This window comes from Mytilus edulis, chromosome 14 (genome assembly GCF_963676685.1).
Source record: "Mytilus edulis chromosome 14, xbMytEdul2.2, whole genome shotgun sequence".
NCBI classification, from domain to species: domain Eukaryota; kingdom Metazoa; phylum Mollusca; class Bivalvia; order Mytilida; family Mytilidae; genus Mytilus; species Mytilus edulis.
This window is the reverse complement of record NC_092357.1, coordinates 13,621,059-13,765,237: the sequence shown is the minus strand read 5'-3', so window position 1 is coordinate 13,765,237 and position 144,179 is coordinate 13,621,059. Positions and strand designations below refer to the sequence as shown.

At 32.4% G+C, this 144,179-nt stretch overlaps 2 protein-coding genes and 2 long non-coding RNA genes across 4 annotated transcripts; 1 reads left to right on the top strand and 3 right to left on the bottom strand.

Moving 5' to 3' along the window:
- Positions 1-14,288: 14,288 nt before the first annotated feature.
- On the bottom strand, positions 14,289-20,422 carry LOC139503303 (uncharacterized). Its single transcript, XR_011659076.1, has 3 exons — positions 19,846-20,422; positions 19,505-19,575; positions 14,289-14,433 (listed from the first exon to the last, which is right to left on the bottom strand). It is a non-coding gene; the product is annotated as an uncharacterized lncRNA (long non-coding RNA).
- LOC139503302 (uncharacterized) lies at positions 14,900-19,155 on the bottom strand. Its single transcript, XM_071293064.1, has one exon. The coding sequence runs from the start codon at positions 17,420-17,422 to the stop codon at positions 14,924-14,926; it is 2,499 nt and encodes an 832-aa protein (XP_071149165.1). The 5' UTR covers positions 17,423-19,155; the 3' UTR covers positions 14,900-14,923.
- A 36,380-nt stretch (positions 20,423-56,802) lies between the features above and the next one.
- LOC139503815 (uncharacterized) lies at positions 56,803-62,397 on the bottom strand. Its single transcript, XR_011659197.1, has 4 exons — positions 62,315-62,397; positions 59,284-59,351; positions 58,658-58,783; positions 56,803-56,935 (listed from the first exon to the last, which is right to left on the bottom strand). It is a non-coding gene; the product is annotated as an uncharacterized lncRNA (long non-coding RNA).
- Positions 62,398-83,876: 21,479 nt separating this feature from the next.
- Positions 83,877-137,863, top strand: LOC139503989 (brevican core protein-like). The gene is made up of 8 exons (XM_071294037.1): positions 83,877-83,996; positions 96,206-96,273; positions 96,690-96,818; positions 98,745-98,918; positions 100,042-100,130; positions 101,029-101,137; positions 103,264-103,501; positions 137,743-137,863. Exons 2-8 carry the CDS (start codon positions 96,210-96,212, stop codon positions 137,861-137,863), a joined length of 924 nt encoding a protein of 307 aa, XP_071150138.1. The 5' UTR covers positions 83,877-83,996; positions 96,206-96,209.
- Positions 137,864-144,179: the final 6,316 nt, after the last annotated feature.

Here is a 144,179-nt window from a genome sequence, read left to right as displayed (position 1 = left end):
ATGCATAGAAAAAATACTAATGATTAATGGTTGCTGGAGGGTCTTTAACAACAAAAGAATCATTAATACCGTAAAACAGGATCAAGATGGTCCCTAGTGTCAACTTAAGCAGTACTAGTACTTAAAGTATAATTTGTACTGCACTGTGACTAAATCTAGTCATAAAAAAATCACCAAAGTCTAAGCATAACACAAGAAAAGAACAGACAGACAGACAAGACAGATCCGGTATTAATGATTATGAGAATTACAACTTTTGCTTTATCCTACACATCGGTCTTTTAATTTTGTCCATAAAACCTAAAAGTCTTGAATTACAATGAATCTATGTTTTTGCTTTGAGACTAGAATATTGTCGAAAAAATAGCTAAAAATTAATTGCGTTTCTATGTGAGAAAGAGTCCGGGAAACGCTCAGAATGCACGATTTTGCGTTATTTTTCTCAGAACTTCTGGGGGCCTTTAGCGGCCCCCAGACCCCTCGCCAAAATTTTTTCGACTCGCTCCGCTCGGCAAATATACTTTGCCTCACTATTAGAAGTGGCTAGTTACGGCCCTGCCGAGGATTCTGTACATTGCATTTCATCTTTGATAAGTTTTAAAAAATACGAGAGCAGGGTAAATATGTGTTGTTCGATACAACATGTATTATAAAAGTTTATGCATGTAAGCTACTTGAATGTATATATTTTATAGGATAACGATGGAAATAACTTTAAAATAAACTGTACATTTGTGCGCATGTGTCAAACATATTTTGTGCTCATTAGAACACGGCTTTGTTTACAAAGCGTAGTAAGGACGTCATATTAGAATATTCGTTTAGTAAACTCGAAACTCACTTGTCCTCAATAGATACTTCTGAAACTCGGCAAAATAGAAATCCTCCGGACAAAGAGAGGGGGAAGAAACAAAAGGTTAACTTAGACTCAAAAGTCGTTAACAAAAACATCCCTTTTTATATGTTAAATGTTACAAGCGACTTATTAAAACAATTGTTTATCGTTTTGATAAAACAGTTGTCACCATAATTATTTTCTGATCTTACAATTAAAAAATGGGTCATACACAACAAGCTTGGAGAGAACTGTGCTAAAAGAAATCAAAACAAACAAATGAAAGAACGAATAAATGATTGAAATCACAGAAGAGATAATATTGGGCCCTAAAAAAGCAATGATTACAGATAAACGGTCTATATTGTTATGGAATGAGAACATTAACCCCCTTTCCCAACTTTCTATTATCAAAACAAACTCTCGCTAAAATGAATATTTGACAATTATATCGGTAATTTGATTGAAAGGAGAAATTCTCATTTCCTATATCTTAAAGTTCTTTTGTGACTGAAGTTAATTACAGACGTTTAGAATACAAATTAATCATATGACTGTGTCATGTAAAGTCACGTTCCAAAATCCGACACAAGCAACAATTTTTATCGAAACTCTTGTATTAAATGTCCTTTATTTGTCCACGATATTGAATATTCAAGTATAATTCTAGCTTTATTGTAATAGACAAACCCTTCCTTTTATGTTTTAATGTTTTATTTAACAAATTTACCAATTTACTAGTGCTCTAACTATTTTATCGGCGCTGGAACATCTATATACACCTAAAGAACAGGAAATTATCAGTAGTAATGCACTTGTCCCATGTCAGGAGCCTCTGGACTTTGTGAGTCTTGTATGGTTTTCAATTTTAGTTTCTTGTGTATAATTCGGAGTTAAGTATGGCGTCCATTATCACTGTACTAGTATAGATATTTGTTTGGGGCCAGCCGAAAAACACGTCCGAGTGCGGGAGTTTCTCGCTGCATTGAAGACCTATTGGTGACCTTCTGTTGTTGTCTGTTCTATGGTCAGGTTGTTGTCTCTTTGACACATTTCCCGTTTCGATTCTCAATTTTATCATTTTTTTTAATGAATAAGCCAGAGGACTAACTAGCGTACTGTAAATATATACCATCTATTCTAAAAATAGATTGTGTTATAATGACTTGGATCTGACAGGAGAGGCGAAAAATACCATAACGATATTCAAACCCACAAAGTCGAAAATAAACTAACTACAACATGGCTTAAAAGAAATGGTCAAACAAATAACAATTCACAAAACACGACATAGAAAAATTAAAGACCGAGTAACGACAACCCCACCGAAAACTAGGGATGCTCTCATGTGATCCGGAAGAGTATGTAGATCCTGCTCCTATACCACATTTGTGGCACTCATAATGGGGCTCAAACCTACTTTCTGTATCTAATGATAATTTCTTTATTTATGTTTGAAAGGATTCATAAATATGACAATTCTTACGATAAGCTACCAATACTATTATTTCAGGCATTTGTTATAAATTAGAAACGTGTATGAAGTAAGATTTTATTTCAAAATTTACATAGGGACATTACATTTTTATCCAAAATGAATTGAATGTATACAAAAAAGTCAAATGAATACACTATTATATTTCTACAATTAGTACATGTATTTTGGTTTTGTTTACGGAGTTTTATCTCACACGTTTTGGGATTTACAAAATCTATCAAAAGCTGCATTATAATTTGATTATATCATATTAAGCAAGTCGAAATATTGTAAAAAATCAAAGCACAAGAATGTATCTATATACCTGTGAATTTTGGTAAATAGTGAAAAACTAATTGAAATGTTCATTAAGTTAAAGATTTATGTATTCATTTTCCCTTACTCTGTTTTTTGTGTGTATGTTAAAAGATGTTTTCAAATTCAAAAGTTTTATTTCTGTTTGTTTTGTTCACATAATTTTGTTAATTTAATGAAATGTGTATGCGACTGTCATACAAGAGAGAGGTTAAGCTAGTTATAAAACCATGTTTAATTCATTTTCTACATATAAAATGCCTGTACCAAGTCAGGAAAATAACAGATGTTATCATATACTTAGACAAAATATCATATGATTTTTACCGTATGACATGTATGATAATATCATTAAATTTACTTAAATTCCATATTTTTCGAATAAGTGCTTAGCGGGCTGATATGAAAAATTTATCACATACTTCGATTATTATCACAGGCCTTTCCGTAACGTTATCACATGGCATTCTGGTAATACCCGGCAAATTCCGGAAAATACACATCAATGGTACGTTTTCAGTGGAAAACATTACAAGGTAGGATACAAAACAATTATTTGGAAACTGGAAAGTATATTTTGTAAAATAAAAAAAAAAAAAAAAAAAAAAAAATGAAAAAATAAATGCATTTTTAAAAGTTAACACATGGCAAGAGTAAATTCTCTTTGTTCTTACTGTGCTATAATCTAGATAATGCACAGCAAAGGTGTGCATTAACTACCTCAGAAATACCGCACAGTTCAAATCTATTTTTGCCTTTAGGGGTGATTCCCGGATTTTAAAAAAGGGGCGTTATTCTATCAAATTAAAAAAAAACAAGAATGTGTCTATAGTACACGAATGCCCCACTCGCACTATCATTTTGTATGTTCAGTGGACCGTGCAATTGGGGTCAAAACTTTAATTTGGAATTAAAATTAGAAAGATCATATCATAGGGAACATGTGTACTAAGTTTCAAGTTGATGTAACTTTAACTTCATCAAAAACTACCTTGACCAAAAACTTTAACCTGAACTTCGCACTATCATTTTCTATATTCAGTGGACCATGAAATTGGGGTCAAAACTATAATTTGGCAGTAAAATTAGAAAGATAATATCATGGGGAACATGTGTACTAAGTTTCAAGTTGATTGGACTTCAACTTCTTCAAAAACTACCGTGACCAAAAACTTTAACCTGAAGCGGACGGACGAACGGACGCACAGACGGACGGACGAACGGACGGACGGAAGAACGGAGGCACAGACCAAAAAACATAATGCCCCTCTATTATTGTAGGTGGGGCATACATATCACCGAGTGTAGCGAGACTAAAGACAATATTGACGATTTTAAGCTAAAACACCGTACTTTGTCCAATCCAAGGGTAAACGACCCGTTCGCCCCCACCCCCGAATCCGCCATCTGAACGACTTTTTGAATAATTATACATATAAAGAGACAATATTTGGATCGGATTTAATGAGGACAATATGAAAGTTTATTTTAAAACTGGGTGATTATCAATCAGACTTCATTTAGATGGACGTGTCTTAAAAAGTCATACAGCAGATTAAAAGAAATGGGGAGTGGGGGAGATGGGAGATTGCGGGGAGTAAAGGTTTTGAAAGAGAAACATATTTTCTGTTTATTTAACCTTTTAAATTTAGGTATTACAACATCAAAAAACATTCAAAAGCAATTAATCTTATTTAAACTCAACAACCCTTGCAGTTATGTTTTTTTTCATACACCGATTTGAAAGTACACAATTTATCAAAGTCTTAATCGTCACCAATTAAATAAAAATTGGGAATAACTTAACGGAAACGATTTAAAAACATATACCATTAAATCGCTATTTTAGAATTAGTCTAAATATAAAAAAAAGAAAGATTAATTTAAAACTTACCAAAGTCGTATTTCCCCCTTTCTTTACCCTACAAGAAACTTTCCTAGGACCAGTGGATTGGAGAATAACGTCCACATTTCTAAAACGTTCACGTAAATTGATTGCGTCATGTGTTAAAACAGTTATTGGCCAATCAAATCGGTATATGTAATTTAATCTGCACAGCACGAGATGACCCAATAACCCGAACTCCTACGTCGTTCGGGTTATTGGGTCATCTCGTGCTGTGCAGATTCAATGACATATACCGACTTGCTTGGTCAATAACTATAACTTTAAAAAAAAACATGATATAGAAAGTTACTTTAAAAATGTTGACTTTTCCAACCAGTGTTCATAATGTACATTGTATATTGTTAAATTATTATTTTATCGTCCAGATTAAAATATATCATACTGCTTTTTGTCTTCTCTGTGGAGACATATGATAGACATTTCATATCGAATGTACCATGCGGCTCTTGGGCTGATATTGAACCTAGGGCTGGTTATATATGCGATATGAAAAATGCCATGTGATAATCTGATATTATTAGTTCGTTTGACGTGTTTGAGCTTTTGATTTTGCCATTTGTCAAAGAATTTTCCACGGAGTTCTGTATTTTTGGTATCTAACTTTTTTGGACAATGTTATTTGATTAGGTCTTGTTTTTATTTGAGGCTCTTACTTGAATTGTGTATATGGCTTCTCAAAGCGTACCTGATCAATATGAGCGAACCTGATGAAGATACAAGTGTACGTTTTTATTATAGAAACCTTATGTGTGCTTTCTAAAAGATGTTTCTATAACATAACACCTACATTGTATATCATCCATCTCATGTACAGATTATGAATCAGTTTATAAATTAAATCATTTCTATTTAACATAACGCTTAAATGTAGTTGAAAGCAACAACATCATATACTATAGAAGAGTAAGTAACGGAATTTAAATATAAACATAATTGACAATAATGAACAAATGTTAAAATAAGCCATCGTTTTAAAACAGAAGGAAACCATAGATTAAAAACAAATTTATGTATCATATTCATCCAATAACAAAACGTTTGTAATTGCCGAATAATTTTTGTAAATTTGATGTCAATATATTTTTAATTGCAGCATATATCAAGTTCGTAACAGGTAATCTATAACAATCTTGTTGCAAAAAAGTGGTCCGATGGTCGCTTCGCAAAAGTGAATCACAACGAGTTCAGTGTAAGCCTCGGTCACACCTTAACGGATAGCTCGAACAGATGCCGAACGGATAACTTTTTTTTCAATCCGTTCATGTCCGTTAGCCGTCCATCAATATCCGTTTCATGTCCGTTTAACGTACGTTTTATTCGTCGAAGTCCGTTCTGTCCGTTGGAAAATTTTGAGCATGTTCAAAACATTGAACGGACGTCCAACGGATGAAATGTCCGTTGAATGTCTGGTAGGTGTCCGTTTTGTACGGTACTCGTCCATTTCGTTTCCGTTTTATATCCGTTACCCATCCGTTATACGTCCGTTGGAGGTCTGGTTGACAAATTAACCAGCAGACTTCTACAGGACGTTTAACGGATAAAACGGATGTTGAACGAATGTGAAACGGACTTCTATCGGACGTATTACGGATAAAATAAACGATGAACGGATCTGAAACGGATAAAATAAACGATGAACGGATCTGAAACGGATAAATGCCAATTGAAAATTTTGTGTCAGGAATGCCAATTATTGGTATTAGTCAGATTTTTTGAGTGTCGTGAATTCTTATTATTTATAATCGATCTTAGAAGAGTAAGGACACGTCTTCGCTATCAAGCAGCTCTTATTCAGGCCAGACACTACACTTGGTCGGCATTTTGAAGAACAAACCAAAACCAGTTACACAGAAACGTTTTATATTTTTATGCAATTTACATGTATTATTATTGTCGCCTTTAATTTTTCCGTATATCTTGTTTATCCGTTTTATCCGGTACGCTTCCGTTAGGTGTCCATTTTATGCGGTACTCGTCCGTTGGATGTACGTTCGACATCCGTTCTGTCCGGTTCGTTTCCGTTTCTTGTACGTTGCATATCCAGTGTGTGTACGTTATGCATTCGTTACGCGTCCGTTTTAGTTGGTCAGTACATCAACGGATTCCCAACGGATAACAATTTTGTCAACGGACAACTTTTATTTGCGTCCGTTGGTGCTATCTTGTAAGGTGTGACCACAGCTTAATTATAAATAACCATTCGCACATTTCAATGTACCTTTTCGGAATTATAATTGTTCTTCTGAGTTTAATTCTTACATAATCGATGCATAGGAGATAATCCCACCTCCTATCTCTAAAAGTTACATATATATAGCGAGTCTTCTTCCATAGTTAGTCACATGAATGTTTTAATGTATTACTAGAAATTGTTTAAGAGAAGCCGACACGTTTTATTTTTTTTTACTGAATTTCTAATTTAAAATTTTGATAACACGTTAACTGCTATCTATAAAGTTATTTCTGGGAATTATTAATATCCTAAGACTGAACAAAACCATTTAAACTGTATTGTTTTGATTTTGATATGTTATCAATGATGTGTTCAACCTACCCAAGGGAGATAAGTCTTTATTTCAATGACTCTTCAGTTAGATTTGATATAAAGTATACAAAACTAGAATTTATAACTTAGTCTACAATATTTCTTAATTGACTAATTCGACATTCACATGGGTGGACCCTTAATATTTTGTAAAGCGGGAAAGATTTCATATAATTTAACAAATACCTTGTGTATTGCCAAAAGGAGAGAGGCAAAAAAAATACAATTACGATTTTATAGAGATTTTTTTTTATTAAAACGAGGGGGTAAAGGGCATGCACTTGAATCATCCACTGAATCTGATTTATGAAAAAGAGAGAATGATACATGGTAAAATCCGTATCACATGATGTATCAATCCAAGTAACCAATATCAGTCGATGGTCTGAAGGCAGATTATTCTACATATCCGACGGTTAAATGGTTTTTGAATTCAGTGGTTTTATGCATAGGCCCTGTAATTCAATGGTTGTTGTTTGTTCTGTTTGTCTTATCCGTCTTATGTGCTAAGCATAAACTGTTTTGTCCGAAAAACTGATTTATTGATTTTTTTATACAGGAGATTATCTATTCTCCTTATTCCAAAAATGTCTTTGAAAAATAGTCGTCACACGTTTTAATAATTGAGTTAAAAATTAATAATTTTCTTTTTAGATTTCAAAAATAAGGTTAAAGAAAGTGTAATATTTCAAATTTCTAAATTTTACCATTTCATATAAATTCTGTTTATAATTATGTACAAATATTGTTTCGTTGATTCAACATTGGTTTCATCTATCATCAATGCTATTGTTAAATTTGTATATGATTTTTGACAAATTACGAAAGTCATTATTTCACAAGTTCGTTGTGCACGAATATTTCATTTTCCGAAATTAAAGTTTGCCTAATCTGTTTCATTCAAGAATAATAATGCACAAGCTGTTTACAGATTTCTATTATCTATTTAAGTCAACGGGCTGCCCAGCTCAGCACACTGACTCTGCATGTAAGCAGCCGTTGTGGAGTCCATACTGCAAAGGAAACACCAAAATAATAAAAACAACCAAGATGACCGCCTCTCAAAATGGCCCGTTCCATCTGTTTCTGTCTAACTGCCAAAAAATGCGAGGATTGTATAGCAAGTCAAGGTCGTTAAAAACACCCACCATGATGTGTCAGAGGTAGTTCAGCATATGGCAAAATTTGGGGTACTTTGCTAATTTGCATAGCGGCCATTTTGCCTTATCATGATGGCAGCCATTACAATAGGATAATATAAGCCCTTTTAATAAAAATGCCAATATACAAATACCTATGTCGAGTGAACAATTTGTTCGCATAGAGGTGAATTGTACATGTTTTTAGGCTTCTGTCCGTGTACACATTGACATTGTCTACTCTGAAATCTTTCGGTCTTTTAAGTTTAAAGATCGGAAGCGTAACCATTGTGTAATTGATATACAAGATCAAATAAAATGACGGAAAATCGTAAAATAGCAAGATTCAAAACACAAATGCATATGCAAAAAGATAGTGTTCATGATTTGTTCGCATATATAAAGAAACACCTTGTAGGTTGAATTTTAAAGTTAAATAACTTTTAATTTACCTGCTTTCTTAAGTTTTTGGCCAAATTCGTTTAAAAACATGATGATTTCAACCTTCCCATTTCGTAAAATGTCAAACTTTAAGCATTTTCCCTTAGAATTACACAGCATTTTTCAACTTCCAAGCAAGGACCGAAGCTCATAAACTCGGCAATCAATTAAACGCAGGACTTCGGGAATGTCCGGAGAGCCGACAACCTTGCTTCGGAAGTTGAGCATTTTTGTATTTATCCGCGAAAGGAAATTTTTAAAGATACATTAGTTTTAGATACATGACGGAAAAGGACTGGACTACCCGCAAATCTAAAATAGATTATATGTTCAATCTTAAGCTAAGGGAAGTTATTTGATCAAAAGGGACAAAGTCACGTGGTGCAAATCATTTGAATAAAGTACCAATGATATTGCCATATGTTTTACAGTTTTAAAGATGTGAATTAGCATACATTTTTATCTATTCAATCCAGACTCATGTTGTCCTTTAAAATGTCATATTTAATTAGGAGTCTCGCTTGGAAATATGTGTTAATTTGCTTAATGTTTTGGAAAAATATAACATGAAAATGAACACTTTATCAAATTTGGATCATGGCAAGTAAATATTTATTTGGATCCTGTCCGTATGTGCCATCCCTGCTCATGTTATAATTGTGCAAAGATATAAGAAGATGTGGAATAAGTGCCAATGCGACAACTCTCCATCCAAGTCACAATTTGTAATAGTAAACCATTAGAGGTAAAAGTACGAGTTTGAAGACGGATGTGTGGCTCACCACGAACAGCAAGCTTTAAAGGGCCACAATGAATAGCTGTAAAACACGGTAGCATGCCATATTTATGAAAAGGAAACGGGATTGTAGTTACGACATTAGGATTATTTCCGCTATCATGTGTGTAACGGACATTCTATAACGGACAACCAACTCATGATGGTGTCCTTAAAGTTTACGAAAGATTCCTTCACCGTTTGGAACTCTTGGTTTAATAACTTCCTATTTATTGATGGGAGATGATTTAAAGGGTCGTAGAAAAAATATTTCTAAAACAAAACACAATTGTATCATGTGCTGTTATACTGTCTATTTTTCAAATAAAACGTCGTTGGCTATCGTTAAATGAACCAAGGATTTGTCTTACTATACAAATCCTTGAATGAACGTATATATATACTAAGTACTTATACTCGTGTGCTAGGATTTTTTTTTTACTAATAACTAAAACTGCTAACGGTCCCCACGGTTGAGTTTCAAATTCACACTTGAAGTGGAATTTTTGAAAATTTGTTTTATCTGTGGTTTTATTGTCACACACAAGCATATCATAAAAAGGACTTTTATTTGTTTGTGAGAGAATTGGTCGACTTTATACACCAATGAAATCCTTTACAATGGCGTTTAATCCTTTAATATTCGATACTACTTGTACTTTACGATTTTCTAGAAACTCTGGAAACGAGTTTTTCTTTTAAAAAAATCCTGGTTTTGCCTATTGTAGAAACCTTTGTTTGAATACTTCCCAGTACCAAAAAAAATTAAAAACCGTTTCATGTGGTATGGTAGAAATAAAAGTATAACTTTCGCGATATCTGTGTCTTTGGTACAGGAGTTCTACAATAGATATTATTAATAAAGAATCTCAACTCACTTTAGCATTTGTTGTAAATGTCATCAATACCTAAACCAAAAAAAATCAGGAACAAATCATGGTAACAATTAAATGATAAACAAATCGTATGATTTCTTTGTGATTTGAAAGTGATAAAATTTCACATGCAAATGAGCTAACAAATCACAATAACAAATCACGAACAAATTGTTTACAAATCATAAGCAAATCAGGGTAACAAATGATAAACAAATCGTATGATTTCTTTGTGATTTGAAAGTGATAAAATTTCACATGCAAATGAGCTAACAAATCACAATAACAAATCACGAACAAAGTAAATCATATTCCTACCTCAAGCAAATCACAAGCAAATCGTAAATAAATTGTCATCAATCATCAATTTACAGATTATATCATTAACATCCAGATCAAAAATAAGTTCTGCCTCTGAAACCCAAAAACTTTGAAGCGCAAGTGTCTTCATTTTACCTTTAATAGCTACTCCACTAATTGTAAAAAGAAGTACTATCTTTGGTTGCGATGAGGGACAAATTGCTCTTTGTGAAGTTTCTCTTACTTTTTACCCGAAATTTGAAAAAAAACCATAGGCAACCACGTGTACTTAGTAGAATAATGTCGAATAGGTGATGGGTCTTAGTCTTGGTCCAAATCTGCTACATTGTAATATATATATATCTTTGTCCATTTTGCCCTGGACCTGGTCAGTAAACAACAATTAAAACATTAAACTTGCCAGTGAATTTTATCTGCTGTCGCGGGAAGCTAGTCTTGAAATGTTTTGATCTGTTTACACATCTTTTACACATTTTTATTTTTTAAATTAAAATAAATCCTAACATCACTAAACTATCATGATTATAACGAGATACTGAAATGCACAGTTTCTGAATTTTAAAGGTTAACATTTGAAGAGTATTAGTTAAATATGTAAAATTATAAATATAAAGATTTTTTACCACCGTCATCTAAATTCATAGACTGAATAAAACTCCCCATCTTGCAACCTTCTTTGTTCAGTTAATATAGAACAGTATTTGAAATTTGAATTTGACCTCAACCGGAAGTCAGAGAGATAGATAAACAAAGAAACCTGGAATGCATTAACATTTTATTCATTGTAGCAAATCATCAATGAATCACACCAAGATAGCTAAGAAAGTTAACAAATCATTTTCAAATCATTTCATATGATATTCAAAGTTAACAAATCATAACGAAATCACACCGTTCTAGCTAACAAAGTTAACAAATCTCTTTCAAATCATTTCATACGATATTCTAAGTAAACAAATCATAAAGAAATCACACAAAAACAGAAACAAATGGCTTACAAATCATACCAAAGAAAGAAATCACATAGAAATCAGATTTAGGGAATTTATTCTCATTTGTCTATGATTTGTTTAATGAATCGCAAGCAAATGGTACTAACAAATCGCAGAACCACGATTTGAAAGAGATTTGAATACGATTTGAAAGCAATTTGTTCATTTATTTTTCTGTTTGGGTAGCCTCCCTTACAAGTATGACAAAAGTCATTCTTTTAAATGATTGCAATAAAGACAACACTAGAAGTAACATTCAAAAACTAATATATAAAGAAAACACAACTGATTTAACGATAAAAAATTATTATAGAAATCAAGTATGATCATTACAGTTTTCTGGATTCTTTTTGTTAAAAATGCAGTCACTATATGAACTTGGTATACTAAGAATTTTTAATCGGAAAATCAATACATACATCTTCAATACATTTACCACAGAATCACGGTTCTCGTGTAAACTTTTCATGACCGGAGATCAGATAATCTCCATACACAAACCAATTAAATTTGAAGGTGAAAAATTATTCGCTGGTTTGGTTCCTATACGCTGCAACACCAATTTGCTTTCGTAGGAACCCAAAAGGAGATTTACTGAATTGTTATGCTAAACACCAATATTAAAGGTTTTTTAATGATGATAACGTTCCATCGGTTGACAAGTTATCAATCGGTGTAATATCAAATAGTGGTATAATAAAGGTGGTACGGTAATATTTCCTGGCCGATAAGAGATATTGATAGTCTTTCGGGGATTTTCACCACTGTCTAACTCTACCAAAAAATCTGCATACACAGTTAACTGAAGTACAAATAATATGGATCCCCGGACGACCTTCAACAATGAACAAAATCAGCTATAAAAGGTTCCGCAAATAACAATGTAAAACAATTCAAACGACAAAACGAACGGCCTTATCTATGTACACATAATGAACGAAAAACAAATATGTAACACATCAACAAACGACAACCACTGAATTACATGCTCCTGACTTAGGACAGGCACATACATACAGAATGTTCCGTGGTTAAACATGTTAGCGGTATTCCAACTCTCCCCTAACTTGGGACAGTGGTGTAACATTACAGCATACGAACGAACTATATAAATCAGTTGAAAAAGGCTTAACTCAGCAGATGGATAAAACCACAAATACTACACATACAAATGAACGTGGCCAGATACTTATACATCCCAACAACAAAAAGACACTAAGTACAAAGCTAAGAGTGCTTGCAGTTACTGACAGGTAGTTCAAAGCCACTAACAACTAATAAAAAAAATCATGCATCTAAGACGAAGTTTGTTCAAAAGAAAACAGATCTGCATGTGATGTTTAGAAAAGGGTTATACTACAGAATGCTTATAATACAGGTGTCATCGTTATCAGTACACATACTGACCTTTCAATTTCACAAGAAAAAAAGTTACGAGAGTGTATACGTAGTTACAGGACTAATTGTTGCGTAATGTTCTAAGTGCAGAAACTCAATATCGATATTTTGGACACAAATGAAATATCTAACCTTAAATTCACAGGCAAGATGAGTTAATAAAAAACATTTTAAGTTTCAAAACATATCTATCACTTTTCGTTTCCTGGGATAAACACCACATAGATTATTGTTTATGAATATATGTAAATCTTTTGTTTGAATTCTTGCTGTCATACTGTTAGCCATGACAGGGGTTTTTCCCTTTATGACTGGAATCCTAGCAAGTTGATTATTTTTGGAAAGCATCAATAGAAGTCATTTGGTACCAAATTTTTTTATTTAGACCAAAAAATAAAAAAGTTATGGACATTTGAAGCTATCACTTTTGGAAAATCTGTCTGCCGATTTTAGGTTTTTTTACATATAGGCTTGGAAGAATCAAAATTTTTTGTCATGCTGCACTTAAAACTCAATCTAATTGTATACCTATTGTACCAGACACTTGTAGAAATAAAAAGGAACCAAGTGTTTTAACTGTGAACTTAAAATAAGAAAGATATTGTGCTTTAAGGGGAGATAATTTATTAAAAAAATGCCCCAAAAAACTAGAACTGTGATCCCGATAACTTAAGATACCACCAGCTGCCCATTTATTCTCATATTTCAATCATCTGGAGTTAAAGTTGTCAGAATAAATAATTAATATATCTTCATGCACATCTATACATAGTATACTACCTTAAGGAAAAGTTTCATTGAAATCCATTAAATGATTTAGGAGTTGCGCTTAAGTGACTATTGCCATACACTGCATTCGTTTTTTCCCTTCCCAAATTTAGGACCTGGTTTATCTTCCTTCAAGCACATCATCAGAAAGTGTTTGTGTTTTTCAGTGTGTAAAGTTTCATCAATATATGTCTTACTGTTTAGGAGATGTGATTACAAGATACATGGACAGACTGACGGACGGACAGGATGATTCCAATACCCCCTTCCCAATTGCTTGCTGGAGGCTAAAAATTATTTACTTCAATTTTACTTTTAAGTGAAACAATGCACCAACAGCCATATTACCTTTGTTTCAATATGACCAATTAGCAAAAGACAATATCAGCATACAATTCACTAATTTATTCAAGTGTCTCATAAGTCTTTTAAGGCTGGGTATTGATTCTCTTTTATGACAATGTTTTGTAAATTTATGATTAATCAATATGTTGTTCATTATTATATGCTATTATGATCCACAATTCAACATTCAAACAATAATTCTTAAATCCCCCTTTTTGTAGTCCTCTAAGAGTTTGTAGGTGTAGATTGCAAGATCACCCGCATATTTGATGTTATACCAACTCGGAAATCCTAGAACCTGCAAAAGAAATGTGCAATATATAATAAACATGTTAAAGTTTTGATTAAATAGCCTTTAAAAAATATCTGTGTTTTCGCTAAACAGACTGATCCTAATTTTTGGGGCCATTATAATATATATCACCCCTTTTTAAACAAGCACTATTAAATTCAGAATTTGATCTCAGTTTAACCTAGGCAAAATATATTAAAAATCAAATTTATATACTTACTTTAATACCTGACCTAATTTTTTTTTAGGTGGGGGGAAGATTGCAGAAACACAGGTATTTTTTATTAGGCCTTTTATTCATTAAATTAACTTTTGTATTGAATGAGTATTCAATATTTTAGAAATTATGCACTTAATTTTATTCATATGTAATATATATATATAAGTCACTTATTGAAAATGAAGAAAAAAATGTAATATGCAGAATATTATGTTAGTGTTGTTTGACTATATTTGTTGTCATATATTAAGCAGCTAATATGCAGAAGTTGTTTTTCTACCAGCCTATATTATATATATACTTTATGTTGGGTTTTTTCTTGACATAATATGTAAGCAGGGATATGTGTCTACAAGACCTTACAGACGGACTGACAGCTACAATTACAATGTCCATTGACACTTCAAGACGAGGTACAAAAATGCACATAGCCAATAATGAAGTGATTTTAATATTGCTGTTCTTCATCTTTAAATTTGAAGAAACACCTTCAACACGGACTTCCACCATTCTTATTTTAATTACGGTTACCTGTGAAATGACTTGCCCAAAATACCACTTGGTTTCTGCTGATTCTTCAAATCCATGTTTTACCTTTTTACCAACTATAATAGTGTCATTGTCATTTTCATTGATTTGAATTGTATATGCACGTCTTACTAGTTTCTTTATATTTGAAGTGAATTTATCAATAGTAAACTTTTGACGTTTTCCATTTACAATACTTGACTGATTATAGACATCAGACTGATCATCAACAGTTTGTTTTAATACATGTTTTCTGAAGTTTAACTGTGCTGTGATTGCTTCTATTTTGTCTTTTTTGGTTTTTAGTCCTAACAAAGCTTGGTCAACTTCTTCTTCACTCTGCCATAAACCCCAAATTAACACTTGATTTGTATAATGTTCTACTTTTTTCAGTCTTGCTTCCTTCTTTCTCTCTGTTTCCTGTATTTTTTCTTGAAGAATCTGTTGTCGCTCTAGTTCTATGACTTTTTTCCTTGCTTTAAATTTCTCTCTCATTTTTTTCTCATCCTTTCTAGCCATTTCCAATAAACTGTGTCTCTCTCCAGCTGGTTTATTTGACAACCATTCTAGTGTTTTGTTGTGACAAAATAACACATATGATTCCATTGCTAATACTGTAGAATTTGGTTTCTCTCTGATAAACCTGTCTAAATATCCGAAAACGGACTCACAAAATTTGTTGTGTTTTGGGGTTGCCAATGTTTTATATTTCTGATCTTCGGTGGGATTGTTCCATTTCCCGCCAACAAGATGATCTGCAAGTAGACGTTTAACGACTCCAGTTAATGCTGGAATTATCATCTGAAGTATGACATGAACCTTGTCATCATGCTCCCAAGGCTTTACTAAAGACAAAACTATTCTAGAATTCAAAACTTTTTGTCTATCAACACGGGTCATTAAGTATTTTCCTTCAACAAATTTTTGGTAATCCATTTCTTCAAGGTAAGCAACCAGTTCTTTAAAATGTACCCCTATATCCATTATGCTGATGTTGGAATCTTCTAAACAGCACCAAAGAGGTATTGTTATAAATTCTGATATTAATCCAAGAGCCTTACAACCAGCTACATACTCAGGAATTTGCAAGTCAAACTGAAGAGCCAGCAGGAGTCTGTTGGAAGCCCCGGCCTCTAAATATGCAGACATTTTATCTGCTAAGAAAAAAACATTACTAGCTGCTGAAAATATTATGTTAAATCTGTTGCCTCTGTATCTTTCAAGAGGAATGCTTCTAAGTTTATGAGTGGCTAGAAAATTGTCTATGTATGTTTCAAAATGAAGGTGTGCACCGTTTTTCTCGTCTCCTCCACGAGCAAATGCCTTGCTAGCTATCCGTATCAGTCTTACAGCCCCAGGTTCAGTGGCTTTTAAAAAACTTTTATCTAAGATTGGGTGTTCGGTACCAAAGAAACCCTTATCACTTTCTTTCAATGTTGAAGCAGCAGCTTCAGCCATATGTACCAATAAGTGTAAACTACAAAAGAAATTACTGAGTTTTGAAATTGTCTCTTGTTCATTTAATGAAAGTGTTTCCCATGTATCTACCATTTTTTCTTTTAAGACGCTTGTTCGAAATTCTTCCAAGAGTTCATTAAACTTTAACTGGGTTGCTGCTCTATCTGACATAGTGGATGATATATTTAGTAATATTTCTTTTGATACTTCATTGTCACTTCTTTCTGATGCATCATCAATATCGGATAAAATGTCTTTTAAGACATTTAGTACACTTTGTCCAGCCTTTGTTGTCATTTCACGAACACCCAGAGCCCAAATTCGACCATCAGCATCTGAAGAATGGATGCCTTGATATTTATGTCCATATTTTGAAGTCTCATCTCCAAGAAGACATGTGTTCTGTTTTTCCTTAAATTCCTCACTTAATTGTCTATGACTGAGAACAAGCCGTTGAACATTCATATTGTTAACTGTACTTCTTGAAGGTAATTTATTTGCTTGTCTGTTTGATAGTTGTAAGGCATGTTGTATAACCGGGGTAATTTGGCTACAGGATACATTGCAATTCAACAAACCATAAACACATTGCTGGAGGTCTGGTGTAAAACATTTTCTGTCCTCATTATATGTTACTATGTTAATATCAACAAGTTCACTTAACCAATCTCTTTCCGCTATCAAGTCTTTAACTTCAGTTTCTTTAAATGCTAATTCAGCTTCTAAAGTGGCCTTTTGTTCCTTTATATTAGTCAAATTTTCCTGTAATAATAGTATTTTTTCTTGCATTTTATTGTTTTGTGTTTCACGGTACTTTAGTTTTAATTTAAGTTTCTTAATTTCTTTATTTTTTTTCTCAACATTTACATCACTGCTTTAGATGATTTCTGTTCTCTCAAAAGAGATCTTTCAGCTGTTATTGCCCTTCTTTTCCATTTATTCAATCGTGTATGTTTTACTACTTTAGGAATATTTTTCAACAGTGTATTTTCTTCTCTTAGCAGGTTTGCTTCTTTTACACAGTCAACTGCTGTGTTTATATAGCCTTGCAATACATCCCGGAATTTTGCTTTTGGTGCTAAGTCAACTGCCTCCGTATCGGCATCTACTGGAGATTTACGTTTCGAGCCGAAAAATTTGGGGAAAGCAAATTCTGCATTTTCAAAGACCTCTAATTTTTCCTGTCCATTTTTTTTTTATTTGTTTTTGTGATGTTTTTGGTTTTCTTTGATGACACGTTTTAAGGCACTCCTTATTGAACTACTTTCACAGCTTAAACTAGAATTCTCAGAATTTTTAATTTGAATATATTCTATTGTCTTTTTCTCTCCATTCAACTTCATAAAATTCAAAATTTCTAAATTGCTTCTACCGGTACATGTTGTGGCCATTTTTATTTTAAATCACCAGTGACTAATGTTTGACAAAATTGATTTGAACCTTCATTTTGATTTTCAAAATTATCTGGAAAAATTGTTGTAAAGAAAATTTGTTGATCTAATGTAATATCAGTCTGGGTTTCTTTATCCTCGAGGAAATTTCCTGTTTGGATTGTCTGAACCTCACTATCGACTATAACCGGGGTGTCGTCAACGCACAGAGTGTTTTCAGTAATAAATGAATCACATATATATAGAGTATCAGTTACATGTGCAAAGTTCTTTTCAGTGTTAGTTTGGGGAATATGTATGTCAGTTTGAGTGCTGCTGGATTTATCAAACTGAAATACAGAAATTGTGCTAGCTAGTGCAAGTGAATAAAAGGGACGACCATTGTATTTTGAGTGGGCTGTAAGCAGATTTTGCATATAAATATACTGCCCTCAACCTTCTTTGAAATAAGACAATTAGCTTGGCCTCTAAATTCTAAAGAACGACAGTGAAATAAAGATAAATATTCTTTCTCTTTAGCAATTAAAAATTAACTTTTTGACTTGAAATTTTGTATAATAAATATTTTGACCAGATCAAAAGAACCAGCCCGTAGAAACAAATGGTCTTCCCCTAAAGCATCTACTGTGAAGCAGTCACACGCTACAGTCAGCAGGTATTTGGCCACCGTGGAAATGAACACAAATGGGCAGAGACATTAAATTTCATAAAAATATAAATGAAGTAAAAGATTAAAATAATTGTTTTAGAAGGATAATACTGTAAAAATAAAAGAAACTAAATATTTTAACTCTCAGAAAATAACGGGTTTGTTGTATTTAAGAAAAGTTAAAGTGGACAAGAAAGGACCAGCAGGTAAAGCAAAATTCTTGATGACTGTAGTGTAGTTAGTTATATTACATGTAGTATTAGTATATATTATGGTTGTCCATTTACCAATTAAGCTACACATGCAACACAATACAGTGAAACCTGAATAAACCGAACCCTGAATAAACCGGAAACCTGTTTAAACCAAACTTGTTCTGAAGACCAATCATATCACATTTTATGCATTGTGAACCTGTTTAAACCGAATACCTACAAAACCGAACATTATCTCAAGTCCCGAAGAGGTTTGGTTTAGTCAGGTTTTACTGTACTTGTTTTGCTATAATAATATACAGTTAATATGCGATGTTATTCAATTATTGATGCTCATTCATGCAAAGTGTAGGTTTTTTATAATGAAGTAGAAAAGATATGGTGAACATGGCCCTGACAGAAAATCAAAACATACACATAACCAAAGTTGCAGCACAGGAACAGCGCTTTTATTATTTTTTTTTATCTTAAAAATTGCAGAGCTCTCAACACAGTTTATGAGGAAGTGTCTGTTTGCCTCTTAGTTAGTTTTGTTAATTGAAAATAAGATTAAGTGCAGAATATACAGGCCTTAATCAAACTTCTAAATTACAATATAAATCTACATCTAACATACCTTGAGTCGTCTTCTCTTACCAAAAACTTGGGAGAGGACAAATGGAAATGGTGAACTGGAAACCTTCTGTGCTGTAATTAAATAAATATACATGGGTCTTTTAAGGTTTTTACACATCCCCCCTCCCCCCCCCCCCCAATTTTTATATGAATTTATATATAATGGAAACTAATAATTTGCTAAGACTAGTTTGTTTTTGAATTCAAAATAAGGGTATGAACAACAAAATTATGTGAGATCTCATGTTAAAGCAAATGCACCTTTATTATCCTCAGGACTGTATCTACATGCTCTGAGCAAGTATTTTTTTTCAGCTTGTGGAAAAATTAATATTCTTTTACCTGGTGATGGGCCTATAATGTCTGAGTCACTTTCGTCCCAAACTGTAATATCACTATCAGTGTCTGAGTTAGCTATCTGTAAAGAAAATTGCCAATACTGTCACAAAATTATGAATTTTCATACAAGGTCCCTCAAACATTGAGTGTCAAAAGCCAAGGTTGCAAATTAAACAGTCAAACAGGAAGTTGATGTTGATTTAGTACAAAAAGGTATCCCACAATAAAGCATACATATATGAGGCTTGTAACAAATATCAAGCACCTGTGATGAAAAGTTGCAAAAAAAAATATGACTAAACATGTTCATGATGTTGTTTAAATGGACAGACAGAGATAAGAACGGATAGAGAGACAAACACAGTGACACATACAGCAAGGGTAGAACTGTATACCCCTCCCCTTTAAAACAGAAGTATAATAACATGTCAGAACAGAAATTATTAATTGAATTTATATTGCTTATACAGACTTCAGCTGGGTACTTGATCTCTGCTTTTTACTATGACAGCCTAAGTCTGGGGGAAACATCAATGTAAAGATAAATTCTGACAGCTATGAATTATTTATTAAATGTATTATCATACTATTGTGTTGTTCTTCATATCAAATAATAACACAAACTGTAAATCATGTAAATGTAATAAGCTAAGTTACATGTGCTTGAAGTGATATACTGGTATCGATCGAAAATGCAGATTCTTCAAAGTAAGAGTTGACTGTTGTGTTTGGCGACATACCATTTAGCCAGCTTCAAAGTTCAAAAGTTTTATTTAAAGACGTAATTCTACACAAAACAACCCCAAACATGTTGTATTATATCCCTTTAAACCTTTTAATTACCTATTTCTCTTAAAATATGATATTTAAACAAGAAACCGGAAATATGTAATGGGCGATAACTCGAGCAAAAAAACTCCGAAAAAAGGGTCTCCAATTTTGTATGGCTCAGCGCAAAAAAGCGCATAGTCACAAGTGGCCAAACGTAAATTTATTCAATTCGTCATTAATTTAAGATTTCAATGATGTCTTCATTGTATTTCGTTATTCACATATATGTAAGAAACGATTTCACTAAGTATCGTAACACTTGAAGCATAATTTTAGTGTTTAACTTACCTTTTTCCCCAAAAAAATCGTCTGCTCATCCTCCATTTTCAATTTTCCATCGGAAACCAATGTCTTTTGTAACACGCAATCTGATTGGTTGATATTTTTAAAGATCTTTTTGATCATATGATTCCAGTCTAGTACAAAATGGTGGACGCGTTGACAGGATATAGCTTGACACCATCCAAACGATTGCGATTTTCGACATTTTGTAGGCTCTTTCGGTCGTTTTTATATTAAAAATCCTCCAAATTTTAATCATAGATAATATCGGAAGTACGGAAACCGTTGCAATACTAATAAAAATAAAGAATATTGAGGCCGAAGTGGGTGATTTTACCATTGTGGCAGATACGAATTTTCAAAATGGCGGACCTCTGTTAATGTCTATGTCATTTTGGTCCCTTGTGGAAAGTTGTCTCATTGGCAATCATACCTCATCTTCTTTTTACATTACATACAGTGAATGCATGATTGCAGGTTGAGTGAAATTTGTAATGCACCACGGGCTTTGACTCAAAACTCAAATTAAAATATAAAGGTCTAGATGGAGGTTATTCGTTTTTGTATATTTTTAAAATTTGTAGGGTCTTTTTTTCTCATTCTGTTACTGTGAAATCATTTATTTTCGCGGGTATCAATTTCGTGGATATGGATAACCTGCATTTTCAGGGATATTTTTTTCGTAGTTTTGCTGAATTCTGTGTTCAAATCCCAATTTCAAATTTGTAATTCGTTGTACATTTGAATTCGTGGTTAACTTGTACATTGTACTCACGAAACCCACGAAAATTGGCATCCAACGAATGATACTAATTTCACAGTATTCTTTTTTTTATATGATTCTCATTCTTTATGTGTTTGCTTATTATTAGATCTTTCCACTTTTCTTTGGAAAGACCGATTGTATTTGTTCTGATTATTAAGCATTTCCACTTTTCTATGGAAGCCTTAAATATTGTATTTGTTCTGATTATTAGGTCTTTCCACTCTTCTGTGGAAAGACCTATTGTATTTCATCTGATTACAATTAGGTCTTTCCACTTTTCTTGGGAAAGACCTATTGTATTTCTTTTGATTATTATTAGGTCTTTCGACTTTTCTGTTGCTAAGATATTTATCATATTGTATCGTATAGTTCATGCGCTTTTAAATTTCACCCTGTCAAGATGAAAAATTTTCTTTGTAAGAGTTATCTCCCCAAACTCTGTTTTCCTTCTGACTACATCTCCTCCGTACCGTTAAGGAAAGCGACAAATTTATTTTACAAAATTGCTTGTTATATCTTTCGAATGATTTGTCCTATTTTGACCGAAGCGATATGAACTCTCCATATCAGAGTTATTTCCCCTTTATGCTTGTGATATAAGTGATATGCATTTTTATCTTGTAAACCATAAGTGAAAAAGACCTAGGACCTTTTGATTTGAGGTTCTTGATCCAACAAAAAGAAAATAAGGTCAAGGTCAGAGGTCAAGGTCATATTTTAAATTTGATTTTGGCTTATTTTCAATTTTTTTCAAAAACCGTATTAGATATTGACAACATATTTTTACTAAATTGTAATTTGCGACATGTCGTAACACGTGAATTTTTGTTGAAAGGGTACGTTAACATTAAATTGGACTTTCTCCCCTCTTATATTCAAAAATTAGGCATATAGTGATATAACTCATTAACCATATAAAATTAAGATGTATGGGCTTTTGATTTGAAGCCCTTGGTTTATGACCTTGAAATTTAACTCAAGGTCATATGTTTAATTGACGTTCTTGATTTTGACCTTTGCTTTTACCTCTTATGTATACCTGATAAAGCCATGGGACTTTATGCATTACATTGCTAGACACTTGACCATGGAAAATCCAACCGGTAATGACCTTGCGTAAACCGGAAGTAGCTATAATTGTTATTATTTCATGTAAATTAAAAGTACATAGGACAATATATTTTTGAAATCAATATCAAGTACACTATCAAATAAAACCGGGAAGTAACATATTTCAAACCGGATGTAATAACTTATCTCCCTTATTTAGATTTTTTTTTTATAGAAACCATATATTTTGGGAATCAGTGTACAATGAGCTATCATTTGACGCTGGGTATGACATTTCATACAGAATTTATAGTTCTATATCAAAATTTATCTTAATTGATGGATAGACCTTCAATTGTTCTCCGAATAATTGGTTTTTAATTATTTATTTTTTTTAGATCTTTCCACTTTTCTGTCGTAAGACCTATTAAATTTGTTTTGATTATTCTTATTTTTTTCTTCTTCCGCTTAATTTTGTTCCTGCGATAACTTTTTTGTTTCGCAATATGTCGCTTAGATATTTCTTATATAGTATCATACAGTTTATAGCTTAAACATTATTTTTTAATGAAAAATTACAACAAGAAAGTATTACAATACTAGTATCTCAATTGAAAGGTCTCTCCTGTAAAAGTGATGTTTTCGTAATGTACTTTGTACGACCTTTTGTTTGATATATATACATGTACAACAAGCATAAATTCTGAAACATTTCGCTTTTTACACTTAATGACCTCATCCGCCTAAATTTTTGAGATCAAAAGTATGACAACGCCATGTTCTAGACAGTCTGATTTTTGCACTTTATAACCCCATCCAACTCATTTTTCGAGGTCATTAATATGATATTTCAAATGTTCACATCATGACCTTTCATTTGATAAACAACAACCTTATCTTAAAAGAAAATTAATTTTTTTGCACTCAATGACCCCACCCAACCTATTTTGGGGGGAACGTTGAAATTTGAAATGTACGCTTTATGTTCTTTCATTTGATATGCGACAACCTTACTTTCTGAGAAATTTGAATTTTTGCATTAAATGACCCCACACTTTCCCCTGGGATGATAAAGGGGTTTAAAATGTTAATTTTTAAGCAGAGTTTATTAAGACCTTCAATTTGATACACGTATATCAGATGACCCCAATCGGCAAAGTGCCAAAATGGATGCAATATCAATTTTACAAATAGAACTTACAAAGTCAATGCAAAACATGAACATTTCAAATTCGTTTTCTGGGTATTTTTTCATTGAATGTTTTTAGTATTTGCTCAAACATATAACTCTTTAATTTCTGAAAATTGCAGGTGGTAAGATGTTGTTGATTCAGAAATACAAGCCTCAACTCGCCAAGTTTCAAATTGCATCTATAATATTAAACGAGAAGACCTCATTTTGTGTGTCGCTTCTCCTCCTGCCACAATAAATTAATCATCATGCCTCTGTGTCCTATAGATAACATGTATAGTCGCATTTGTCATCCATTCTTATGATCATTCAGTTTGGGTTATTTTGGGATGAAAACGAAAAAGAATGCGTCCGGATATTTTCCCGTCATTGGACAAAACTTTAAGTCAGATTAGACTTCCGGTTTGTGTTTTTCTGTACTTTGAACATACAAAGACTATGAATAAAGTATATAAATTTGTTTTCTGCTATCATTTTGAGTTCTAGCATGTATCATCATTGCTTAACGTGTTTCAGTTTGGGTTATTGAGGGAGGAAAACGAAAATGAATAATATTTGCTAATTTACTAATATGAGGAAGGCGCTACCTTTAATGCCAGCTTTATACTAAGACTATACTATATCCTATATATTGATTGGTTGTTGGTTGTTTAACGTCCAGTGGCAAATATTTCATGCATGTTCAGGACGAATGTCCTAGGCTACATAAACATATAGTTTTTGTCTAAAATAAAATTATAAGTTCAGATCACAGGCACTTGTTTCTGTCAATGTGGGGTTTACTATCCATACCAGTACAAAAAAAACACAAGGTAGCTAACGGAAATTTTCAATGTGTTCGCTTCAACCAATATTTTTTTAATTTCCCTTGATTTTTTCACAAATAAAAGTACACCAGTCTGTCGGTAATTGATTTATCTTTACAATGAAACAACTTTCACGTACCTTGAGAATACCCCTCAAACAGATTAAACACACTTCAGATGAGAATTATTGACCTTTTTCCAGACCATTGAATTTGTAAGGACTTATCTTCCGGTAATCTTAGGAAGTTAATATAACTATGTAATCCCATTAGTCACATTTTTCTGGTTACTGGTAACTAGTATAAATAAACAGGTAACCAGATGAATTACCTTGTTCGAAATATTTGAAGAAATAAAACAAAACATCTGTTTATATTCCAGTTTTAAGGATTTGAAATAAAATGTTATGATGTATGGAATTTGGGTACTGACCTCATTACAGAATCATGGATTTGGTAAGTATATTCACAAATGACATGCACCGGCAGTGCGAGGCAAAAGGATCTTCTTTCCCTTTAATTCCTAAAATTGCACATGATTTTTTTTCTCACAGAAACACATGAGTTATTTGGTAAATAAAACACTTGTCATTGTTTAAAACTTTCATTAATAAAAATTAAGTTTAGCCTTTTTGAATGTTTCACTGATTGTGAGAAAATTTTAACAGAAAATGTACAAAACACTTGATGAAATTGCAGCAGCATTATCTGCAGAATTATTGATAACTTTCCTCACTATATATTCACAATCGTATAACTAACATATTGTCCATGCTATTCTGATCTGAGTTTTTATTCATACATATACTGGCATGGCTGGTGCTGTTCCAAGTTGTCTTCTTTTTCTGTTTCTTTTAAAGTATTTGTTTAACCTGTTCAGTCACTATAAAGTGTTACAATTCTTATTTAGACGCAACACATAAATAGTGACCAAAAAGGTACTGCTTTCACATGAGAGGAGCTAGGAAAAAAATTAATGTACACATTTTCAATATTTTTGTAGTTATTGTATAGTTATAGTATATTGTCAGTTTTTTTCACCAACTTTTTTTTATGAACCAGACAAAAGTTTATTCTGTGCTTATTTTTTTAGACTATCCTTGTTTACAATATAGTTACACCAATTTAATTTTGAGTCCATGCAGAGTCATAGAAAAATGGGTTTCAACTGACCTCCAAACAATCCATGATTCTGTAATGAGGTCAGTACCCAAATTCCATACATCATAACATTTTATTTCAAATCCTTAAAACTGGAATATAAACAGATGTTTTGTTTTATATCTTCAAATATTTCGAACAATTTGACATTATTCCATGCTTCAACTTTGGTTTTTTGAAGAAAAGGATGCTGGTAACAAATTTAATTTGCTCATTTTAAAAAGATGATAATTAGATAACTTCACATGATGAAAGAAAACTTGTAAGATTTCCACAGCTTTTTTTGTTGAATAGATGCAATTTTGGTTACTGAGTGCAGTTTTGGTACTGTGATGTTATATAACCATAAGTGTGTATTGCTAAATAGATTGAAATGTGAACCTGATATAGTGATAAAGTACTCTGTAGGTGAAAATGTTTTTTGATCAGGTTTAAACTGATGCATAAAATATACAGGTGACTGTTGAAGCTTGAATTTTTAAGGATGTAGCCCACATACATGACATACTCCCAAGTAACATGTTCTGTACATGTATATACCTATCAAAGTCATGGTATTATCATGGGTTATTATATTAACTCCATCTTCCCATAAAATCCAATTTTGGACAATATGGGAGCATACAATATATACAGTTTGTACTTAAATGTACTAGCCAGACTCCAGTCTCCAAGTCTCCTTTTAAGATTAAACTTAGAGAGAGAAAACAAAACAGTTTCCATCTCCTGGGACTGTATCTGATATAAAAGTGATCTATGTGACATAATCAGTGAAAAGATTTGTTGAGAGTTTGCCAAAGGAAGTCATGAAAATAAATGTGTAGCTGTGAAGTTGCTAACATGATAGTACCCATATTGTCTACCAACTTTTTTTAAGAACTAGACAGATTGTGAATTATTGTGGGGGGGGGGGGGGTCATTAAAATTTTGAATTAGTGGGCTACATGACTTACCGTGATCACATTCAACAGTATAACCAACGTCATTATCACTGTTCTTTGATATGGGGAATTATTTGGCAGGTGAACCTTTTAAAGTAGTCATGGTCGACCAGTGCACCGGAGTTTACCCCACATGCCGCATGGCCATTATAACAAAATCCCGAAATGTATTGCTTGCAGAGGTTTTTTCTGTGTTCCCATGGCTGGATGGAACTTTTACGCTAAATATGTTATCTATAACTATGATTTTGTGACTTTTAAATGAAGTACCTGTGGTTATTAAGGAACTTTGTTTTGACCTCACTGATAATGGAAAATGAAGCAGATGAAACATGGCGTCAGATGTTGTTGTCCAAACTTCGGCAATTTCCGTGGTACGATAAAATTTAAATTAACTTCACAAGTTACCAAAATTTCTGAATTCTTGTTTTTATAAACAAATAAAAATTTATGTCGTATTTCACATCGAAATTATTCCTATCTGCCCCGTTTTTTCAAGTTCGCGTTGAAACGTTAAATTCGGCAGCCATTAAAAAAAAATAATCGTACGAGATTTAACGAGAGTGACGAAACTTTTCAGATGGGTCGTGTAGAGAGAAATATCGTTCTTTATTCCAAAACGATGCTTCTACCATAAGTGCCAGCTAAAGCTGGCATATCAATTAGTTTACAGTGGCGGATCCAGAACTTTTCATAAGGGAGGGGGCCCTGACTGACCTAGAAGGGGGGGGGGGGGGGGCGTTCCTCTCATGCTTCAGTGATTCCCCATAAAATCAACAATTTTTTTCTCAACGAAATGGGGGGGCAGGGCTCCCAGCCCCCCCCCCCCTTTTGGGATCCGCCTATGGCTTACTATCAACGGCGGTCACTGCGGATATATTTATGTATACTTACATGCATTTACTATGAATAACTGTATTTGTTATAATTTACTATAATTCCAATGGTTGTCTTTGGGGGGGGGGGGGGGGCTCTTTACTATTCATGGCGTTCACTGTTGTATATATATATATATATATATGTAAGTACCTTTGACTTTTGAAACCTCTCCTGAAATTCTCTGTATAGTAATTAAAGTATATATGCATGTTCATAGAGTACAGAAAAACAGAAGGTATAAAAATCGGTATTTGGAAAATAGGGGGAGGGCAAAAATATGTGCCCAGTCCCTAAGTACCTTTGACTTTTGAAACCTCTCCTGAAATTCTCTGTATAGTAATTAAAGTATATATGCATGTTCATAGAGTACAGAAAAACAGAAGGTATAATAATCGGTATTTGGAAAATAGGGGGAGGGCAAAAATATGTGCCCAGTCCCTATGTATCTTTGACTTTTGATACCTCTCCTGAAATTCTCTGTATTGTAATTAAAGTATATATGCATGTTCATAGAGTACAGAAAAACCGAAGGTATAAAAATCGGTATTTGGAAAATAGGGGGAGGGCAAAAAAAATGTGCCCAGTCCTTAATTACCTTTGACTTTGATACCTCTCCTGAAATTCTCCAGTCAGTATATATTTTTTTTACAGTTTACATACGCTCTATTTCCCCGCGATTTCGCGGGTGTGTTCTAGTTATCTTTTAAATGTATTTCAAATCTGTTAAATGATAAATGAGATGCAGTTGAAGGACAGCATTGTAGAAAACAATTCGGGACAATTCCGTTATTAATCTAGGTCACAATGAATCATCACATATATGATGCACTACAAAACTTGTGACCCGGAAGTCGAAGAGAGATGGGACTGCCACCATTCAACTCAGCACCGCTAGACCTTTCAAATATTCTAAGGTCAAGGCCATAGTTCACTTTAAAGGTAAAGGTCAAATTTCATCATGACCTGACATTGACCTCAAATTGAAGGTCTTAAACTACTGATCCTTTTTACAGTTAACTGTAGGTTGATATCTGTTACTATTGGAAAGATATACACACATTTCTATACTTTTAAGAATCATCTCGTCGTAACTTTTGAACAGACAGTCAGACATATTTGAGCTTAATGTTTAAAATGTAGAGCTTGTCGAAAGGATCATTTTATATACAGTATGTATGCAACAAACTCTTATCGATTTCTTAATATTCAAGCTTAAAATTGCAGCGTAATTTTTTTTGCACTCGGTGACCTTTGATCTTGGGTGCAAATTGAAGGTTATTGTGAACTTAAGATTACTGGTGAAGGTACTAAGTGTCTACGACTTCCGGTTATCGAAATATAATTATTCCAAAATTGTGTATATATTTTCAAAGGAGTATAACTTCTTATAAGGGTTAACAAAAAAATGTGGTTTTGTACATGCTGCCGTTTTCAAATCGATTCTATCTGTAATACTTTTTGAGAAAAATACAAAGGAAAGAAATTGCTTCAAGGGGATATAACTCTCACAGGGAATGATGAAATCCTATGCAGCCTCATATGGTAAAACATCAGGATGACATCTACCTATTATCCAAATAAAGTCATGGTATTTTAAAAGAACAAGGAGGGAGGGGGCATGCTGAGATTAATCAATAATAGTAAGATAACTTCTAAAGGGGATGATGAAATGCTACACAGCCTCATCTAGGAATACCTCATGATGTAGTCTATCGATGGTCCATATTTGGTCTTTATGACATCAATAGAAACGGGGGGAGGGGATTTAGAAAAAATGTTGGAAAAAAAACATTAGAAAAACAGTAAGGTTTTCCCCACGTGGGAGAAAGACCTAAATTACATTTTTTTGTGTACATAAAATCAAACAATAACCAATCACATACAACTCAACTGAGACCGCTCAAATTGCAAGAAAGAGTGTATAACAACTGAACAAAATATGATAAAACAAGAAAATTGACGACGCTTTTATTAGTTGACTTAATAAACGTTCTTACAGTCTATAAAACAACCAAAAGTCCACATTAAGCAAACACACCCTAATATAAATAAGTCGTCCGTGAGATAAGCAATTTCATAGGAAAGTCTCCTTTATCAAAATGGTTATTAGAAATGCTTGTGTATCTGTTACAGTAAATAAAGGTTTAGGATGTTAAGTGGAAAATATCAATTAAAGGGAGACAAAAAAGCAAAATAATAATTAAACCTGTTTTTTTTTAGAGTGAGAAAGCCAATCTAAAATAAATGCATTTCTTTTTTAAGGTAACTCATCGTTATTCAGCAGCTAATTATTCCTCGATGGTGTGTTCTGACCTTATTAGTAACGACCCAACAAGGAGTAATTGGTGTTTGTCATCGTCTACTGATGATAGAACCCCGTGTGGCGATAAAAAGGTTAGTGAGATCCGATTGAATGCTGAATGATTCCTTTTTATTCAAAAGCAAACCGTCATTGCAAACAAAATGTTTTAATTAACCAAAAATAAAGTACTAATTGATTTATTATTGTTTTAATTAACCAAAAATAAAGTAATTGGTTGTTTAAAGTTTTAATCAAATTAACCAAAAGTTAAGTAATTGCTTAATATTTGAATTGTTCTATATCGGAGTAACGAGATCAATTAACATTTTTCTATCTTGGATGATGTAGATGGTTAACAGAATAGATAACAATGGGCAAAGATAAAAGAACAGAGAAAAATAGACCAAAGAAATAATACAAGACTAAATGACCCCCATTCCGACCCTAAACTATAAAGATTCAAATTAGTCTTTTAAACTCATTTTGTGTAGGCTTTTAAACGTATAATCTAGATGCAAATGTATGGACAACTGCTTCAAAGTAGAGTATATAAATAGAAAACTGTGCTATGCTTTACATACCAAAAAAATAAGCTTTTGAAAGCTCTGCCGTCAAACAAACGGAAGAGCCACTGAATGTAGCCAACATTCACCCTAGGAGCGTAGATTTTTGCATTTTTGTATATCGAAGACCCATGTAAATATAGTCTTGTAAATATATATTGTGAACTTTTAAACCGATTCTAAAAAGAAGTGCTGCTTTGAAGGAGGGAATTTCTTATACAGATACAGAAACAGATACAGATTGCACTCCAAGCAATATGAATGCATAGCGCTTTTTTTCTACTAATTTGTGATTTTTGTTGTATTATTGGTGGACCAGGGTTATAATGGAAGGAGACTAATAAAATTGAGAATGGAAATGGGGAATGATATTATAATAAAATGCATACTGTGTCTATAATCAACTTGATAAAAAGAGCATATAACCTACATGTACTTTTGAGAATTACTACTTGACAAAATGGACTACTACATAAGGCCTTTCAAATTTTAGAATGTTACATCTTATACATACATGTACATGTATAGAAGTGATTGATATCTTATCTGACTTTTGTCTTAGAAGATGCAACTGCTTTTGATGGTACAAGTTAAGTGTTGTTATTACTAATGGCCAGATGTAGTAAATACTTGAAAAGATGGTTTTATGGTGATGGGATTTGGAATGAAATATTAATTGCAAATAATTTTCTTCAACATGTTGTCACCTGTCTTCTTATATTTTTTTTTAATATATCACGTTTTGGTTTGTAATCTTGACAATTTTTTTTTGAAGTTCCAGTGGTAGATTCAGGGGGGGGGGGGGGGGTCCAAGGTTGGAACCCCCACTTTTTTGGCCGATCAATGCATTTGAATGGGGACATATAGTTGGAACCTCCCCTTTTATAAATGGCTGGATCCTCCCCTGAGTTCTGTAGATGAGAGCTTCATATTAGTATTAGCCTTTTATAGTGCTTTACATAATGTATATTTGGTTGCACGTGTATTAATCAAGCTTTTGTACTTTGAATATTGATATTTTCATATCTGATGGCAACCATTTCATGTAATACATGAGGGGCGGATCCAGCCATTTAAAAAAAAGGGGGGGTCCCAACCCAGGACAAAGGGGGGGGGGGTTCCAACTATATGTCCCCATTCAAATGCATTGATCGTCCAAAAAATGGGGGGGGGGATTCCAACCTCCGAACCCTCCCCCTGGATCCGCCACTGTACATATAGTCAGGATTATTAGTTAGTTTTACTTGTTAATGTTTATTGTCATGATCAGTGGCGGATCCAGAAATTTTCATAAGTGGTGTCCGGCTGACTGCCTAAGAGGGGCCCGCTACCATCACGCTTTAGTGATTCCCTATATAACCAACCCAGGCCCCCTGCGCTCTTCTAAATCTGCCTCTGGTGATTGAAATGTACTATATAGAATTGCTGTTTGGTGTGAACCAGTCTTTGTGTTGAAGAACATACTATAGTATACAACCTATAATGGTTTACTTTTATAAATTGTGACTTGGATAGACAGTTGTCTTTTGGTACTTTTATGAGATCCAGTTATATCTATCTACAAGATTGAGAACATTTTAAAACATATTTAATTCTGTAATACCTGATAATATTTATCAGTTATTTGTGGTTTTTTTTCATTTGATGTGTACTCTCTGATAATGTCAGTATACGTTGATTGGTTGTGATTAAAAAAAAAATTGGGTCAGTTTGCAACTGTCATGTGCGGGTACAATACGTTTGGATCTTCTTTCCCCTTTCATTCATAAAATTGCACATGATATTTATCACAAAAACGTTCCAGTATTTTGATGAATGAAACACTTGTCATATTGTTTTAAAGTCAGAGGCTGAGTTAGAGTTTTTTTCAGGGGGCCTGTAAGAAAAATTTGGTTTTTTATATAGGGAATCACTGGAGCATGTCTGGAGCGGGTCCCTTCTTAGGCAGTCAGTGGGCCCCTGCTTATGAAAATTTCTGGATCCACCACTGTAAGTTTCAGTAAAAATAGAATAGCATTTTTGACAAATGACTATGTTGAAGTTTGAACAGAAAATGAATGAAAAACCTAATAAATTAAAAAAAATACACTATTATTAAAAGCTTTCCTTGCTTATTCACCAGGATGTAACATACCTCCATGCTATTCAAATCTGAGTTTTAATTCATACATAGTCTGGTGCTGTTCCAAGTAGTCTTCTTTTTTCTGTTTCTTGAGAAGTATTTGTTTTACCTGTTCAGTCACTATAAAGTGTTACAATTCATATTTAAACGCAACACATAAATAGTGACCAAAAAGGTACCGCTATCACATGAGAGAAGCTAGGAAAAAGTAAAATGTATACATTTTAAATCTTTTTGTGGGACCTTGAAATGTGGTATATTGATAGATATTCATAGACCCTAGAACAAATAAGCAAACAAATTCAAAGGAGATGTATATGACGTAAGATGAATAATGAAAAAAGAAGAGCCATGGCCAGGTGCCCCAAACTTGACAGCATTTGGTGTTGAACAGGTATAATGTCTGCCTTGACAATAAATGTAGCCTTTGTTAGAGGTGAGCCAGGTCGCCTTTGCCTAAATCAGCCATATTAAAGGTAACCGCATATTTCTGGGATGGGTTGAAAAATAAATGAACATATGACTTTGAAAAAAGCTAAAATTTTAAGCTAAAAGAAATACACCAAATCGGGGAAGTTGAGAAGAACTGAACTTTTCAGATAATATAAAGACTTTTACAGTCAGCCTAAAGACTCGTTGCCTCCTGAAATGTTTGCTTACACAGTGCTTTCCTACAATATTTTAAAATCAGTGTGATAGTTTTCATGAAGAATGCTGAGCGTACAGATATAATGACAAAATAAATGTTATGTTACAGTACATGTATCTATCCAAATAAGTAAAATATAAAATTTCTTGACTTCTAAAACAATGATTAATCTCCTGATTTATATCTTATCACTCTATGCCGATGCTGTGTGAAAAAATAAAGAAATTTGACTTATCAGTATGCTTCCATCCCCTGATGAAAATTTCATCTGAGTTGATTTATTATTAATTATTGTGCTTTGAATTCACCTTATTGCTACAATATGTATATGTCCGCCATTACTAACTGAACATCACAAATGTTCCTAGTCCATATTATTAAGACGTCTGGCAAGGCTATTTTATTATTTTTCTGGGACGCATTCCTAGGACTAACGTCAGTCAAGGCTATTTTTTTTCTGGTACACCTTCCTATGACGTCATAACACTGAAGCCATTTTTTACATCTGGACTTTGAGAGCAAATTTTGAGGGGAACTTTGCTACCTAAGTTATCGTAGGACAACGTAGGAAGGCGTCCCAGAAAACAATTAACGAATAGTCTTGCCAGCCGTCATAATTATTTGGACTAAATGTTCCATGTAAAATTTTGATATTATAATAATAGATATCTGATGCCACAATGGAAAAGTAATTGTTGTATGACGTCAACGGTTGAAGAGTGACAGATTTTCAGGTCAGCTGGGACAATTAAGGGGGGAGATTTCTCCAGTCATGCTTCAGTGATTCCCTAAATAATTAACCAAATAGTAATTATATCATCACGAAAAAATGTACTAATTGCAAGACCTGATGATGTGAATAAAATGAAATCAGACATATCAAATGCAGTTCTCAGTGCTGTTGATATATCAATGTACAATGACTGCTTATACTATAATAGTCCCAGGTCCAACAACCAGTGGCCAAATTTTCTGTGTTGCAAGTATTTTGTGTTTGAAGGAAATAAGATGCGATCGTATAAACTGCTGCCTTCAATAATAATATCAGCTATAGTCGAGGACGTCCAGCTATAGAGGGACTAGATATATACAACTGTATTCAGCTACAGATGGGTGCAGTCATAATCTTGACAAAAGTTAACTTAGAGTTAACTTGTTGACTGCTTTTTAAGTTAACTTGAGAATTTTTAAGCAGACCAGTAAGTTAACTTCGTCTACGGTGGACCAGACCTACGGTCCGCTTTTTTATGACTGTTGCAGACCTATCGACGCGTCTGCTCCAGACCAGACCTGTGGATAAGTCTGCTTTTGACCAGTCCTCAGGACAGGTCTGCCCCAGACCAGACCTGTGGACAGGTCTGCTCCCATGACCAGACCTGTGGACAGGTCTGCTTCTGACCAGACCTGTGGACAAGTCTGCTATTGACCAGACCTGGGGACATGTCTGCTTATGAAATGTTATCGTTTTTGCCACTTTTTATATCAGACTTGAGCTTTATTAAAATATGTATAAACAACATTCGCATTGTTCTTCCCCAGAACTTGGCAAATTTCTTTACTCGCTATCTCATGCTCGCTATACTCACTACTCTACTAGACATAACAACACAATTCTTTCTTTTTTTATTTTATATATTCTTATATACATTAGTCAATTACATAGATCTATCATATTTTTTAATTAGAAGGCGGTTATCAAACGCATCGGAACAACATTCTTATATCATGCGATATAAAGCATCTTTGTCGACGTTACTTCGTTCCCCGTTTTTTACCTGTCTCTTCCTAATTTTTACTTTATGCATTTATACATGCATGGATATTTCATTGTTATTCTACTTGTTTTAATTTGATTTACTATTCTTTTTCCGCAGAATATTTTAACGAAAATTGTACAGTTGTACAGTGTCCGGATATGTACGATGTGGTAAAACTACCAACCATCTCGTCATTATGAAACACCTAGAGAAACACACCATACTAACAGACGCACAGCATGGCTTCCGTAAACACAGATCCTGTGAATCTCAACTCATAATCACTATCCAGGATCTAGCCAAAACAGTCGACAACACCGGACAAACAGATGTCATCCTCCTGGACTTCTCCAAGGCTTTCGACAAGGTTTCACATAAGCGACTTGTGCATAAATTTCATCACTACGGAATACGGGGCAGTCTCCATAGCTGGATTAAAGACTTTCTAAACGAAAGAACACAACATGTCGTTCTCGAAAACGGTAATTCCAATACTGCACCGGTCCAATCAGGAGTTCCTCAGGGCAGTGTCGGGCCCATCCTTTTTCTACCTTATATTAACGACCTTCCAGATTGCACAGTGAACAAATCATCAGTCAGACTTTTTGCCGATGACTGCGTCTTGTACAGGAATATGAAAAACACCAAAGATGCAGAACTACTACAAGAAGATCTGGAAACCCTACAAGAATGGGAAAATGATTGGCTCATGAAATTTCATCCCAAAAAGTGCCAAGTCATCCACATTACCAACAAGAGGAAACCAATTAGACAGCCATATATCATCCATGGTCATGTCTTAGAGGAAGTAGAATGTGCAAAATATCTGGGGGCCAACATCCACCACAAACTAAACTGGACTACTAACATAGACCAAGTAGTAAGAAAAGCCAACAACACCAGGGCTTTTCTACAGAGAAATATATCCCAATGCCCACGAAAGACCAAGGAACTCTGCTACAAGACCCTTGTGAGACCTCAGATGGAGTATGCAAGCATCATTTGGGATCCACACACAGCAAACAATATCCACAACCTGGAAATGGTACAACGTAGGGCAGCAAGATTTGTTACTGGTGACTACCACCGAATCACTAGTGTAACAAACCTATTACACCAGCTGCAATGGCCAACCCTACAAGAGCGTAGAGCTACGAACAAAGTCATAATGATTTACCGCATAGTTAACCACCTGGTTGCTATACCAACATCTTGCTTAATCCCGACAGCAGCAACATTAAGAGGACACAACCAACGATTCCTTGTTCAATTCGCAAGAACGCAGCTATACCAGTACTCGTTCTTCCCAGACGCCATCAGATTATGGAACAGTCTGCCACCAACTACTGTAGCCTGCAACTCAATTGACACATTCAAGTGTGAGTTGTAGAAGACCAGATGTATTAAGGACTGTGCGAAATTTTTAAATGTACATACTATTTTTTAACTGCACTGTAAATATTGGTTTGTCTGCACCACGCATCAGTTCGATAATACACCAGATGGTGGTATGAACTGTATATTGAAGAAGAAGAAGAAGAAGAAGAAGAAGAAGAAGAAGAAGAAGAAGAAGAAGAAGAAGAAGAAGAAGAAGAAGAAGAAGAAGAAGAAGAAGAAGAAGAAGAAAAAGAAGAAGAAGAAGAAGAAGAAGAAGAAGAAGAAGAAGAAGAAGAAGAAGAAGAAGAAGAAATTCGTCAGATTTGTCGAGAGATGTGTGCACTTGAATGAAATAGTTGTCACTTGACGTTTAACTACAAACAAAATCAATCAACCGACATATTAGATTAACAGTATACTATTCCCAGAAGAGAACCTCATATACATTTTTTTAATTAAAAAGCACAAATGAATTCAGACATGTCAGTGTTGGTACATGTACTTGGATGATGCGGCCTAATAGTTTTGTTTTACACACCCTACTGACTGTTCAATATTATGAATACAGAGATGAAACACTGACATTCTCAATTTGATGCGGAAAAAAACATTGCATTACTTGTTTTCCTTATTGCTTACATTTGCCGTCCTACTAACATCTTCACAGGAGTGCAAGGAGAAGACATAAAGGCGCCATCCAAACAGCGGTCATTTATTTTATACATTGAATCCAGAAATCAAAAATATGGCTGTTTTACTATGCGGATATATAAAGATTTTTAAATTAAAATGCACATATGCAGGTCAGTTTTTGGTCGATGCGGTCAAATAATTTTGTTGTATAAGTCAACGTGAGGTATCAAAACTAATGAAATTTTGTTACGTATCATATTTTGAATAAAAGGAGGACATGCTGGCATCCAAAATTAATGTGAACAAACATTTGTTGTAATTATACAATGTATTGCAATATTACTGTCCATTGTATTATACATTGCATTCTGACATAAAAAATATGGCTTATTTACTATGCGGGTATATAGATTTACAAATTAAAGTGCTCATATGGTCCGTTTTGGTCAATGCGGTCAAATCATTTTGTTGTATAAGTCAGCATGAGGTATCAAAACTAATGAAATTTTGAGGACATGCTGGCACCCTAAATTAATAAGAACAAAAATTTGTTGTAATTGTATTGCAATATTGCTGTCCATTGTATTGTGCATTGAATCCTAACACAAAAATATAGCTGATTTACTATGCCGGTATACATGGAATATAGATTAACAAATTAAAGTGCACATATGGTCAGTTTTGGTCAATGCGGTTAAATCATTTTGTTGAACAAGTCAACATGAGGTATCAAAACTACTGAAATTTTGTTACGTATCAATATTTTGAATAAAAGGAGGACATGCTGGCACCCTAAATTTATGCGAACAAAAATTTGTTGTTATTGTATTGCAATATTGCTGTCCATTGTACATGTGGTATTGTACATTGAATCCTAACACAAAAATATGGCTGATTTACTATGCGGGTATACATGGCTTGCATGGTATAAACATTGACAAATTAAAGTGCACATATGGTCAGTTTTGGTCAATGCGGTCAAATAATTTTGTTGTACAAGTCAGCATGAGGTATCAAAACTACTGAAATTTTGTTATGTAACAATATTTTGAATAAAAGGACATGCTGGCAACCTAAATTTATGCAAACTAAAATTTGTTTTAATTGTATTGCAATATTGCTGTCCATTGTATTGTACATTGAATCTTAACACAAAAATATTGCTGATTTACTATGCGGGTATACATCGTATATAGATAAACAAATTAAAGTGCACATATGGTCAGTTTTGATCAATGCAGTCAAATCATTTTGTTGTACAAGTCAACATGAGGTATCAAAACTACTGAAATTTTGTTACCTATCAATATTTTGAATAAAAGGAGGACATGCTGGCACCCTAAATTTATGCGAACTAAAATTTGTTGTTATTGTATTGCAATATTGCTGTCCATTGTATTGTACATTGAATCCTTACACAAAAATATTGCTGATTTACTATGTGGGTATACATGGCATGCATGGTATATAGATTAACGAATTAAAGTACACATATGGTCAAATCATGTTGTTGTACAAGTCAACATGAGGTATAAAAACCACTGAAATTTTTGTACGTATCAATATTTTGAATAAAAGGAGGACATGCTGGCACCCTAAATTTATGCGAACAAAAATTTGTTGTTCATGTTGTTATTGTACAGTTGAAATGCAATATAGCTGTCCATTGTATTATACATTGAATCCTGGCATAAAAATATGGCTGATTTACTATGCGGGTATACATGGTATAAAGTTTTACATATTAAAGTGCACATATGGCCAGTTTTTATCAATGCGGTCAAATCACTTTGTTGTAAAGTCAGAATGAGGTATCAAAACTACTGAAATTTTATTACATATAACAATATTTTGAATAAATTAAAAGGAGGACATGCTGGCACCCTAAATCTATGCGAAAAACAAAAATTTGTTGTTCATGTTGTTATTGTATTGCAATATAGCTGTCCATTGTATTATACATTGAATCCTGATATAAAAAATATGGCTGATTTACTATGCGAACAAAAATTTGTTGTCAGAGTAGTACATGTATTCCAATATTGCTGTCCATTGTATTATACATTGAATCCTGACATAAAAAATATGGCTGATTTACTATTGGGGTATACATGGTATATAGATTTACAAATTAAAGTGCACATATGTTCAGTTTTGGTGGAAGGGGTCAAATGATTTTGTTGTACAAGTCAGCATGAGGTATCAAAACTACTGAAATTTTGTTACGTATCATATTTTGAATAAAAGGAGGACATGCTGGCACCCTAAATTTATGCGAAAAAAAGTTTGTTGGTAATTTATTGCAATTTTGCTGTCCATTATATTTTACATTGAATCCTGACATAAAAAATGTGGCTGATTTACTATGCGGGTATACATGGTATATATATTTACAAATTGAAGTGCACATATGGTCAGTTTTGATGGAAGGGGTCAAATCATTTTGTTGTACAAACCAGCATGAGGTATGAAAAATACTGAAATTTTGTTACGTATCAATATTTTGAATAAAAGGAGGACATGCTGGCACCCTAAATTTATGCGAAAAAAAATTGTTGTTAATGTATTGCAATTTTGCTGTCCATTGTATTTTACATTGAATCCTGACATAAAAAATATGGCTGATTTACTTTACGGGTATACATGGTATATAGATTTACAAATTTAAGTGCACATATGGTCAGTTTTGGTGGAAGGGGTCAAATCATTTTGTTGTACAACTCAGCTTGAGGTATCAAAACTACTGAAATTTTGTTACGTATCAATATTTTGTATAAAAGGAGGACATGCTGGCACCCTAAATTTATGCGAAAAAAAAAATTTGTTGTTATTGTATTTCAATTTTGCTGTCCATTGTATTTGACATTGAATCCTGACATTAAAAATATGGCTGATTTACTATGCGGGTAAACATCAGAACATGGTATATAGATTTACAAATTTAAATGCATATATGGTCAGTTTTGGTGGAAGCGGTCAAATACTTTTGTTGTACAAGTCAGCATGAGGTATCAAAACTACTGAAATTTTGTTACGTATTAATATTTTGAATAAAAGGAGGACATGCGGGTGGCACCCTAAATATATGCGAACAAAAATTTGTTGTTCATGTTGTTATTGTACAGTTGTATTGCAATATAGCTGTCCATTGTATCTTACATTGAAACCTGACATCAAAAATATTGCTGATTTACTAACTGGGTATATAGATTTACAAATAAAAGTGCACATATGGTCAGTTTTTGGTCAATGCGGTCAAATCATTTTGTTGTACAAGTCAGCATGAGGTATCAAAACTACTTAAATTTTGTTACGTATCAATATTTTGACACGCTGGCACTCTAAATTTATGCGAACAAAAATTTGTTGTTAGTGTATTGCAATATTGCTGTCCATTGTATTATACATTGAATCCTGACATAAAAAATATGGCTGATTTACTATGAGGTATACATGGTATATAGATTTACAAATTTAAGTGCACATATGGTCAGTTTTTGGTGGAAGCGGTCAAATAATTTTGTTTTACAAGTCAGCATGAGGTATCAAAACTACTGAAATTTTGTTACATATCATTATATATTGTACAAAAGGAGGACACGCTGAGACTCTTAATTTGTGCAGACAGAGTTTTGTAGTCCTGTGTTTTAATAATGCTTTCATTTTGTATATTAAATTCTCTCCTGAAATTAAAATATTGCTGATTGTGGCTACATAGACGAAGGACGTATCACAAACATCTTATATACGTGACGTCCTTGCATAGATATACATAATAAAGTGCAAATATGGTTGAATATAATAGGTATTGGAATATATATTCAGTGCCCGTTATAATTGTAACCATGCAAGATCGTTTTTTTTTTTATTTATAGATTGGCAGATCACAGATAAATTTGTGTAACAAGCAACGTTTTATGCGTACTTTATTTTTAAATATTTAATCCTGTTTATATAACGGAAGTATTAATTTTACTTTATTTTCGATATTTTTACTACAAAACAAAGATATTATAAAAATATTTTTAAAAAATCGATGTAGAGCGGTCCTGATTACAAGTTAACTTAGTGTTGAGCAGACCAGTCAAAAGTTAACTTGGGAACAGGTCTGGTTTTGATCGGATTTGTCAAAGCAAAAGTTAACTTTGTGGCAGGACTGGTTTCGAAGTTAACTTATGTTAACTTTACGGCAGGACTGGTTTCGAAGTTAACTTATGTTAACTTATGACAGGACTGGTTCGAAGTTAACTTATATCAATAGCGGACCTGTTTCGAAGTTAACTTTTTGGCAGACATAAAAACATTCCTAGGACCAAGTCCGCTTTTCAAGTTAACTAGATTTTGGTCCAAGGACTGGCCAGATCAGTCCTAAATCCGGTCACAGGTTAACTTTGACCAGTCCAAATGACTGGTTATCAAGTTAACTTGCTATACAGGTTAGGACTGCACCCATCGGTATGTTGATATAAAGTCGTTCACCTAAGGACATTTTTTTCTTATTTTTTCTGTAGACTTAGCTTTGATTTTTTATTACCATGCATTGTCAAGCTTGGTAACTCATAATTGTTTCTCAGTGACAATAATGCACAATACAAAGTATAGATGTCAACAGTAAATTGCAACAGCTGACACTTTAGTGCACTGTAACCCTTGTCGATAACTATACCGTGATGCTTGGTGTAGGCTTCTTTCCACACCTTTAAGTTTTGTATTCTACTAATCAGCCAGCTGTTTTTTCTGGATTTGTTTATTTACACCAGAAATCAATGAAGCGATGAAAGCGCGGGAAACGAAATGACATCTTTGGTAAATTCCGTGATTTTAATATTTTCTAATCAACATGTCCAAGGAATAAAAAATAAATGTTTATTTTTTCTATACATAGAGCATACGTTTTTTGTATTCACTATTTAAAATATATGCTTACGAAGAAATCTAACACTAACATATCTCAATCATTCAACCGTTTTAATACACAGTCTAAAGTGTAGATTGTGTGTACATGTATTACTGTTCTATTTTTAAAGAATATCAATGATACATAAATATACAGCCTCGTACCATATTGCAACATAATTTCAAGATAACAGAATTATATTGATTTAATAAATTGCACTAAATTGACAGTGCTTCGTTAATAAACATTATAGCTCTTTATGATAGCAAATGAACACTTCATTATAATTTATACCGATGACCTACTATCATGATTTTTATCCGACCGCACATACGGATGCGTTGACACATAATGCATACCACTCAATAATAGCCAATCAGACGTTAATATGGCCTTCATTTCCCCCAGAATCATTCCGGAAGCAACCACGAAGCAGCCATTAAATAGTATTTATAACTAATGAAATACCGTTAACAGATTTACCCGATCTTGACGTCCAGCCTCTGACTAATCAGACTGTATCACCATGGTGATACGGTAATAATTATGATGTAATTACAGAATTTCTTCACTCTCAACGTAGAACTTCATGGATGTTGTACTGATTATGTTAATACATGTATGTATGTGTTCCGGTGAACTGAGTTCATTGGAGATGAATTGGTTGTATTTTGTGTGTTGTTTTTTTTTTGGCGACCTCAGGTACCCCCCATGATAAAAGATATATAAATACAATGTTAGAGTATATAATAATGCTGTAATATCTTACAACATATAACATAAGGGTTTTATCAAACCAGTTTTTATATACTACAGATTACCTAATTTCACCTTCATTCAACCAGTCTTTATACACTACAGTGTATATGTTTTATAAAGATGTCAACAAGTAATCTGTCCATGCAGACTCGTTTATTAAAGGTGACCTCAGGTAATCTGTGTATGAAGACAGATTAAATAAAGGTGACCTCAGGTAAACTGTTGTGTTTGAAGACTTGCTTAATAAAACTGACATCAGGCAATCTGAAGTGTAAAGAAATTTGTTTAATAAAGGTGACCTCAGGTAATCTGTTGTGTATGAAGACTGGTTTAATTAGGTGGACCTCAGGTAATCTTTAGTATATGAATACTGGTTGAAAGAAGGTGAAATCAGATAATCTGAAGTATATGAAGACTGGTTTGATAAACCCCTGATGTTATCTCTTTTGAATGAAACCTGGTTACTCAAAGTCCTCAGGTAATCTGTATAGGCAGATTGAATAAATACAAGTGCCCTCAGGTAACTTGTGTGTGAAGACTGGCTGTATTAACGGGACCTCAGGTAATCTGTAGTGTATGAAATATAGGTGACCTCATGTAATCTGTTTATAAAGACTGGATTATGTGATTATCAACTTTCCGAATTGATTTTCCACTAAGTTCAGTATTTTTGTGATTTTACTTTTTGTTTCATTAAAAAGTAGAATCACAAAAATATTGAACTCCGAAAAAAATTCAAAACGCAAAGTTCCTAATCAAATGTCAAAATCAAAAACCCAAACTCATCAAACGGATGGATAACAATTATGGTACAGGCATTTTCTGATGTAGAAAAGGGTGGATTGAATGGACCTGGTTTTATGGCTAGCTTAACCTCTATCTTATATGACAGTCGCTTCAAATTCTTTTTTTTATTGAGTACATAATGTAAATTTGATATTCCCTAGTCATGCATTGTATCAAACGTTGCTATATATAATTGTAAAAGACATGCATAATTTCCTTTGTTTACATATATATCGATTGATTAAAACGAATTATACTAGAGAGTTATTTTTTTGTTGTTTCTATATAGTAATTTTGTAAAACTTAAGTATCCAATACAATACAAGGTAGTCCTCCGTTTCACTGTTCAATGGAATGTTCATTACAGCCATAAAGGACAAAATGTCATGCTTGTCAAACGATATATGTTTTGCAGTTGGGAGTTCCTGAGTGCTTATTTGTTTCTATTTCTTTTAGACTATCGTAGTATTTACACTCTTTAAAGCTCTATCCACAGGAACATCACCATTTATTTCGTTCACAGTTGATACACATTTCACAGCATCTTTATCTCTGTTTACGGATTTGGGTCTATCACAGTTTTTCAGTTCACCAAACTTTAGCCATCTTACATAGATTGGATCTGAGTTTTTTTATTAACGTAATAAAAGAAGATGTGACATGAGACAACTATCCATTCAAGTCACACTTCTTAAGAGTAAACCATTTAAGGTCAGAGTTTGGTCTTTCGAGCAGTGCATTAAACCAAACATGAAGCTATAACAATGTATAAAGGGTCCGAAAAATGACAGAATTAATGTTAAAACTATATAAACGGGAAATCCAACGGTTTAATTCATATAAAGAATGGAACGAGAAACATTTATAAACCACATCAACAAACGACAACCCCTGAACATCAGATTCTTGACTTAGGACAGGTGCAAACAGATGTGCAGTGGGTCTAAATGTTTTGATAGGTATCGACATTCACCCTTTTCTTCAACAATAGTGTTACATCACAACATAGAAAGACACACTAAAAAATATCAACTGTAAAGGCCTTACTCAATCAAAATACATATTAACAGATGTGAACATAAACTAATCGAATAAATTTGATATATGGCACAATGTAAATACCTATTTGAAAAAATATACAAGTCTAGCTGTTTGAATTATCTTTTATGTGTACAAATATTCTAGCAGCTCTCAGGTATTGACTATTTGTCTTTTAATTTCCAAAGTTTCTATTTTCATTTTCCTTTAGTGTGTTACCTATAAACGAGCTTTATAAACCAAGGGTTTCGTTTTAGTTTACGTTTAATGATCGCAATTGACATGATTGACGCATTGTAATTGCAATCATGGCTTAACTTCTCCTTTTCGAATATTAGTGTCAACATAGACTACGAATATATGCTATCGTCGTTGCCACAATTCTTTGATTTTTAATTACGTTCTATAATGAAACATTTAGCTTCTCAAATTATATCAAAATTAGTGTTTGTCAAATTTCAATGAAATTTTCCTAGAAAGTGTGTGGTTCGCTGGTTGACGTGTGGTCACCGAGGGTATCATTCTTCTGTGTTGACATGAATATCAATTATAAGGTCATTTTTATAAATGTCCTGTTAACAAAACTATGAACTTTTCGAACTACTAAGGAATTTTTTTCCAAGCCATAGATTACAGACGGGTGCAGTCCTAACCTGTACAGCAAGTTAACTTGATAATCAGTCATTTGGACTAGTCAAAGTTAACCTGTGACCGGATTTAGGACTGCTTTGACTAGTCCTAGGACCAAAATCTAGTTAACTTGAAAAGCGGACTTGGTCCTAGGACTGTTTTTATGTCTGCCAAAAAGTTAACTTCGATACAGGTCCGCTATTGATATAAGTTAACTTTGAACCAGTCATATCTTAAAGTTAACATAAGTTAACTTCGAAACCAGGCCTGTCGTAAAGTTAACATAAGTTAACTTCGAAACCAGTCCGGCCACAAAGTTAACATAAGTTAACTTTTGCTTTGACAAATCCAATCAAAACCAGACCTGTTCCCAGGTTAACTTTTGACTGGTCTGCTTAACACTAAGTTAACTTGTAACCAGGACCGCTCTACATCGATTTTTTTTTAAATATTTGTTTCGTAGTATAAACATCGAAAATAAAGTAAAATTAATACTTCCGTTATATAAACAGGATTTAATACAAATATTTGAAAATAAAGTACGCATAAAACGTTGCTTGAAACACAAATTTCTCTGTGATTTGCCAATCTTTAAATTAAAATACGATCTTTGGTTATAATAATAACGGGCACTGAATATATATTCCAATACCTATCAAATTCAACCATATTTGCACTTTATTTATATATATATATATCTTAAAAAAGGACGTATTTTATATGTTAGTTATATACGTCCTTAATCTATGTAGCCACAATCAGCAATATTTTAATTTCAGGATAGAATTTACTATACAAAATGAAAGCATCATTTTAACACATGACTACAAATTTTTGTTCACATAAATTTAGGGTGCCAGCATGTCCTCCTTTTATTCAAAATAATGATACGTAACAAAATTTCAGTAGTTTTGATACTTCATGTTAACTTGTACAACAAAATTATTTTACCGCATTGACCAAAACTGACCATATGTGCACTTAAATTTGTAAATCTATATACCATATATACCACCTGCATAGTAATTCAACCATATTTTTTATGTCAGGATTCAATGTATAATACAATGGACAGCAATATTGCAATAAACTAACAACAAATTTTTGTTCGTATTAATTTAGGGTGCCATCATGTCCTCCTTTTATTCAAAATATTGATACGTAACAAAATTTCAGTAGTTTTCAAACCTCATGTTAACTTGTACAACAAAATGATTTGACCCCACGGGCCATTGACCAAAACTGACCAAATGTGCACTTTAATTTGTAAATCTATATACCATGTATACCCGCATAGTAAATCAGCCATATTTTTTTTGTGTTAGGATTCAATGTACCATACAATGGACAGAAATTTTGCAATACAATAACAACAAATTTTTGTTTGCATATATTTAGGGTGCTCGAATGTCCTCCTTTTATGCAAAATATTGATACGTAACAAAATTTCAGTCGTTTTGATACCTCATGGTGACTTGTACAACAGAATGATTTGACCGCTTCCACCAAAACTGACCACATGTGCACTTAAATTTGTAAATCTATATACCGTATATACCCGCATAGTAATTTAGCCATATTTTTATGTCAGGATTTAATGTATAATACAATGGACAGCAATATTACAATACAATAACAACAATTTTTTGTTCGCATAAATTTAGGGTGCCAGCATGTCCTCCTTTTATTCAAAATATTGATACGTAACAAAATTTCAGTAGTTTTGATACCTCATGTTGACTGGTACAACAAAATGATTTGACCACATTGACCAAAACTGACCATTTGTGCACTTTAATTTCTTAATCTATATACCATGTATTCCCGCATAGTAAATCAGCCATATTTTTTATGTCAGGATTCAATGTATTATACAATGGACAGCAATATTGCAATACAATAACAACAATTTTTTGTTCGCATAAATTTAGGGTGCGATCATGCCCTCTAATTTAAAATTTTGATGCATAACAAAATTTCAGTAGTTTTGATACCTCTTGCTGACTTATGCAACAAAATTATTTGACCGCATTGACCAAAACTGACCATATGTGCACTTTCAATTGTAAATCTATATACCTCATAGTAAATCAGCCATATTTTTTATGTCAGGATTCAATGTATAATACAATGCACAGCAATATTGCAATAAAATAACAACAAATTTTTGTTCGCATAAATTTAGGGTGCCAGCATGTCCTCCTTTTATTCAAAACATTGATACGCAACAAAATGTCAGTAACTTTAATACCTCATGTTAACTTGTACAACAAAATTATTTGACCGCATTGACCAAAACTGACCATATGTGCACTTAAATTTGTAAATCTATATACCATATATACAACCTGCATAGTAATTCAGCCATATTTTTTTATGTCAGGATTCAATGTACAATACAATGGACAGCAATTTTGCAATACAATAACAACAAATTTTTGTTCGCATATATTTAGGGTGCTCGAATGTCCTCCTTTTATTCAAAATATTGATACGTAACAAAATTTTAGTCGTTTTGATACCTCATGGTGACTTGTACAACAAAATTATTTGACCGCTTCCACCAAAACTTACCACATGTGCACTTAAATTTGTAAATCTATATACCATATATACCTGCATAGTAATTTAGCCATATTTTTTATGTCAGGATTCAATGTATAATACAATGGACAGCAATATTACAATACAAAAACAACAATTTTTTGTTCGCATAAATTTAGGGTGCCAGCATGTCCTCCTTTTATTCAAAATATTGATACGTAACAAAATTTCAGTAGTTTTGATGCCTCATGTTGACTGGTACAACAAAATTATTTGACCGCATTGACCAAAACTGACCATTTGCGCACTTTAATTTCTTAATCTATATACCATGTATTCCCGCATAGTAAATCAGCCATATTTTTTATGTCAGGATTCAATGTATATTACAATGGACAGCAATATTGCAATACAATAACAATAAATTTTTGTTCACCTAAATTAAGGGTGCCAGCAAGTTCTCCTTTTATTCAAAATATTAATACGTAACTAAATTTCAGAAGTTTTGATACCTCATGCTGACTTGTACAACAAAATAATTTGACTGTGTCCACCAAAACTGACCATATATGCACTTTAATTTGTAAATCTATATACCCGTATAGCAAATCAGCCATATTTTTTATGTCAGGATTCAATGTATAATACAATGGACAGCTATATTGCAATACAATTACAACATGAACAACAAATGTTTGTTCGCATAAATTTAGCGTGCCAGCATGTCCTCCTTTTATTCAAAATATTGATACGTAACAAAATTTCAGTAGTTTTGATACCTCATGTTGACTGGTACAACAAAATTATTTGACCGCATTGACCAAAACTGACCATTTGTGCACTTTAATTTCTTAATCTATATACCATGTATTCCTGCATAGTAAATCAGCCATATTTTTTATGCCACGATTCAATGTATAATACAATGGACAGCTATATTGAAATACAATAACAACATGAACAACCAATCTTTGTTTGCATACATTTGGGTGCCAGCATGTCCTCCTTTTATCAAAATATTGATACGTAACACAATTTCAGTAATTTTGATACCTCATGTTGACTTGTACAACAAAATGATTTGACCGCATTGATCAAAACTGACCATATGTGCACTTTAATTTGTTAATTTATATACCATGTATACCCGCATAGTAAATCAGCCATATTTTTTATGTCAGGATTCAATGTATAATACAATGGACAGTAATATTGCAATATGATTATGATTTGTTCGCATAAATTTAGGGTGCCAGCATGTCCTCCTTTTATTCAAAATATTGATACGTAACAAAATTTTAGTTGTTTTGATACCTCATGTTGACTAGTACAACAAAATTATTTGACCGCATTGACCAAAGAGGGACGAAAGATACCAAAGGGACAGTCAAAACTGACCATATGTGCACTTTAATTTGTAAATCTATATATATACCATATATACCGGCATAGTAATTCAGCCATATGTTTTTTATGTCAGGATTCAATGTATAATACAATGGACAGCAATATTGCAATAAACTAACAACAAATTTTTGTTCAAATAAATTTAGGGTGCCAGCATGTCCTTCTTTTATCAAAATATTGACACGTAACAAAATTTCAGTAGTTTTGATACCTCATGTTGACTTGTACAACAAAATTATTTGAATGCATTGACCAAAACTGACCATAAGTGCACTTTAATTTGTAAATCTATATACCGGCATTGTAAATAAGCCATATTTGTTATGTCAGGATTCAATGTATAATACAATAAATAAATTTGGTGTTTTTACTGTCTTCTGATTGGTTAAAATTATTAGTTTTATTTTCAATGTTGTCAATTTTGATGACGACACGCCCACTCTGACGTTGTGTATTCATACGCCAACATGTGTGTACGTTGTTATTGTTAATATAAAAAGTTCTTTGAGCCTTATTTTTGATAGAAATTTCTTTATAATGAATGACAATAATTTATTTTGATTTTATTGAACCATAAAACTAATTTTTGACTCTTCACATTTAACATAATCCGCTTCGCGGATTATTCAATGTGAAGAGTCAAAAATTAGTTTTATGTTTCAATAAATTCAAAATAGATAATAGCCATTCATTAAATGGACAGTAATATTGCAATATAATAACAAAAAAAAAAATTGTACGCATTAATTGGATGCCAGCATGTCCTCCTTTTATTCAAGTTAGCAGTATTTGGCATAACGCTTTTGAATTCTGGGTCCTCAATGCTACTCAACTTTGTACTTGTTTGGCGTTTTATCTATTTTGATCTGAACGGCACTATTGAGTCTTATGTAGACGAAACGCACGTCTAGCGAATTGAATTATAAGTCTTATAACTATCAAGCTTTTTGATTTTTTTCCTTATTTTTGACAAAGTGTCAGAGTAAATGTTTTGTCAAAGTATTACGAAAATTAAACGAAACACATTAATTTAAGTCATGGTGTTTTGTATCAAGCCGAATTCGACGTACTATTTTTATAAACACTCATATCTGCAAGCATGGCATGACCATACCAACCAAATGTCATAGAAACTGATTACATTCATAATTGATTATTTTTGTTTTGTTTCTTTTGCATTATTCATGTTAATATATCCTTTCTAAATTTAATTTCAAAGAAAAGAACAATCTGCTTGAACAGTTACATCAAGTACTGCAATGGCATACATCCTCTCTACTGACAAGGTCTCTGAAAAACACAAAACTATAAATCAACACACACATAAAAATAACTACTATCTAATTGTAAAATGAAGATAACATGATATGTATTTGTATAGGTTGAAAAATATTTGTCAACAAGTGATTCTGTGCGCTATTGCTCACTGTTGATACCTCCGCCTGTCAATCAATAAAATTAATGCTATTTTTTATCAATGTTTTGAAAGTAATCGATTCCCTAACGCCAAGACCAAACAAGATAGCTATTTTCGAAATTGGTGCGTAATCCACGTTTATTGACCTCGTTGGGCAAAGAGGACATTTTCGTTCACATGTGTTAATAATGAATAACACAAAGGAGGTAAAGCAATTTTTCAAATTTTAAAAACTGCGTCTTTATTGGCAAACAGTTACATCTTAGCTAATTATGCTAGATTTTGATTGAATGAGAGATATAGTATTGTTCACTAATTTTCTATATATTGAGACAAGTTTTTCTTCGTTGGTAAATGTTATCCCGGAACTTCCATGTGCCGGAGTAATGGCTAGCAAATACCATGGTAGATGGAAAGTACTAAGTCTTAAAATAACGCTACTTCCAGAGCCCTCAGCTAGACTTTTCATAGGACATGTAGAATCCCTGATTACAATAATAAAATTAAAAAGGAAATGGGGAATGTGTCAAAGAGACAACATCCCGACAAAAGAGCAGACAAAAGCCGAAGTCCACCAATTGGTCCTTTGTTAGAATTGAAATAACTATATCATGCTTACAAGTGGCATCTGCCAAAAATCACCGGTATCGAGGTAAATCACTTTTTTCGTGCCGAAATTTGCTCTTAACCAGGGTATTGTAGCAAATACCTCTGACACAAATACGACTACTAATATTTTATTTCTAAATAAAACATAATACATTGGTATCAAATGCCAGACGATTGTAGCCTGTCTGTGGATAGTTTTGAAGTTTTCATGATAAATGATAATGTTGTAGTTATATATTAATATTTTGAAGGAAAAATAATATTTCCAATCAAAGGCTAAACAGAGGAGTATACCTACTTGATACTCGCATACGTAGTTATGCTCATTATCGATAACCGTATTCTTCCATTCCCAAATGTTTCCTGTGGTTATACCTTCGATAGGTTCGAGGAACCGTATCTTTACAAAGACTGATTCAAGACGAGGACTGAATGTTTCTGAAATAATTAAAAACACGCAAAAATGACAATTCCAATTAAGAAGACAATTTTGCTCAATACTCTTACCAAATTAAAATACCAGCTTCAATGGATACTCTGTCTCGACTTATGGAAGATTTATTTACTGTTGTAACTAAATTGTTCCGAACTGTTAATTTAGAGGCACTGTTATGTTATGGTATTTTTCCACAATGGATGGAAGAATATATCTGTCCAAAATAGACATCGATATCTTTTCAAGTGTCATTAAACTCGATGATTTCTCCGATAACTATTCCTATGTCATTAAATCCGATGATTTCTCCGATAACTATTCATATGTCATTAAATCCGATGATTTCTCCGATAACTGTTCATATGTCATTAAACTCGATGCTTTCTCCGATAACTATTCATATGTCATTAAAAACCGTGCTTTCTCCGATAACTATTCATATGTCATTAAACTCGATGCTTTCTCCGATAACTATTCATATGTCATTAAATCCGATGCTTTCTCCGATAACTATTCAAGGGTCATTAAACCCGATGCTTTCTCTGATTACTATTCATATGTCATTAAACCCGATGTTTTCTCGGATAACTATCTTCTGAATTTTGAAAAAAAATTATTGCATTCATTGTTTACATGGAAATAACGTCAAGTCATTGATTGAATTTCGAATGTTTATGACGTGTTTAACCAATTTAGACGTTTATGTGTACTTTTTTGAAAATATTACCAAGAATGTATAAGAATCTGAAACGGCAAGTAATAAATGGTTTGCGATGTTTCATCTCGAATTTTTTTTAATTTGAAAACATATTCTGAAATATAATGTCATTGAAAAGTTCCCTTCTAATCTCAAATAGTAACCATTTGTCTTTGTTGTATGTTTTTCCTTCTATTTAAGTGAGCTCACGGTTATATAACGAGAGGATGTATTTGTAAGCAAACCATCGATAGATTGACCTATATGGACATCAGCGTAAACTCTGCAGTTGTTTTCACCTATCCTAAGTCAGAAATCTGCTGTTCAGTAGTCGTCGTTTGTTGATGTCGTTAATGTTTCTCGTTTCTTGTCTTATATATTAGATGGAGAGTCATCTCAAAGTCACTCATACCACATCTCCTTATATAAATACATGATATATTTTTAAAAAGAATGTGGATTAAAAAATATTTATATTCAGAACAAAGCACAAATGCAAGTACAAAATTGAATTGTACTATTTTAAATTAAAATTAGTATCGTAGATTAGTTATTGCAAAATCTTAGTCAATAGCAATGTCGGGTTGAAATTTCATCGCTCACATTTACGTCATTTAAGTAGACATGTGTACTGTTGTGATGTGATGAAGCATCGTTGATATTTTCAGTTTCCCTAGTTTTAATAGTACTGGAAATTAGATGAGCAATTATTCAAACACTAACGAAAGGTATTTAAACTCATAGCATAGCTAGCTCAATTATTTCTGATGACGGCTTAGGGTCACTTTGGGATTTCAAAGTTCCTTAACTTAAAGTAGTATGTGACATTGCTCTATAACAATTTTAGGAGAAATATTTATGAATATGTAAGTAATTCAACATCGTTACTAGTATCGTAAATGAGTTATTACTTGTACTTTAACTCGATTTCCAAAACTGACAGCAATATTGGTATAAATAATTAATAAAAGGTATTTTATACGTCCATCTGCTTTTCTTCTTCGAAACCATTTTTAGATTTAAATCATACTTAGATTGTCTCTTAAAAAACAGACCAAAAACCTAAAGCGTTCGAATTTTAAACCCATTTAACGAAAGAAGATTATATTAGTGCTTGCTGTTCGGTCTGAGAAATGGCTCCGTGTTGAAACCGTACTTTGACCTATAATAGTTTACTTTTACAAATGTTGGCTTGAATTGGCCCTCATACCACATCTTCTTATATCTATTGACAATACCATTGGAAAAACGGAATTTAACTTAAAGATCACATCATTTAAAAACAAGCGGTGAAATAAGGTGATCTTGAAGTGTGAGAAAATTCTGCTCAACTATTGGCACTCGTTGGGTTATAAATGTAGGGACAAACCAGTTTTGTTTTTGTCCAATTCGGTAGGTCACATTTGTTTTTATTCTTTTATCTTGTTATATACCGAATGTAAAGTTGCTGATCCTTATGAGACTTTTATTTGTTTTCTATCTTTTTTATTCACATCTATTGTTAGTCCAACAAGTATACTGTCCTATTGATGACGCTTTTTGTTTGTGTTGTTTGTTAACGGTCTCATCTCATGCTTACTTATCATAAAAAAGTCAAACATACTTAATCCAAATGGGAGAGAATTAAATGAAAATGGACCATTATCTCCGTCAAATGTATAGTTCCCATCCCCGTCTTTATCATTTGCACCAGTCCACATTTCTCTAAAATTGGCTGAAAGAAGTGTTACATATATATAAACTCATCATAGATACCAAGATTCACATTTTATATATACGCCAGACGCGCGTTTCGTCTACAAAAGACTCATCAGTGACGCTCATATAAAAAATGTTAAAAAGGCCAAATAAAGTACGAACTTGAAGAGCATTGAGGACCGACAATTCCTTAAAGTTTTGACAAATACAAATAAGGTAATCTATTCCGGAGGTAGAAAAGTCTTAATAATTCAAAAATTAAAAGTTTTGTTAACAGTTAAGAAATGAGCTTTATCGAAAACCAGTAGATTAAGAACAAAATAAAAAGGCATGAACACAAATACCGACAATGATAAAAAATTTAATAAATTCCGATACTCTGTTTCATAATATCAAGCTTTTTAAAAGATTGTTATAAATTGCTAGAATATGATTAAAGAAACTGAAAAAGGAAGGGTCCGTGTGCTTGATTTCGAGATATAAGCCATACAAAATTAGCAGGAGTTGAATCTCTTTGGCTTTTATGTGAGTTTGACTATCTGTTCATGACAACAACCGTAGTTTACATGATTTCCAAAACACCATTAAATACAGACTAACGACACAGGCTCTTTACAGCCTCTAGCAGCTAAAATAAACCTGTGAAAAGTAAACACACAAAAAAAAAATGAGCTCAGATGAAAATTTATAACGGAACGTTCCTTATCAAATGTCAAAATCAAAAGCTCAAACATATCAAACGAATGGATAACAACTATCATATTCCTAACTGGGTACAGGCATTTTCTAATAGAGAAAACTGTGGGTAAATAGCTAGCTCAACGTTTCACTGGTATGCCAGTCGCATCAAATTTCATCATATTGACAACGTTGTGTGAAAAAAACCATACAGCCATAATAGGTACAAGAAGGTTAAAATCATAATTGATAGTATCATATACCCTAATAATAATTGAGGCAAAGTTTGGTGTAATTTGGCTGGGTAGTTAAATTAAAAAGCAGGTCATACCATTGCAGTCTTACAATAGTAACCGAAGCCCTCTTGTCTTTACTGTTTGCAAAAGTATGAATTATTATAAATAATAAGAATGTTATGTCCCAGGCGGATTACCCCGACCATATTGGTCACAACTTTTTGGAACTTTTGGTCCTCGGTGGTCTTCACCTTTGTATTTGTTTTGGCTTTCAACTTTTCATTTGGGAGTCGCTATTTAATAATACGTGGACGTGGCGCGCGTCTGGCATATTAGTCTTTAAACTGGTTTTTTTTCTGTCCTATGTTTGCTCCCGTTTATTCGTATTGCTGTCCTATCATGTAATGTTATCATTTTAATGTTATATTTTACATTGTCACTAAAGCGGACGGTGTGGCATACCAGAAACCAGGTTCAACCCACTATTTTGTTTTTAAATTCCCTGTACCAAGTCAGAAAAATGACCACTGTTAATTATAGTTCGTTTCTCTGTGTTTTTTATTTTGATGTTGTGTTTCTGTTGTGTCGTACTTCTCTTATATTTGATACGTTTCCCTCGGTTTTTATTTGTAGCCGGGTTGTGTTTTTTTCTCTTTCGATTTATGAATTTCGAACAGTGGTATACTACTGTTGCCTTTATTTGTCATTATTAAAAAAAGTTTTCCAGTTGTGACCATTTTAAACTAGTTTTAAAAGTTTGTTTTAGCCTTCTTTAGTTTTCAAGTTGTGACCAGTATTTTTAATCTTCGTAAGTTTTTAAGTTCTGACCATTTGAAACTAGACATAACTGTTTTTTTTTATCAACTTCTTTACTTTTTAAGTAACGATTAGTTTTTAACCTTCTTTAATTTTCAAATTGTGACCTTTTTAAAAAAGTTCCAACAGTTTTTTTTAACCATCTTTAGTTTTTAAGTTGTGACCGTTTGAAAATAGTTAAATTATATTTTTTATCCTTCTTTCGAACGTCTTTTGGAAAAAAATATTGTATCTTTTTATAAATCTTAAAAACTGATTATATTCCTTGACACATATTTTTGTAAAACGGTATAACGGATTACATTGGTGCACATGTAAAATTTGTTATTACTGAATAACTTCATGTAAAAAGAATTGCTTAACTTACGAATATTAAATTCTTTTTGAACAGCATTTGCTTCTTGCTCAGTGTTCGGTCTCCACAGGTAGCCATGGCCAGTAGGTGGATGGTTACACATACCCTGAAATTAAGTAAGATTACATTATTTTTTTTTATATTTCGTTCATTTTTATGGATTTCGTGGGTTCAGGTGACCCACGAAATTAAATCTTCAACGAATGACAATTTTTCAATAGGCTAATATGTTGACTCCAGCATCCACGCCAAAGACCATCCAGTTATTTTATTGTACTACTACTAGTAGTATTTTTTGTCAAAATATCATTGTTGATTCAGATAAAATTTCAGCTTCGTATAACATCACGATAAGCGTCACATGGTTTTAAATATAACAAAAAAAAAAGTTATTACCAAAAATTACCCAGATTTATAAATCAAATAAAAAGCCAATGACATAATTATAAACACTGTAGAAAAACTTATACCATTGGGTTTGAAAGTCGTCTCTCTTTGTATACAAAATACGGAAGTTTATTGTTATCTTTTATTAATACTTTAATTTGCTTACAGATTAAAATATGTATTTTATACGGTTTGTTATTCTTATTTGTTGTCAAAGTAACAAGCACATTCTTGCAAATAGTGATTAATTAATATACTCACTTTAGCTTCCAGCCAACCTGTTTTATGTGTATCTTCAAAAAAAAACTCTATAACAATGATCATTACCGGTTTGGTTTGGTAACAGCCTGTAACCAACTGGGCAAGCCGCTGGAATACATGGCGGTTTTAAAACTAAAAAACATATGGGTTAAATTTAATCTACAGTCGCAATTAAAACACAAACAGAAAACACGATGGCATAATAAAAATAGCGTATTGAATGAATCATCACCGTGATGAAATACAGAACGTCATCAAGAACGAAAACGGTCATTTAAGAAATAAACGGTACCAATCATCGCATCAGATGCGCATTTCGATAATCAATGTCTTGTCAGTGATGCTCGAGGCGAAATAAAGTCACAGTAGTATAACGCTATAAATGAAAATCCAAAGCTTTTTTTTAACATTGAAGAGCTATGAACCAAAAAGAACACTACAAAGTTGGACAAAGAATCAAAGCTTTGTATTCAGAAAATATATTCCTGCAATATGAATAAAACAAACATGATATAGGGATATAGAAATACAGAAAATACACGTACTTAAGAAGATTTGGAATGATTGCCAATGAAACAACTCTCCACCACAGACAAATTTGGTGTGCATGTAATGCATAGACATTTTTAATTTTACACATCTGTTTATTTGTAAAGGAACAGAATACCGTCATTTTAATGTTTTGTTTAATTTCTCATATTGCAATCGGAGCAAATAGCGAAATCCAGTTGTTTCCATTTGACCTTTATGCTGATTAAGCGATGAAAGGTAACGATATGTTTTAACTTGATTTATACAAAAGAATAGAATTTATTATTTTGTATTTGAACGGGTTATTTCTTCTTGTATTTGGACAAAATAAAAAAATAAAACAAATAATTAAATCCGTCCTTAATGCTGGTGTATAAATAAATCCTTCAATCGCAATATTAGAAACAATATTTTATGGGTTTTTTTCTATAAAGTTCTTAAATATAAAAATTAAAGTTAAACCCTCATAGCATTGAGGGTATAAATTCAAATTCATTTGATGCGATTTAAACAATGAATAAGGCCAATATATTTTAAGATCTAAAACTGTATAATGACATTGAAGAGTATTTAAGTATGATAAATTATATGAGTAAAAACAAAAATTGTACAGCAAAATGATCTTTGTATAATAAAAAAAAAAAACGGTTTAAGGAAATTTGTCTTGTAATCAAAACAAAATCACAAAAATACTGAACTCCGAGGAAAATTCTACAAAGATAGTCAAATGTCTGAATAAACAGCCCAAACACATCAAACGAAATGATTACAACTGTCGTACACGTGACTTTGTATAGGCAATGACGTTTATACATGTGCTCTTTACACAATACATTCCAATATTTTTTTTTGATATTTTACTGTAAAAAAATTCCCCATCCATTCCCACCTATCAGAAAGTAACTGGAATGACCCAATACTGGTGGAGTGAGTGTCCACTTTCAATGTGTTTATTCAAGCAGTGAGCAGATGAGACAACCAGAATCAAAATCTGAAAATTGTAACATAAAGAAATTTTCAAGGACAAGATGGCAGTAATCAACTTTTAATAATTGCTTTGTTTTCCACTGGGAAATTGCAAATGTGGTATTTTAATTACAGACTGTCATACGTAGATGTTTTGTCTTTGTTGGTTGTACACAAGGCCATCATCGTTGATGTTGAGCACAAAATATTTCATAAAAGGGAATGAAAAACTGTTCCATGTCCCCCCCCCCCCCCAAAAAAAAAAAAAAATAGCTATGATGTCTATTAAATTTCTTTGCATGTCATCCGATTTGATCAGCAGTGACAAACTATTGCCTGTTTTATGTGTACACTTACATTTGCAACAAGGTCTGTTATTGCAGCATTTGCCATTATACGTCCAATCAGACCCGAATGTAACATTACATGGAACCCCTTTTGTTCCACAGGTACCATTGGAGGCCAGGCATTTTCCAGATAGAACTGAATAGTACAGTACTCCGATACAATATAACATGATTTACTTTGACATATACGTTAACATTACACAATAGGAATAAAAATGTAAAGTCATTGTTTATTTCTCAAATTGATGTGCTTAACCATGTTGAATATAGGACGCAAAGAAGAAGTTTGTTAATTTGAAGTAACATTTATATATTGTTCATGTTGTTGGTGCGGTATGATTTCTCATGAATAAAATTTACTAAATTTAATCGAGATGCTCGTAACTCTGCGTAGAAGTTTTAAAGTACTGATATTATCGTTGCAAACTTAACTCCAATTACTATATAAACAAATTGTAGATAATTGTGTTAACATGATTGAACATCTGTAACATTAAAAAGTTCTAACTCTGTGTGTCTCATTTCGAATGCAGAACGATTTGTCAGAGTGAAAGGATCGTACCTTTAATATTATGAACATATATAATATTATTTATTAATCTTCATTTATTCGTTCTTAACATAAAGGATACTTACTGCCACCATTTGACACATCAATTGTGCAAAATATGAAAGCAATCAAACAACAGCATTTCATCATAATTCTGAAATGAAAACTCGTCTATATCAATTGATATTCAAAGCTATTATTCATACAGGATTGAAATATAACATTAGTAGAACTCTTTGCAAACAAGATGGCGGCCGTAAAATTTACGAAGGGATGATTTCAACCTGACCATTGGAAAACAAAAGCTCTCAGCAAACAAGATAAGCCAAAATTTATCTGGTGGAATACTCTGTTATAACATTTTTAAATGTATTGAATAAATTTAAACAACTAGAATATCGTTTGTACGAAAATAAGTAAAAACTTACCAATATGTGTGATAGCAGAGCCGTAGATAGAAGGATGATTTTTTAAATACAGTGGCTACTTAAATACTAAGTTAAATAAAAGTACAAAGTGAATGATCTGCAAGGTGATTAACATCTATTAGTAACACGTGTTGTTTTTCTGTCTTAATATTGACTGAATAAGCAAATATTGTTAAACATGTTACTTTCTTTAACAGTTAATAAATTCTTTGTAATTCTTGATGGATATTGTAATTCAATCAGCAAATAGTAAAATCACAAAAATTCTGAACTCAGAGGAAATTCGACGGAAAGGCTCTAATCGACTGACAAATTCAAAAGCTCAAACACATCAAACAACTGGGGAACAACTGTCATATTCGTGAATTGGTAGAGGTATTTTGTATTGGAGTTAAAATTGATCAGGCCTGGTTTTATAGCTAGCTAAACCTTTTGATTGTATGACAGACGCATCCAATTTAATCACTTTGACAACGATGTGTGAACAAAACAAACAGACATAACAGGCAGATATGAAGAAACAATAGACACAGAAGTAAACATTGTGTTATAAAAATAACACCACAAACAATCAAATATGTAACAAAAAAGCACAAAAAGATATAAAAACTATACACATTAGCCAGACTCGCGTTTCCTCTCAAAAGGACACATCCAGGGCACTCAAATCAAAGCAGATGAAATGCCAAATTGGAAAAACAAAGCTGCATACAATTGATAACTAGGGGACGGTTATGATTCGGCTTACATGTGTAACCCCACCACATTCTCTATGTACGTGCCTGGCCCAAGTCAGGAGCCTGTAATTCAGCGGTTGTCGTTAATATAAATTACTTAATTGTTTTTCTTTCTTTTTTTACATGAATTAGGCTGTTAATTTTCTCGTTTGAATTATTTTACATTGTCAATTTCAGGACCTTTAAATTCTATTTTTTATTTTTGTTGGATTTGAATAATAAAAGACTATGGTATCTTAAATAATTAACATATATAAAAGGTTTTTAACGGCCAAAGAACTCATTGGAATATTTCTAACAACGGATATAACATAAAGAGAGATAGTACAAAAGAGGTGACATTCGACAAAAGACATAAATCTCTCAAAACCAGACAATACGATGGCAAAAAATAAAAATAAAAATAAATGGACCAATGTGTAAAAACATTACATAGAAATTTAACGACTAAGCAACTCTTGGTAAATTGTCTAAGGCCGTGTTCACAGTGACCTAAACTCGGTGTTGTGTTAGTGTAACTCACACATAAACTAAACATAATAACGTTTTCATTGATAAAACTCAATGTTTACATGTAGTTTAAATCATGTTTTGTCTACATGCAGTTGATAATCGATGCATGTAGGCCTTGTGTAGGTTAAGTGAACACAAAACTAGGCATTCATAACTTTAATTTTCCCATGTATATTTAAAAAAGATTTTTTTTTTATATAAAATTGATACTTATAACACTTATTAATAAAGTTGTTTACAGAAATATTTGTCTAAACTAAATATATGTATTTGTTATAAATATACTTTACGTAGCCTTATTAACCCCTAATCAAGACACATCCATCATCATTGCCGAACACATAATTCATTTAAAAAGGTCTACCCGAATCGATTTGACGTACACACTGACAGAAATATTTGCCACTGGTCTTTATACTCAAACAACGATTCACTCATAAATGCTTTACTGAAAAGGGTTAGGTTAATCGTTTGTTTGTGTAGTATCTCAGATCTATTTAAAATACAATCAGAAATTTAAAAAAAAAATACCCCTTCCCTTTGTCAAATACTCCTTGGAGAAAAAATACCATTTGAAACAAGCAGAAAAGATAGACATGTAGTGATCCTTAACATCGCAATTATTTTTCTTCGTCTGTAAGCACGCTGATGGCGAACCTACGTTTTTAATGCGTAATCGACATCTTTAAACTACTGCAAATCATCCAAAATTACTTTCTGAAAGGAGCAACCACTTTACTTTAAAAAAAACTGCTAGAAAAGTTGTTCGAAAATTTGAATTCGGTTCTACGTAATGAACATTTAAATGACATATAGTTTACAAGTGTAAACAAATTTTATGTACAGGTAACTAAACAAGGTGTATAGATGTGAACAAATGTAATGTGAAAATAGTGTTCATGACATTGAACCAAATGTAAACATGTTTACTGTACACGGCGTTTCGTGTGAACACGGCCTAAGGGTGTAGAACTCTTTGCAGGGTGATAACTCCTTAAATCAGTGATGCGTTTGTAAAAGTCAAGTTTCATCAATATCTTTTTTATTTAAGCATTCACCCGAGACAGATTTGATTTATGTCACCTAGAAGCTTAGAATATATTTATGAAAATGGTTGACACAGACGTACAAATAACTGAATTATTTCCCTTAACTTAGGTTTTCTTCCTAGAGTGAAGTAAGATTTTTGTCTTTCAATTAAATTTTACTTGCACATTGACGTTTTTTTGTTAGTGTCAATATCTCTCAGCAAACAAGATGGCGGCCGTAAAATTTACGAAGGGATGATTTCAACCTGACCATTTGGAAAACTAAAGCTCTCAGCAAACAAGATAAGCCAAAATTTATCTGGTGGAATACTCTGTTATAACATTTTTAATTGTATCGAATAAATTTAAACAACTAGAATATCGTTTGTACGAAAATAAGTAAAAACTTACCAATATGTGTAATAGCAGAGCCGTAGATAGAAGGATGATTTTTTAAATACAGTGGCTACTTAAATACTAAGTTAAATAAAAGTACAAAGTGAATGATCTGCAAGGTGATTAACATCGATTAGTAACACATGTTGTTTTTCTGTCTTAAAATTGACTGAATAGGCAAATATTGTTAAACATGTTACTTTCTTTAACAGTTAATAAATTCTTTGTAATTCTTAATGGATAATGTAATTCAATCAGCAAATAGTAAAATCACAAAAATTCTGAACTCAGAGGAAATTCTACGGAAAGGCTCTAATCGACTGACAATTTTAAAAGCTCAAACACATCAAACAACTGGGGAACAACTGTCATATTCGTGAATTGGTAGAGGCATTTTGTATTGAAATTAAAATTGATCAAGCCTGGTTTTATAGCTAGCTAAACCTTTTGATTGTATGACAGACGCATCCAATTTAATCACTTTGACAACGATGTGTGAACAAAACAAACAGACATAACAGGCAGATATGAAGAAAAAATAGACACAGAAGTAAACATTGTGTTATAAAAATAACACCACAAACAATCAAATATGTAACAAAAAAGCACAAAAAGATATAAAAACTATACACATTAGCCAGACTCGCGTTTCCTCTCAAAAGGACACATTTAGGGCGCTCAAATCAAAGCAGATGAAATGCCAAATTGAAAAAAACAAAGCTGCATACAATTGATAACTAGGGGAGGGTTATGATTCGGCTTACATGTGTTACCCCACCACATTCTCTATGTATGTGCCTGGCCCAAGTCAGGAGCCTGTAATTCAGCGGTTGTCGTTAATATAAATTACTTCATTGTTTTTCTTTTTTTTACATGAATTAGGCTGTTAATTTTCTCTTTTGAATTATTTTACATTGTCAATTTCAGGACCTTTAAATTTATAGCTGAGTATGCGGTATTGGCTTTACTTATTGTTGAAAGTCGAAAGGTGACCTATAGTTATTAATGTCTGTGTCATTTTAGTCTCGTGTGGAGAATTGTCTGATTGGCAATCATACAATACCTTCTTTTTAATAATCTATTTAAAAAAAAACATCTTTGTCTAGATCAGACCAAATGCTGAAAGATTTTATATGTTGTATACGTTACTACTTTTTTTTTTATTTTCCAATGTTTTCTATACACAATAGTAACTTAACGGTTTATATGACAGTTGTTATCCATTCGTTTGATGTGTTTGAACTTTTGATTTTGCCATTTGATTAGGGACTTTCCTTTTTTGAATTTCGCTCAGAGTTCACTATTTTTGTGATTTGATTTTTTATACAATTAGTGCTACACCTTTTAAATGCTAAAAATTTAATTTTGGATGTAACGCATCTTCTGATTGGCTGACGTTGTTTTTGTGTCAGCCCATAAACATAATTTAGTCATGTGACCGTGACGTCATCAACGTTTTTTCTTGGTTGTCTACGTTTTAAATGGAATTTAGAATTAAATTATATGAAATGACTGTAATATTTTTTCTGTCTATTCGAAATAACATAAAAAATGTGGTGCACACTGTTAAATAACCCGCTACGCTTTTCAAGTTAGTAAGTAAGTAAGTAAATTGTCTGATATATGTGTAAAATATGGTAAACAGTTTATTTTATGTTATTACGATATTGATAATGCATTCTAATATATATTCAGACATAAAAGCAAATTAAAAGTACTTTGATGATACAAGCTAATTATGCATAAATTATTAGTGATTTTGCAAATTATGTACTTCTTGATAATGTACGTGTAATATCCTCCATACTTCGTTATCAATATATATTAATTATGATCTAGTCAGCGGAATTTCACATCGATCTGTTAAAGTACATTAGAAATATAGATGATATATGTACAAATCTAAATTAAAAACAACGTCCAAACCTATGATTGAACTATCAATATGTATAAACAGTGAAATGAAATAACTTATTCACACATTAATATGACGGTAGGTTCACAGAAGTTGTTATCATTCGTTTTATACATTTAATCATTTAAAAAATTGTCTGATATATATGTGTACAGTATTGTTTACCGAAACTGTAATATTTCATTTATTCATTTGTATATTATGTTATTATGATATTGATAAGGTATTCTAATATATAGTCACTTATGATAGCAAATTAAAAGTACTTTGCTGATACTAGCTAATCATGCAATACTGACAAGTGTTGTCTTTCATTGTTAATAGATTTTCTAAGTTATGTACGTCTTGATTATGTACGTGTAACATCTTTCTTACTTCGTCTCGTATATATTAATTATGATAAAGTCAGCGGAATTTTACATGTAACTTTTAAAGTACATCAGCAATTTAAAAAAAATAATTTATATATTTTATTAGTTATTGTTTTATAAATTTTCCTTATCTGCGTGGGTTCGTCTATTCTAGACGATGTGGTAAATTTTACATTTGCTGGTTGGTACAACATTGTTGGGTTAGTATTACGACAATGATGTGTATATAGAATGTGTGTTCAGCCTTGTATCACCATCACTGGTGATCCGAGGTATACAAAGTGTCGTAAAGTTGTCACTGCTTCAGACGTACTTATAATATAACTATTTATGTGGCTGCATCCTATATTAACTTGTATCACCATCACTGGTGATCCGAAGTATACAAAGCGTCGTAAAGTTGTCACTGCTTCAGACGTACTTAAAATATAAATATTTATGTGACTGCATCCTATATTAATTTGTATCACTGGTAATCCGAAGTATACAAAGTGTCGTAAAGTTGTCACTGCTTCAGACGGACTTATAATATACATATTTATGTGACTGCATCCTATATCAATTTGTATCACTGGTGATCCGAGGTATACAAAGTGTCGTAAAGTTGTCACTGCTTCAGACATACTTATAATATAACTATGTAAAACAATTCAAATATAACGGTCTTATTTATATAAAAGAATGAACGAAAAAAAAATATGTCAAACATAAACAAACGACAACCACTGAATTACAGGCTCCTGACTTGGGACAGGCACATGCATCAATAATGTGGCGGGGGTAAACATGTTAGCGAGATCTCAACCCTCCCCCTAACCAGGGACAGTGGTATAACAGTACAACATAAGAACGAACTATCAAAATCAGTTGAAATAGGCTTAACTCATCAGATGGACAACAATACAAGTGTCGTGGCCGGGTACTTATACATCCCGCCGAAAAAAAACCACAGTAGGATAGTCTCGTAGTCTAGCCCGTTGGGCATAGTGAAGGTAGATTTGGTGCCATGATATCTCAGTGGGTTGACATTAAGACGAACAGATTATAATATATATTTATAAAATTATAAGGATTTAATAAAAAAAAAAAATCAAAAAGTCCACAACAATAGAAGTAAATAACGACTTCACCATTTGTATACCTATCAAAGGTGAAGCAGAGAAGATATTTTACTTTATCGGTAAATTTTGTTAAGTAGAGTTTCGTAATTCAGAATATCAGGTATCGATATTTTATAAATTTTAAATGTTTTTGTGTTTACCTTTTGCGCAAGTTAACAAATTATTCATATAAATAATAAAAGTTTAAACTGAAAACAACGTTCAATCTATGATTGTGTTGAATAAAAACCGCAATTTGTATACATGTGCATGTAAAATAAATTTCGTTGTAAAGGGGTCTAAATCCAGCATAAACAAATATATATATATAAGACATACTAAATAGTCTGCATGAAATATGCGTTACATGTAATTTGTAAAGCTTTTTTAACGACATCAGGATATTGAATTCTATACTTGACAAAGCAATCATCAAGTTTGTCAGACGTTCGTCTTCTTTACACACGACTCATCAGAGGGGCTCGAATCAGAAAATAAAGAAACAAAATTCCCAGTTTGTGCTCCATTCTTGTTTAACACATTTCTTGTTCTGGCATCGATAGGACATTTCGTTCAAATAATTTCAATAGATCTTATTATAAACATAAATGTGGTTCGTTTGAGGTATATAAAGAGTATTGTTTACAAAAACTGTGGAATTTAATTTTGTTATTAGTATAATATTTCATCATGATATTGATGAAATACTTTTTAAATTAAAAGATTTAAATATAAAAGCAATTAAAGTACTGTTGTGATACTAGCTGAAAAGTGGCAGTCTTTGTTTTTCTTTGTTAATATAATTGATTATGTAAAGTATGTAATTCTTGATGTTGTTTATGTAACATCTTTCTTACTTCATAATCAATATATAAATCATTATTTCATCAGGGAAATTTCACGTGAATTTGTCAAAGTACACTGAAAATATGAATAATATGCATATATAAATTACTAGTTATTATTATATGACTTTTACTTATATTCTAGACGATCCGGTTCATCTTCAATTTGCTGGTTGGTCTTTTTTCTAGACGTATACATTTTGTATATACATGTTTATGGCAAATTAAATTATCAGCATATTATATACCAAAGCTTAAATTATCGATTTCAGAATAAGGAATAGTATACTTGATTAAGTTATCATCCAGATAACAGTTTGCCAGTCGTGGTGTTGTTCCTACATACGACTCATCATTGGGGCTCGAATAAAAAATTAAAGATCAAATTTGAAGACCAAGCAAAATAACGTTGTTTGTATTGACAGTTATTGGCGTACTAAATTAGAATCCTGTTACCTTTGATAATTATTATGTAATTTAATTATCTTTAACAACAAATCAAGATCTAGATCAGTTTATTGGTTGAAATTCCGAATGAACAAAAAAAAAGAGACATGATGTCTTTATAGAATATTCTACTAGGGAAGTGTCGTGTAGGTATATCTTGAGTTGCATCGTTATCAAGAAGTATATATAATGACATATATATACACAAACGATGTGATGATGAGCTTTGTCTACGATATCAAATAATATTTGTCATGGCAACACCGCAGCCTCATTTGACGTATTTAAAGATCGGCGAGGATGAGTATTTATTATAGATTGAATAAGTTCTGATTTACATCAATAACCTCAGATTTTAAATATTATTACAGAACGTCAACGTTTATTTTTCCTGTAGCTGATTGCATGGCAATATCCTGGACTTATTCTATTCGTACTTGTTGTGTTTCAAATTGATGGATTTTGGCCTGCATACAACATATTTTACCGAGAAGTTTTATTGACAAAGTTTAGGTCAATATTAATAATATGGCCAGCTGAACTAAATATGAATAAAGGGCAAGCGAATCTCGCTAACATGTTTAACCCAACCGCATTCTATATGTATGTGCCTGTTCCTAGTCAGTATCCTGTTATTAAGTGGTTGTCGTTTATTTATGTGTTACATATTTGTTTTTCGTTCATTATTTTTTGTACATAAATTATAGGTCGTTAGTTTTCTTGTTTGAAATGTTTTACGTTGTCATTTTGGGGCCTTTGATAACTTACTATGCGGTATGGATTTTGCTCATTGTTGAAAGTCATACATTGATTTATAGTTGTTAATTTCTGTGTCATTTGGTGTCTTGTGAAGAGTTGTCTAATTGGCAATCATACCACATCTTTTTTATAGGTGCAATCAGGATGTTTACACAGGAATTCGTAAATATTGAGATCCGGAATATGTGTTTATAATTTAACATTATACTTATTATTGATTTGTTATAGGTATACGATAATATAGATCAATACTTTTTTTCAAAGAAGTGGTTTACATAAACTGTGGAATTTCATTTTTTTATTATTAATATTATATTTAATCACGATATTGATATAATACTTTGAAAGATTTAAATATTAAAGCAAAGTAAAGTACTTGGTGATAGTACATGTAGCTAATTATGCAACACTGTTTTCTTTGTTAATATAATTGATTTTGCACATTATGAATATCTTGATGTTGTTCGTGTAACATCTTTCTTACTTCGTCATCAATATATTAATTATGATTTCATCAGCGAAATTTCACATGTATTTTTCAAAGTACACTGAAAATATAAATAATATGCATATATATTATAAGATATCATTATATAACTTTTCCTTATTTTCTAGACGTTCCAGTACGCCTCAACTTTCTGGTTTGTCCTTGTTATAGACGTATATATATGTAAATGGCATATTGAATTGTCTGCTTCTTATATGTCACCTGTTTAGTTTAAACATATTTATTTATAGTGGATTGGGAAACAACTTATATTAATCCCTTTCTACTTTGCGGTTGCGAGTGCTGCCTGTTACTTATTTGCAAAGCTTAAAATAACGATTTTAGAATAAGGAATATCATCAAGATAACAGTTTGCTAGTCGTGCCTTTTCTCTACACACTACTCACCATCGGGACTCAAATCAGAAAAAAAAAGATCAAATTTGAAAACCAATCAATATTACGTTGTTTGTACAGTTGATAATTCAATTACCTTTAGCAACGAATCAATATATAGATCGTCGTCTTGGTTGAAATCACAAAGGAACATACAAAGACACATGAGTTCTTTATAGGAAGTGTCGGGTAGGTATATTCCGACTTGCATATGAATGGTTAAGGAACATACAAAGACACCTTTTTCGTTATCAAGCAGTTTTTTTAATGTAATTAGCATACACAAACGAGATGTTGTGTGGAGCTTTGTCTGCGAGATCAACAAATAATTTGTCATAGAGACACCGCAGCAAAATTTGACTTCATCGAAGATCGGCTAGGATGTGTATTTATCAATAGATTAAGGTCTGATTTACACCAACGATCTCACAGATTTAAAACGATCTGACAATGTGTCAACGTTTATGTTTCCTTTAGTTATCTGCATGACATTATCCTTAATACGAGGAATGCGCTACCTTAAATGTCAGCTGTTTACCAAGACTTTGTCCTGTATATTGATTGATTTTCGGTTGCTTAACGTCCAGTGGCGAATATTTCATGCTTGTGCAGGATCATGCCAATAGTTTTTGTCTAAAATAAAATAAGTTCAGATGAAATTGTTAATGGAACGATCATCTAACTTCAAAAGGCAGGATGGGGTATGGTAATTTATTGTCCAAATAATTATAACGTATTTTTTATTTGATGGGTTGCAGGTAGACATCAACAGCAAACATTTAAAATAGCATACTTAGGCGTCATTATAATTAGTTTTCTTTGCAACAACGCAGGAGATGTCTGACAATGGAAAACAATAATATAGCATTCCTAGACTAGAACAGTTTTTGTACATAAATTAGGTCGTTTGTTTTCTTGTTTGAAATGTTTTACATTATCGTTTCGGGGCCTTTGATAACTGACTATGGAAAAATTTAATATATCATTCCTGGACAACAAAAGTTATTGGACTAGTAATTTTTTCAACAACAAAAATTCTGATTTCCAAATTGATGGAAAAAAAATCTTCTGTTTAAGTAGAGAACAATTTTTTTATTCTGAATGCAGATTTTCCACATATCTTCTAGTGTTACATTTTGACTAACTAATTTTGATTGATAACATTGAAAGCGCTTCGCATGTAAAAAATCTGACTCAAACAAAAAACCATACCTCCAGTACGTTGAATCAAAATGGTTGCTCCTTTAAGCTTATTGTTTTCTTCTGAACATTAATTTTTGGTGATTTATATAAATGGTCATGCTGATATTCATTATCTTGTGCCATTTGTATATCCATATTTTTTCTATGCAAATTTAACCAAATTTTAAACAATATACAATACAAAACAATACAATGTTTTTATTTTTAGAATTAAAGGGCCCATTAAGAGCATAACATTATTAACAACATAACAAAAACATTATGACATTTGTTAAATTTCAAAAGATATAAATACTGTCATACAATCCATAAATTTATATATTTTTTTCGATTTTCATGGATGCTATTTAAAATTTAAGGGTATAACGCTGCTCAGCAGAATTAATGTATTCCTGATCATCTTCTGTTTGTGGGTTTCTACATCAATGTAATGTACATGTACTTATTCAGAGTCAGCTTTAAATCAGTTCTTGCATTTTGTGTTAAAAGCTTTCTTTTCAAGTTTTTATTTTGACAGCAAAATAAAATTGAGAATGGAAATGGGGAATAATGTCTAATTTTTGCTTTCGAGTAATGCTATCATGTCGCTGTTGTTGTCCAAAGACACATTAGGTTTGCGGTCAATAACTTTACTTTAAGTGAATGGACCTCTATGACAAATGTCTGAAATTGTAACAGAAGGTTTAATACAGAAAAGGAAGGTAAGAATTGATTTTGGGGTTATGGTACCAACAGCTGAGAAGTAAGTTGTCATAAACAACATTTTGGTTTTTATTTTCCATAATTTTTGCATCAACTACTGATATAACAGGACATACAATGTAAAAACCAAACAGGGCGTGTGAGTTTTTTTATCGGTAATTTGTACATTTTGCCTACCAGTGTGATGTGTACTCCTTTATAATGTTGACGTCAGTTTCAGTGGACTGGTCATGATTAAGAAAATATACTGGGTCAGTTTACAATTGACATACGCCAGTGCACCACAAAAGGATCTTTTTAACCTTTAGTTCACAAAGTTACACATGCCTTTTTTCACAGGAACCCACGAGTTATTTCAGTAATAAAAAAATGTTAAGCCCTTTTGAATGATTTCCTGATTGTTTAAAAATTTGACTAGAAAATGTACATGTAAAATAAACCTAATAGAATTGTGTTATCTGAAGAATTATTGATAGATTTCCTTACTTTTGTTAAGGACATATAACTAAAATATGGACGAAAGATACCAAATAACATATCGTCCATGCTATTCTGATTTTATTCATTCATAGTCTTGCATGGCTGGTGCTCTTCCAAGTTGTCCTCTTTTTCGTCGTTTTTCTTGAGAAGCATTTGTGTGAACTGGTTGTCACTAAAAAGTGTTACAATTCATATTTAGACGCAACACATAACTAGTGACCGAAAAGGCACTGCTTTCACATGCATGACATGTAAGAGAACCTAGAAAAAAATTCAACGTACATGTACACATTTTCAACATTTTTGTCAGATTGAGACTATCATATAAAATAAGGAGTTATGTAGTTGGAGAATGGCATGCTGCTGAATATAAATGTTCAGGCCCACCTAATACTTGTTTTCAATTTAGTCCATATTAAAGTTTGAAGGGTCCAACATTTAAAAAATATGTTTAATTTTAACTGACATAACATGTGTTTTTATATGCTAAATCTACATCTGCAGTGGTATCAGGTTGTGCTTGGCGGGGCATTTTATTGCTTTTAAGTTGGTACTTGAAAATTAATTGCAAATCGGTTCAAATTTCGGTACTGTGACATTACAGCCAAGTAGAAGACGTAAATTTTAAAAAATGACCATGTAATTGATATTCATGTCAACACCAAGAGCTGACTACTCAACTGATATTGGGCTGGTGCTACTGTCGGCCTCGAGGACGAAAAGTCCAGCATCGTCAGCAAATACTGTAAGACTTTTGTTAATAAGTTTTTAATTTGACCTGATTTTGTCTGAGGACTACATGAATATCAAACCGTGATCACATTCAGTAGTATAACACACGTTATTTTCACTGTTTCATGAAATGGGGCATTCTGTGGCAGATGGATCTTAGAAGTCAAGACTCAAGGTCAATTAGTGGCAGTGCACCGGATTTTAAACCCCGGGTTGTATTTGATGATAATACAAAACATACATAAAGGTTAAGGATGAACACGGATGCGACCACTTTCATTTTTGATAAAAACTATCTAAAAAGTGACGTTTTTTGGCATATTTTATAGATTTTTCATATTTAAGCTTTAATCAGAGCGTTTTTAATGACTAAATCAGTTAAAATCTTTCGCATAAACTAATCGAATCAATTGAAATAGACACTTAAGTGTTTAAAAAGTGTCCAAAAACTTTTGTTAGATGAACCTGAAATTTGAGGCAAAAATCGGCCCTTACCGGACCTACTCCTTTGTCACTTCCGGTTTTATTTAATTGTTTACTTGATACTGGATTCTTAAAATATATTGTTCTATATATTGTTATATTAAATAAGTACAAAAAAATATCTACTTCCGGTTTACACCATGTTACTTCTTTTGGCCTTTCCATGGTCACGTTTCTTGCAAAGTAATGCAAAAAGTCTCATGGCTTTATCATGTATACATGTACATATGAGGTAAAAGCAAAGGTCAAAACATAGAACGTCAATATAACTTATGACCTTGAGTTTATTTTCAAGGACATAAACCAAGGGCTTTAATTAATGAATGGCTATTATCTAATAATTTATTTTGATTTTATTGAACTATAAAACTAATTTTTGACTCTTCACATTGAATAATCCGCGAAGCGGACTATGTAAAATGTGAAGAGTCAAAAATTAGTTTTGTGGTTCAATAAAATCAAAATAAATTATTGCCATTCATTATAAATAAATTTTTATCAAAAATAAGGCTCATGGAACATTTAATATTATTTATATTAACAATAACAACGTACACACATGTTGGCGTATGAATACACAACGTCAGAGTGGGCGTGTCGCCATCAAAATTAGCAACATTGAAAATAAAACTAATAATTTTAACCAATCAGAAGACAGTAAATACACCAAATTTATTTATATCAAAATACCATAGGTCTTAATTATATATGGTTAATGAGGCCTAATTTTTAATATAAGAGGAGAGAAAATCCGATTCAAGGCTAGCGTACCCTTTCAACAAAAATTCATGTGTTACGACATGTCACAACTTTGTATGTGCCTTTGAAATTTACACTGCTTAACCGTATACTTTTCTTTGTAAGAGTTATCAACCATAACACTGTTTACCTTGTGACTGCATCTCCTCCGTAATTGTAAAAGAAAGCGACAAATTTATTTCATAAAATTGTTTGTTATATCCTTTGCATGATTTGTCCTATTTTGACCGAAGCAATATGAACGCTCCATATGACAGTTTTCCCCCTGATGCATTTGGTATCGATGAAATTCATTTTTATCTTTTAAACCATAAGTGATAGAGACCTAGGATCGTTTGCTCTGAGGTACTAGACCCCACAAAAATGAAAATAAGGTCCAGGTCAAAGGTCAAGGTCATATTCTAAGTTTTGAATTTGGCTAATTTTCACTTATTTCCAAAAACCGTATATTATATCGACACATTATCTTTACTAAATTGTTAGTTTTTTTATTGCACGGGTACGTTGAACTGAAAAGGAGTTTTCTCCCCGCTTGTATTCAAAAATACTAGTATCGTTATATAACTCATAAACCACCCATAATTAAGACCCATGTTTTTTTTTTATTTGAGGTCCTTGGTTAATGACCTTTAAATTGTCTCAAGGTCATAGCCTAATTTAACATTTTAGATTTTGACCTTTGCTTTTACCTCATATATATACATTATAAAGCAAAAATACTTTTTGCAAGAGGTTTTAAACCATTTAACCTTGAAAAAACAACAGGAAGTGACCTTGTTCAAACCGGAAGTAGCTTTATTACGTTAATATTTTATTAATATAAATTTATATAGACACAGATATTTTTGGAATCAGTGTCAAGTTAATGTTCAAATAGTATCTGAAGTAACATTTTTAAACCGGAAGTAACAAATTATCTCCCTTATTTAAAAAACATATTTTATAGAAACCATATTTTTTTGGAATCACCGTACAATAATCTATCATTTGATAATTGAAATGACATTTCAAACCTACTTTACTACTGTCATATTAATATACATGGTTTTGGGTGGAAAGACCTTCAAATGTTCTAAAAGTTGTTACAAGTCTTTTCGAAAAAAAAAATAACAAAATTCTTGTGTCCACTACTGTACTAAAAAGACATGTCCAATCGACCCAAAACTTTGCAGCCATCAGGCTAGGGTATTCATGTAAATCATCTTATTATTACAACGTTGTGCAGCTAACTCATAAGAATTTTTGTAGAAAAAAGAAATTTCAATGCCGTTTAAATCGCTAGCTAGCTCTGTAAATATCAGTGAAATCCTACAATAAAATGTCTGCTCCTAGACAAAAACAAATCTGTGTTACCAACTGCTGCTGAAAAATGTACATTGTATGAAAATACTCGATAAACGTGTTCTAAAGTTACACCGGATCAATTTAATCCAAAACATGCACTGCTCGTGAACTGTGCTCGAAACGTCAATTTCCTACAATGACTAAAGAAATACATTGTGTGTATTTCCTCGCTATATACATGTTGCCTGTCCAACGTCTCAACCTAAAAAGAAATAAAATAAGTTTTCGCTATTATAAAGCCTCGTCATGTGACGCTACCTCTGGCGCAAGACAATTACGCGTGCAGGACCTGAAATAAAACAAAAACTTTCAAAACTAAATATAGTAACTTAACAAACATAATGATACGGATCCTTGTATAGAAATGAGAATTTGGGTCCCTCCTCTCTTTTTATTAAGTTTAAAAAAGGAGGGGGTACTATTAAATCTATTCCTTTCTATTACTGTGAGTTTTTTTCTTTCTTTCTTTCTCTGTCCTCGTAGTGTGAACAATTGACTGGTAGACATTTAACATTCATTGAAAAAATTAAACAAACAAACAAACACAAAAACAAGTAAACTAACCAACCAACCAACCAATTGACAAATCCTGTAGGGGTATTTAGAGGGAAAAGACCGTCTAAAGTTGATTTTTAAGCAATTGATTTATATTTATTATTAGCTCGTTCCACTTTCCTATGGAAAGACCTATTGTATTTGTTCTGATTAATTTTTTTTCTTCCGCCTAATTTTGTTCTTGCAATAAGTCGCTTAGATATTCAGTATGAGATATCGAAAAGTTTATGCTCCTTTGAAATTTACCCTGCTAAACTGTTTACCTCTCTTTGTAAATGTTATCACCTCGAATGTGTTTCTTGTGACTGCATCTCCTACGTAACCGTACAAAATACTCGTTATATCCCTGGCATGATTTGTTTTATTTTGACCGAAGCGATATAAACAATCCATATGAGAGTTATTATCCCTGATGTATTTGATATAAGTGATATGCTTTTCTATCTTGTAAACCATAAGTGATAGAGACCCAGGATCTTTCAATTTGAGGTCCTTTGTCCAAAACAAATAAAATTAGGTCAAGGTCAAAGTTTAAGGTCATATTCTAATTTTTGAATTCGGCTTATTTTCTTTATTTCCAAAAATCGTATAAGATATCGACAAATTATTCTTACTAAATTGTTAGTTGCGACATGTCGTATCACGTAAACTTTGAAGGAAACAGTATGTTGAACGTAAAGGGGAGTTTTCTCCCCTCTTGTATTTAGAATTACGCGTATGGTGATATAACTCATTAACCAAATATAATTAAGACATATGGTCTTTTGATTTGAGGTCCTTGGTTTATTACCTTGAAATTTATATCAAGGTTATAGCTTAATTTGACTATCTAGATTTTGACCTATGATTTTACCTCATATGAGTATATGATAAGCCATGGGACCTTTTGCAACAGGTTCCAAACCATGTAACCATTTAACCGGAAGTGACATTGTGTAAACCGGAAGTTGCAATTTTCCGTACTTTATTAATATTCAAGTAAAGAGAACCAGATATTTTTTCAAATCAGTGTAAAGTTAATATTCAAACAGTTTCGGAAGTATTATTTTTCAAACCGGAAGTAACAAATTATCGTCCTTATTTAAAAAATGTTGTATATAAACCATATATTTTTGGAATCAGCGTACAAAAAGCTTTCATTTCACGATTGAAATGACATTTTTAACATCCTTTTACTACTTTCATATTTAAATACATGTTTTTTGTTGGAAAGACCTTAAATTGTTTTCTGAACAATTGGTTTTTAATTAAATGTGTGCATCTCCTTCGTAACGAAAAAGACACCAACAAATGTCTTTTTCTAACTTGTTCGTTGCATCCTCAGAAATATTTGGCAAATTTTGATCGACGCGATTTGATGATTTTTCAAAGGAGTTCTTTATCGTTTGCCAAATAAATTTTTCGCTATGTTTTTTAAACTGATAAATTGTTAAACCTTGGAATGTTTTTATTTGAGGCCCCTAGGTTCTTACTCACAAAATAAGGTGAAGGTCTAAGGTCAAGGTCAAGTTCTCAATGTTGATTTTCCCTTGTTTTGACATTTTCTCCAACACCTTTAAAGATATATTCAAAAGAACAATTGCAAAATATTTGCGGAATTGTAATGAAGAAATGTTACATTTGGTCTAAAACAATCTAATGGTATCTATTAGGAGTTATTGCACTGAAATGTGCAATTATCAGGACTATTGATTATTTCTTCATCTTGGTTCATTATATAGTCAAAATGTTGAGTGACATATGACCTCAAATAATGAAAACCGGAAGTGACCTTGAGAAAACCGGAAGTAGCCATTTTTGCACTTTTTCCATGAAAAAAACTCGGAATCAAATTATTTTGTAATTTGAATACACAAACGTATTACTATAAACTAAAAGTCACTTTTGATAAACCGGAAATGGCCAATTATCTACTGGTTAAAAGGTAAAAGTACATAGAAGCCTTATATTTTTGGAATCACTGTGAAAGAAGCTAACATATGAGACCAGAAGCTATATTAACATAACGGAAGTAACACATTATCTCCCTTTTTTTAACTCAAAATTATATGGAAACCATTTATCTATCGAATTAGGATGAATAAAATTGCTTCTTTTCAAAATTTCTGTAATTTGGAAGGACTTTAAATTGTTCTCTGAACAATTGGTTTTTAATTGGGTCTTTCAACTTTTCTGTGGAAAGACCTATTGAATTTGTTCAGGTTATTTTTTATTTTTTTTCGCAAACTTTTGAAATTTTTGCTTCCCAATATGAAGCTTAGATATTTTATATTGTATCGTACAGTGTATGTGCTTTTAAATTTCACCGTGGTAAGACGAACAATTTTCTTTTCAAGAGTTATCTCCCTATTCACTGTTTATCAAATATATGCATCTCCTTTGTAACAAAAAAAGAGGTTGACAAAAAATAAATTCTAAAGAGTTCGTTACATGAATTGTTATAAGAATTTACTACTGTACTTTATTTTTACTCATTAAACCTTAAACCGTACAACCCTGGAAACTTTTTATTTGAGGTCCATATGTCCTATCTTATAAAACGAGGTCAAGTTTATTTTATAAAATTGCTCCTTATATCATTCTCATGATTTTTTCTATTTTGACCGAAGCGATATGAAAACTCCATATGAGAGTTATTTTTCCTTATGCATTTGATATAATTAATATGCATTTCTATCTTGTAAACTATAAAAGAGGGACGAAAGATACCAAAGGGACAGTCAAACTCATAAATCTAAAACAAACTGACAACGCCATGGCTAAAAATAAAAAAGACAAACAGAAAAACAATAGTACACACGACACAACATAGAAAACTAAAGAATAAACAACACGAACCCCACCAAACACTAGGGGTGATCTCAGGTGCTCCGAAAGGGTAAGCAGATCCTGCTCCACATGTGGCACCCGTCGTGTTGCTTAAGTGATTACAAATCCGGTAAATAGTCTAATTCGGTAGGTCATATTCATGAAAGGGAAGGGGATTGTAGTTACGACGTAAGGAACATATCCGATATCATTTGTGAAACGGTTATTCCATAACGGTCAACCAACTCGTGATGGCGTCCGTAAAATTTACGAAGGGATGATTTCAACTTCACCATTTGGAACTCTTGGTTTAATAGCTTCCTTGTGAGCAGCAAACCTCTATCAAGAATATCATGATAGGAAATGCAAGCACGGGAATATCGTATCAATTGGGAGATATATACCCCGTATGCAGGTGCTGCTGGAATGTTGCTACTTAGAAATGGAAAGTTCACAATTGGAAAGCTGAAATCATCTCTTTTGTCGTAAAGTTTTGTTTTCAACCGACCCTCATTGTCAATTTCTAGATGTAAGTCAAGATATGAAGCCGACTTAACTGTATCTGTAGTATCCTTCATCTCTAGTTCGATTGGATAGATGCGTTCCACATAGTCACCAAATTTTGAACTGTTTAGTGAAAGAACATCATCTATATAGCGGAAAGTAGAGTTAAAGGATATTGCTAACTTCTTATGTTTCTTCTTAAGAAGTTCCTGCATAAAGTCAGCCTCATAATAATAAAGAAACAAGTCGGCGAGTAGAGGGGCACAGTTTGTTCCCATTGGAATGCCGACAGTCTGTTGAAAAACACGTCCTCCGAACGTAACAAATATAAGTGATACAGACCTAAGATTTTTAGATTAGAAGTCCTTGGTCCACAAAAATGAAAATTTGGTCAAGGTCAAAGGTGAAGGTCATATTCTTTATTTTGAATGTGGCTTATATTCTCTTTTTTTCAAAAACAGTTTAAGATATCGACAAATTTTATTTACAAAATTGTTAGTTTCAACATGTCATAACACGTACATTTTGATTGCAAGAGTAAGTTGAACGTTAAAGAGAGTTTTCTCCCCTCTTGTATTTCAAAAATAAGCATATGGTGATATAACTCATTAACCAAATATAATTGAGACCTTTGGTCTCTTTGATTTGAGGTCCTTGGTTTTATTACCTTGAATTTGATGTCAAGGTCATAGATTAATTTGACGTTCTAGATTTTGACCTTCGTTTTACCTCATATGTAAGTAAGTAAGTAAAGTAAATTATTTATTATAGTGACATGTGTGTTTTACAAAATATTATATAATACAGTGAGATATGAAAACAATAATTAGAACACCCGACCCTGTGGGTCTATAAGTCACTTTAAACATAAATTTCAATGGTACGAGGAACAAAAATAAATAAAATGTTATCGAAAAGTTTCATATAATTTTTTTTTCTCTGACTGAAAGCTTGCAAAAGATATTTAGCAGTTTTTCTCGCATGTCGACATAGTAAATATCTAAACTGTTTTTCATTTGATAGTATACATAAATTGTCTATTTGTTATAAAAGTTACAGTTGATAAGGAAATGAAATTCGTTTTCCACACAGTTATCGCTACACATTTTACACAAACGGCCACATTCGTCTTCACCTACAAAACGAACAGTTTATAACCTGAGTTGAAAAATGCCACACCTGAGTTGCGCTAGTATTGATCTTTCAGTACGGTTAAGATTAAGTTCAATGTATTATTCACAGCAGTATTCAGATTTTATGAGCCTGTATGTTCGTAGTTTCGGAAAGTTTAATAAACGTTCCTGTCAATCTGCGGAGCATTTATCTTTGAGCAATGATTTACACATCAGTGAATCGCATGTGTTTTTTATAATAAAATTGCTCTCTATTCCTATAACTGACATAATGTTTTTCACTTCGGATGACCAATTGTTCATGCATTTTTCGTAGTCCCAATTGAAGACGCGTTTACATATACGAGTGTCGTCCATTGATATAAGTTTGTTCCAATACCTTATCATATTGCACCATCGTCGTTCCTTTGAGTTCAACCAACGAACTCCAACGTGTATTGCCAATGTCGGTGCAAATTTATGGACGCCAAGAAAATAACGAATTGCTCTGTTCTGGATTTGATTAAAGTAAGCAAAGTCTTTGTATCCCCAGATCGAAGAACTGTAGTCAAGCACTGGTACTACATAAGAGGTAAAAAGTTTTTCAAATCTTTTAATTCCGAAGTCTTTTAGATGATGAATCTTGGAGATAAATCCTCCTAAAGCTCTACCTCCAGCTTCTAGATAGTCTATTTGCATTATCTTTAAAGTCCTCTAGGTCGTGAAAAGTTACACCGAGGTATTTGTATGTTTCAGTTATTTGAAGTAGATTGTCACCGATTTTGAACCGGAATTCACTTCTTTTGAACACATGATTAAGCCATTAGACTTTTTGCAATAGGTTTCAAACCATTTAACCTTGGAAAAAACAACCGGGAGTGACCTTGTGTCAACTGAGTGTAGCTTTTTTTAGAAAATGACATTAATTTTGAACCATAATTTTACAACGGTATATTAAAATACATGTTTTTTTGATGAGAAAACCTGCAATTGATCTCTGAACAACTGGTTTTTGTTTATTAATATTATTTTCCTCAGCCAAATTTTGTTTTCGGGTAAATATTTGTTTCGCTAAATGACTCTTAGATGTTTCTTATATAGTATCATACAGTTTATGCGCTTTTTATTTTTACCTATTCTAAACCAAATACTTTTCTTTGTAGGAGTTATCTCCCCGAACGTCATCTCCTCCGTAACCGCAAAAAAAAAGCGAAACATTAGTTTTATAAAATTGCTCGTATAACTTTTGCATGATTTGTCCTATTTTGACAGAAGCGATATGAACAGTCCATATGAGAGTTATTTTCCCTTATGCATTTGATATAAGTGATATGCATTTCTATCTTGTAAATTGTAAGTGATAGAGACCTAGGATTTTTTGATTTGAGGTCCTTGATAAAAAAAAAAGAACATTAGGTCGAGGTCAGAGGTCAATGTCATATTTTAAGCCTCGGTCACACCTTACCGGATAGCACGAACGGACGCCTAATGGATGAAAATAAAAGTTGTCCGTTGACAAAATTGTTATCCGTTGGGAGTCCGTTGATGTACTGACCGAATAAAACGGACGTGTTACGGATGCATAACGGACACACATCGGATATGCAACGTACGAGAAACGGACACGTACCGGACAGAACGGATGTCGAACGTACATCCAACGGACGAATACCGCATAAAACGGACACCTAACGGAAGCGTGCCGGATAAAATGGATGAACAAGATATACGGAAAAATCAAAGGCGACAATAATAATACATGTAAATCGCATAAATATTCAAAATGTTTCTGTGTAACTGGTTTTGGTTTGTTCTTCAAAATTCCGTCAAAGGGCAGTGTCTGGCCTGAATAAGAACTGTTTGATTGTGAAGACGTGCCTATACTCTAAGATCGATTATGAATAATAAGAATTCATGAACCTTATTAATCTTTTTATTCAATGATTAGTCGAATGTAGTAAAAAACACGGATGGCAAACTGTTATCTGGATGATCGCTTAATCAAGTATACTAATCCTTATTCTGAAATCGTTACTTTAAGCTTTGAAAATAAGTGACATATAATATACAAATAATCTAATTTGCCATATACATGCATATATATAGATTTATAAAAAGGACTAACCAGCAAATTGAAAATGTACTGGGTCGTCTCGAACATAAGGAAAAGTAATATAATAATAACTAATAATTTATATATGCATATTATTCATATTGTTAATGTACTTTGAAAAATTCATGTGAAAATTCGCTGATGAAATCATAATTAATATATCGATGACGAAGTAAGAATGATGTTCCACGAACATCATCAATAATTACATACTTAACACAATCAATTTTATTAACAAAGAAAAACAGAGCCTGTCACTTTTCAATGTTGCATTATCAGCTAGTTTCACAAAAGTACTTTAATTGCTTTTATATTCAAATCTATCAAAGTATTTTATCAATATCATGATGAAATATTATACTAATAAAATAATGAAATTCTAGTTTCCGTAAACAATACTCTATATATACCTCAAAATTTTACTTTTTTTAAAACAAAATCAAAATATATAATATTGTCATTTTAACAGTTCTATTATATTTCAAGTTGTTAGTAAATACTATAGGGCTTGTTGACATTGCAAAATCAATATGGACAGTGCTTAGTAGGGGTTTGGAGACCGACGGCTGATGTCCCGAAAACAACATACATTGTCCCTTCGTCATAGTGTCCTTCCCCCGTTCCTGAAAATGACTTTTCGGTTTCTTACAAGAAGTTGTTCAAATTTAGTTGATTTTATTTATACACTGTCATTGCTATATTTTGTTTTGTTTTCATGGGGTCAGACTTAATTTCTTTATATCCAATTTCCGGAACAAAGTTTTGCACCTTTTTCAAGTTTTTTCGTACTTTAGATTTTTTTGTATCTCATCTATGACCATACATAAGGGAGGTTTTGAATCAAAACAGGAAGAAATAATCCACTGCATTTCCCTTAGAGACAAAGTTTATCCATATCGTCATCCTTTAGTTACACCATTTACAACACCTCAAATTAAAATTAAATTATCAAGCCATAACATTTGAGAGAAAGAGCAGAAAATTTAATCGCGTGATTGGTGAATACAGAATTCAAGTGGAATGCCAAATTGGTGAATTAAAAATATCCAAAGTATTCAGTACATTACGGAGGCACACAAGGCCAAAACTAACAGACATTGTGAAAACATGTGCCGCCTTTGTCAACAGACATAAAACATTGTTTAATTAAATATCAAATACAATTAAACATGCTTTGTTCTTTTCATTTTCCAAATTCCACCAGGACAGATAGAAGCTCAACGTCTAAAAAGATGAAATGTGACTTAAAGCCCATTATTTTCTTAATAAATTAAAAAAAAATCCATGTTATTTGAACTCTGTAGGAAAGCAATAAAATCAATAATGATTTCATTTTTATTTAAGTTTGAGACGACCCCTCACATTTTACCTGTCGTATTCGTTCTCAACTGTAGTGTCGAGCGATGTTGAAAAGGTCTATTATAACGTTACTATTGCATAAAGAAAACATTGGAAAATAAAAAGAAAGTAATAACGTATTAAAAATATAATTTTTTTCCGCATTGGATCTAATCTAGACGATTTTTTTTTTGAATTGATTAAAAAAAAGAAGATATGGTATGATTGCAAATGATACAATTCTCTACACGAGACTAAAATGACAACTATAGGTCAACTTCGACTTCCAACAATAAGCAAAGCCAATACCGCATACTCAGCTATAAAAGGTCCTGAAATGACCATCTAAAATAATTCAAACGAGAAAACTAACATCCTAATTTATGTAAAAAAGAACAAAAAACAATTATGTAACTTATATTAACGACAACCACTGAATTAAAGGCTCCTAACTTGAGCCAAACACATACATAGAAAATGTGGTGGGTTAAACATGTTAGCGGGATCTCAACCTCCTATTTATCAACTGTATGCAGCTTTGGTTTTATTCAATTTGGCATTTCATATCCTTGGATTTGATCGCCCTGGATGTGTCCTTTTGAGAGGAAACGCGAGTCTGGCTAATGTGTATTGTCTGTATCTCTTAGTGTGCTTTTTTGTTACATATTTGTTTGTTTTGTGGTGATTATTTTTATAACACGAAGTTTACTTCTGTATCTTTTTTTTCTTCATTTTTTGCCTGTTGTTTCTGTTTGTTTTGTTCACAAATCGTTGTCAAAGTGATTACATTGGATGCGACTGCCATACAATCAAAAGGTTAAGCTAGCTATAAAACCAGACTTGATCCATTATTTTCTTAATACAAAATGCCTCTACCAACTCACGTACATTACAGTTGTTCCCCAGTTGTTTGATGTGTGTGAGCTTTTAGATTTGTCAGTTGATTAGAGCCTTTCTGTTGAATTTCTTCTGAGTTCAGAATTTTTGTGATTTTACTATTTGCTGATTAAATTACAATATCCATCATAAATTGAAAAGATTTTATCAACAGTTAACGAAAGTAACATGTTTAACAATATTTGCTTATTCAGTCAATATCAAGACAGAAAAACAACATGTGTCACTAATCGATGTTATTCACCTTGCAGATCATTCACTTTGTACTTTTATTTAACTTAGTATTTAAGTAGCCATTCTATTTCAAAACTCATCCTTCTATCTACGGACCTGCTATTACACATATTGGTAAGTTTTTTATTTATTTTCGTACAAACGATATTCTAGTTTAAAATTTATGCAATACAATTAAAAAGATTATGACAGAGAATTCCATTAGATAAACTTTTGCTTATATTGTTTGCTGAGAGCTTTAGTGTTCCATATACATGATATAGTAAAGTTGAAATCATCTTTTCGTAAATTTTACAGCCGCCATCTTGTTTGTTGAGAGATATTGATACTCGCAACAAAATGGCAATGTGCAAGTAACCATCTTTCTTTACTCGAGAAAGTAAACCTAAGTTAAGGAAAATAATTCAGTTATCAGTACGTTTGTGTCAACCATTTTCATAAATATATTCTAAGCTTCTATATTACATAGATCCAATCAGGTAAATGCTAAAAATATATTGATGAAACTTGAATTTTACAAACGCATCACTGATTTAAGGAGTTATCTCCCTGAAATAAATTCTACACCCTAAGACAATTTACCAAGAGTTGCTTAGTCTTTACATTTCTATGTAATGTTTTTACTTCACATTAGTCCATTTATTTTTATTTTTATTTTCGCCATTGTATTGTCTGGTTTTGAGAGATGTATGTCTTTTGTCGAATGCCACCTCTTTTATACTCTCTCTCTCTTCTTTTATAGCCTTTGTTAGAAATATTCCAATGAGTTCTTTGGCCGTTTAAAACCCATTATAAATGTTAATTATTTAAGATACTATAGACTTTAATTATTCAAATCAAACAAAAAGAAAGAAAAAAAATCTTCTATTTATAGGCGGAAATGATTTTAGGACAAACCTCAAATAGTAAATTCAAGATTAAAAAAAGGTTGACATAAGACACAGACCCCGAACAGACTAAACATATAATCTGTGTTAGCAATGGCATATGGCATTGTTGTTTACAGCCTAGTAACAAATATATATTCTGCATTAGTTAGTCAAACACAATTCAAGTTCTGTTACATTTCTGTTATTGAACAACACAAGTATTGTATGTTGATATTCCACAACATGTACTGTTATTGATATTACAATAATTTATAAAGAAAAAAGCAAGTAATTAAGACTTATCTAACAATAAGTCATACAAAATTTATAAATATTCGGATGTTTACGTACCCTAAAACTTGACTGAATATAAAATGTTGAAATTCAAACACGTTTCTGATAAAACAAAAAAAAAACTATAGTAGGGTGCCCAATCATCGAATTTGATCGATTTGCCTGAACAGAATAACACACGGCTATATTTTAAATCATTGGAAAGAGGAGAAAAAGCCTCATTGAAATGCCATTGTCGTCGTTGTCTGCCGTGGCCACGTTTTTCTTTTAAATCAGGATCAAAGGTCAAAGCAAAAATTCCAGAGAAATGCAGTCACATTTACATAGCTTTTTTCTACTACATGTATGCGTTTGGAGCAAAGAAAAAACAACTTATTTATAGAAAAATATCTTTTGTATCTGCATTTATAACTTATTTTATATTTTTTTTCTCCAAAAATGATTTTTTTTTGCATACGGGGTGTAAATTTGAAATTTTCAAACAGCTGTTAAATAGCAGCGACCTTGACCTATTTGTTATTTCTAAATTTGAAATTTTTGTATTCTATTCAGTACAAGTAAGATCTAAAGATGTTTTTTATGTCTTAATTTTAATAATTTGACGAAACCAAAAGGTGTTTTTCACGTCTTATAATCATAGTAAGGTGTTCGTCAATTTCTAGGTAAATATCAAATTCCTGTTATTGGATGGGAAAGAATATATATAAATGATTTGTTTCGAAATTTGTGTAACACTAACGTCAAACATGGTTGAATATAAAGCTCTGTGTATGTCTTTCTTCTAGAAGTAAAAAATACTGCAAACGGAGAAAAAAGGGGGGTTACAGTTATGAAAACAAAAGTCTATTAGAAACAGGTTAAACACCCCATCCTATATCTACAGATGACTAAATGAGCAACAATTGGCCATAATGTTTACAAGTATTCCAAAATATAATCAGGGAGAGGGTTATGTACAGCACCGATGTATTTTACAAACAATTGCAAACAAAAAAGGCGCGAGAAACGAAAGGGACATTAAAAACTTATATATTGAAGACAAGTTGACAACAGCATGCTAAAAAAACGAAGAAAAAAAAACACAAAAAAAGGAAAATAGAAAATTATGATCGAAGCTAGATTACCTATTAGGTGCTATGGTCTCCTGTAGTTTAAGCCCAACAACAACGGTCAAGGTCTGAGACCATATGGCATATTTTTTTTAATTTTCTTTTACATATCTTTTCCCACTACCCCACTAGATAGATTATTACTATATTTCCAACGATTTCAAAATTAAGTAGATGTTTTATTTATTAATTAAAAAGTATTATGGATGGCTTTATTTTCATTCAATTGCTAACCATGCTAACAATGATAAATACTTAAGGTACAAACAGAAATATGAAATCTTATACATCGTCATCTTCGTCGTCAACATTATTTTTAACTTCAACCAGACGAGTGTTTAAATTTTAACATATGTCATGGGCATGAATCTGTACATGACATATTTTGTTTTAAGCAAATGCAGCCCTTTGAAACACAGATTTCCCCTTGAAAGTACAAATAAATATTGCAGGAATTCATATGACATCTGACCTTTGATAAAGACAGGAAAAAGTCATTCTTCTTTACCCATCCTTACTGAAGAGGAGAACCTTAGGGTATAGTTTTTCTATATAGGAAGACATCAAATGTATGTATGGGGTGAAGCTCTTATTTCATATTGTTTAAAAGTAGAGGTAAAGGAGGATGTTTGACAAGGGAGGAATTTTAAATTGCAGCCAAATTTATGCTCAATTTGTTTAGGTCACTATGATCTATCTTATTTTTTGACTTGAGATCATTCAATCTAACATTAATTTCACCAGCTGCATCCATAGATTCATCGATGTCACAATTAGCTAGCTAGAAAGGTTTTAAAAATCGGCGAAATCATCTAGGTTGTCCTTCAAATCTTAAAAAAAACAGTGCGCTTACCGATCCCAAACAGGAATGACGTTGTATCACATCATGTTACAGCATGTGCGGCTGTTAGAATGTTGCTGATGGCAAACCCGAGATTTTTACATATTTCGTGGACAGGTATATAGCGGCGCACATATTTTGTGTCAGTTTTAGTGCCTGTTTGAAACCATAGTTAATGCGTATGCTGCATGAAGGGGAAGTAATTACCGCATAGGTTCAGAACATCTGTATCTTGTGACTTTAGTATTATCATACCCTTGATTCCTTTAACACCGGACTCTTTGTCTACAAGAAAAGCATGAAAACTCATGCAAGTATCTACTTCATCGGGCATACAAAATAATTCTTAAAATCTGAATACTCCTTCTGTGCAGATTTATGGTCCGTGGGAGTGCTAGCTAGATATCTTACTTCCTCATGTATCATAGTAACCGTTGATCTAGATCTACCATGATGCTGAACAATCAATTCGACAAGAAATCTGATGAAGACCTGCTCGTTTTCATTGACTCATGGAAACGTCGTCAGTCAGGAATTTGATGACCTTCTTTATATGACCTGAGACACTTTTACAGACGAACAAGAACTTGATTCAGCTTTAGAATAAATGTAGTTGTGTCTGCTAGTGTGTGATTTATGGCAAAAATGGTAGTACAATATTTTGTAATCATTAGTACGAAGATGGTCTAGATCTAAAGCATCGTGCAATATACTAAAATATACATGATCTTCCCGTGCTTTCATTTTTTATCCTTGCATATAAATAATCAATTCAGGCGAACCCTGACATTTTAATAACACACTTTCATTCATACTTCGTTCGTGGCTTGATTGACATAGTTTAACAGGACTGTGAATGTGTGGAATATTCCGGGTCTGAAACGGGACCTAGGAATTTGATTTGTACATAACAATTATAACAAAACTATCAATTCCAAAAAACAGTTTAAGTTCTAAAAACCAACAAAAAAAATACTTCCTAAAACATAACAACGATCTTCCAACTAACTGGACTATTCAAAACATACAAATCGGCCATATAACATGCAAAAAAGAGAAATGAAATTAGTGACAATTGTCCTAGTTAATGACCAAATAATGTAAGCTACAAAACGATTATCGGCACGAAATAAGGCGTGTTTGAATCAAGACAGAATTATCACTAAATTTGTGTTTTAAATTGCTTTTTTCTTCGCACCGATTAACATAACGTGAAAGATATTTGGCACACATATGAACCATGTCTTATTGATGTAATCAGAGTAAGAATCCAGTGAAAGTAACACGCAATAAATTTTCTTTCGTTCAAAATGTGGTAAATTTCAGCTAAAAAAATAATCTTATTAAAATCATGAAATACTTAAATTTAAACTATATTAATCTTTTTAGCTTTTGTTATATCATAAATTCAATTTTGAAACAAAATGATAAGTATCATTTGAACAAAGAACACAGAAAGCAATAATTTTTTTTCGTGTTGAAAATGGCCTGTATGATGAGGTATCTTTGGGTACCCTAAGAAACCACAAAATGTATAAAAATGTGACTCTTTTAAAACTTGAAATCAGCGATCAAAATATAAGATTGAGTGCATATAGGCTCAATGCGCTTACTTCTGGTTTACGATTCTTTCTAAATAATTTCATATTTGTAGATGACACTCGCGTCTGGTGCTAATATATAATTGCAATCCTGTATGGATAATAAGTTTATTTCTATATAGCCTGGAATATAAATTATTATATATCTACAGGTCAAATTATCAAGAAAATACGATTTGAGAGTACATATATTTATCAAAGGTCATGAAGGTATAAATCAGATGACGTAGTAACGGGCAAGTGGTTGTTTCCTATGACAACGTGTATGTGCTTATATCAAGCACATGGTGTGTGTTTATGTTCAATTTGATTGATTGGCATATACCCGAATTGCCGGGTTTACGGATCTATTTGTACATGACATTCGTGAAAAGCAGGAATAAGTATCACGTAAGGGGTTCGTTTGAGAACATAAAGTTATTCGAAGTTTGCCTATCGTTTAACCATCCATCCACCCCTCGTATGAGTTGGTTATTGTTTAATAATATGGGTATATACAAATGTTAAATTATATTAATATGAAGTTTCCTCTTTTATAGAGTTTGATTGTGTTACTGTATATTCTATTAAATGATTGATTGATTGTTGGTTAATTTACGCCGCATTATTCTATTCAATGATTTGCTTGCCTGAATTTATAGTGAAGGATTGAAGTTTGCGAATAAGAATATAGTTACAGTTACTGATAACTAGTTAAAAGCTAAAAACAATTAACAATATATTTCTAAATTGTCAATTCGTAAATTGTCAATTTGTAACTTGCACCTTTGTAGTTTCAACATTTTTAATCAGTAAATTGTCAGTTAGTTACTTGTAACTGTGCAATTTCATAATGCTTCATTCGTAAATTGTCGATTTGTAACTTGTATCTTTGTATTAAAATTCAACATTCATCATTTGTTAATTGTCAATTTGTAAATTGTAGATTTCAAAATTCTTTATTGGTAAATTGTCTTTTTGTATATTGATGTTTTGTAACTTGTAACATGTGACTTGTCGATTCGTGAATTGTCGATGTGTGAAATGTCGAAGTGTTAAATGTCATCGTTGTATTATGCTAAAGATCATTATGACGACAGATGGCGCTCGGGTTCTTCTTCTGTGTATAAGCCTCCTGTAAGTAGGAGCACCGCCATATGGAATATATACCAAAGGAGTTTAATCCATGTTTATGTACAGCGCTTACATATAAAAGATAACAAATAGATAAATACATTCATTTTGTTTGTTTTATATGGCATGTATAAAAGGGACTCGGTTTTATATTCAGGTACGTAACCTCGTATAAACATGTTTGTTTACTGTACTGGTCACCAAACCTGCAATGAGGTGTGTCACTTCCTTTATTAAGGTGTATGTGTCGCTGGAACGGGCTTCCTTATCAACTTCGCAAATATATTGTCACTTGGCACGAAATTTCTACTTAAAATTTAACCGGGTCAAAACAAGACTAAACACATGAAATATAAGACGGTGCTGGAAAAATACTAATATTGTCCTGGGCCCGCAAATTTTGGACTCAATGTTTAATGGCAGAAATGGTTTGACAACCATCATATAATTAATATTATAATCTCAATATTAAAATTTCAGAAAAGAATGTAATTATCTAATGATATGTTTTAATACAAGAAACAAATGGACGAACAGTCTTTATTTATTTGGCTCCTGAGTAATGAACATAAATCAGGAATCTGATGTACAGTAGTTGTCGTTTGTTTATGTAATTAATACGTGTTTCTCGTTTTTTTTTTTTTTTTTATATAGATAAGACTGTTGGTTTTCCCGTTTGAATGGTTTTACACTAGTAATTTTGGGGCCCTTTATAGCTTGTTGCTCGGTGTGAGCCAAGGCTCCGTGTTGAAGGCCGTATCTTGACATACCAAAAAAGTATAATGGGTTACTTTTATAAATTGTTATTTGGATGGAGAGTTGTCTTATTGGCGCTCATACCACATCTTCATATATCTATAAAAAAATGTTTAATGATATCATATAAGTACTTTGCAAAACAAACTGAATGAAAAATTATTTTAAATGAGTCACTTAGTTAATGTATACTATATATCAAAACTGTGTTGAATATGCACTATTTTGTAATAAAATCTAAAGGAACCAGAAAACTAATCGAGGCCCTAAAATTTGAGATATTGTCAACCGGAATGCGAGAAAACCGCATATATTTTAATGGTCAGGTCAATAATGGGATATCATGTCGTCAATAGTATGGGACCAGTTCACACCTACAAACACCAATAAGCCTGAAAGAATACAGCGACAACCTGTGAGATTTATAACAGAAGAGTACAAATCCGGAGAAGTTGGTTGCTTCTCAAATACGCTCACCAAACTGAAACTACAAGATCAAGTCAGAAGCTAATATTTCTAACAACGAAGTTGCGGAGGGTGTAATGTTGTCACCCATCCGTCTGTCTGTCTGCCTGTCCGTCCGTACGTCAGTCCATCGGTCCTGTTTCTTGTCATCGCAACTCCTCTCAAACCACACAACAGAATTTCATGATAATAAGGACATACTAAGTAAATTTGCATATCGACAAGAAATTACATTTCAATTTTTTTTCTAAAAGTTATGCCCCTTTGAACTTATGTGCTTCGATAAACCTCTGCAACAGTTTATCGTCGCAACTTCTCTGAAACCACACCACAGAATTTTATGAAACCTTGTAGATAATAAGGACTTACTATGTAGATGTACATATCGACAGGAAATTATGATTCATTTTGTTTTTCTTATACAACTTTTTTTCTTACAGTTATATTATTTCTCCAGTGACAATGTGGGGACGTGGGGCATGTGAGCGCGCTCACTAAGGTTCTTGAATTTTCAATGATTTCTCCACGAAAATATTTGCACATTATTTGGGGTTTGGCCAAAGGAGTATGTATTTGGTCATTTTTAGAGTAAAATGATAGCCTGGGATCCTGGCTGACTGCTCGGCAGAAGAGCCAGGCGGAATACAACCTGGTATGTCAATAGGATATTAGGATTATATTGTTACGAATTCATTGCAACTGGTCTTTTATTTTATATTTGACATGCATATTTCAAAACAAAATATTGTATATTGATTAACATCGTGAATCATTTTAGTTAATTAACGATTGACAACATGTTAGATTTAGTAAGGTTGCCGGGCTATAAGGAGGTGTGGCACCAGGTGGGGTTCATATCGGGAGTACGGGGCATTAAGCAGCCTTTGAGATCGAGGGACTCGTGAATATTTTGGTCTTTTTGGTTGTACATTTTTATTGTAGGAAATCTGGTAGCGGCAATTTTTAAGCTTCTTGACCGGCCAGAAAAATTCAGTAGGTATATAAATTAATACATAAAATTGAGAATGGAAATGGGGAATGTGTCAAAGAGACAACAACCCGACCATATAACCGACAATAGCAGAATAGAATATATATGTCATCCCTTTCCTGTCAGAATAAAATGGTCCGATGATAGCATTTTATGATTAATAGAAATTGTTTATTACTAGTACCTGATTTTTTCAGTAATGATGTAGCCTTTTAAAGCCGACTATATTGTATAAGTTTTGTCATTGTTGAAGGCCGTATGTTGCCTATAGTTGCTTACATTGACCTTATTTGTACTTCGCGTTGGTGGATAGTTGTCTCATTGGCAATCATACGGTTTATTACCACATCTCCTTATTGTATATACCTAAATAATCCAGTCGTAATATTCCACTGACCAACGACTATTTCATTAACCCCGTAATTAGGAGAGCCTCAATTACGTTGAGGGACTGAACTACTCGGGATGTTTTTTATATAGTTTCCATTCTCGAACAAAAGTCCACGTCAGTAAACAAAATAAAACTGGGATCCTGTAAACATGCAATTTTTGTTTAGCTTTTTTTAGACGCATTTGCTGTAATTAATGGATTTAAATTACTTAGGTATATATTCCACAATGAGGTACTCCGACTTACAGGAGGATTATACACCGAAGAAGAACCCGAGCGCCATCTGTCGTCATAATGATCGTTAGCATAATACAACGATGACATTTAACACTTCGACATTTCACACATCGACAATTCACGAATCGACGAGTCACATGTTACAAGTTACAAAACATCAATATACAAAAAGACAATTTACCATTAAAGAATTTTGAAATCTACAAGTTACAAATTGACAATTAACAAATGAAGAATGTTGAATTTTGATACAAAAGATACAAGTTACAAATCGGCGACAATTTACGAATGAAGCATTATGAAATTGAACAGTTACAAGTAACAAATTGACAATTTACCGATTAAGAATGTTGAAACTACAAACTTTAAGATGCAAGTTACAAATTGACAATTTACGATTTGACAATTTACGATTTGACAATTTAGAAATTACACAGTTACAAGTTACGAATTGACAAGTAACGAATTAAGAATTTTGACCCCGTTGGCTTTCCATAGAAGAATCTTTCTGTCCTTAATGTTTATATAAATGTGAAGCAGAATGTCTGCTTATGGAGTTGATATTGATTTAAAGTTGATACTACTCGTGTATTGAAGACAATGTGCAGATAGTTATGGCTGTTCATGAATATATAACAAATTCAGAAAGATTTCTATAATGAAATGTATTTTATAGTCCAAAACCAAATTAATTTTTACTTTGTATTTCTGTATTTTATATTTTATAAAAGCTCCTATACCCGAACCAGCTGAAAAATAATTAGAATTGAAACAAAAGTTAATAATGAAACGACATTTCATTGAAATTAATATTATTAAAGCTTAAAAGCTAATAAATGTACCTTTATTTCTATATCATTCATATATTCAATTTGTATATCTTTAATTTCTTAAATCTATTTTTTTCTTAATTATTATTAACATGATTAACATTGTAAATTCTGTTTATATTATTATAATTCTTTAATGTATCATTATGGTTACTACTCGCTGTCGTTTTTCTTCAGGTGCAATAATTTAGTAAAAAATAGTACATGCTATCAAACATGTTGTTTTAAAAATGAGTTATTAAATTTACTATTTTAAATAGCTGACTGGAGACCATTTAATTTAATGCGAGACCTCTAACCAATGTTGGAGCTTATTACCTAGAATATAAAACTTTTTTCATAATTTATTTTTCTTATTATTCTGAGTTAAACTTTGACAGATTTTAAAATATTCTTACTTTTGATCTGAGTTAACTTTTTGAAACATCAATCCAGTCAGCTTAGAGGTATTTTTGAAAAATTAATTAAGTTTTGTCATTATGTTTGTGTATGTGTTGCTTTGTTTGACTGTAATATATTGTACCTTATTTTGTGAAGAGGGCTTACATGGGCTATGCCTGTTGCCCAATCCAATTCAATTTATTGGAATAAAATATTGTTTAAACTAAACTAAAAGTCTTGACAAAAATTTTAAAAGATTCTTGATTTTCTTTCTTTTGTTTTGAGACCCAAATAATACCAAAGCAAATATAACCTATAAGTCCGAGTCAGCCTTTTCCCACCATATTTTAAATCTCAAATATCTTGAAAAAGAGGTGCATGACCTTTTGATATTTTTAGCTTATTTTTATCATTAACACATGTTCTACCGGCGTATATTATCATTTTCAAATTCTTGATTAATTTATTTTCACATCCTAAATAGTAAAGAAGGAACATTATGCAAGTACATTGTACCTATAAAGTACTTTAAAATGTCATTGAATTATTGGAAGTGTATCACGTTGTTTCCTACAACTGGAAAAAAAATGTATGACGGTATGATACTTAACCCCTAACGGGAGGGATTTCACTTGATATTCATATCATGAAGACATAATCGTTCAGTTAGTTTAATTGGGGTCTGGAACGGCATGTCAGTTATTGATTCCTTTGTTAATTCATTCATCATTGTCATTATGTTTAGTTTCTTTTGTTACCCTTTTTGACATCGGACTCGGACTTCTTTTAAACCGATTTTCACAGTGCGCATTGTTGTGTGTTTATTTTTCCTACATTGGCTAAAGCGAAAGTGCGAGGGTTGAGACATCAAAAACATGTTTAACCCCGCCGAATTGTTGCGTCTGTCCGAAGTCAGAAGCCCATGGCCTTTGTTAGTCTTGTATGAGTTTTAATTTCAGTTTCTTTTGTATATTTCGGAGATTTAGTGTGACATCCACTATCACATAGCTAGTATACATTTTAGGGACCAGCTGAAGCACACCTCCGGGTACGGGAGTTTATCGCTGCCTTGGAGGCCCATTTGTGGCCTTCGGCTGATGTCTGCACTGTGGTCGGGTTGCTGTCGCTTTGACACTTTCCCCATTTTCATTTTCAATTTCACAGTGGAGCATATCTTTTTACGGTAAAAACTCATTTTGCAGGAGTTATGGGAAAGTATTTTTTAGTAATGCAGTCACTGTATTAGAATGTTATTAGATCCGTTCGTGTAAATAATGACCTTACCCAGTGGTTTAAAGTTGAAGCTTAAGTGAAATAAGGCTTATCCTTTCACCGACATTGTTTTCTATTCATATAAATGTCTTAGGGGACCGTGTTAATGGGTAGGATTGTGAAGTGAAGGTTTATAGTTTACAGTATAAATCAAATGAAGAGCCATTTCTCATTCATGGTAGCGGTATTTAGGGCACTAAATCGTTCATAATTCATAACTCAAAACAGTTCCTTTTTAGCGTCACGCGGCGATATGGGCTTTACAAAAACTCTAATATGATCTTCAAGGTATAGAAAAAGGGTGTATGCTTTTCGTATATTTTTTTTGTATATAAATTAGGCCATTAATTTTCTCGTTTAATTTGTTTTACATTTGCCATTTTGGGGCATTTCAAAGCTGACTAAGCGGAATGCACTTTGCTCATTGTTAAAGGCCTATATTTGTTAATTTCTGTGTCATTTGGTCTATTATGGAGAGCTGTTCATTTGCAATCATACCACGTTTTCTTTTTTATTTGGGCTTTTCGAGTGCATACAACTGTTGATTAGCTAAATGTGAGAGATCTTGTTTATAATTTATCTGTATGTACAAATACTGTAATCCGTACAAAAAGTAAAAATAAAACTAGCAGAATAAGATAACACGGAATGGCACGGGGAAGTTTATCATGAATTACGCAGCTCTCAGAACGGAAACAAATTGAGATCTTTTTAGGCAATACAAACAATGTGTGAAAACTGAACACTGCGTCCGACTGGACATTTTCAAAAATTAGCGACATATAATGTATCTGTTTTGCTCCGGTTTACTCCCACACTGGTGCTAGACAGAAAGATACTACAGGACGCCTACACCCATGGAACACAGAACACGTGTGTAGTGCGAATCAAACAGCATTTAAACAGAAAAACACTTTGTGATTGAATGCTCATTTCAAGACGAACTTCGATTCAATCGTTTAAATGAATACTAAAATCTAATTGATACTTACAAGATGTTGAAAATACAGAAACGTTATTGAAATTATTAATTGAACCACTATCTAGTATTATTTTGGCGCATGTAAACATACCTTTTCTACGTAATGATGTACATGTAAATATCATACTGTATTTGATATTTATAATGTAAATATTATACTTCGTGACATATGAATAACGTAAATATTCCAGGAAAATGTTTAACTGTTGGTACGTGATTGTTATTGCGCTCAGCATATACAATGAGACGAATGCAGAAAGTAAGCTTTATACATATGGATAGTCTGTAAACAATGATCATGATATGTATAAATAACCTACAGATATTTAGATTTCTAATGCTGTTTTGTTAGTTGTTCTAAATATATCGCACGACCACAATACATTAGTTTATTGACAAACATAAATGGAAAGAATTTCATTCGAAAATGTGTCAAACTAAATTTATTAATTTTATGTAATGAGTTCTATCATTTTGATCTAAAAAAATGCATTCACATTATCGAATTTGACTGAAATACTCATCAATTTCTTCATTCCTTTTGACTGCAAAAGCCAATTTTAATTTTTGAATCAATTTTGGAAACCATTTTTTTCATTCTTTATCTTTGCATAACTTATAATTTACTGTTAGAAATTTAAAGATATTTTAAAATATAATACCTTCATTTTTTAGAGTTAACTCATCAATGTAAGACTTCACAGGGAAGATGCGCTGAAACAAAAGATTCCAATTGTGAAATAAGTTTTGGTTCTGGATGGACAGAAAAGGGCAGCTGTTGTCGAAGGAGACCGTGTTGCGTGTGTAAGTATACTATCATGCAAGTCGTCGTGAACTAACCTTTATTTGCAGTTTATCGCGCAAATATTAGCTAGATTATCTAGATAGAACCTTAGCTACAATTAGCAGAAGAATCTTTTACTTCAATAATTCCTCGAGTGTATTGATTTTACTTATTCTACAAACGAAGATGATTTCCAATACTATATATATATATTATATGATGCGTTTAATAACCTCTCACTGTTGGTGTGTTTAATAACCCTAAATTCCTCTGACTGTATGTGTGTTTTATACGTAATAAACTATATTTGTTATTCAGATCACAGAGAGGGTATAAGTTGTTACAGTTCCCCGGCTCGGATTCTGTATACACTGTGTAAGACTTGAATTTAACATATCATACGGATTACCATTTTCTAATGTATTGTACAATTGTATGATACTAAACTTTTAACGGAGGGATTATGCCTTATATTCATATGATGGAGACAAAATCTTTCAATGAGTTTAATTGACGTCTGGAGCCGGCATGCTAGTAACTGCTACTAGTTCTTTGTTAATCTATGTAGCATTGTCATTTTGCGTAGTTTCTTTTCTCAATTTTTTTTATCTTTTGAATTCGAACTTTTCTTAACTGAGTTTTACTGTGTGTTTGTTGTTCTACATTAGCTAGAGGAATGAGTATAAGGTTGAGATTTCATAAAACATGTTTAACACAGCTGCATGTTTGCGCCTGTTCCAAGTCAGGAGATTCTGGCCTTTTTTAGTCTCGTATATTTTTAACTTAAGGTATATATATAGTTTGGAGCTAGGTATGACGTCCATCATCACTGAACTAGTACATAACTTTGTTTAGGGTCCCGCTGAAGCAGGCCTCCGGATGCGGAATTGATTGTCGGGCTGTATTGCAGACCCATTGGCACAACTGTTTAGAACTTTGGATTTTAACTTTGTACTTGTTTTGCATTATATCTATTTTGATATGACCGTCACTGACGAGTCTAACTTAGACGAAACGCGCGTCTGGCATACTTAATTATAATCCTGGTACCTTTGATAACTATTTAGTTCAGTGTGAAGATATTCAATCTATCCAACGTTAAATTAATCCTGGAATCACTGTCAAAATGAAAGCGATTTCTAACATAAACCCTGCAAAACTCTGAATGAGCATTCTTTTATGCTTGACACATCTTTTGGCCAATTGATCGAAAACAAATGTTACGATAAAAAACTTTCGGGGAATTAACAAATAAATTTTCTTTTCAAATCAAATCAAATATTTGTCCTTATCTTAGTGTATCAGGATAGTTATGCATTCTTTTCCCACTATAACAGATCATTGAGCTATGCAAGTTTACATCTTACAATTATAGTCTTCAATCAACAAACGTAGCGCTGATTGTCTCTCGTGGATTTGTCTTTTAATATTTGTTAAAAAAGGAACTAATCCATCTGATGAGTTAAGCATTTTTCAACTGATTTTTATAGTTCGTTCTTATGTTGTACTGTTATACCACTGTCTTAGGTTAGGTGGAGGGTTGGGATCCCGCTTAAATATTTAACCCCGCCATACTATGTGTGTATGTGGCTGTCCTAAGTCAGGAGCGTATAATTCAGTGGTTGTCATTTGTTTATGTGTTACAAATTCGTATTTCGTTTACTTTTTTATGTACATAAGACCGTTAGTTTTCTCGTTTGACTTGTTTGCCATTTTGGGGTCTTTTATAGCTGACTATGCGGTGTGTGCTTTGCTCATTGTTGAAGGCCGTACACGGTGACCTATCGTTGTTAATTTCTGTGTCATTTTGGTATCTTTCGGAGAGTTGTGTCATTGGCAAGCATAGCAGATGTTTTTTTTATATACAAATGTAATCAGTTTAGTTGTATTATTTGTTTTTTTTTTGTTTGTTGGTAATAACTTGTAAACTGCAGATATTCTTGTAGTTCAGTGTGAAGATATTCCACCCAACAATCTAACAAATGGTACTGTTACTGTAAAGGAAAGAACTATTGGCTCAACGGCAAATTTTACCTGTGACGCTGGACATTCACTTGTTGGAAACGAAACTTTAAAATGTACATCCTCAGGATGGAATGGGAATATTCCACAATGTCGCTGTAAGAACAAACAATTACCTCTGTTTCCTCTTGATTGTTGGATATTAGTGTAACAAACATAAAATAGTTTTACAATGTTAAACTATCTCAACAACACATTATACAATTGTTATGTTATTATTAGAGGAATTTGGCTACTTATTTTTTTGTATTTTTGACATATGGCTCTTCAACGGTTTCGGTACTTATACATCTTCGGATTTCAAATGTTTGGCTTTGAGCGATCCTGATGCAGGTAAATCAGGAAAAGCGCTTCGGACGCAAGAAATCATTAAACGTATTGTTTTCAATTTTTTTATATTCTATCCGAACGAATACCATATAGGATGATCACTGAAACAGAAAGACATGTTGACGCTATGTTGATCTAATAAAGGCAAAATAATAATTTGGAAACCAGTCGATACTGTCTTCAAATATCAGGATCCGATGGTGATATTTCCACCTTGGCAATGATTACAATGAAGCACTTGTTTGACTGATTGTTTGCTTCGTATCTTAAACTGTTACAGTGACAACAATATAAAGAGCAACAAATACTATCCAACGTAAAATGTATACTGGCATTATTGTGATCGAATGAAAAGCAAACGAACTAACTCTACAAAACGCTGAACAAAAAAACGTTCTGTTATGCTTCAAACATCTTGTTGCACATTCATTGAAACTAAATATCATACTTGGGAGTAAGACACTGTAAGGCACTTTCTGGAAATTACGGATACAACTTGTGTTATAATATCCCGAAGACGGCAAATACAGGTAACATAAATCCAATAAAACACTAAACTCTCGAGTTCCGTTACAGAAAGGGTTCCTTTTCAGCTACAAACAATCGTAAAACAATGTGACTTGTGTCCATGTTGCTTTTTGTTCGCCTAACATCTAGAAGGGTGCTCGAAATAATGATTTAACATCCAAATAATACGAATATCATAAATTGTAAGAACCATAATAATGCGTCTGAACATTACCAAACAAAATTTATAAATTTGTTGTCATCGAAAACAAAACTTGACAGCAATGTATGAGCTTCGAATGTAGACAACCATTTATAATATGTAATGTATGATAGTTGGCACAAATCCTTAAAACAGTTAATATTATTTTGAAACAATTTTAGTGTATATAGTGTGTCCTGAGACGATAGCCTTCTTTCGTGGGTCAAAGTACATATTCAGCTGTCGCCAGGGAACTTGGTCTAATTCTGAGGTAAGCAATTTGATATCTTAATATACAATTTCCTATTTTAGAACGTACCATAAAAATGTGTTTGTATATATTACTGGATTTCTCTTACAGTAACATATTTATAAATTATGAAATTGTTAATTTGCATTATCACACCAACTTGGTCCGATTCGACTGTATACAATTTTGATATATTGATATACAATTTATTTTTTGCAACCATAACATGTGTTTGTTCTACATAACTGGATTACTCCTTAACTAAAATAGTATTAATCTATAAATTTGTGAATTTGCATTGTCCGAAAAATATTTAGACAAGAAATAAAAATCAAGGAGAAAAATCGGGCTCCGAGCTGGGCAGAGATAAACGTTAGAAATATGTCAATCAATACGCTATTACTTTTCACCAGATATACAGTTATGTCTTTCTGGCATACAAGTAATGAGTGTAGTCTTCTCTTATCTATATATGTTTTAATGAACTAGGAATTGTGATATGTGCTGATCAATTGTTTATATTTCTTAAAATTTTACACAAAACCAAAGAAAATGTTTAACAGGTAAACATCTTATATTCCTTTATTTTTAAACAGATGATGAACATTATTACGTTATACTTCATGAATAATCTGTGCTTGCCATCAAAAATGCTGACAGACGTAATCCGTTACATTTTTATGATGAAGATGTCTTTGCTGAATAAATCAAAATTCACAGGAATAAATTACCTTAGCTGTACATAGCAAGACTTATCTGGATGTTTAGTTCCGAAATGCACTTCACCTTCATACATAATTTTTCTTTTTAACGAATTGATTCACTAACGATATTTTTTTTGGTCGGTTCCCTGCAATGTTTACACAGTGATAAACATGGTGTGTTTGCTGAATTTTAAAACATATATTCATTGTTGTAGGCTTACTGCATTTCCAAAGGTGGACATCTGACTAGCATTGAAACTGCTGAAGAAAACACTTTTATATTAGACGTGCTTGAATTGATGCAGAAAATACTGGAATTACCTCGTAAGAAAATAAGCAAATGTTTAAAGTTTCTCTTTTTTTTTCTCTCTGTCTGTTATTGTGTGAAAATATGGCAATGTTAATTGTGTTTTAAAGCCGTAGATAACCGATTGTTAACTTATAGTAAACAATCAACAAAGAAGCATGGCCATTGATCACGTGTATAGCATGTGTTATCAGATAATAGTTTATTTTAAATGACAAATCCATGAGTATTGCTAGCACCGGATTTTTACGAGAGGGTTTTTTAATTTGAGGTTTCATATGACATATGACAGAAAATACAAATAAACAAAGGCGTCATTAAACAAGCTTTCTTTCTACAAGAAAAAAAATTAAAATTCCCTATCTAAACAGAGTATTTGTTTCTACTAAAAAAAATTATACGGCCTTAACTGTTTAAAAAAAATGGTTCTAAAACACAACTACGTGTTATTTATTTAAACATTTTTAATCATGCAATACATCACCAAGTTTTTTTTTCTTTTTATAAACTGCCTAACGTGTAAACGTGTAGATTGTCAATTCGTTACTAAATTTGCAGATCTGTGCAATGACTAGACCGATTGTGTACTGCGATTGCTCAATTCTGGATGGCGTTATACCATAAATCTAGCTTAATAAAGAAGAGTCAGTGCTTGAAATAAATTGTACAGTACTATAAGTAGTGTCTGGTGCAAACACAACATTTCAATCCTAGTATCTATGCTGAGGGTTTTTTTTAACAACCACTAAGTCGATGCAAATGCTGGTGGTATTTTAAATCCCAAAGGGTATCACCTGCCCAGTCATCTCATATGGTCATAGTTATAAATTTTTACAAAAGTTTAGTTTTTTGAAATGCTTCTTACTTCAATTTGTCTTTATAAATTTTTGGATTCGAGGGCCACTGATGAGTCGTTTGTAAACAAAACTCAGGTGTGTCGCAAATACAAATTTTAATCCTGGTATTTATGATGAGTTTATTTAAAACAATAACAATAAACATGCATGACACGGGTTATGTTCTTCTCGTATATGTTATGATGGTATGTTACTAAACCCCTAATGGGAAGGATTGTGCCTGATATTCATATGATGAAATCATAATCTTTCAATCAGTTTAGTTGAAGTCTGGAACTGGAATGTCAGTTAACTTTTTGTAGTCTGTTGTTATTTATGTATAATTGTCATTATCACTGAACTATTATATATTTGTTTAGGGGCCAGCTGAAGGAAACCTCCGGGTGCGGAAATTTCTCGTTACATTGAAGACATGTTGGTGACCTTCTGCTGTTGTTTTTCTATGGTCGGGTTGTTGTCTCTTTGATACATTCCCCATTTCCATTCTCAATTTTACCATATCATACGAGAAACAAATCTGTCCAATATGTTTATTGTCCATCTTGTCATTCGCATAGAAAAAATTATATACAGATCAGAGGCAAAGTTGTCGTCTTCAAACACGTTTACTTGCGCTATAATTTATACAAATCTATCCCAAGTCAAGAGCTTGTAATGCAGTGGATGTCATCTGTGATTTCCGTAAACTGTTTTTTTTTTATAAATTGAATTATTAGTTTTCTAAATTGAAAAAAAATCATATTTTTCAACATGGAGAGCCTTTATTATCTATTATAAGGTATTGCGTTTTCTCATTGTTTAGGTGCCATACGATTTCACATAGTTGGTAAAAGTACCAGGATTTTTTATTTAATACGCAAGACGCGCGTTTTGTCTACATAAGACTCAACTGTGACGCTCAGATCAATATGGTTATAATACCAAACAAGAACAAAGTTGAAGAGCATTGAGGACCCTAAATTCCAAACAGTTGTGCTAAATACGGTCTATACATACTTCTGGGATAAGAAAATCCTTACACCCACTTCATTAGAACTGTATTGCATAGTTTTTTCTCATAAGCAATCATACGGTTTCATAAAGTTGCCAACATCCACTTTACAAGAACTGTATTGCAGAGTTCTCTTATTAGCAAGCATACGGTTTCATATGGTTTGCCAACATCCACTGCATTGTATTGTCTTTAAATTCATACCAGATGTTATATTCTTGATGACATTATTTTAAAGAAATTACATTTCAAGAGAACAGTCTTACTTATTATGTTGATATATTATTTTTTTAAGCATATTTCTGGATTGGCCTTACATCCAATAACCCTGAGATGTCATATAAGTGGTTGTCTGGTGAACCACTTAACTTCACTGACTGGTTTCAAGGAACACCACAGCAACCACAGCAACCAGATAATCTAAATACCAATGGTGTGGCAAATGCAAACTGTGCTTTGATAAGTCAAGGCTATTCTTTAAAATGGGCTGACGAAGTTTGTTATCAGAATTTATGGTACATTTGTGAAATTTGGTAAGTAGAATTAAACAGAATTTATTTTGGTTAAAAAATGAAAATTTATACATGGAAAACATACAACTACCTCCTTTAGACAATAAAAAGGAAAACAAAGGAAATACGAACATGTCTTTTGTAAACTATTGAATATGGAAAAAATTTAATGTTTTGGTGCAATCATATAGAGAGATAAACTCATGAATCATTCTAAATAATGAGGGTGTTCTTATCCCAGGCAAATAACCCTAGCCGTATTGGTCACAACCTTTATGAACCTTTTGTCCTCAGTGCTCTTCAATTTTGTACTTGTTTTGGCTTTCGGATTTTTTTCATCTGGGCGTCGCTAATTGGTCTTGTATGGTCGAAACGCACGTCTGTTGTATATAATTTTAAACCTGGTACCTGTTTAGCTATTATTCGTGTGTTTCTCTGTCCTATATGTTCTCCCATTTATTTGTATTGTAGTCCTGTCATGTTTTGTTATTATTTTAATGAAATATTTAATATTGTCATAAAAGCGATTGGTTTGGCATGCCATAAAACCAGGTTCAACCCAACATTTTTTTCTTAAAATATGTGTGTGTTACATTTTAATGTTGTATTTCTGTTGTGTCGTAGTTCTCCTCTTATATTTGATGCTTTTCCGTCAGTTTAAGTTTGATTTTTTCCTAATCGATTTATGAATTTCGAACAGCGGTATACTACTGTTGCCTTTATTATTCATCATATATACCGAATTGAAATTTGGATGTGTGTCATACGCGTGAGACACACTTTGTGTGATTTTTCTGTATGCCTTTCGTGTTTCTTTGGTTTTTTTTAGTTGTCTGGATTGTGAGACAATGTTACCTGCTGTACCTTTAGTTTTGTCAGTTGTACCTGTTGTGTCTGTTTATTTTGTTCGCATATCGTTGTCAATATGGTGGAATTTAGATGTCATGCTAGTGGGAGCTTTGACTATATAATATACTCAGGTTTACTCCACTTTTAAGAAAATGTCTGTACCGAGTCAGGAATATTATAGTTGTTATCCATTCATTTGTGGTGATGTTATTCTTTACTCCGTTGAAAGATATATTATCACTCTCTTTGCACATGTTGCACCATAGTTTATGATGTTAATCACAATATAAAGAAAAAAAATGTGGTATTATTGACAATGAGACAACACTCTACAAGAGACCAAATGAAACACAAATTAACAATTATAGGTCACCGTACGGTCTTCAACAAGGAGCAAAGCCCATACCGCATAGTCAGGTATGAAAGCAAAGACATGACACATGTTAAACAATACAGACGAGAAACTTGACGGCCTAATCTATGTACAAAAAGGACAAAACAAAAAAACATGAAACACACAAACAAACGACAACCACTGAACTACAGGCACCTGACTTGAGACGGGTACATACATACATAATGAGGCTGGTTTAAACATGTTAGCGGGGTTTTAACCCTCCATTAATCAGATACAGTAGTGTAACAGTTTAACATAAGAAAGAACTATACAAATCAAATAAAAAAGGCATAATGTTTATTTTCATTATAGATGTTAACATTTGTAAACTACTTTTGCCTTTTATTTACCCTGTAACGATCCTATGATGTTTTCGAAACACAACTGGTCAACATAACTATTGAGTTATTCATAGTTATGTATTCCAACTTACAATCATACATATATATAATACATAATATAGTGGTCGATGCCGAGGTATCACCAGCCCAGTAGTCAGCACTTTTTTTGCTGACATGAATTATCATTGATATGGTTATATTGATAAATTTACTGTTTAGAAAATTTTGATTTTTTGAAAATCTAAGGCTTGTCTACCTCAGGCATAGATAACCTTAGCTGTATTTGGCATAACTTTTTAGGAATTTTGGTCCTTAATTCTCTTCAACTTCGTACTTTATTTTACCTTTTTAACTTTTGTTCTTTTCGAGCGTCACTAATGAGTCTTTTGTAGACGAAACGCGCGTCTGGCGTATATTCAAAATTTAGTCCTGATATCTATGATGAGTTTATCAATATACTGATTGGTATACACAAACAACACGGTGTCTAAAACGACCCTTTATTGATCAATGTATTCATTGTATTTCATATAAATAAAGTATCAATATTATTATTATTATTATTATTATTATTAGGTCTTTCCACTTTTCTGTGGAAAGACCTATTGTTTTTCTTCTGATTATTTTTTTTTTCTTCCGCCTAATTTTGTTCTTGCGATAAACATTTGTTTCGCAATATGTCGCTTAGATATTTTGTATATGATATCGAACAGTTTATGCGCTTTTGAAATTTACCCTGCGTAAACGAATACTTTTCTTTGTAGGAGTTATCTCCCCAAACACTGTTTTCCTTGTTATGGCATCTCCTTCGCAACCGTTAAAGATTATGACAAATTTATTTTACAAAATTGTTCGTTAAATCCTCAGTAATTTTTGGCGTATTTGGATCGAAGCGATTCGAAGAAATTTTATAGGAGTTATCTATCTGTTCGGAATAAATTTGTCGGTATGTTTTTTTAACTCATAAACCGTTAACCGTATAACCCTGGAATGTTTTTATTTGAGTCCCCTGATTCCTAACTTAGAAAATTAGGTCAAGGTCAAAGGTCAAGGTCATATTTTAGATTTTCATATGTCTTTGATTTCCCTATAACTCTTGAACGGTTATAGATACAAAAATATTAAGCAGTGAAAAATGCTTGGTACTTCAAGGGGCAACTTTTTTTACATTATGACTATATTGATTTTACCATCATGTAAGGGACATAACTCCCATCGATGGTTTTTAAAAGGCCATTTTTAGGCAAAACTCTTAAACAAAAGGTCCTTGACCCATAGGGTCTTTTGCAATGACCTTGTGGAGCAATGACCTTGACGAAGGTTACAAGGTCAAAGGTCAAGGTCATCAAATTATGTGGTTTTGGCACTATTTAAACAGTTTTATGTGTGTTTGAATTTCAACCAACCAACCAACATACCAACCAACCAACCAACCAACCAACCAATCAATCAATCAATCAATCAATCATGATCATGATCAATCAACCAATAATGATCATGATCAATCAATCAATTATGTTTCCGTCTCATGTGTTTCTTATAGGGTTCAACCAACCAACCAACCAACCAACCAATCAACCAATCAATCAATCAATCAATCATGATCATGATCAACCAATCATGTTTCCGTCTCATGTGTTTAATATAGGGTCCAAGATCTTCTTTGTGTCTTTTTCCGTGTTTCAATTGACCCTATCCAATGTGTTTAACCAACCAACCAACCAACCAACCAACTAATCAATCAATCAATCAATCAATCAATCAATCATGATCATGATCAATCAATCATGTTTCCGTCTCATGTGTTTAATATAGGGTCCAAGATCTTCTTTGTTTCTTTTTCCGTGTTTCAATTGACCCTATCCAACGTGTTTAACCAACCAACCAACCAACTAATCAATTAATCAATCAATCAATCAACCAATCAATCAATCATGATCATGATCAATCAATCATGTTTCCGTCTCATGTGTTTAATATAGGGTCCAAGATCTTCTTTGTTTCTTTTTCCGTGTTTCAATTGACCCTATCCAACGTGTTTAACCAACCAACCAACCAACTAATCAATTAATCAATCAATCAACTAATCAATCAATCATGATCATGATCAATCAATCATGTTTCCGTCTCATGTGTTTAATATAGGGTCCAAGATCTTCTTTGTTTCTTTTTCCGTGTTTCAATTGACCCTATCCAACGTGTTTAACCAACCAACCAATCAACCAACCAACCAACCAACTAACCAACTTATCAATCAATCAATCAATCAATCAATCAACCAATCAATCAATCTGTATGACTGTTTAATCATGACAGTTTATTGAAGGAACAAACTCTCAATTATTCAAGAAAAATTGAAATTTAATATTGTTCTTACGTCACTTCTGAAAAAAAAATCCACATGTTCTCTGAAACTACAAGTACAATCGACCTCAAAATTTGCAGTCAGCAGGGCATACATGTACTAAACGTTTATAAAAAAACTTGGTGCAGATATCTCTCAAAGCTTTTCCTAGAGAAAAGAAATGGCAATGCCGTAAAAATAGCTTGCTAGGTCCGTAAATCTCAGTAAAAACCTACAATAAAATGTCCGCTCCGAGTTTGAAATACTAATCTGTGTTACAAACAGGTGCTGAAAAATGTACATTATCAGAAAATAATCAATAAATGTGTTTTAAAGTTACACCGGATCAATTAAATCCAAAACATGCACTACTTGTGAACTGTCATCAAAATGTCAATTTCCTACAATGACAAAAGAAATTACATTGTGTACATTCCATCTCTATAGATGTTGTCTGTTTAACGTCCCCACCTAAAAAGAAATAAAAATCTTTTCGTTATTATAAACCCGTGTCACGTGATGTGGCGCGCGCGCTGTACCTAAAATAAAAGAAAAACTTTCCAAACTAAACATGAAACTTCTCAGGTAACAATAATATAGACCCCATACAGAAACAAACAAACAAACAAACAAACAAACACCCCCCAATTCAATTAATTTTACAGGGGGAAAGACCCCCTACAATTGCTTTTTTAAAGCAATTGATTTATATTTATTATTATTATTATTATTATTATTATTATTACACTAAAAGAAACGATACACGACTTTAGAATAAAAGTTATCAAAAAGTATTAAAACTAAAACAAAATGAGATACACTATTTTAAAAAGCTTCCATTTGTCGGAAAATAACTAAATTCCATGTAAACGATCATAGGGTGCAAATTATTTTTGCAGAAAGTTGGACACAAAATCGACACATAATTTTCTAAGTACTAAATGAATTTTCAAATTTGTTTTTAAATATTCAATATGCTAATAAAGTTAAGTTCATATTGTCACTAATCATGCTAATGGGTTAAAATATTGTTTTTATTTTTAATTTTTGTTGACAAAATCTTTTTTTTGCAATCTCAAAAAATGCAAAAAAGGAAGAAAAAAAAATGTTCGTCTCAAATCAATGTTTTATATATAAAAACAACCCACTGTAAATTTGGAACCTTTCGGATAAGTTTTAAGATTATTAACGGATTTTTTAAATTCCCTTTACACATAATGTCAATGGTAAATCAATTGATTATGTTTACATTTTAACGATTTCTTGTGGGGCCGAACTTTGCCTTACAAATAAACAAATAAACTGTACGATTTAAAAAAAAAATGGCAAACATTGTCCTTATCTTTAAATGAGAGGTTGAAATCTTTAGTTGGAACTTCTGATTTTAAAATTGTCGTTTTATGTAAATTTTGTCAAGAAACAAAAAAGTTTCGCCAAATGACGTTATAAAAGCAAAAAAAAAAAATTAACGGATTTATATTTCCATGGTCTATAAATATTACTACCTTCAATATTGGTCCTATAAACGGAAAACTTCATCTTTAATTTGAAAAAAAAAGTCTTGTATCGTTTCTTTTGTTGACTAGTATATTATTATTATTTATTATTTTCATAGTACAACCTTTTGGGAATTATCGTATAATAATAGCTAAATCTTAGGTTTTTTTCAACTTATAGTAAGACAAACAGTGTACTCCATTAAAGAATAAATATCACACGTACATCATAAAAAGCAAGTAGTTGCTCAACAGCCATATCTCTGTATACGAATCACACAATCATGACAATTTTCTAAAATGTTTTTTCATTGTTATATATTTTATCTATATATGCTTGTAGTGGTGATAAATTGTCGTCAGACATCTTTCTTTAGAAAATGAAGTTACAACGATACAGCATTACAATTATTATAAACAGGTTCATTTTTGCTACCTTAAAACAAATATCTGATATTTTTAATTTTCCCTTTTGTAGATTGACATAATATCTGTCAGTTTGAGAGAGCCATATATGCATTATCTGAGGACGACACGCTATTTGCCAATTTGGGAGCCAAATATGAATTATCTGAGGACGACATGCTATTTGCCAATTTGGGAGCCAAATATGAATTATCTGAGGAAAATATGTTATTTGCATTTCTAATAAAATATTTAAAGACTAAATGCAAAGCGTTCTTTGTTTCATAGTTCCACATGGCATTTATATAATAGCTTCCATAGATAATGATAGAATGTCAGGGACGAATAAATACGTAAACACGTATAGAGAAATATGACAATAGTGACCCTCAAGTAAAGAGACATAGAGAATCTCAAGTTCTTATCTATTTTATCACCTGGCAATTATACAGAAAAATTGCAATTGTTTGTATGTTCTTCTGTTACACCATTGTCCCATAGCGCCCGCAAACATGTCTAAACACACTGCTGAATAAGTGTAAGAACCAAGTCATAAGCCTTTCAAATCAGTTTGTTGCTATATATCAAATTTGGTTTTCTTTCGTTGTTTTGAAAATAATCCAGGCCGGTACTTTTCTGGTTATACATTAGTTATTTCGAGCCTATAGAAAACTTCTATTCAATATATTTTCTTGTGTCATGTGTGTAGTCATGTCTCATTGGCAATTATTCCACATCTTCTTATTTTATATTTCTCATGCAAGTACCAAATTTAGACAACTGATATGATGATACATTCGGGAACTCAAACTCCAGTAGCAGGGGTATCGATCGATTAATCTTAAATAAAAATGACACCTTTATCATAATATTCCGTTCCGTAGGGCGTTTCAACATTAACCTCCATCAGCAACTTTCAAATCAAAACTTTCAAAAAATAGGGATGTGTGAATTCATCTCTATAAAAGAATATATAGAACCAATAACGAAATACAAAGATGCCAAATATTGCGAACCACATATGTTTATATCGGGTTATGTCCGGTTGAACATGTTATCGTATTAGATCTGAATTTTTGGAGCACAGTTTTTGGTACATTTTTATGCAATTCGGAATGTCTATGAAATGGATCTAGTTTTTGGAAATGGCAAGTTTAAAAAAAAAGATGCAGACGAATAAGAGATAACAACAGACAAAACTGATTGCCTTAAACAGGATTTGCTTACCTTTCCGGAGCACATTAAAATACTCCCAGTTTCTGGTGGGATGGTTGCTGTTCAGCCTTTAGTTTACTATGTGGTGTCTTGTGTCTGTCGTTTTTTTTTTAAATCATCTATGAAGCATACTTCAATTTTCTTAATTGATTGAGAATGGTGGTCTTATATTTCGACTTGGTTGTTCGTCAAACTCGTCAATGTTGTTATGGCGAATGATATTGGTGTCAGAACACATTTTGAAGATTTACATCTTGATTGGAACTTATGAACTATTCTTTTTGTCGAATTGAATACTTACTTACGTAGTGGTTTAGTCAGGAACATGACAGTTGTTATCAATTCGTTTGATACATGTGTTTTAGCTTTTGATTTTGTCATTTGAGAGAGACTTTCCGTTTTGAAATTTCCTCGAAGTTCAGTATTTTTATGACTTTACATTATACTTTATTAAAAACTCGAAATTAAAGACAAATACCTCAAGGACTAAAAATGTTAATATATATATATACGAGTCTAAATTGAAAACTACGTTCAAACCTATGATTGCGTTGGATAAAAACCGCAATTTTTATACGTGTGCATGTCAAACAAATTTCGTTGTAGAAGGATCTAAAAGCAGCACAAACAACATTTTCCAAAAGACCAAAAACGTGAAAAAGTATATTTAAACAAAACGCATTTGACTAACAGGTCGAACAACTGATGTTCTTTAACCCTGCTGACTGCCATTGACGATTGCCAAATAAAATTGATCACAAGATGTAACAAAATGGATCTGAATATAAATTGAATACGTCACAGAAAAAAAAATTGTTAACTAGTGGCTACGATGTTGTGCCACAAACATTCGGTGTCAATATTTCTTTAGTACACCAGATCTAGATTTCGACAATATATGTCTCTTCAGTGATGTTAGGGGTCGAAACGGTATTTGGAAGACCATATAATTTACTCTCAATTTAAGATTGACTCTTGAATTTTAAGAGACAATATAGGATGAACGGATCATATAAACCGGAGGGAAAATATGATACATGCCCAAACAAAAATTATAAACGAGTCTAAATTGAAAACTACGTTCAAACCTATGATTGCGTTGGATAAAAACCGCAATTTTTATACGTGTGCATGTCAAACAAATTTCGTTATAGAAGGATCTAAAAACAGCACAAACAACATTTTCCAAAAGACCAAAAACGTGAAAAAGTATATTTAAACAAAACGCATTTGACTAACAGGTCGAACAACTGATGTTCTTTAACCCTGCTGACTGCCATTGACGATTGCCAAATAAAATTGATCACAAGATGTAACAAAATGGATCTGAATATAAATTTAATACGTCACAGAAAAAAAAATTGTTAAGTAGTGGCTACGATATTGTGCCACAAACATTCGGTGTCAATATTTCTTTAGTACACCAGATCTAGATTTCGACAATATATGTCTCTTCAGTGATGTTAGGGGTCGAAACGGTATTTGGAAGACCATATAATTTACTCTCAATTTAAGATTGACTCTTGAATTTTAGGAGACAATATAGGATGAACGGATCATATAAACCGGAGGGAAAATATGATACATGCCCAAACAAAAATTATAAACGAGTCTAAATTGAAAACTACGTTCAAACCTATGATTGCGTTGGATAAAAACCGCAATTTTTATACGTGTGCATGTCAAACAAATTTCGTTGTAGAAGGATCTAAAAACAGCACAAACAACATTTTCCAAAAGACCAAAAACGTGAAAAAGTATATTTAAACAAAACACATTTGCCTAACAGGTCGAACAACTGATGTTCTTTAACCCTGCTGACTGCCATTGACGATTGCCAAATAAAATTTATCACAAGATGTAACAAAATGGATCTGAATATAAATTTAATATATATATATATATATATATTATATATATATATGTATCAAAGGTCCCATGTCTAAAACTAACTTATCTCACTATTCACTGTATATTTGTTATTTCAGTACAATGCTGTAAATCTGTCCACACTTTAGTAAGTCTGACGCATCAGGGTCTACTGGTACAGCAATTTATTTGCTATTGATAGAAGTTTATGAATGAGTGTTAAAGCAACGTTTTCGTGTAAGAAATAACGTTCATTGAGTTATATATAGAGATTTATACATGGCCTTTTCCATATCAGCCTGGGTATCATCCCGAGACCCCCATATCAGCCCGGGACGGAGTCGAGGTGCTGATATGGGTCGAGGGATGATATCCAGTCTGATATGGAAAAGGCCATGTATTAATAGCTTTATTATATACTTCCGACAATAGTCTTATGTAAGGCAAATAAACAAATGCAATAACTTAAACAGTCAAAAACTTTATAAAGAAGTTAAATTATGAATCAAATATATTTTAATTGTCCAACAGCAGCATCACTACCTTCATATATATTTATGGTAACATTTTGAAACATTGAAAATTTGAAAGAATTTTATGATCATTATTACTCCATGTTTGTTGTACTAAAAAATCATTCATAATATTGTAAATGGTATTTGTTAGCAAGTACTAAACTATCACTACAAAAGTTCCCGTAAATTTTGACGTCGTCATAAAAAATATCTGACGTCACAAAGGAAAGGTAAACAACCGATACCGGAAACACCGGAAGTAACTTGCACGAGAGGCACTATTATGGGTTTTGTGCACGAGATGCACCTGATATGGGTTATCAGCCCGGGTGGGAAATTATGGCTTGTATACAATGCTAAGTATATGATAAATATACATATTTATGTTTTTTAGTCATATAACACATCCGGGGTATCAAAATTGATATATAATGAAAAACAGACCGGATGGGTGTTTTCCGTTTTGACAACGGTGCACCCAACTGTGTGTTTTACCACAAGAGAAACCTTACAATATGCATTATCTAGATTAAATACCGTCAACAAAATTAGAAGGATTCTTAGTTCTATATATCACATCAAAGTTTAATACGGGTTAAGGTTTCAATACACCTTTTGACCGTTAAGAATGTGAAATAAAACACAGTAGCACATTTGGAAATAAACTTTTATAAATAATACTGAAATTTCATGATGAATGCACACATGAACTGTTGCAGTGTATGAAATATACAAATCACGTTGGAAGTAGTGGATCATATATATTTTAAGAGACTGATGTTATAATAATATAATTCATCTCATTTTTGCAAATTTTGTTGTTATTATAAGAATAAGCCGATGTGGTATGATGCCAATGGATGTGAGCAAATTATAGACAACCGTTTGACCATCAACAATGATAAAACCCCATACCATATGGTCGATTTAAAGGGATGAGGAGTCAAAAAACTATGGCTTAATTCCTAACAAAAAAATATACGAAAATGAAATATGACAGACATTTGGGCAAATACTAAATATGTTTATGAGTGCCTACCCCTCCCCTAATATTGAACTTTAGTGCAGCAGCACGAAGTGAAAACAAACTATAAAGATCAATTAAAAAAGAATCATCAAATTGATACAAAACAGAAAACACCTTTGAAACAAGATCATAGACAAGTATATTTCTCTAATTTTTTGTGCTATCTTCACATTTCCTGACCGGTGGGAGAAAAAGATGTCTCCTCACTAGTGAAAAATCTGTTCTCGGCAAATGATTGGTCGAAATTTGATTATAAGGACAAAATGTTTTGTTTTCTTCTAAATTGTCCTATTGTGATTATCAACTTGATATAACAGATTTTCGAATTTGATATAACAGATTTTCGAAATTGATATAACAGATTTTCGAAATTGATATAACAGATTTTCGAATTTGATATAACAGATTATCGATTTGATATAACAGAGTATAATTATTTGATATAACAAATAATGAATTTGATATAACAAAAATGGAAATTTGATATGTCAAATTACTTTTAAAATTGAGAAAGGAAATGGGGAATGTGTCAGAGCAACAACAACCCGACCATAGAGCAGACAACAGCCGAAGGCCACCAATGGGTCTTATGCATGGATTAGGGTTATCCCCCTTCTATATTTGACATAAAAGATATATAAGTGAAACGTTTAAACTGGTTATAGATATAGACCTAAATGTATTTACATTGCTCATGATCTGAAATCCTTGTTCTGTATATACAACGCTATTAATTTGCTCAGATTATACTCGTGTGGTCTTTTTTTAACAGAAATTGAAAGTTCACAATCATTCAAAATCTCACGCATGTTTCTTTATTTTTGATAAAAGAATTCAAAATCAAAATGTAATGTTGAAACAAAGTTATTTAAAACAAATGCAGTGATGAATTGAAGGATGTTTTAATAAATCATTTCATAGATATAAGAAGATGTGGTATGAGTGCCAATGAGGCAACTCTCCATCCAAGTAACAATTAATAAAAGTAAAACATTATAGGTCAAGGTACTGTATTCAACACGGGGCCTTAGCTCACACCGAACAACAAGCTATACAGGGTGCCAAAAATTAATAGACGTGTAAAACCATACAAACGGGAAAAGCAACGGTCTAGTCTATATGAAAAAATGAGAAACGAGAAACACGCATAAATTACATAAACAAACGACAAATACTGTACGTCAGATTCCTGTCTTAGGACAGGTGCAAACATTTACAGCGGGATTAAACATGTTCCCATTGAAATTAATAAATACACATGCCAGGGTTTTTAAGAAGGAAAATCATTTTGTTATCCTTGCATGTTCATATGTTCCTAAAAAACACTAACATCTCAACATCTCAATAGAACTCTTCGTTTTGCTTTGACTTGCAAATAAGCAATACAAATTAATCAAATATACCCACCTTTTCTCTCTTATATTTGTTAATTCTAACATTGATTTAATCATTATTATGATAAAATTACACTTCTGTGGATTCATTAATATTCGTTGGATACCAATTTTCGTGGATTTCGTGGGTACAGGGGAATCACGAATTCAAATGTTCAACGAATTACAAATTTTCTAAAGGAATGGGTGTAGACTTTGCCAAAACCACGAAATTAAATATCCAAGAATATGCAAGGTTTTCCCAAACCACGAAAATTGGTACCAACGAAAATAAATGAATCAACAGTATTTGTAGAGAAATTTACAATTTGATATATCAAATTGACAATTTGTTATATCAAATTGACAATTTGTTATATAAAATTGACAATTTGTTATATCAAATTGACAATTTGTTATATCAAATTAATAATCTGTTATATCAAATTAATAATCTGTTATATCAAATAAATAATTTGTTATATCAAAATCGAAAATCTTTTATATCAAATTGATAATTTGTTATATCAAATTAATAATTTGTTATATCAAATTAATAATGTGTTATATCAAATTAATAATTTGTTATATCAAATTAACAATTTGTTATATCAATTGAATAATTTGTTATATCAAATTGATAATTTGTAATATCAAATTGTAAAAAGTAGATTAGCATGGCCTTAAAACAGGTCGAGAACTCTAGGTTTCTTAACGAGATTTTCGGCACATGAATTCACAACAACAATTCTCTCGTGCAATACGTCATATGAATTAGAAAATGATGAATTAACTTTTTTCTCTAAGACTTGTGTTCGTCACGTTGAAAAAATTTGCAGAGATTTCTACAATCGATAGAAGATGTTTCCGTTATCGGTATAATAGACAGTGCTATTTTATTTTCTTATATTAACTTTAAACAGTGACTTTAATTCTTTGCTTTTTTGTAATTTTCTGATTTATATATTTCATGTACACCAAATCTCTATAATAGAGGAAATAAAGTTATATAATATAATAATATACTACGAGTTTACTACAACAGGAAAACACGTGGAATAAGTGGAAGAACTGTCAACTTATATAGTGTCTGGGATTCTCAAAATATATGTTTTTGTTCTGCGAATGTGATTTTTGTAAAATATATAACATAATCTTCAATTTGCATGCTCATATTAAAAAAAAGTATTGTTTGCGGGCTTCACTATTCGACTTTCTTTTTCGCCTTTTTAAAGTTGTTGAACAGTTTTTTTTCCCATTGTTATTCATTGTACTTGTGCAATAATTTTACGACCTGAAACAGTGAAATTTCAGATGAAATGACCACTGTCCACTATTTTGTTTAGCTCTTTTAAACCTAAATAATGTCGTTCAAAAATCATTTCTGCTTAAAAAACACGTAAACTTTCATTAAAATACTTCTTTCTGTACTGGATGTGTACAATTTTTATCAGGACCTGAACTGAAAGTAAGAACATCATAATAATATTCAGTATGCTAAAAATAAGTGTTATGAAAGCGACAGGGCGGATCCAGCCATTTTAAAAAGGGGGTCCTAACCCAGAACAAAAGGGGGGTTGGGGTTCCAACTACATGTCCCCATTCAAATGCATTGATCGTTCAAAAAAAGGGGTGGTCCAACCCCTGGAATCACCACCTCCCCTCCACGTGGATCCGCCACTGAGCGGATACGGTATATAGCTTAATACATTTTGTATAGCTCCATCCATCGATAAAGTCCGTTTGGTGCTTATTTTATCAAAAATATACCTCAGATGTTTTAATCGTTCGGCTGCTGTCATGTTGACATATGTGAAATAGCTCCAATATTTAAAGCCTCTTGATCACAGTGGGTGCCATATTACCTATTATTCTTATTCTAAAACGTGCTTTTTATAGAGAAATACGAAATTGAGGTATGAGTGCAAAATGAGTTATCCAAAAAAGAAATAATCTAGTAAAATAAGCAGGCATAGGTTCAATGCCGAAAAGTACGCTATAAATAACAAAAAAATTACATGTGTAAAATAATCCAAACAAAAAAACAAAAACAAAAACAAAAAAACAAAAAACGGCCCAAAATAATATATAAAAGGAGAAGAAATGTATCTAATGAATAAAAACGTATATAGGTTTGTATACTGGGTGCCTATGAAAACGCAACACTTTTGTTTTTCATAAAAATCTCATAATTTTTATTTAATTTATATAAGAACTTTGTATAGTTGGTTGAAAATGGCTTTTCAGAAAATTGTCAACAACTTTACGGTTGAATGATTTTTGGAACAAATGCGAAGTAAGAGTTATTTTGAACGTATATAAGCCGAATTCACCGCTTTTCGACATACGCACCATTGTCACGATTTTGTCATTAATTTTACAGCTTGGCTAATGTCATATACTTTCCCGACCTTATTGTTAAGAAACTTCAATAAACATATGAGTAAATGCATCAGATTTGACATGATTTAGACGATGAATCATAAAGTTAGCTTGAGTTTGCTTTGTGGGTCAAGTGGAATAACATACATCAGGATCACTTAAAACGCCCGGGATAATCAATTCCACGTCGCTGTCGAGATTGCGCTGCACCACGGGGTTATTACATTTTTTGTTAGGACTGAGTTGATGACTCGACATTGAATGTTTCGTTTACCTATTGCGCCCGAAAGATGACAATGAAACATTTTTGTTTGATATCGATCTATTGTTAAAATTGATAACTTTCAAGAACAATTTATTTTGAAAGATTATCATTTCTAATATAAATTTTATTTTTGAAAAACCAAGTGTTGCGTTTTCATTGGCACTCAGTATTTATACTGCCGCTGCCGTTAGTTTTCTCGTTTGAATTGTTTTACATTGTCATATCGGGACCTTTTATAGCTGACTATGCGGTATGGGCTTTGCTTATTGTTGAAGGTCGTACGGTGACCTATAAATGCTAATTTCTGTGTCATTTTGGTCTCTTGTGGACAGTTGTCCCATTGGCAATCATACCCCATCTTCTTTTTTTTTTTTTATATTAGATCTAAGTTGAACGCTGCAATTTTCACAAAACATCAAATGTTCCACCTCGTCGCACATACATATGGATAACATCTTTACAGCTTATTTCCTAATGCATGTAGAGCAAAACTTTGGTTACCTTTCTTGCTTTGTTTGTATATTGTACAATCATATTAAGATAACAACCAATTAAATTCAAATATACAATATACAAGTTAATCTATGCCTACATATATATTGTTTAAAGATGTCAATCTTATTTTCAAAGCTTGTATAAACAACTATACACACAAAGCAAGCAAGCCAACCAAAGTTTTACTTTGCAAGCATTAGGAAATCAGCTGTAATGATTTATTCAGTTTGGCAAATGACCGAGCCCGTTAAAAACGAAAACAAAATTAAACTACAGTTGCTGACTTCACTACCTTCAAAACAAAGGGAACAGTTTAGAAGTCTCATATACTGAAATGTGACAAAAATAAATACTAATAGATTTTGTTAACACTGCCGTGTATGTAAATATTTCTTCGCCTATTTTACGAACACAAAATTCAAGGATCGCACATTTGTCTTAGCTTTAATTTTCTATACGGAAATTGCTGCACTCGTGAATATTAGCACCGGCTGTTATCGACGGCTTTCTTTACACTAGTATGTTTGTCTCATGGGTTATTGTGCTTTTCGTTGTTGTTTCGTTGCTGTCTCGTTGACGAATACATGAAATCTCCGTTCCATCATCAAACATATTAATGGCTATATATCGGGTAATTCAAACCCTTTTTTCTTCGCATAGAAACAATTCTTCGTTAATCTATGCATGAAAGGAATAATTTGTATCACGAACTATAAATGAGGATACACAAAATGAAAAACTAAGCGCAATTGTGAATCCCGCATTGCAAGAAAAAAATGCGTTGTATTTCAGTAAATAACACGTGTTCTCGGTTGATTGTAAACACGTAGTAGTCCATCATGCATTGTTACTCATTTTTTGGATTGGTCAAAAGGTAAAAATAAATTGTGTCACATGTAAATAAACAATTACATGTGCGGAAACATAAATTTGCTAATTTATGCATAGACAATAATAGTGCATTGACTTGACATATCAATGATATAAGGATGAGGCTTAGAAATGGGGAAATGCGAGGCTGTGTCGAGCTATTTCCCCGTTTCGGGCCGAATCCTTATATCGTTGATATGTCAAGTCAATGCACCATTATTGTCTTTATACTGCAATCTAAAAAAAACATTTTCAATTGTTGTTTAATGCGTTAAGGTTATTTCTTTGATTTAAATATTTGGGGAAATCCCCTTTAAAAAGGCCTCATACATCATGCTCACGGAGAAATTTTCAACACAATGAAATGTACATTTACCTACACTCGATGATGAACGAAATCATTTTGAGTATGGACTAAAATATCATCCATAAGCATAACAAATTAATGAGTTTATAGGTTTCAAACTAAAAATATTAATTAATGAAATATGTTTTTCCAATAATTGCAAAAGAAACAAGGTTGCGTCGTTCCACGCATAGTTGTTTGCATTGGAAACAAGAACAGGTTGAAGAGGTCGTATGAATAATTAAATGTTATTTCGGCAACTTCTATTTAAATATTCATGAGGAAAAGTGATATCGGGGTAGTGACTGTATACGATATAGGGGGGTTCCTAACCCAGGACAAAGGGGGTTGGGGTTCCAATTACATGTCCCCATTCAAATGCATTGATCGTCCAAAAAAAGGGGGGGTTCCAACTCGGGAACACGTGTATTTGTTTACTTTAAGCACGTGTGCTGAAATCAAAACATGTTAACTTTATGTTTAATTTGATTGGACAATCAGTAAGTTATTACCGGTTTTAGTTATATCAATAATGATAACTTCATGCTAGAATTTTAGCGCTATTCAAAGCTTTCTGTGCTGTCGGGGCGAGCTGATAACCAAATAACAGTGTTGAGTTTTACTTTATGAATGTTTTTTGTTCGTTTGAAGTATTTAATAAGAACAAAAACGTATTTGTGTTCAGTTAACGTGTGAATTACACTAACACAACACCGAGTTTAGGTCAATGGGAACACGGCCTAAAACAGCTATTATACCTGTCACATGTCAAAAGCTTGTAATTCACTGGTTGTCGTTTGTTTCTTTCTGTGTTCTTAGTTTTGCTTACATTGTTTAGACCAATTATTTTTAGTGATGTATACATTTTCATGTTTTAAAGGATATCCTATTCTCCTGTTTCAAAAAGTTCTCTTTGGTCTCTGTTGTCTAGTGTTAATATTTTAGAGTAAAGACTAAATATCTTTTCTTAATATTTTTAAGACAAGGTTAAAGAAAGTGTAATATTTCAAAATTCTAAATTTCGTTATTCCATATAGATGATGTTTCTTATTATGTACAAATATATTCTTTGGTTCCACATGGGTATCATCTACTAACAATGCATGTGTTAAATTTGCATATGATCTATTACAAATTATGAAAGTCATCATTTTACAAGAAGGGAGGCTACTCATTGTGCACGAGAATTTCAATTTCCGAAAAGAATAGATGTCCAATGAAAAAAGTAGGGCAATCCAAATAAAATAAAAACATGTAAACGAAAATAAGAGGACAAAAATACAAACATCTTTATAAAGCAAAGCCCATTGAAAAATGTACCACCAGTAAATTAAAATAAAAATTGGTAACGTTTCTAGCATTGCAATATTAAACACAAAAATCTTATTATCTGCTGATCTCTTTGTTTGATGTATTTAGAGTTAAAAGTGTCATTACTTTCGAAAATATCAAATTTTACCCAAGTTTATCAAAATTGAAGTATTTCATTATCAGCATTTATAACAAGATGTTATTACACTTCATGTCAAAATGCAAGATTTTGATTGGTTAATACGAGGAGGATAATTTGAAATTGAATTTAATAAACTGGAATATCAGCACATATAGTACAAAACTAGGTAACACATACAACTAAGAGAGTGATAGAGCATATTGTTACCCCTCAAAAATAAATTGTCATTCTCAACGTTGACTTCGCCTCTGTTTGTAATGTATTCTTTGGCAAAATAAAAATGCTGTATATACCTTTGAACTATCATCATGTATTCATTATGTTATATGTGTTGAAATATGCCAGGTTAATATTCACATATGCAGATGTGATACTATAAGTTATATGGTTCGCTACTGACCCCTATGAATTGTATTCACCCTCTATGGATCCGTAAGGGGTCAGAAGTTAACCGTATAACGAATTTATCGGACGCTGGATTTTTTTGCGGCGTTTTATTGAAAAATAAACAATGAAACACAACAAAATTAATAGATGACTTCACCATAAACGCGTCATGAGCCCCATATGAAACTTACTAACCCCATACGGTCTCATAGGGGGTCACCACGTGACGACGTTTAACCACTCACAACGTGATAATTCATCTGTGGTCTGATAATATGAATTATAGTACGGATTAAAAATAACCTTTTGAAAAGACATAATTCCGAAATAAACCCAAATGAATTTGGCCGACCACTCATTATTTTTGCTTTTTTCAAATAAAGGACAAAGTTGAAGCGTTTTTGCACCTTAGAGTCCTGTCAGTTCTATATTGTATTAATAATTAAAATCAATATACCAAGAGAGCAGAAACGAATTCATGTTAACACAGGAGATGGTCTATCTCAGCTCCACATAATCAAACTTTTATTTTCTGTTTAATTGTTGATGTTTTCTGCAACGCTCAGCTGCCAATGGAAACGATAGTTATATATTAAAATGAACAGGTTGAAGAAAGTGTATTATTTCAGAAATGTGAGTATCCTCATCATAAAACAAAGAAGCTCATCTAATTTTGAAATAATGCAATTACGGTTTCTAAATATGTCTGACATATTATTCAATATATATAACGTAAGAATGTTATTCAATTGTCTGATTTATATTTTCTGTATTTAAAAACTTTACTAGGAACACTTTACTCGTTGCATGTAATTGAGGAAAAGGTATGATAAAAGCAATGATAAAAGCAATCATTTGAAAAAGATCGCTTGCAGTACAGTGTTTTACATATATCGTGCCGGAAAATGTAATAAAGATGTCGTGTGTTACAGTGTAATACAGATCGTGTGCAGTATAACTTAATAAAAATCGCTTGCAGAACAGTGTAAAACATCTCTCGTACAGGAAAATGTTTTACAGCTATCGTGCAGTACAGAGTAATACAAATCATGTACAGTACAGTGTAGTACAGGTCTCTTGCAGTACAGTGTAATACAAATCATGTGCAGTGTAGTGCACGTCTCTTGCACTACAGTGTAATACATATCATTTGCAGTACAGTGTAGTACACGTCTCTTGCAGTACAGTGTAATACAAATCATGTGCAGTACAGTATAGTACAGGTCTCTTGCAGTACAGTGTAATAAAAATCATGTCCAGTACAGTGTAGTACACGTCTCTTGCAGTACAGTGTAATACAAATCATGTGCAGTACAGTTTAGTACAGGTCTCTTGCAGTACAACTTAATATACATCATGTGCACTACAGTGTTTCACAGGTCTCTTGCAGTACAGTGTAATACAAATCATGTACAGTACACTATAGTACAGGTATCTTACAGTACAGTGTAATACAAATCATTTGCAGTATTGCATATTACAGATCTCGAGTAGTGTGGCGTATTATTGATCTTGTACAGTATGGCATTTTACTGTTCTCGAGCAGCATATCGTATTACTGATTTTGTACAGTTTAATGTATAACTGATCTCGTACAGTATATTTTATTACTGATCTTATATTGTATGGCGTATTACTGATCTCGTACAGTAAAGCGTATTACTGATCTCGTACAGTATAACGTATTACTGTGCTCGGACAAGGCGTATTACTGATCTTGTACAGTATTGCGTATTACTGATCTCGTACAACATGTACAATATGGCGTATTACTGATATCGTGCAGTATGGCGTATTACTGATCTTGTACAGTTTGCTGTGTTACTGATTTTGTACAGTATGGCGTATTACTGATCTCGTGCAGTATGGCTTATTACTGATCTTGTATAGTATGACGTGTTACTGATCTTGTACAGTATTGCGTATTACTGATCTCGTACAACATGTACAATATGGCGTATTACTGATCTCGTGCAGTATGGCGTATTACTGATCTTGTACAGTTTGCTGTGTTACTGATCTCGTACAGTATGACGTATTACTTACCTCGTGCAGTATGGCTTATTATTGATCTTGTATAGTATGACGTGTTACTGATCTTGTACAGTATGGAGTATTAATGATCTCGTACAATATGACGTATTACTGATCTCGTACAAAATGACGTATTACTGATCTCGTACAATATGACGTATTACTGATCTCGAGCAGTGTAGCGTATTAATATTTTTTCTACCGTTAGTGAGGTTACCAGATTAATGATACAGCCGACTAGACTTGTCTTTCGTTGGTAGATTTTTTGATATGACATGTTTAGCAAGTAGTCTCCCTTAGAAATATTTCAAATGTTATTTTCTATACGATACTCATAAATGCAACAGGAACACGAATAATTTACTATAGAAGCAGTTTCAAGGTAAATAAAATACGTAATAGTACATTGATTAACAAATAAGTGTGTGAACTTAATAACAATTTGATGAAATAAAAAAGAAAAAGAATCGCTTAATTAGAAATAACGTCTTTGCATCATTAATTCGAGGTGAACATATAGAAAATACTGTGTTGCTATACTGTCTGAAATCAGCAAAGTATACTGTAGGTGATAACTTATGCTGATCTTCTGCAGTATTGCGTATTACTGATTTCGAGCAGTATATCGTATTACTGATTGAGCAGTGTGGTGTATTACTGATCTTGTTAAGTATGACGTTTTACTGATCGCATACAGTATGGCGTATTATTGATTTTGTACAGTATGGCGTTTTACTGTTCTCGAGCAGCATATCGTATTACTGATTTCGTACAGTTTATTGTATAACTGATCTCGTACAGTGTATTGTATTACTGATTTTAAATAGTATGGCATATTACTGATCTCGTACAGTATAGCGTATTACTGATCTCGTACAGTATAACGTATAACTGTTCTCGGGCAGTATATTGTATTTATGTTCTGGAGCAGTATATAGTATAACTGATCTCGTACAGTATATCGTATTACTGATCTTCTACAGTATGGTGTATTACTGTTCTTGTACACTATGGCGTATTACTGCTATTGTACAATTTGGCGTATTACTGATTTTGTACAATATGGCATATAACTTCTCTCGTACATAGTGTCGTACTTCTGATCATGTACAGTATGGCGTATTACTGATTTCGTACAGATTGGCATATTACTGAGCTTGTACAGTATGGCGTATAACTGATCTCGTAAAGTATGGCGTATTACTGATCTCGAGCAGTTTAGCGTATTACGAATCTTGTACAGTTTTGCGTATTACTTATATTGTACAGTATGGGGTTTTACTGATCTCGTACAATATGGCGTATTATCTATCTCGTACAGTATGGCGGTTTTTTTTTATCTCGAGCAGTGTAGCGTATTACTGATTTTGCACAGTATGGTGTAAAACTAATATCGTTTAGTATGGCGCGTCGGTGTATTACCGATCACGTACAGTATAGCGTATTACTGATCTGGTACAGTATGACGTATTACTGATATCGTACACTACGACGTATTACTTATCTCGTACAGTATGGCGTATTACCTATCTCGTGCAGTATGGCGTTTTACTGATCTTGTACAGCATGGCGCATTACTGATTCGAACAATATGGCGTTTTACTTATCTCGTATAGCATGGCGTATTACTGATCTTGTACAGTATGACGTATTACTGATTTCGAACAGAATGGCGTATTACTAAGCTTGTACAGTATGGCGTATTACTTATCTTGTACAGTATGGCGTATTACTGATCCGAACAATATGGCGTATAACTTATCTCGTATAGTATGGCGTATTACCGATCTTGTACAGTATGAAGTATTTCTGATCTCGTACAGGCATATTACGCCTCTAAAATATTTAGGAAACTGTAAACGTACTAAAAGGTCAAGATATTCATTTGTTTTCATTTTATAAGAAAAAGCAATAAATTATATGTAACCAAATTTTAAGAAACCTTATATATGATTGTTACGAACTCCCTTAATTTTGGAAACAATTACTAAATGTTTCTTCTTTCAGTTTTGAAAAATGTAAAATGTAAAACTATCATTTCCTTTGCGAAAATTCAATCAAATTTCGATTTAGAAAGGGGGTACCTGTAGAAAAAGGAATAAATCGGCTACCAATATCTGTGAAAAAATATGATATAATTACCTGCGCATACAATCATACACAGGGCGCAAAATTAAAAAAAAAAATGTCTTTACTTTCTGCAAATTCAGGGGTTCTATTACATGAAATACACAGACGATCATACACGAAGCGCAAAAGTGACTTGCGTGAGCTTCCATTTCATTGGATAACACTGTAACTTGATCAATTTCCAATTTTAGTTGAAGGTCTTGAAACTGTCAATCATTTTATTTATATTATGAATTTTATATACCATGTGTCTGACTCATTAACATATTTAAACAAACTCATCCTTCTATGGAACGCCGTAACTGCCTTATGGTACTTCATTCTTTATCAAGATGAGGTTTTTCTTTATTATGATGAGCTTTTTCTCTATTATGATGAGCTTTTTCTTTATTATGATGAGCTTTTTCTCTATTATGATGAGCTTTTTCTCTATTATGATGAGCTTTTTCTTTATAATGATGAGCTTTTTCTCTATTATGATGAGCTTTTTTTTATTATGATGAGCTTTTTCTTTATTATGATGAGCTTTTTCTCTATTATGATGAGCTTTTTCTCTATTATGATGAGCTTTTTTCTTTATTATGATGAGCTTTTTCTCTATTATGATGAGGTTTTTCTTTATGATAGTTTTTTCTCTATTATGATGAGCTGTTATAAGGGAATCATGGGAAATTAAGAGATTTAAGATCAAACTCAAAGAAAAATGACAGAATCAGAAACGTTGACAGTTCTTCGGAATGTTGGCTTGCTCTGTGTGCGGGAAATGTTTGATAAAGAAAAAAATAACACCAAATAATGTCAGCACGCCTTCAAACACAGCAGTCCAGCGAAACAGACACTCTAGTCAGATATGGAATTTGCATGTTAACCGTTAACCCAGCCCCCCCCCCCCCCCCCCCCCCCAAAAAAAAAAAAAATATGCCCGTTTTTTTTTCATCCTGTTCATTTAATGCTAAAAATGTTTGTTTCTAATAGCCAAAAATTATTGTTTTCAGTGCAGATATACATGATATATACAGCTTAAGGCAAAACACAGACTGCCTTTTTATATCAAATGGATCTTACCTTAACTTGTTAATCAATTTCTGTCGCCAAATTCTTTCGCAAATGATGAATTTTAATCGCCACAAATATTAATGTTTTGCAAAACGCAAAAAAATACGACCGCCAGTGGAAAGCATGAGTCAACCAGATCTTCATGTCTTTAAAGTTAAATGTACCATAAGGACAATCTAAAACCAAGATTCAAAACTTAGATATATATAGATTATTACATTGATACCAGTGGATTATCGGATTTATCAAATCGAGATAGTTAAATTATCAATTTTAAAGTCCGAGCCGCCTCGGCGAGGACTTTAAAATTTATAATTTAACTATCGAGATTGGATAAATCCGATAATCCACGAGTAACTATGTAAGAATCTGTTTCTCTAATGATTAAAAAGACAATTTCTTTTTTTGTTAACCGAAAATCCCCTTCGAGTGCCTTTCACATTGCACGAAGTTGTCAATTTCATTAACACCTGTTATCGTATTTTGATTCATTCAGTTAGCTAAAAAGGTCATGACCCTCAAAATTATCCAATGATCTTTTGAGATCACCAGCAACCACACGTTGATTAAATTTTTTTATACAATGGGTTCGGAAAGGGATAAATTTCCATAGAGTTAGAGAAATACATATAGATAGTTATCAACTAACATGTATTTGCGGGATATAGTTCGGCTAAAACTACGTATAGTTTTTTTGTCATTCTGGCGGAGTTTCTGTGAATAATATATTTCTTTAAAAGAAACGAAATCGGTCTTATTTATTACAAATAATTTTCGATTTTGTAATTTTTAACAATTTAAGACAGTCGAAAATCATATTTTAAAACTTATCCTGTGAAGCTTTTGCTTTACTGGAACAATTCCTGAAATATCGCTGTTACTGACATATTAATTATGTGTAACAGATGCTTACAATTATTTCAGTGCATGTACAAGTTCCCTAATGCATATATATTTTTCTTCACAAGAACAAATTTGGAGTAGGTCCGGTAAGGACCGATTATGGCCTCAAACTTTTACACACTTAAGTGTCTATTTTTTTTGATTCAATACGTTTATGTGAAAGATTTTAACTGATTTGGTCATTAAAAACGACCTGATTCAAGCACAAATATGAAAAATCTACTAAATATACCGAAAAATGTCACTTTTCATATGTTTTTTGTCAAAAATGAAAGTGGCCGCATCCGTGTTCGTCCTCAACCTTTGTATATGTTATGTATTATCATCAAATACAACTTACATTTCAATACACGAATGCGGCCACTTTCGTTTATTCGGAAACCGTTTAAAATTAACTAAAATGCTAGAATTGTGAAGATTTCAGTAATTTAGCATGACTTAATGGTGCTGGTACCCGATATATGTGCATCGTATTGTCAAAATCAGCCCATATCTATGTAGCAGAAGCATTCGTCTGTCCAATGAATAACTTATAGTTTAAATTTTTAACGATTTTGTAAGACTGTTATATTTTAGGGCCAAAAAGGGGTCTTACTGAACCTACTTCTTTATCAAATCCTGAAGAAAGTATGACGTATGAATTTACAGATGTTGACAGAAAAAGAACAAATTACAGGTATGCGATTAATCATATCAAGTTTTATAGCACTGCAAAAATTTAAAATTTAAAGCAGAATATGTAAAACAAAACAAAAAATAACAATCGTATAACAGATAATGTATTTTGTCTGTCAAACCTTTACGGGGACAGGTTATATATTACATAATAATCTTTAAACAAATCTTAATATTACTCGATGTTAATCATGATCAATAAGATTAATTTATTTTCGTATATCCTGTTCGACCTGATACATAAAGTTAGGTGACCTGGATTAAAAGAATGTAATGCTTAGTTTGTTAATTATATTATTTTTATATCAGATATTTAAAATGTATTTTCACATGCAGTTTGGTTTACGAAACGGAATAATGCAAATCGTTTGGTATCTATAGACTATATGCAATTCAAATATATATATATGACTATTGCTTTACTAATGTGTTCTTCTCATTTTTAGCTCACCTGGCCCGAAGGGCCAAGTGAGCTCTTCTCTTCACTTGGCTTCCGTCGTCGTTAACTTTTACAAAAATATTCTCCTCTAAAAATACTTGGCCAAATTAATCCAAACTTGGCCAGTATCATCTTTGGGGTATCTAGTTTAAAAAAATGTGTGGCGTGACCCGGCCAACCAATCAAGATGGCCGCCATGGCTAAAAATAGAACATAGGGGTGAAATGTAGATTTTGGCTTATATATCTGAAACCAAAGCATTTAGAGCAAATCTGAACGGAGTTAATTTGTTTATCAAGTGAAAATCTATCTGCCCTGAAACTTTCAAATGAATCGGACAACCGGTTGTTGGGTTGCTGCCCCGAAATAAGTAATTTGAAGGAAATTTTGCAGATTTAGGTTATTATCTTAAATATTATTATAGAAAGAGATAAACTGTGGAGAGCAATTATGTTCAGCAAAGTCAGATCTTCAAATAAATCAACATGAACAAAATTATCAGTTGACCCCTTAAGGAGTAACTGCCCTTTATGGTCAATTTTGACCAATTTTTCGTAATTTTGTTTTAGTCTTTTACTACAATCTTCTCCTCTGAAACTACTTGGCCAAATTTAACCAAACTTGGCCACAATCATTATTGGGGTATCTAGTTTACCAAATTTGTGGCGTGACCCGGCCAACTAACTAAGATGGCCGCGATGGCTAAAAAAAGAACAGAGAGGTTAACTGTAGATTTTGGCTTATATCTCTGAAATCAAAGCATTTAGAGCTAATCTGACATAGGGGTAAATTTGCTTATCAGCTTAAGATCTATCTGCCCTCAAATTTTCAGACAAATTGGACAACCTGTTGTTGGGTTGCTGCCCCTGAAGTAGTAATTTTAAGGAAATTTTGCAGATTGGTTATTATCTTGAAAATTATTAAAGATAGAGATAAAATGTAAACAGCAATAATGCTCAGCAAAATAAGATCTACAAAAAAGTCAACATGACCAACATGTACAATTGACCCCTTTAGGAGTTATTGCCCTTTATAGTCAATTGTTAACAATTTTCATAATTTTTTGTAAATTTTTGTAAATTTTTAGGAAATATTTTCCACTGTAATTACTGGGCCAAGCTCATTATAGATAGATATAATTGTAGCAACAAGAATGTTCAGTAAAGAAAGATCAACAAACACATCACCATCACCTAAACACTATTTTGTCATGAATTTATCTATGTCCATTGTTAATAAACAGGGGTCAAATGCAGTTTTTGGCGTATAACTCAAAAACCAAAGCATTTAGAGCAAATCTGACATGGGGGTAAATCAGGAAAGGATTTATCTGCCCTGAAATATTAAGATGGATCGGACAACCCGTTGTAAGGTTGTTGTCCCTGAATTGGTAATTTTAAGGAAATTTTGACGTTTTTTTATTATTTTGAATATTGTTATAGATAAAGATAAACTGTTACATGTGTCAACAGTAATAAAGTACAGCAAAGTTAGACCTATAAATTAGTCAACATGACCAAAATGGTCAATTGACCTCTAAGGAGTTATCGTCCTTTATAGTTAATTTTTAACAATTTTCATAAAATTTGTGATACCACTGATGACTGAGCAAAGTTCAATATGGATAGAGATAATTGTAAGCAGCAATAATGTTCAGTAAAGTAAGATGTACAAACACATCATCATCACCAAAACACAATTTTGTCATAAATCCATCTGCGTCCTTTGTTTAATATTCACATAGAATAAGCTGAGCGACACAGGCTCATAAGAGCCTCTAGTATTAGGTTTGCATATTTCCAGTTTCAGTTCAGAGACTCATATTGTCACCAGCTCAGAAGCTAGTACCTCGGTTTCAGTATGAAGATGCAGATAATATTTGATACAAATCGGCTGTTAAACAAATTTTGAAATCAAATTAAAATGAAGAATATATCTCTGTCATACCAAGCTCTGATCCTTTCTTAGAATTTGAATTAACTGCGTGTCCTTTACAGAACAGCTCGTCCACTGTACATGTTTTGTACTTGGAGGTTGGAGTTTTAAATATCTCGTCTTTGAGTATTTCTCAGTCTGAAAAGACTTTTGCTGTCGAAAATTGATTTCAATTGGTACTGAGTATGTTATTGTCCTATTTTAGGAATTATGAAATAAACTAACAATTCATATATAAATTATTTGGGATACAGTATACACAAACCGTTTATCAATTTAAACTAGCTATTGTATTTGTTTGGTCTTCCGTAGTACGACTTGGTTATCTAGATAACATTATGTTCTTTGATCCTGTTTGATCAGATACATGTCACCCAACAGACTGAATAAAGAATTTTTATTCAGTGTTTTAAAAATATATCAGATAATTTAAATGAATTGTTTGAAGCAGTACATTTTTAGAAACAACAATCGTGTATTTTTAACTCAATGCAACACCACATTGTAGTGTTCCCACTACTATACAACTACAGTTATGAAACAATGCTTGAAATACGTAGGTATTGTTTGATTGTCTATAATTTAACAATAACAAGACACATATGACTATTAAAAGTCGCACGATGATAATGACCAAATCCAAAACACAAAGAAAATGTTAGGGCATAAGTAAATACAAATAAATTCAAATGAAAAACAACCGAACAATTTTACAAATAATTAAACATAGGACGTCAAACATCCATAACTACTGAGTTAGAATCTATTCCCGCTTGTTTTTTTTGTATTCCATGATTAGTTATGTGTCTACTGTTTTAAAATCATTAATTTTAACTAATCGTAACTTCTTATTTTTTGAAAAAAACATCATGGTAAGTTGATGGAAATCCATTAACTTAAATACATTTATAGCAGCTTTTTGCTGTGTTTCAGGATGTAAATTTCATCAAAACTTGCCATATAAAAAGTACCCTTATTTTAAGAAAAAGTACCCTCAATTTTAGATCAACTTTTAAATTTTAAGAGTTGATATAGGATGAACGGATCATATAAACCGGAGGGAAAATATGATACAAGCCCAAACGAAAAAATATAAACCAGTCTAAATTGAAAACTACGTTCAAACATATGATTGCGTTGGATAAAAACCGCAATTTTTATACGTGTGCATGTAAAACAAATTTCGTTGTAGAAGGGTATAAAAACAGCACAAACATCTTTTTCCAAGAGACCAAAAACAGTGAAAAAGTAAATTTAAACTAAACGCATTTGACTAACAGGTCGAACAACTGATGTTCTTTAACCCTGCTGACTGCCATTGGCGATTGCCAAAAAAAAAATTGATCACAAGATGTAACAAATGGATCTTAATATTAATTTGATACTAAACAAATAAAAATTAACTTGTGGCCACGATGTTATGCCACAAACATACGGTGTCAATATTTGTTTAGTACACCAGATCCGGATTTCGACAATAAATGTCTCTTCAGTGATTTTAGGGATCGAAACGGTATTTGGAAGGCCATATAAAAAGAACCCTCATTTTTAGAAAAAGTACCCTAATTGTTTAGATAGACTCTTGAAGTTTAAGAGTCAATATAGGATGAACGGATCATATAAACCGAAGGGAAAATATGATACAAGCCCAAACAAAAAAATATAAAAGAGTCTAAACTGAAAACTACGTTCAAACCTATGATTGCGTTGGATAAAAACCGCAATTTTGATATGTGTGCATGTAAAACAAATTTCGTTGTAGAAGGGTCTAAAAACAGCACAAACAACATTTTCCAAAAGACCAAAAGGCGTTGCCTCAGTGCCATTTCAACCATCCTTGGTCATCATTAACACCTCGGGCATGTTACAGAGCCAATATGAAAAAGTCCATACATTAATACTATTATATTGCTTCAAAATATTTCCATTATTTGTCGTTCGTTATAATCCCCTTATCTGTAAAGGCATTAATTTCAATTGATCAAAAAATATCCAAAAACATGGGAGGTAGTTTCATTGCGAACACATCAAATATATATCAAAACCAAAGAAAGTAGATTCTCATTAAGTATTTTAGTATATATTTAATTTTGGATAACTGTTCTTTTTTAATAGAACAATTCACCTTAAAACGTCATATCCAAGTTTGCATATTCGCATTAATTTAGCATTCGATGTTTTACATTCGTTCAACACATAATGTTGACATAACAGATTTCTTCATAATCTGAAATATGAAAAAGGGTTATAATGAGATTCATCTGAAGCATTTTTTTTAATTTACCCTTACCAAGAACAACCAAAACTGATCATTGGAAAGTAAAACATAAATGCCACCATATTGAGATCGTATCGCTATTCAGGATATGTTTTCATAAGGACTGAAAAAAGTCCTGTAAGGTAGTAAGCTGATATTGAACAATCCCGTCCCAAGATTACCAAGTATTTTCCAACGTTTGGCATTGATTCAATCGAGAAGAAACATACACGCTCTAATTAAAACGTTTGACAATTCTTAAAGGGAATGACAATACGATGTCTCGTTTTCGGGATGATGGGAAAGCTTGATATTATTTTCTCATGGTTCCATAACCAGAAAAAAGGGCAGTATGGATCAGACTAATCGGAAATGACAGTGAAGTCACCTTCCTAACAATAATGCTCGAAATAATACGAGTTAATGATAGAGGTGAAGATTAAACATCTCTCCTGGTGTACATACTTAATTTGTATTCTTCATTATATCCAGAAAATGTTTTCATATTTGAACGATGGATAGAACAAAAGACTTGGCAGATTTGATTTTGATTTTATAGAACTTTTCTGATAATGTGTATTTAACGGATTTTAACAAGAAATGAGCATTTACAAACAAATTTTGTGTTATATATGAGTGCACTTTAAAACATTTTAAACATTAGTATGTAACATGTACAAGGCACAAAAGGTCATTTGTTTGTTGAGAGCAAATTATTGATCGGAAGGTTTAATAATAGCCAAACTCTGATTGTAAGGAAACTATAAAGTTCCGTGTTAAAGTTGTAGTTTTTTACTCTATTCTTTTTCCGTTTTGATGGTTTCGTAAGGCTTTTTAATTTTTAGAGTAAGGAATTTTAAGTTAAGACCATGTTTTACCGTGTATGTTTGGAGAGTTTAAACTCGGAATTTTGATGATTATTTACTCTCCTGTCACTACACTATAAAAAAATACCTTGACTTTGATGTAAAATCTTGTTTAATTTTTATAATCTGATTTATAAAAAAACTTAATATTTCAGTATGTGTCTTTTACTTGTCGTAATTTTTAAAAGGCTTATCGTTAACTCTACATTTCACCTATTGTTTTACTGTACTTTTAATGTCATCCACCCCGGTGAATATTCAAACGATGGCAGAACTAGAACAACTTCATCGGAAAACCTGATTATTAGCAGTGTATTTTTTCTGAATAATCGCTTTCGTTTTTGTATCTGAAGAGTTTCCCTAGTGTGTTTAAACCTACGTTTTTTATGAATTGTCATGACCTCACGGAGTATGTTTTAATTGGAATAATGTTTCTCTTTCGCACAAAACATATCTAATATTCTAACCCAAATATGAATATGAATATGATCCATAATTTATACACATTAAAGGATAGGCATTAATATAATATTTTACCCAAAATTTACAGATGCTGACAGAAAGGTATAAATTGCAGGTACTGTAACTCTTAAAGAAAAATGACAATCATATAACAGATAAAGTATTATGTCTGTCAAACCGGAACGGAGATAGGTTAATTCATATTAAATATCATTCTTTTAGCAAATCTTAATATTGCTGTATGTAAATCATATTGAATCAGATTTATTTATTTTTTCTTTTATTCTATTCGATCTGATATATAAAACTAGACGAACTGGATTAAAATAATGTGATACTTAGTTTGTCAATTATATTCATTTTATATCAGATATTTTAAATGTATTGTCTGAGGCAGTTTGATCAACGAACCAATATAACATGATAATACAAATAATTTGGTATTTCGTTTAGCTACATTAAAGAATATCTAGTTCCGACCACACAATAATGAGACTATTAAGAGGCAATAATGAACGCGAATTCCATCAGTGCAAAAAAAATAATGACCGAGTAATCAAAAACCAACATCATTTATCATGCAGTAAATCTGGGAAAACGATACTTAATTTATTTACTTTGAAAAAATTAGAACTAAACGTGGGTTTGTATGTCATCGTACTTAAATTTCCAATGATAAATTTTTCAGCAATTATAACGAACTCAGGGTCTCCGCCTTGCTTTTTTTGTTTTGTCGTCACCATGAAAATTTAAGGAATTTGAGGTTGACGTTGGAATTACAATACGGCTTTCTTTTTCTTAATTTGCCTGCTTTATTCCACCCGTTCAAGGCTCTGATAATATCAAGTTCGTCCTTTGAATTTTCTAGTGGATTCGCTGTATATTCCGGTAACACAATCCATTCTTTTTTCGGATGAATATCTGATGTTAAAAAGTTTTTTGTTATCTATAGCGTATAAGTTGTTTACTTTCTGACATAAGTTGCACGGTTGATGAACAAGTTCCTGTCATTTTTTTGAAAGTGTTCTTTTGATTTGCAAAAATACATCGTTCTGTTTTTTTTATTTAGCTTAGCACTGCTTTCGATATCCGGGTCCATCGCAGAGAAAAGTAATATCACAAAATACAATTAAAATCCGAGGAAAATTTAAGAGGAGAGTCCTAAATAAAATGTCAAAATCAAAAGATTAAGCACATCAAACGAAGGGGCAATTGTTGTCATATTCCTGAATCAAATCTGGCTTTATAGGAAAACAATTGAGGTGTAATACCACCATTGATTTTTCACTATTAGTCTTTGTTAAATTTGCACTTTTCAAAAAATTGTGCAGAATTTATTTTTGTTTCAAATAAAGAAATACTTGGCATGAGTAAAGTTTTATCCTGTCCAGTTCTATAGAAAAAGTTTCACATAAAATTTCATTGCATATAAGAAAAAAACCATCATTGGAAGGTAACCAATCAAATTTCTCCCCTTATTCTATCTGTGTACAAGGTTTAGTCACCATGTAACCTCAAGATTACAAAATTTTCTATAGAAATCACAAATAAAAAATAATGGTGTTTTGAAATACCCAAGACATATCTTTATGACACAGAAATAGTTTTACTGCAAAAAAATGTAGGATTAATTACCTACAACGGTCAAATTCAAGGTAACATATTTTTAGACCTACTTTCGTATGCAACCGGATGTGACGTACCATGATTTGTTGGTATTACACCTTGACGTGTACTCAAGTAAGGCATGACTAGAAATGTCCATTCAAACACCAATCATTTAACACAATAATGTCTTCCGTCCCAAAAATAAATACGCTGTCAATCATTTACGTGCAAAGACAATATTTTTCCATTTCACTGCGTGCCACGAAAATTAGGAATGGTCAGAGGCAGGAGTTGAATAACGGATATTTTTGTTCAATAAATGAGGTAGAAATTGTATGCATTATCAGTTATAATGGATTTCATCATTGTCCATGTTAAAGATATTGTTATCGGGCAAATTTCTTTCCATTTTGTTTTTGAGTCTATATATAACTATGAACCATGGTAGGGGTGAGTATCTAGACCTACAGATGGGTGCAGTCCTTACCTATTCAGCACGTTAACTTGATAACCAATCTTTTGGACTGGTTAAAAATAACCCGATTTAGGACTGTTCAAACCAGTCCTAGGATCAAAATCTAGTTAACTTGAAAAGCGGACTTGGTCCTAGGACTGTTTTTATGTCTTTAAAACAGGTCCGCTATTGATATAAGTTATCTCCGAACCAGTCCTGTCAAAAGTTAACATAAGTTAACGTCGAAACCAGTCCTTGCATAAAGTTAACATAAGTTTACCGAGAACAGATTATTTCTCAGAGGCAGTAGGGTTTGCGATCTTAAATATGGGCCGCTTCAAAGAAAACACATTTATGTAATGATATGGAACTATGAGGGGAATGGCATTTCGAGCTGTTTATGCAAATTATTATCACGGATATACTGTAGATTACCTTAGCCGTATTTGGCACAACCTTTTGGAATTTACGGTCCCCAATGCGCTTCAACTTTGTACTTGTTTGGCTTTATAGCTTTTTAGATGTGGGTGTCACTGATCAGTCTGATTAGAGCTTATTTGCAAATTGACGAATCATACGTGATACTTGTTTTAGGGATCCTTTATTTTGACATATCTAAATAATAGTCATGGAACCTCAGACCATCACCTTACATGCAAAAACCCTTTATTACTTAGATACTTTTTAATTTTTTTTAGATATATAGGATTTTGAGCCGTACGATAGGTTAAAATAAAACACCACCAGGGGGAAAGAGATAACTCTACAAAATATTTTGAATATAGAGAAGTCAGTAGTAAAATGTTCCTAAAAACTAAAAAAGTGCTCCAACCCCCTCCTTCACTCTCCAAGATTACAATATTGAATTACATCGAAAATATCAAAGCCAATACATTGTCTTCTTCCCTTTATCATGTTTATTCAGAATTTAAAAAAAAAAACCAAACAAATACTTTCTTTATTCAATATTTGCAACACCAAAATAGTAAAATGAAGAAAAACCGATGATCTTCATACTATGCCATATGCTGCTATATGAGACATCGGAGTTTGGCTCCCCGATGAATCTATTTGTCGCGTATAAGTGCGTTTTGCCAAGAGTACTGAACATTCGTGAAATATATGCCACTGGACATTGAGTGACAACTTCGCGTCTATCTTCCAAGCATGCGTACGGTTAAATCGTCATTATAAAATCCACAATATATATGATGCAAATTTGTAGATTTATTTTCTTGATATACATTTAGGTGTTTAAATGTGTATGCAAATGCACAACACATGTACATAATTATCAGATTTATAAAAAGCTAAAGGACATATTTAGGACGGATTTGCACAAACGTACCTCTACTCAGACAAATTTCTAGCCTCGAATTCTAATAATTGTTTTAATTTATTATTTACAATTAAGTCAGAAAGAGAGAGAGAGAGAGAGAGAGAGAGAGAGAGAGAGAGAGAGAGAGAGAGAGAGAGAGAGAGAGAGAGAGAGAGAGAGAGAGAGAGAGAGAGAGAGAGAGAATTTAACCGAATGAAATATTATGGTGATGAAGATTACACACAAAAATTCTGAATCAAGATGTTCCCTTTGCCCTTTGGAATTAGAATTTGGAAAAAAAAACATTAAATGATTGAAAGCGTCGAAACACTAAGAAAAGACAAAAAAGCGTAGAAACACTAAGAAATGAGAAAAAACAAAACTCCTCCTCTTCTGAAGTTCAATGGTTGCTCCAATAACTTGTTTGTTTTACGGACTTCTAACCTAGCTGTTGCTATCATGTTCGCGAGACATAAAATGACATAAAATAGTTATCAATAAACTCATCATAGATACTAGGACTAAATTTTGTATATACGCCAGACGCGCGTTTCGTCTACAAACAACTCATCAGTAACACTCGAATCCAAAAAAGCTAAAAAGGTCAAATACAGTACGAAGTTAAAGAGCATTGAGGACCAAAATTCCTAAAAGTTTGGCCAAATACAGCCAAGGTAATCTATGTCTGAGGTAGAAAAGCCTTACTTTTTCAATTATTCAAAATGTTGTAAACAGTTAATTTATGAATATAACCATATCAATGAAAATGCATGTCAGCACAAAAAGTGCTGACTACAAAGTAAGGAATTAAAACAAAAAGTCATATGCAAGCTTTAACGGATCAAATGAATAGTTACCATAAATAACAAGGATTTTTTGCTATCCCATGTATTTCAATGAAACCCTGTATAAGTATAAATGTTTACACAGTCATGTGAGCGCAATCCGCTTAAATGAGTATTTTGAGTCATTTATCATTAAAGATAACCACCGTTTTTTTTATAATAATCCTGTTTTATGTCAAATACGCACCTGGTGCATTTCAACTGGTACTATTTATAATGATTTAGTCAGTTATTCAGGACCTTTGGTGATGAATTGTGATAGCAACACTAGTAGAATATATAATTTCTTATTCCTTGTCCAGATTTGCTAAATTTTTGTATGTTTTTTGCTTTGATCAGCTCATACATCGTGTTTATTAGGTTTTAAAATTAAATAACATTTCATATATTAGTCATTCAGGATACAGTTCATGTATAAATACACCATTCATAAATTTAAACAAAGATGTTATCTTTTTATTGATCTTCTGATTAGTAATATAAGATAACACTGTGTTCTTTGAACCTGTTTCATCAAATACATACAACTCAATGGCCTGGTTTGAATATTTGAATATTGAGTAATTCAACTATATATCAGATGATATAAATGCATTGTCTGAGGCAGTACGTTTTAAGAAACAACATTACACAAATATTCGCGTATTAATAGACTCATTGCAACACCATATTCTAGTTTTTCCTACCACAGTAATTTAACAATGATTAGAATACGTAGATATTGTTTGATTATGAAATAACTAATGGGGGGCTGAATATATCGTGATTTTACCACGGGTTGGCTCTTTGTGACAAATATTTTACCCTGAGCGATAGTGAGGGGTAAAATGTCGGCATAAAGGGACAACCCGTGGTAAAATCTAGATATATTCAAGCCCCCATGAATTATTTCGATTCTAATAGGACAAATACGGCAATTGATTTGGATCAAAGCGCTCTGGAGGCCATTGTTCACCGTTCCCATAAATTAACCCACTTTTAGATTGGCGTAAAAGAACGGAACAAACAGAATAAGTGACAAGCTAAAACTATTCACAAAACTTATTTAGATAGATTTGGATGAATTTTAATGAAAATTTTCTTATATGTCTTCTATGTATATAAAAAAATGGCTTTTACCACATTTTTAGCATCATTTGTTTACGTTTCCTTGTTGTGATGACTTTCAGTATCAAACGCGTGTATTTTCCCGTAAAATGCTTAAATTATAACGTCATCATTCTATGACGTCGGGTACTTCATTCATAAAAAAACATCATGACGTGGGAGTACGATCGGAACATTCAATGCAATATATTCATATTTTACCACGGTTGTGTACTCAAAGCGTTTGAAGGACGTCATGTTAGAATTGCCTATATTTCAACAATTTCAAGAAACATATGATTCAGCGCATTAACTATTAAAAGCCGCACGACGATAATGACCAAATCCTGAAAACAAAACAAAAAAAGATGAGGGCATAAGAAAATACCAATCAATTCACATGAAAAACAACCCAACAATTTTACAACTGACCAAACAAAAAAATTAAGAAAATAATAATAAGACGTCAAACAATCAAAACTACTGAGTGAAAACCCATCCCGTTTGTCGTTTGTATTTCACAATAAGTTAAGGCATGAACGGCTTTTGTGTTGAAGATTGGGTATTTTTAAATCACCGTTTTTAAATAATCTGAACTTCTTATTTTTTGAAAGTGCAAGATAGTAAGTTAATGATCAGGTGTAAACATAAATTTACTTCAATACTTTTATAGAAGCTGTTTGCTGTGTTTCAGGAAGTAAATTTCAACAGAACATGCCTTTAATGAACTTGTAGGATTTTGTAACTTTAGTTCCTTGTGTATAATTCGGAGTTTAGTATGACGTCCATTATCACTGAACTAGTATACATATTTGTTTAGGGGGCAGCTGAAGATTGCTTCCGCTACATTGCAGAGCCATTGGTGGCCTTTTGTTGTTATCTGCTTTATGGTAGGGGCTGTTGTCGCTTTGACACATTCCCCTTTCCATTCTCAGTTTTATTTTCAAAATTATTTTAATATTTGCATGCTAAATTTTGTCTTGGTACTTTTTAAAATTCATAATTTGAGAAGAACTAAAATATGGGTCAAGTGAAATGACAAGAAATGATGGGTGTGTTTGATTACAAATTGTTAATTTACTTGTCCCATTATATATTTTTTTGTCAAAAACATCACTCAAAATTTAATGCCAAAATATTTAAAGAGTGGCGTACACTTTATATTTCTATTGTTGTGTTCTGGTGTACTGATGTATGTAAATGAATAATATCCGTAGTTCTCTTGGTCTTTACAAATCTTATACATTGTTTTGTAGTATTATGTTATTTATTAATGTATTTCTCTGTAAAAATGTTCTTTCTTTTCTTGCTTTGTTTTGCTGTACCGTAATGCTGTCATTGCAGCAATATGTTAACCATTGCCAAAGAAGCGAGGGGTATTTGCTATCCATAACATTAACTTCAACCGAGCTTTTTTTTAAATTTAAATGCCCTGCAATAAGTTGATAATATGTAAGTTGTTACTTAAAGTCCATTTTAGCAGTTAAGTTTTTCTGTGTTCAGCTGTTTTCCTCTCATAATTGATGTGTTTCCCTCGGTTGAAGTTTAACTGTGGACCAAATCTGTTTTCGATTAATCGATTTATGACTGTTGAACATCGGTAAACAACAGTTGCCCTTTCCTACATATTGTGGACGGTACCAAATGAGGACAGTTAAACCGATTATGGATTAATATCGAATGAGGGTTGAGTTTGCATAACATGGAAACAATTACGATGTAAATAATAAAGATTTTGTTACTTTTGTAGTTCATGTTTTTCCTTTAATGATAAATGTGTTGAGTTTCAAAAGTTGATATGTATCCGTTAATTTGACGTGTTTGAGCTTTCAACTTTGACATTTTCTTACGGACTTACCCTTTAGATTATCCTCGAAGCTCGGTATGTTTTTTTATCACTTTTCATACACTAAAGAGATCTATAGGATTTTAAGTTAGAAAACAGAACAGTTATGTAAACAAATATCTGTTGATAATTAATTTCTTGGCGTTTTTTTTAAACATAATTGCTATAGACAAAGTCAAGTTCACATTGTCCACTGAGGGTAGGCAAATTAAGTAAAGCTGAACAAATATAAAGGAAATCCTATCAATCAAATTCTCGTTGATTTGCAAACAATATGGGGGTATTTTTAAATCGTTCTGTTTATATTTAGTTCTGAATGTGGATAGAGGGTTCGCTCCAACATACTTTCATTGTGTGTCTATCTCAGTCAAGTATAAATTAAGGAATGTATCTCCCTCATGCAAATCTCTGATTCCTTTCACGGCTTTGGTTATACTTTTTGGACTTTTTCGATTATAGCTCTTCATCTTTTATATAAGCTTTGGATTTCAAATATTTTGGCCACGAGCATCGATCACTGAAGAGACATGTGTTGTCGAAATGCGGATCTGGTGCAAGAAAATTAGTACCGTTAATGTTATTGAAGGTCATATGTGTGTTTCGTTCTATTTTTTAACATACATTTGACAGTTAATTTTCTCGTTTGATCTGTTTAACATTAGCCTTTTTGCAACCTTTTATAGCTGGTAATTCAGTTTTGGTTTTGCTTCTACATGTGTTTCCTAAAAATGAGTTGATTGGTGTTATCAGCAAATGGTTTTGTTATGGGGGAAAAATCACACAACAATATTGTATTATGTTCATTCATCAATTTCACATTTTTCATATTTTCTAGTAACCAGATATACCATAACTGAATCTAAGATGGCGATCATCAGATGAGAGACAAAGAAGCATCCGTTAAATTTAATCTCTTAGATAAATGTAACACGAATAGAACCATTATTCTTTTAAATTGAATTGTTAAATATTTTGTAAGAATAAATTAAAGTGTGGTTAAAAATCTATTACATATGTGAAAGTGGTTGCTCAGTCACAGGTAAACCTTTAGAAGTCATTTCATAAGTTCTTGGCTGTGTTGTTATCGCCTCATTTTGTTGTCTACACTTTGCACAACATCTGCACTTGACATATTTGCAACAAACATATGTCGGGCAGCAATAATCTTTTCTGTTATGTTCTTCTGTGTTATTTTCTTCTGTGTTATTTTTTTTCCTGTTATTTTCATCTCTGTTTTTTTCTTTTTTAAACTCCTCACATTTCTTCCATATCGGCCAACAAGGAAATGAACAAACAAGACATATTAAACAACAGCCGGTACAAAGAAATGTTGAACATTTATTTCTTTCAGAAGTTTCACAAGAACTACAATCATCAAAGATATCACAGAAATGACTTCCACTTACATCACTACTACTGTCATCACTTCCATTACAAATCTCAACACACAATTCTTCACAACATTCATCATCAACACAGTCATCAAGATCACAGCTATATGTTTCATCATCTATATCTCCCATCATCTGAAACATATATGGATTAATTGTAATATCTATATACAGTCATAGCAGAAAGATTTTCTTACAAATGTTTAAAATTACACTAAATCATGTTTTTGTACTATATGAACTGACGGATGTGACTTCTCAAAACTGATTTCATAGTGTGTGGTGACATGAAATGCTGTTTCATTTCTACATGTTATAAGCAATTACTAAACAGCACACGCTGAAAAGGTACAGGCAAACAGTCGTTTTAATAATTATAGAATATGTCACTACAAGCAAGAAACAGTGTCCGGGGTTCAAATTATCAGATATTTGTATTGTATTGTAAGCTTCGACGGCATCAATAGGTGATTTGATGGCCGCAAATTAAGTTTACTGGCGACGCGTTAACTGAGGCAGCAAGTAAACGGGTACTTTTAATCATCAAATCACCAGTAGATGCCGTCGGAAATTAAAGTACAATATGGGTATCTCCATTGAATTGAAACAGACAGAAAACAACGTTAAAACATATATATAAAATCTGTCGTAAATCGTCTGCGCTTGCACGTACGTTCTGTAGCATAAAAACTGGTGACTGTATCCCATAAAAATGAACGTTGCCAACGTTGTTGCATTATAATTCATTTTCCACTAATATAATGATAATTATATTTGTTTTATGTAAATTAAATTGAGAAATATGTGTCATCGTGCAATTGATATGTTACATTTCTGAGGGTACATATATCTAGAAAAAAAAATAGTTTCGCAAAACACTAAGCCAGTTCCAAAGGTATGTATAGCCTGGAGTCTACAAATTCCTTAATATTACAACCATCTGTTACTACTCAAATTTGTGTCAATAGCGAAAGCGATTTTATGATTCTCAAACAGCAAAATACAAAACATACCATATTCCAATTCACGGTGGAAAAGCAATGAATTTATCATATGTGGTAATTAGTTGTAACTTACATAGTATGTCGTGAATTAATGTATGTGTCCATTCGCAGTTATGTCAGAGGACTATTTATTTCTATACCAATGTATATTCCTTAAATAATGAAGTAAACATATCCCTATGTTACCTCGTCACATCTAGCAATCTAATTGGTTACCTAAATATATGCGTGACATAATTATGTGTACAAAATATAAGACTTCATTGTAAAATTGTAAAATGTGATATATCGAGTTTCGAAACAAATCTTTTTAATGAAAGAGAGGTAACTTCAATTTATTCATGGTCTTTACATGAAATGA

Bases quoted from the DNA above. Each gene is read 5' to 3' on its own strand.
- LOC139503302 (XM_071293064.1), bottom strand. From the start codon at position 17,422: ATGCAAGAAAAAATACTATTATTACAGGAAAATTTGACTAATATAAAG.
- LOC139503989 (XM_071294037.1), top strand. From the start codon at position 96,210: ATGTTTAACTGTTGGTACGTGATTGTTATTGCGCTCAGCATATACAAT. The intron at 96,274-96,689 runs GTAAGCTTTATA...TTCATTTTTTAG, and splicing joins CAATGAGACGAATGCAGAAA to AGTTAACTCATCAATGTAAG. The intron at 101,138-103,263 runs GTAAGAAAATAA...TATTTTTTTAAG, and splicing joins GAAAATACTGGAATTACCTC to CATATTTCTGGATTGGCCTT.